The sequence below is a fragment of the Eleutherodactylus coqui genome, chromosome 1 (assembly GCF_035609145.1).
Source record: "Eleutherodactylus coqui strain aEleCoq1 chromosome 1, aEleCoq1.hap1, whole genome shotgun sequence".
Classification (NCBI taxonomy): domain Eukaryota; kingdom Metazoa; phylum Chordata; class Amphibia; order Anura; family Eleutherodactylidae; genus Eleutherodactylus; species Eleutherodactylus coqui.
Window position 1 is genome coordinate 143,551,492 of NC_089837.1, and position 144,179 is coordinate 143,695,670.

The 144,179-nt window shown below is 45.5% G+C and overlaps 1 protein-coding gene across 3 annotated transcripts; it reads right to left on the reverse strand.

Moving 5' to 3' along the window:
* Positions 1 to 18,175: 18,175 nt before the first annotated feature.
* Positions 18,176 to 115,109, reverse strand: TBL1XR1 (TBL1X/Y related 1). 3 transcript variants are annotated; one of them, XM_066601365.1, is made up of 16 exons: positions 114,946 to 115,109; positions 51,806 to 51,866; positions 43,681 to 43,786; positions 41,779 to 41,924; positions 39,061 to 39,298; positions 33,547 to 33,679; positions 32,446 to 32,587; positions 30,236 to 30,299; positions 29,905 to 30,002; positions 28,036 to 28,096; positions 27,719 to 27,840; positions 26,696 to 26,770; positions 26,392 to 26,519; positions 26,143 to 26,308; positions 24,126 to 24,227; positions 18,176 to 21,172 (listed from the first exon to the last, which is right to left on the reverse strand). In XM_066601365.1, the coding sequence occupies exons 3-16, from the start codon at positions 43,736 to 43,738 to the stop codon at positions 21,146 to 21,148; spliced, it is 1,560 nt and encodes a 519-aa protein (XP_066457462.1). In that variant the 5' UTR covers positions 43,739 to 43,786; positions 51,806 to 51,866; positions 114,946 to 115,109; the 3' UTR covers positions 18,176 to 21,145. The 3 variants fall into 3 exon arrangements, with proteins under 3 accessions (XP_066457462.1, XP_066457455.1, XP_066457471.1); XM_066601358.1 differs by lacking the exon at positions 114,946 to 115,109 and adding an exon at positions 68,324 to 68,536; XM_066601374.1 differs by lacking the exons at positions 18,176 to 21,172; positions 24,126 to 24,227; positions 26,143 to 26,308; positions 114,946 to 115,109 and adding an exon at positions 68,324 to 68,536 and having other exon boundaries at positions 26,388 to 26,519.
* Positions 115,110 to 144,179: the final 29,070 nt, after the last annotated feature.

A 144,179-nucleotide genomic window follows, 5' to 3' on the forward strand; every position in this document is an offset into this window, starting at 1 on the left:
TCTTCCCTGTACAACTCCTTATTCACTAACAAGTATCTGTTATCATTGTCTGCCATGAAACAGATATAATGCAACAAAGGCTTGTCTCAGACGGTCGGGTCGACCGCGCGTGCCTGGTATATTCTGTGTTGTGGATAACCATGGCAGCTCGCTGTCGCTCATGCGCAGTACAGATTTTTTTTTTCAAATCTGTGTTTTTCCCACGCCATCACTAGGCGATGACGTGGGTACCCGCGATCTATCCACAGTGTCAATTGTGAATGAGCCGCGGGTCGGACGGCTTCCATTCACTTCAATGGAAGCCATCCGTGCAGACTCTGCATGAAACAAGAACATGCTGCAATTTTATTTCCCCAAGCAGAAATCCCAATCGCTGTCCGCTCAGGTGAGAAAACGTGAGAATGTTCTATTCTTTTAATGTTTGTGGAATACTGCTGATCGTTCGTGAGGATTCCACAATACAAATCCAGTCATGTTAGACTGCTCTAAAGCTGGGTCACTATCACTGTTTATAAAAGCCTTCCAGCTCAAATTGCACTTATTTCTAGAGATGAGCGAGCCTACTCGGTAAGGCAGTTACTCGAGTGAGCATCGCTCTTCTCGAGTAACTGCTTAGTGATCCGAGCAGGCTCGGGTGGGCTGCGGGGATCACTAAGCAGTTACTCGGGAAGAGCAATTCTCACTCGAGTAACTGCCTTACCGAGTAGGCTTGCTCATCTCTACTTATTTCCCTTTCCTTCTTTCTCCCACTAGTACACAATAGCATACTGCTCCACGCCATGCCAGGCTGCTGTAATAATAGGCATTTATTACATACACCCAGACCACTTGTAATTTCCTGTTTGTATGTAAGAGGGTAACACCTGCAACGTTCCCCTTTACGCCAGGTTCACACGTATGGAGGCGAAATTCAACTGCACATGATCATATACTCACACGTGCTGTCATGCACAGTACACCTGTTTTTTTTTTTGGGGGGGGGGGGGTTATTTTCCACGTATTTGCTTACTGATGGTACATATACCCACTGCCCATATGCAATGTAAGTGTCAGAAGTGGCCAGCGGTCACAATGTTAAGCCCGTCCTCTCCCTGTCTGAAGTGCAGCCAGTAGAGAGAAGCAGGCAAGAAGATGCCAGCGCCGGAGACAAACTCCTTCGCCAGCCCACTGCCACAGTCGAGGAGGGAGCCAACAGCATGAGAGAAAACACACCCCCCTGCCTGAACCAGGGGCAGGGAGCAGGGAAGTGTAAAGGCCCACAATGCCAACGATAACAGGATCGTGGTTTCTCCTGTTCGCTCGAGAATCCTCCCTGTCACACCACTTTGAAGTTTGCACTGTGTTTTCCTGCTGGCGTGTATTTTCAAGCTGTTTCAATTAAATGAGTCTCACCGACCAGTCCCGGTTTGACTCAGAAAGTTAAATCCCTGTGTTTGGACTCTTTATTACCAACAAGTGGATTCATTGCAGAGGATGAACCGGTGGCGTCACGCGTGACACAAAGGACTAAGGTAATCCATCATTGGGTTTCCCTGTTTAATAGCCTGCCTGAGGCTCCTTGGACATGTCACTAGTTACCCTTCGGGTGGGAGACGGTAGGGCCACCGTGACAGGGCCCAAACTCTACCCTGTTGTCTCCTAAGCTGGGGCCGTCTCCTCGGATGTCGCCAGGCAAAGACCGATAACAGATTATAAGGAATGCACAAGGCAATAAATCTGCAGAGCAAAGTAGAAGCAAATATGTGAACGTAGCAAACGACGTTTGTAAATGCAATCAGTCAGGGGTCACTGACCTTAAATTTAGGCAAGTTATGGAAAACAATGTCCCTGTAAATATGGCACTTAAGGTAATTTAATTGGGACTTGCAGGTTGCCACTAAAACCAAGTGAAGCAGGCAATGAAAATCCAGGGTGGTTAGTAACAAATAGAAGATGACAAGGGAGAGTCCTTAACAGTTGATACCTTTTAGAATATGAAGTTCTTTTCCTCATAGAGATGGAAGGGACCTCCAGGGTCATCAGCTCCAACCCCCTGCTCAGTGCAGGATCCACTAATTCATCCCAGACAGATATCTGTCCAACCTCTGTTTGAACACTTCCATTGAAGAAGAACTCACCACCTCCCGTGGTAACCTGTTCCACTCATTGATCACCCTCACTGTCAGAAAGTTTTTACTAATATCTACTTTGTGTCTCCTCCCTTTCAGTTTCATCCCATTGCTTCTAGTCTTTCCTTGTACAAATGAGAATAGGGCTGATCCCTCTGCACTGTGACAACCCTTCAGATATTTGTAGACAGCTATTAAGTCTCCTCTAAGCCTTCTTTTTTTTTTTGCAAGGCACAGTTTAACACAAAATCTGAAGAGACACATTTTTCTACACAAATGAATGAAGAAGAACGATGAAGAGAAAGTAGTCTTAAAAACCTGCTATGTGCCATCGTCATTTCAGTTAAAAGATATTGAAACTCATTAACTACTGAGGACTCTCAAATCTACTTACTTACAAGGTGCAAATATATGTTTTCCTCAGTAGACAAATTATTAAAAACAATCTGCTGTACCAACAATTCTCTGAATCACATTTTTTCTGCAAGATCATGAATTTGAAAATTGCAATAACAAGAATGACTAAAGGCCATTCTTATCATTGCAGAGACATTCCTTTGCAGCAACCCTCCTGTCCTGGATAAACAAATATGGCCGTGCCGCTTCTCTGAATACCTGATGCACACTGTGCCCTAGTATATATCAGTACTCTACGACACTTAATACTGCTGCGACTGCCGGGTGCTGCTCACATGGACAGCATTGTCCAGTCTAAACAGTGCGCAGTGTCATAATCCAGTTCACAGAATAGATTTTATGTTCAACCAGCAGTCAGAGCTGTATCTCAAAATGGCAATAAATGTGTCCATTTTCTAATCCATTTTACTTTTGACAACATTAGTGTGCAAACCAATAATTAAGAAATAGCAAATGCCTATCAAGCCATTAGCTGAAAGGTTAAGTAAAGATTTACTTTGGTATTAAAGTGACTGTCCAAGCATGGAGAAGCAAAGATGGCCACACCAGTTTCTCGGACTGCCTGATGCACACTATGTATTATTATTAGAGATGAGCGAGCGTACTCGGAAAAGCACTACTCGCTCGAGTAATTTGCTTTATCCGAGTATCGCTGTGCTCGTCCCTGAAGATTCGGGTGCCGCTGCGGCTGACAGGTGAGTCGCAGCGGGGAGCAGGGGAGAGCGGGCAGGAGAGAGGGAGAGAAAGATCTCCCCTCCGTTCCTCCCCGCTCTCCCCTGCAGCTCCCCGCTCCGTGCCGGCACCCGAATCTTCAGGGACGAGCACAGCGATACTCGGATAAAGCAAATTACTCGAGCGAGTAGTGCTTTTCCGAGTACGCTCGCTCTTCTCCAATAATTATGCATCATTAGGCTAAGACATTACACATGCTTTGATTAACTAGTGCTGCTCATGTGAACAGTACTGCCCAGTCAGAGCAGCATGTAGTGTCTTAGACTACCAACACATACTAGGCACAGTGTGCATCAGGTAGTCAGAGAAGCCATTTGGCCATCTTTGTTTCTCCAGGCCCGGAAGGTCACTTTAACTATCAAAATATATAAGCTTGTCAAAATAGTAATTCCTGAAATTTGTGGAAAATAATAGTAATTATTATCCATACTTTAGCTTTTAATGTTACTATAGTGTTACATTTATGGATTTTAACCCCTTGGGGGTTAATAGAAGGCACCCAGGCCTGCCATGATGTATGAGCACCAGTGACATAACTATGACTGAAGCAGGAAGTATTGCAGTGCATTATGTAAGCAATGAAACAATTGCATGTCCAAGTCCACTAGTGAAACTAATATAAATTGTACAAAATTAATAAAAATTTGTAAAGCAAAAATAAAAACAGAGGAGATTCAGCACCCAGATCCTCACCAATCAAAATTTCTGACACGTAAAAAGTTTTTGGAAAGTACAATTACGCTCTAACTCAATAAGGACCGGGCTGTATGTATGTAAAGGACCAGACAACACCTTTTGGGGATTTTACTAGAGATGAGCGAACGTACTCGTTACGAGTACTTACGCACCCGAGCACCGCCATTTTCGAGTACAGCAGTACTCGCGCGTAAAGATTCGGGGGGCGCCGTGGCGGCACGGGGGGTAGCAGTGGGGAGTGGGGGGGAGAGGGAGAGAGAGAGGGCTCCCCCCTGTTCCCCGCTGCTCCCCCCCGCACCGCCGCGCCTCTCCCAGCCCCCCGGCGCCCCCCGAATCTTTACGCCCAAGTACTGAAGTACTCGAAAATGGCGGTACTAGGGTGCGTAAGTACTCGTTACGAGTACGTTCGCTCATCTCTAGATTTTACCCATTTGGTAGTTTTACTGGCCTATTTTATTTACTTTAGCTACCAAAATTATTTTTGCTGCGTTTTTTTCCCCATGACATATAGGGGTATTTTTAAAATATTTTTCTCACTAAATTTTTTTTTCCGTTTTTTAGTTTTATTGAGGGTAAAAAGCTGAAAAAAAGATTTTTTAAAAACATTTATAGTTTTTTTTTAAAATTAGTATATTTATGCTAAAATAAAGTACATGAATTGATTCCCTATTTTGTTTAGGACTTTTTGATATAGATTATGTATAGTTTTGAATTACAGGGCGCACATGGAGACGGTTTGGGGTAATTTTCTTTTTTATGTATATATTTTTATTTTATTATGGTTTTTTGGGGGCTTTTTTTTGTAACGATTTTTTTTTTCTTTTTACCATTTATGACCCCAATGATGTATATAAGACCTCTGGGGATTATTCACATGGTCTTTTTTTTTAATTACACACTTTTGCATTGTAGATGGGAGCATCCATACGAGCCCCAGTTAGAGGGAAAACATTCCCCTGTAGTGAGAATAGTCACTGGCAGAGCTGATCAGGGTCTGCTAGGACCCTGCAGCTCTGCTGTGCCAGGGTAGAATCCGCGGTCACGTGATTGAGCACTATGTACCTTTCTCCTCTGGGTGCTCAGCTGTGTCTGATAGCCGAAAACCCGACCTGCTCCTGCTTGATTACAGAACAGAGGCTTTAAAGGGGTTGTCCCGCGCCGAAACGGGGTTTTTTTTTTTTCAACCCCCCCCCCCCCCCCCCCCGTTCGGCGCGAGACAACCCCGATGCAGGGACGTACAGAAAGCTTACCGGAGCGCTTACCTTAATCCCCGCGCTCCGGTGACTTCTATACTTACCTGTGAAAATGGCCGCCGGAATCCTCTTCCTCCGTGGACCGCAGCTCTTCTGTGCGGTCCATTGCCGATTCCAGCCTCCTGATTGGCTGGAATCGGCACGTGACGGGGCGGAGCTACACGGAGCCTGCATTCTGCACGAGCGGCTCCATTGAAGAGAGCAGAAGACCAGGACTGCGCAAGCGCGGCTAATTTGGCCATCGGAGGGCGAAAATTAGTCGGCACCATGGAGACGAGGACGCCAGCAACGGAGCAGGTAAGTAAAAAACTTTTTATAACTTCTGTATGGCTCATAATTAATGCACAATGTATATTACAAAGTGCATTAATATGGCCATACAGAAGTGTATAGACCCACTTGCTGCCGCGGGACAACCCCTTTAATCCTGCGTCGTATTTTTGCTTTTGGATGGGTTTAAAGCCCAGGACCAAGCGCTATATATTTACTGCGTTTGGTCCTTAAGAGGTTAAAGGGATGAAAACACTTTTTAAAAAATTTCTGCATCCCTCACCCACTTGCCTGTTACACTGTAATGGGCCATATACTCATAATGATTATGGCTCAAAATTCATTCAAATGAACAAATTTCAGCGATAATTGTTCAGTGTTAACGCCCCCCCCCCCCCAAAACGCTCTCTATTTGTTCACTTGTCGTGATCGCTGACTTTCAGTCAACATAAAAGCTATCGCTGGCTTGTCTTCATTGGTAAATGTTCCCCACTCAGCGCTTCACATAAAAAGTGAAGCGCTAAGCGAGAATCCAACCATCCAGCAATTGCCTTTGTCTAAACACTCTGCACGAACGCTAGTGATGTTATGTTGAAGGTGGTGCTTATTTAGACAACTGTCGTCACATGTAAAAGGAGCATAATGGTCTCCTCTGTGTACTGCAGTCACTTCCATGTAGTGGTGTATATCAGGTCCAGGGCAGCATACGATGTCTATAAAAATTTCCAATTTTTATTCCTCCATAGAATAAAAAACTGGCGATATTTCGACCAAAAAAACTGGTCAAGCTCTTTGATAAAGACCAGTTTTTTGGTCGAAATATCGCCAGTTTTTTATTCTATGGAGGAATAAAAATTGGACATTTTTATACACATCATATGCTGCCCTGGACTTTATATAAACCACTGCTGGATGATATTTGAGTCTGGTCCTGATCCGACTGTGGCTCCTGCATTTTTCTCCTCCTCGCCCTGAAGGGTTATAACACGAGATTTTTTTTACTCTTCTGCTGCTGATTGACTTGTGATTTCTGTTGTCACTTCCACGCAGGGCAGCCTCCTCTTTGATGCTTATCAGACACCATCTTGATGCTCAGATTTCACCCTACTTCCACAATTCTATGCTATCAATCCCATGAGGCCATTACCTTCTATATTCACCTAAATAAGCTACAGACCATAAGTATACAGTCAGTAGAATCAGCTGTGATCTCTTTTATTATCACTGTGTGATCATCTTCAGTAACTGTGATCGGAGTGTCTATGTCTCCTTTATAGACCTTCTTTGGTAGGGTCCATGTAACATCATCACGCAGGAATTATGCCGATTAAGAAACTGACTAGTTTGAAAATACATAAAGCCAAGTAAATCTGAGAAGGTCAGAATTAAATCACATGACCATCACTCCAGAAAGTTTTAGATAGAAGGTAATAACTTAACAAGGCAACACTAGCTAACTTATGTATACTGGGGGTCTAGTTACACGACGGGGGGAAAAAAATCACTGGCGTGGCCCTTTAAGGGTTTGAAAGAAGCAAAATTGTTTTTCTATAGTTTCACTGAAATATGATATCAATTGCAACTTGTGCACTGCAGGGAAATTCACATTCGGCATCATGTAAAGAATAACAAAGTCACACAATAAGAAATTATATACAGGACACCTATTTAGGCCCCAAGAGTTTGTTTCCCAAAATAAATTTCAGCACATAATATATAGAGTTATTTTCTAGCAGCAAAACTCTTATATTAGTGACTGCCCTAGAAAATTAGTAGACAGCGGTAAAATTTATTTCCAAGATGATAGTAAAAGATAAATGTATCTTTAGCCTGCAGGATATCGAAAAGCACCATTAAGTGTGTACCTGCAGGGAACACATCCAGCATAGACATCTTTCCAATTGAATCCTTTTTTAAGCTTTGCAGCCCGCCCTCTCTTCTATTATGTTTGAAATGTTTAATGGTATCATTTCTTAGGGTCAGCTGCCTGGGGACATAAAAACTGCACTCATCTCTGTCCTTTGAAGAAGGATAAAAGAACGTTTTTTTGACCGTACAATCTCCCTGTAGAATGTAGTGTATATAATAGCATCAGGAATAAAAGAGAAAGTATCTTGCATACAGATCAAGTATGGAAGACCTACAAGTCCCTTGTAATACAGTTATTATCTATCTGTACCAAGACGTTTATTTGCCATGCATGCAGCTCATGTTGGTTGACCCTCAGATCACATAACCTGGATGCAAGGTTGTCTTCTCATTCTGTTCGTATTTGAGACTAGTCGACATATTGTGGGCCATCTATGATATTCCATGGACAGGTCACATGGCAAATGTTTGTGTGAGTGATACACAAGTGAAAGGAATAGAAGTTTTATTAGATAAAGAAGAATAACTATTGGCACTCAGGTTGCTGCTGTTAGAATTTAAAAAAAATACAATAGGCCCACTGTATTAGATAACGCAATCCTAGGCAGACGGCTGTGATTTGTCTGCGTGAAAATACACGTGGAAAACAAATCGCGGCATGTTCTATTTCTGTGCGGGTCTCTCTGCGCATGCGCCAGCCAGCTGTCAGCCAGCCCATAGCAGGAGGCAGAAGACGCCGGGAGCAGGTGAGCCGCAGGCCTCTGCAGGCGGATGGGTCCACATCCCGCTGTGAGCATTAGGCCGGCTTCACACGAGCGTGACGGGCTCCGCCGCGGAATATTCCGCGGCGAAGCCCGTCACGGCGCCCCCCAGAGACCCCCATACTTACCAGCGGAAGATAGCGTGAAGACGCTTCCCCGCCCACCGCCGTCACGTCTTGTGACACGCCCACCGCGTCACATGACGCGGCCGGCCGTGTCACGTGACGCGCCGGCGGTAGGCGGGAAAGCGTTTTCACGCTATCTTCCGCTGTGTTACAGCGGGAGATAGCGTGAACGGACGGCTTCCATTGACTGCAATGGAAGCCGTCAGCGCGTACACCCGCGGCAAATAGAGCATGCCGCGGGTGAGGACGGGAGATTTCACGGTGCGGAATTCCGCGGTGGAATTCCGCATCGTGAGCATTGTGCTATTAGGTTCAACAGAACCTAATAGCAGCGGGCAACGCAGCGGATTTTCGCCGCGAATTACGCGGCGTAAATCCGTTCGTGGGAAGGAGGCCTTATACTGATGGATTTGCAGATGTGTAATGATAGATGATACAATGTTACATTCATAGTTTGGTAAATAAATTAGTGCTTTATGTATACTTGCATGTAGAGGCTGTAGCTTTTTTTTAGGCAGGAACTTAAGACAGTAAAGTAAGTACAGCGATATTGCAGCTGTGTTCCCGCAATTGTGTAGCGTCATTGATGCGTTTTTCTTGCGAAAAATCGTGCATTGCTTTGCTGCTGCCAGCGATTTTATCACGAAAAGGTTAAGCCCTAGCCTAAGTGAATACTTACCTAGCAGGCATGGTCTGGGTCCTACTGCTGCTGTCCGGAGCTGGACCGGGCATCCGGCAGTCCTCGTTTGCCCACAGATCATCACTTCCTGGTTGCGGGATTCAAAACCCCGCCTCCAGGAAGCGATGGCTCTGATTGGTTCATCCAGTGCTGCACAGCCAATCAATGCAGCGCTCAATAAACCAATGTTTGGCTGCGATTGGTTGATCCAGCTCTGCATTAATTGGCTGAGCAGATTTGAAGATCCAATCATGTTAGGGAGGCAGGATTTATGAATTGGCCAATAAATGCTGTGGCTTAGCCAATTTATAAATCCTGTTTCCCCAACGTGATTGGTTCTGCAAGAGCTGGATGAACCAATCACAGGCCTCACATTGGTTTATCAAGCGCTGCATTGATTGGCACTCCTGTCTCCCACTAAGCCTATCCTGCTATACAGCACTGCTTGCCCGGGCTCAGACTATAAGGCGGCTTGTACATCCCAGCTCGTCCACACTACCATCCTGTAGAGGACAGTCTGTTCCAGCCTGCCTGTCCATATTCTGTGCCTTAAGGAATTTTTGTGGAGCTTTTCACCAGCTTCTGCTAACTCCCATAATTTTTGCTTTTCTCTGACTATCTGGCAGTTTAGAGTCTGTATTGTGGGGACTTGTGTCCAAATTTTTCTGGACGAGAAACTTGCTCTGGTCCATCTGTCTCCTCCTCCCTTTTTTAACATATCTTGTAAAATACAGCCTTATAATTACAAATGGCCCTTTGAAGGCAACCATAATGCTGATGCGGCCCTCGGGATGTGTGACACCCCTGAAATAAATGGAATAGCAGGATTCAGCGTACGGCAGTACCATGTTGAATGACATAACTCCTGCTCATTACATGGTTGCAGAGACACCGCTAATAGCACATTATTGTAATTGTGCACATGAAAATAACTCTAGCAGGAGAAACTATTGTACAGTTTATTTACAGGGATATCTTTGCCTAATGAAGCAAACCCCTCTAATTGCAAATTGTTTTGATGCTGCAGTAAACATTGTTCATTTAGCCATGTTAACAGTGCAATATCCTGGCAACTGATTATATTAAGTAAATGGGAAATCCTGAAATATCACACCAAGGTACTTCTGAAAATGCAAGCAGTGTACTTACTTTAATGTTTAGTGGCTTGTAAAACCTAGGCAAAACATCTATGTTCAACAATTGCAATTTTATGGTAATTTCATGCTTAACAATGGCCTGAGTTCAGGATGTAATTATTAAATCTGATTGGATATGATTAAACGTAGGCCATGCTTTCTAAAATGCGTTGCTTGATAGCTTTAAATGAACTCATTAGTGGCTAATGCAGAAAGAGCTTTTTATAGACGTTAATGTTTGCTTGCCTTTGGCTTGTTAATTAATTTAAAGACTGTATAATTATCAGACCTTCCTGATGCCATATGTCATATTCTTTACAAGTCCACTACATTTATTTATATGCACAGGCTAAACATCAAATTAGGCTGGAAGCCATTCTAGGAAAGAAACATGGTGAGACATGTATGTCAAGGACCATTCACATCATATGTCTTGTGTGCCACTAGTTGGCATCAAAGAGTAGAAAATCTACCTGATCCAACTTTTTGCTTTCACTGTTTAGTTTTAGCAAATAAGTCAATGTTAGATTGGTGCTTGGTTAATAGAAAGTCATTTGGAGTTAAATAAATCGATCTACTTAATGCTAATTGTCATGAAAAACAGAAAACATGGTATGTTTAACCTTTTTAGTTATAGTTTTTGACTGATAGCGGTATTTTCAAGGCTAAGTTCAGTGGTTATTGCCTATGAAGCATGTTTCTTGTGTATTTGCACAAGTGTGAACACCCTCTTTTTTTGGAGATGTGGTTGTGTTGAAATTTAGCCAATCACATTCAAACTCATGATAAATAGTAGTCAGCACTCCGCTGTCATTAAGTAGAGTGATTCTGATTTACCCAATAAAAAGTTTAGTTTTTCTAGTAGGATTTTCCTGACATTTTCTTAGTTGCATTTTTTTAGCAAAAGCCTTAAAGATCTTACACCACATCAAAGGGATCTGACTGTTGGAAGGTATCAGTCAGGAGAAGGGGACCAAAAATCTCCAAGGCATTACATATACCATGGAACACAGTGAAGATGGTCATCAAGAAGTGGCTTAAATTTGGCACAACTGTGGCATTACCAGGAACTGGACGTCCCTCAGAAAATGATGAAAAGACCAGAAGAAAATAGGTTTGGGTGGCTGCAAAGGGGCTGACAGCAACATTAAAGAAGCTGCAGGAATTTCTGGCAAGTGCTGGTTGTGTAGTGAATGTGACAACCATCTCCCGAATTCTTCATATCTCTGGGCTGTGGGGTATTGAAGGGGGGGGGGGGGAGCCTTTTCTAACAAAGAAAAACATCCAAGCCTGGCTGAGTTTTGCCAAAACCTACATTAAGTATGCCAAAATTATGTGGGAGAACATGGTATGTCTGATGAGACTTAAAACTTTTTGGCCAGAACTCCAAAAGGTAGGTTAGAAGCAAAGCAAACACTGCACATCACAAAAAAACCCCACCATGCCCACAGTGAAGATGGTGGAGGCAGCATTATGCTTTGGGGGTGGAGGGGGGGGGGGTCTTTCTGTTGCTGGAACTGGGGCTTTAGTCGAGGTGGAGGGAATTATGAAGAGTTCCAAATATCAATCTATGTTGGCACTAAACCTCCAGGCCTCTGCTAAAAAGCTGGAGATGAAGAGGAATTTCACCTTTCAGCACAACAACAACCCAAAGCAGATCTCCAAAGCAAAAAAAGGAATGGTTTTACCAAAATAAAATCGCAGTTTTGGAATGGCTCAGCCAGAGCCCAGACCTGAATCCCATTGTAAATCTGTGGGTTGACCTAAAGAGGGCGCTATACACAAGATGCCCTCGCAATCTGACAGATTCAGAGCATTTTTACAAGGAAGAGTGGGCAAAGATTGCAGTCAAGACGTGCCATGCTGATAGATACATACCCAAAATAATTAATGCTGTCATAATGTCAAAGGTTACATTAACAAAGTATTCGTTTTTGTGTATGTATATTTATGCAACCACATAATTTTTTATTTTATTTTTCCACCCCAATTTATTTCACTTTGTGTTTCAATGGAATTGTCACACCCCTACACCTCTTTCTCCACATTTCCGCACTGTCTGCCCACAAAGCTACTGCTTCTAGTATACAGCAATGTACATATGCGCATGCTCCTAATAAAGAGGACTAGACCAATCATAAGCACATGCACAAGTAGTCCACTATATCTAAGTGGCAGCTTTGCAGGCGGACAGGAGAAAATAGGGAGGAGGGCGAGTATGAGAGCGACATCCCTGCACTCAGCATCCAGTTGTAATGAACCCTAACTTTAGTCCATGGGGCTAATAGTAGTCATAGCATCAATGGTAGAGTTGAAAGGGACCTCCAGGGTTATCGGGTCCAACCCCCTGCTCAGTGCAGGATTAACTAAATCATCCCAGACAGATGATTGTCCAGCCTCTGTTTGAAGACTTCCATTGAAGGAGAAGATTATCTCCATGTGACTAGTTCCATTTATCATTCTCCTGGAATAGACAGGTTTTATTACCCAATGATACAGCAGGGACAACACCAGCAGGGTCATTACCATCATTCCTCTATATTGATTCTAGCTCTTGATGCAGAGAAACCCTTTGACAGACTTCCATGGACAATTTTGTTTGCCTGCTCCCGTTGTAGAGAAAAAAATTGTAGGGTACCGCGTTACCTAAAAAAATGTAGAATATTGTTGCATAAAAAAGACAAAAGTATTAAATAGGCTGCTTGGTTTCTGTGTTATAGCCTGACGAAGTGACCTAGTAGCCTCAAGAGCTTGTATAAAGATTTGTTCTGGTTGGCCAACAAAGGTATAACCTCTATAATACTTTCTCAATGGTGCTAAATATTTTTATATAAAAAAAGACAAAAGTAAGTTTGCTTGGCTAATGGACTCCCATTTCTGGCAGTACCTCCATCTGAGGACATTTGCGCCTTCTATAAGCTCCTGATCTGCTATTTCTTACATGTAGACTCAGAAAGAGGTAGCAGCACTACCGTTTGATAGCCATATTATATACTCTGCTTCAGGCCACTGGCAGAGAAGCATATTTTAATACCGTGTTTGATCCATGTTTTGCGGATCATAATACAGAACTAATGTAAATCTATGTATCTAGTCACATGGCCGGATTTTCCACAACCATGTTTTAAAAAAAACAAAAAACACAGTATGACCTATTTTTGTCTGTTTTTGCCCCTGTATTTTCATTTCTGGTATTTTCTATTGGGAAAATACAATTTGTTTGCCCTGTAAAAAATAAAACTAATGACAGCAAATACGGAAGCAAACAAGAGCAAACAATGATGAAGTACTGATGACACGTGGTGCAATGTAATCTGTAACATAGCCATATTATGGATGACTTGCAATATGCGAGTCTGAAACTTGGCCGGGTATCAGGCTGCCAGGGTACGTTTTTACGTCGATGCCAGGTGGTTTTCTGGCAAAACCGCCTCCCATCACTTCTGTGAAGTAGCGAACCTCCGGAGCGGCTTTCATCCGTGTTACAGGATAGGCTACTGTTTTCCATTGTTTTCAATGGGAAACCGCCTATCACATGCATTACAGGGCTGAGGTACACAGTATCACTAGACTGGATCTACCTCTTCAATAGTTATGTATTTGGAAAGCCACAAACAGTTTTACTCATGGAGAAGGCGCTCAAGCATGCCGAGGGCAGCTTGGTGCCTTATCTCCCAGAACTTTTAGTCCCCCACCCGGGGCCAGTCTTAGACTAAGCAGGGCCTCAAATTCTGAAATATCAAACACCAGTCTCCAGCCCAGCCAGCACTATTCTGCAAATCCAACAGACAGACAGTGGTGCCGAAAGGCACAAGAGCTAAGAGCGTCCTCCTCAGACTTCTAATAGGACATCCACATTGTGTGTGCAGTGTCCAGAGGCAGATGAAACCATGGAGTCTAATAAAATTGTGGAACCCCCGCCCACAAGTTTTGCTGATCTGATGCTTACTGTATAGGTAGAATAGAACCAAACTTACTGCATAGAGCCAAGCTTACCACATACATATGTACAATAACAGAACCAAGAAAACTGCATAGATATGCTACCAGAACCAAGCTTACTGCATAGATATGGTACTGGAACCAGGTACATATACACAGTATCAGAACCACTTTCACTTCATAGATACAGTTGGCCTGGCACCCTTTGTATGCCTTAACTATGTGCAAGTACAAAACTAAGCATCCGCTCTCCCCCATCACTATATGGTAGGTATGCTAGTGGAATACTGTGCAATACTCATCAATATGGCAATTTGGCTGTCTGCATGCTGAGATGTGGTTCTATACCTGCCCTTGTATTTTAAATTTCACTGAGTTGATTCTTATCTTTTTCCATTAAAACTTAACCTTTATTGATGAATTTATTAAAAACCAACTTGAGCAGGCTTTAACTAAGAAACACATTAAGGCCCATTTACACGGAGCGATGATCGCTCCAAAATCACTAAAAAGCGATAGTTTGAGCGATCACCGTTGCGTCTAAACGCGCGTCCATCGTGCACTTTTCATGCACTGCTAGCAGATCGTTAAATTCAGGCCAACCTAAAAATCGTCCTGCAGTCTTATCAGCAGTTCTCCACAAGTAGTGCTGATAGTATTGTTTCCCCCTGGAGAACAAAGGTACTGAATGCAGATAAGAGCCCTAGGGCTATTAACTGCTTTCAGCTAAGGCTTTATTTGCACACTTAATAGTTATTAAGTAGCTGAGTAGCTACTTAATAGTTTATGCAAAATGATCGCTCAAAGCTGTGACTCAAACTTTCGTTTGAGAGATCATCTGCTGGTGTAAATGGGCCTTTAGACAGACATCACCCCTATGGCGAGATAAATTGTAAATAGGAGGAGAAAGTTCACTCAAACCTACAAAAGCATAGTAGCTTCTTGTAATTGGTGCTATTCTCGTGTACACACTATATCTCAAATGCATGAGGCGCACATCAGGGAACCCTTTTGGAGCTATAGCAATATTTCTAGTCTATAGAGCTATGCAGGCGGAGCAGGACACCACCACCATCGCTCGGCGAACAATACAGCTGTTCTGCATAAGTAAACAGCTGTGTTGTTCTCCCCGCTTACAGCTCGTGTCCCGCTGTGAATTACCAGCGGGACACCAGCTAAAAGAATCTCATCAGCAATGTCGACTGTGATAGCCTGCATTGCTTATAAGAGTTCATCGCTCAATTCAAGAAAACTAGAATTGAACAATGAACGACTTGTGCACGAAAACTGCACGATGTCCGTGCATTTAGACAACGGTTATCGCTCAAAAGACGGCTTTGAGCGAATTTTGAGAGAGAATCGTTGTGTCTAAATGGGCCTTTAGGCTTTGGGCACAGCGGTTTTCCCTTGGAAGATCTTTCCACATTTGCCTAAAATTTTTGCTGTACTTTATTTTTTTTCTCATATAGCGTCAACATATTTCACAGCTCTGCGAGGCTCGCACAGAAATAGGAAATGCCGCAATTTGTTTACCGTGCGAGTTTTTACAGGGTCAAATCGTGGCTGTCTGCATAGGATTGCATAAACCAATGCAATCCTAGGCCAATGTGCACTGGTGGAATTTCTGCCCGTGTGCATTCACCCTAAGGCTCTTTTCACATTTGTTTTACAATCCCTTGTTTTTAAGTGCCTTTACAGCTTGCTGTACTGAACTCAGGTTCAAAATACTAATGCAATATTGCATTGTGGGACACCTTGATCTGCCCATTTTCTACCTCCCGACAATCTAGATTGTGTAAATTTGTCTGCATTGCTCTTAATTTTGGAACTGGTGTAATTCTAACAATTATTTTCAATTAAGCTTTTTGTCCAGTTAATGTTTTATTGAAAAATAACGTAAAAGAGGTAAATCCCTAAGGCCTAATTCCCACGGGCGGATTTCCACCGGGTATCACGTGGTGGAAATCCGCAGCTACTAGGTTCTATTGAACCTAATAGCGCAATGCTCACGGTGCGGAAGTCCACGCCGTGAAATCACCCGTAATCACCCACGGCATGCTCTATTTGCCGCAGGCGTACACGTGGCAGACTTTCATTGCAGTCAATGGAAGCTGTCCGTCACACTATCTTCCACTGTAGCACAGCTGTAGATAGCGTGAAAATGCTTCCCTGCCCACCGACGCCTGCGTCATTCGACGCGGCCAGCGTGTCATGTGACGCTGTGGGCGTCACATGACACTGCAGGCACATCATGTGCTGCACTGCGCATGCGCGCCAGCACGAGATGCGGAACATCGGGCAACGGATCCGGAGGGGAGTATGAGTGAACCTCATTTAAAAATTCACAGTGATATGTACATTTTTGATTCTTTAAGGACCTTTCACATCTGCAGAACTGTTCAGCCGGATGCAGAATTTGCCAAATTCTGCACCAAAAGCCCACGTCTTATATGTGGAACTGAAAATGACAATTCTGCTTGAAATCCATCATCAAAATCCAGGGTTTTCCACAGCAGCTAATTTCACTCTGTGTTGTGGATCAATTCCATTCTGTGTGTAAGGTCCCTAAGGCCTTAGGTCCACGGGCGGGTTGGATTCCGCATGCAGGAGCCCACAGCAAATTCCCATCCTGCCCACGACCACTATTTTACCTGTGCGGATCCAGTGTCGGTCTTCTGCTTCCTGTCCGGATCTTCTTTCTTCCTCATGGCGGATTTGTGCGGGCGCGCTGGCAGATGCATATGTGAAGCAGGAGTTTCTTTTTTCAAACTCCTGCTTTCCCACGGGATCGGCAGTGTAAGCTGCGAACAGGCTGCGGATCAGACAGCGTCCATTGACTTCAATGGAAGCAGTCTGTGCCGGATCCACAGTGAAATGGAGTATGCTGCAATTTGTTTTCCAGACCAAAAAGGTCCGCAAATCAAATCTGCATGCTTTAATGCATTTGCGGATGGCCCATGCATCCCTATGGGCAGCTTGATTCGCGGATCTACCGCAAATCAGATCAGTCTGTAGACATGAGGCTTTATGCTGGGTTCCCATGAGACTGTTTCAATGTGGAAATGTTGCGGTACTGCCGCAGGAAAAAAAACAAGAGATTTCCACAGGATAAGCGCAGCAGAAAACCCGCGGCACTTAGCTGCGGGATTTGGAGCAGTTTCACCGCATGCTTTTCCGTTGCGGCCGGCTCTCCCATAGAGAGGAGTGAGGCCGCAACAAAAAAAAAAAAAAAAAAGACATTCTGCGTCCCGGGAATCCACGCTGGCTTTGTCGCGACGGATTGTCCGCACTGCGTGTATGAGATTTTTGACAAATATCGTCCACATGGCAGGCTAACCCCAGAATTAGCATCCGCAGGCGGATTCACCGCAGCAAAATTCCATGGCAAATCCACCCCGTGTGAACCCAGCCATAATCTTCTAAATGTGGCTTCCCTTACCAAGCATTACCATCTCCCTCCATAACTTTAGTTTACAAATAATAAAATTACACAGAAGTTAATATCAAAATATATTTTATTCTGGACCTCTTTCAGATCTGATTCAAATTACATTTGTCAGAGCAATACAATGCAAAAGGTAAATGGAACAAGAAAAAAAAAAAAAAAAAGTGTCAAAACGGTTAAATCAGGATGGGGACCGGGAAAAACTTATGATGTGGAACCAAATAACATCAAAGTGTAATTAAAATGGTCCAGGACAGTACAGAACACCAAAGTCATCTGTTAGACACGTTATCATGAAAACCAAACAATAAAAAGTATTTAACATGTACAAAAACTGCAGTGGGCTGGTTCATGTCATCTGTTAGTTGAATAGCACAAGAAATGATGCCGACTCGTGCCTCCAGTGCTGCTGATAGGCTCACAGAATTAGACTCAAAGGATTTGCAGGATTAGGAACAGGAAACTCATATGTATACAGAGAAAATTCAAGGCTGGATTTCAGCGATATGCTAATACTTTTGCGTCGTCACCTTAAAAATGCACTTTTTTTTCTCTTTTTTTCAATCCGTATAGCTAAGTATTTAATGATGGCTGCACGGGGACCGGTATGCTTAAACATAAAACAATAAAAATAGTAAACCATTTTATGTGCCTTACTCGCACATTTGCAAAATTAAAAGCACCACTGTAGAAGGGTAGGAACCAGGACATGGGATTAAGTACCAATTAAAGGGGAAGGAAAGGGGGTGGGGGGGGGTATATAAAAGAAGTCATTCATACTACAAACAGCTGAAGTGCCACTATAAAAGCAATATTCAATTTGTGATGTAGTTGAACTATTCAGTGTTTCCATAAATTTTTCTAACATATGGTTGTCCTTTATTATTCTACTACTGGTATACAATCACATGGCATGAAACCGTTGTATATAAGCATGTAGCCTTTTGATTTTTTTTTTTTTTTTAAGTCTTTACCATATGGAGAGCTAAAAAAAAAAAAAAAAAAAAAAAAAAAAAAAATTATGGTGTTTTCTTGGTTATATTTAAGTGAAGACAACACTACACCAATTAATAGCGCCAAACGTTTGTGCCTATTCCTGGGAGCACGTGCTTCTCTATCATTATTGCACCAATTTTACAGGTAAATCAGCCAGATTGCATTCGGAAGAAGAAAAAAAATACATCCTTGAACACACTAAAAATATTGTACAGCAAAGTTAGGTTTCTATAGAAATTGGAGATTAACTGTTACAATTGCAAAAAAAAAAAAAAGAAAAAAAAAAGTTTAAAAAATTATTGAATATGTAAAAGTATTTAAAAAAAAAAATCCAAAACAAATTTTCTAGCTGCGTTTGGACTGAACCAGATTTATAACAAAAACAGAAAAGAGGAAAAGGGGGTAGAGCATTAAAACGGTGTTAAAAAATATAAATTTTGAAATTTGCAAAATGTTCAACTTATAGTTCAGCTTTACCTAATAAGAAAAAAATCACTCCAGTACAATTTGTGATATAGAAGGAAAACTTTCTAAAATATACTAAATATAGAGGTAGCGCGTAATACTTTTTTTTTTCCCCCCCCTTTTTCAAATTCTACTTATTAGGTATAAAGTTCTTACAGCTGGAATCTAACACCTTTGCTATGAAAAATGATATGGAAAATGATGTGAGTCTTTAGTCACCAAGAATCACTATATGAAATGGCAGTTTTAGGCAGGAGATATGCTATTTTTTTTTTTGCATGTAACCCAATGCAAATGAGTTGTATGGCAGCCGTTAATTTATTTCCTAGATTTTTCTTTTCACTTCTGTAGGATAACTGCTGCTGCGATAGAACATGCCCTTAAGAGAATCAAATATTTAACAAATCTCGTGTAATTCAACGTGTTGTTGTGTGCAAACAAACACTGTTTTTCCTACTGCAGTTTAGGAAAAGTAAAGCAGACTGGCTTGTATGTTCGCCGCCCACAGATTTTCATAAAAGTCCCCAATTCTGCAGAACAAAAAAAAACAACAAAAAAACAGAGGACTAAAACCATCTCGTTAAGATTCTCGGAAAACGATCAGAGACTTCTAACGCTGCACTATGGTACCACGGATCTAGAAGAAACACTCCGAAGTTGAGCGTAGCGCACATTCGCAGCGCCTGTGTCATCCTCTGCAGTACATTGCTCTACAATTGCTCCAGTCACACAGATCTATATGGTCCATAAGTGGTTATATTTTCTAACTTTTTTTTTTTTTTTTAATTAAAAAAAATTCAGATAAAAGGCTTGTGACAAATCATCATGCTCAGTAAATGTACAATAATGCATCAGAACATCATTAACAGCCCAACCACCGCAACTTTACTGAAAACAGGGAACATAGCTCAACTATGCTTTTGAAGTCAAGAGGTGGCGTGGATTTGTCTTTTTTTTTTTTTTAACTTTCTAATATATATTTTTACATATGAAAATCATTACAAAATCTAAATGGGGAAAGCAGGCGGTGTTACTATTTTAATAGCAGCAAAGGACATGTATGGTCATGTAGTTTTTAACTCCTCGTAAAAGGTGTAAAAATTAGTTACCGAGCCTGAAGCCTAAAACCTGCATGAAAAGTAAGGCCTAAAACGTGACGAAATGTTCGCTCTTCCTTCTAGGTTAATGATATGAGTATACTAGGTCTGTAACACTGGAACCTGAAGATTCCATCACACTGTAACTGTCTATACTGGTATTTCTAGGTTGCTTTAAAATGATCCCGGTCTTAAAAAAAAAAACAAAAAAAAAATCATAATGAATGACATTTCTTTTACTACACTGAGATAAGTAAAAATATAGAAATAGGAAAAATGAGGGGGTGTTTTGCTCCTATTACAATAGTGCACAAGGAAACCATACCAGGTTTATGGTCTAAAGAAACAGACACAAATTGTGTCCGCTGCCTGATCTTTATTATTTGTGCCCTTCTGTTTTGGCAGAATTATGTCCCAAGTAAGCATTCAGCCACGTCACCATAAAGAAATTTACCTGTAAGCTGGCAACTCTGAATCAAGTCTGACATGTTTTTATGTGTTGGAGGCATTTTTATGCCACCCCATTTATCAGAAGTGTGTACCAAGTCATGCCCATCATCCTATACCTGCGAGGAAACTGAATTACTGTATACAAAGCAGAAGTAAAAGGGAAATAAAAGATAGGAATAAGGGGGATTTTATGCAGCCATCAGATATTTCTTTGTATGCCCCAAATAGAAGGTTTCAAAGCCAAGAACAAACTATTGCTTGATTTAACGTCCTGTGTTCTCTGTATAGGCAAACTGTTCAGAAATGGGGGAAAAAACCCACAAAAATACACCGAGGATGGGAAAAATAAAAACATGTTGAATGCATATTGACCATCTTCCAAATTTGGTACATTTAAGTTTTCTATGCGTGTTTGTCCGGTGCGCACCTCCTCTCCAGATGTTGCGAAGAAAGCGGTTCCAGCACACACACAATTCACCAGATGCGACAAGAAATTTCATCCTCTTTGAGGTGCAACGCTTTTTTTTTTCTTTCAGGGATTTGTTTTCAATTTTCATTTTAAATATCTATGTATAGAATTATTTTCAGTTTGGCTGTAGTGGACTGGCCATGGTTAAATGGGACTATAGCAGTACATGGGTCAGGGACAGTCATTTTGGCTATGTACACATTCATAGTCGGTCCATGGCTTCCAACCAGTAGCGCTATTTTCGTAGGTCTAATACACAAACCTATTCAAAAGAAAAAATTTAAAGGATTTAATTAAAAGTGGAACCTGATATTACCTAATTTCTTTTGTCCTTTCTAATTGATTGTTTTGTCTAGGGGACAATCATTGGGGAATAAAAATGGCTGCTAAACACCGGACCTATCCTGCTAGCGCATATCCCTATTCAACCCCACCTCTACTCGAGCCAACCTAAACAACCAATCACCATGAATCAGCCAACCGAAAAACAATCACCGTGATTGAGTAAATCCAAACAACCAATCAGGTTGAGAATGGTGTGGAGGTGGGGTGTAAAAAGCAGATATGCATCCTGCTAGGATGGGTAGTGTCAGGACAGAGAGTCGAGCACCTATCTAAGCGCTCCTTGCTCCGCTGCCTGTCAATAATTCCCTACACCAGTGACCCCTGTGACACAGGACAGACCACAATAGTATATATTATCACTGCTGAGATAATTTTTTAGCTGCAATTGTTAGCCAGAGGAACATGGAGTATTTTACCTCATGTGAAGAGGCAGAGAGCACAGAGGACGACAGGCTGCTCTGGGGAGGTGTGCGAGAAGCAGCAGCACAGAGGAGACCGGCTGCTATGGGGAAGGTGTGTGCGGAGCAGCAGCAGCAGCAGCGGGGAGACTGGCTACTATGGGGAAGGTGTGTGCGGAGCAGCAGCAGCGGGGAGACCGGCTACTATGGGGAAGGTGTGTGCGGAGCAGCAGCAGCGGGGAGACCGGCTACTATGGGGAAGGTGTGTGCGGAGCAGCAGCAGCGGGGAGACTGGCTACTATGGGGAAGGTGTGTGCGGAGCAGCAGCAGCGGGGAGACTGGCTACTATGGGGAAGGTGTGTGCGGAGCAGCAGCAGCGGGGAGACTGGCTACTATGGGGAAGGTGTGTGCGGAGCAGCAGCAGCGGGGAGACTGGCTACTATGGGGAAGGTGTGTGCGGAGCAGCAGCAGCGGGGAGACTGGCTACTATGGGGAAGGTGTGTGCGGAGCAGCAGCAGCGGGGAGACTGGCTACTATGGGGAAGGTGTGTGCGGAGCAGCAGCAGCGGGGAGACTGGCTACTATGGGGAAGGTGTGTGCGGAGCAGCAGCAGCGGGGAGACTGGCTACTATGGGGAAGGTGTGTGCGGAGCAGCAGCAGCGGGGAGACTGGCTACTATGGGGAAGGTGTGTGCGGAGCAGCAGCACCGGGGAGACCGGCTACTATGGGGAAGGTGTGTGCGGAGCAGCAGCACCGGGGAGACCGGCTACTATGGGGAAGGTGTGTGCGGAGCAGCAGCACCGGGGAGACCGGCTACTATGGGGAAGGTGTGTGCGGAGCAGCAGCACCGGGGAGACAGGCTACTATGGGGAGGTGTGTGAGGAGCAGCAGCACTGGGGAGACAGGCTGCTATGGGAAGAGGTCTGCTAACAGTGTGTGATTTCAGCAGGACTAGGATTCACAGGCTGGAACGTAAAAGCTCCATGATCCTTTGGCTTACAGACACAGCTGAGATTTTACCTCAGCAGAGATAGAACCACATACTAAAGTAGTTTGTCTTCATTCACATTGGATCATTACAGACAGAGGAGCAAGGAGATCTTAGATAAGGGATTAGCTCTCTGTCCAAACAGAGTCCTACGTTTAGCAGTCATTTTCATTCTCCAGTGATGGTCACTTAGTCCAAAAGAGCAGATAGAAATAACTAAAAAGGTATTCAGGGATTGATTTATACTGCTGTAGACACTGGGATTTTTTACCATTTGTCTCCAATTTCTTGGACAACACTGTTTAACCTCTTAAGGATTTTTTTTCCCTACCATTTTCGGTTTTTCCTCCCCCTTTTAAATAATCATAACTTTTTTATCTGCCGCTATCTGCGAGCTTGTTCTTTGCAGGACCGAGTTGTAATTGTACTATTTAAAGTGCCATATATTGTACTGAAAAACTTTAAAAACAAAAATCTAAGTAATGGAAAAAAAAAACAAAATTGTGCCATCTATGAGTGCATTTTGTTTCTTGGGTACAGGACCCTGAAACATCGGTGGGGGGATTTAAATACCGCTATCAGAATTGGCAGCAGCATTTAAAGGATTAACAGCTCTGATGAGCTGCGCGACTTATCGGAGCTGTTGCCAGCGGGTGTCAGCTGTAAGAAACAGCCGACACCCACATTGTATGGAGCGTTAAGGGGTTAAGAGCCGCTGTTACAATTTTTTTGCACCTCTCAGGGCAGCATAAGTTAGCAACAGTCAAACTGATTACAGCGATATGTCTGCTGTGTGTATTTGTGTAGCAGTTTTGGAGAAATTTGCCTTTTAACAGAAGCAGCACATGCATAGAGGGCTAATTATGTCACTTAATAGTGACATCATGGCGGTTCAGTGCTTGTATGGAGGGGGATCAGGAGCCATACAACGTGAATGCCAGCTGCATCTCACAGCTGACACTCGGCAGCAACAGCCATGATCACCGCTCACGCTGATTGAGGCGGATAACCCTTTAAATGTTGCTGTTGATTCGGACAGCAGTATTTAACATACCCCAATAGGAGTTTGGGAGCCCTGACCAGCTCCGCCGCGACAAGACATTTTTGACATCTACACTGCTCCACGGCAATTTCCCTAGAAGGGGGCATGGCCACCCTGAATTGACACATTTATGTATAATTTATGCAAGAAACTGGTGTAAAAATCTACTCCAGCAGCTAGATGGTGTATTTCTGTGTAGGCGCTGGGACTAGATGCGCCCGATATATGAAGGTGTGCGCTTCTGTATACGTTAGCCACATTGTGCGCCAACAGGAATAATACCAAGACTGATGTTTAAAACAAGTCTTAATAAATTTCACTCTTCCTATCAAAAATATATTTAGCTATTCCCTGAATGCTTATATTTCCTGTCTTTCTACTCTATTGCGCTGTAAAATATGAATACGCCTGCACTACTAGATAGTTGTCCCAATGATACTTACTGAACCATCAGATGCACTTGCCCCAACTTTGTCTCCTGCTGCATTCCAACATACTTCAAATATACCCCCTGTTCCCCGATAGCTGTGAACTAATGCACCTGTCTAATGAAAAGACAAAAAAGGAGAAAGACAAAACAATTACTTATTTAAACAGATTTATGGGACAGTGCAGAAGACTGACACGGACCGAAACTATGTGAGAATGAAGTCTCTGCCTCACATCTTTACCCCCCAGGGTGCCATCCAGGTGCAGTCTTGGTTCCCCATGCAGTTTCCTGCATACAGGATGGAAACCTGGATGGAGCCAGCGCTAGATGCAAACATGAAATCAATCTAAGCCTAATATAGTCTGACAATATGGCCTCCCTCAGACATGTACAGAAGAGGGCATAAAAAAAAAAAAAAAAAAAATCTACAAAATCAGAAAATAAAAACAAAAGTTAGAAAAAATGTCAGGTTCTCGTCGAAGGAAAAAAAAATAATAAAGTATACCAATGAATACAGGCCGGATAAAGGCCAATAGGAAACACTCTTTGAATCAATCGGATAAATGGGTATCTATGGATATGCTTGATCTATATGTTGGGAGCTTTCCTAAAGCATACACCAAACACTGCAGGGACAGTACGAATGCGCTGGAACAACCAACAACTATTCTTCCCAACCCCCATGCACAGGCATGCCTGGCTGAAGCCACCATTGGCAGCGGGCTTATCTTATCTAAGAACAAAAGGATTGGGCATGATGAAGTCGAACTGCATGATTCTTCTTTCCCTTGACAATTGGGACCCCCACCCCCTATTATAGTAATAAAATTAAAGGGGTTGTCCCGAGGCAGCAAGTGGGTCTATACACTTCTGCATGGCCATAATAATGCACTTTGTAATGTACATTGTGCATTAATTATGAGCCATACAGAAGTTATAAAAAGTTTTATACTTACCTGCTCCGTTGCTGGCGTCCTCGTCTCCATGGTGCCGACTAATTTTCGCCCTCCGATGGCCAAATTAGCCGCGCTTGCGCAGTCCGGGTCTTCTTCTTTTCTGAATGGGGCTCCGTGTAGCTCCGCCCCGTCACGTGCCGATTCCAGCCAATCAGGAGGCTGGAATCGGCAATGGACCGCACAGAAGCCCTGCGGTCCATGAAGACAGAGGATCCCGGCGGCCATCTTCAGCAGGTGAGTATGAAGACGCCGGACCGCCGGGATTCAGGTAAGCGCTGTGCGGGTGGTTTTTTTAACCCCTGCATCGGGGTTGTCTCGCGCCGAACGGGGGGGGGGGGGGGGGGGGTTTTAAAAAAAAAAAAAAAACCTGTTTCGGCGCGGGACAACCCCTTTAAGTGGTCAGCTAAAGTGTATGACTAGGATACTTTCTACTGTAGGGATCACTTAAAAGCTGGATTTACTGGTGAATTCGAGATACCAGCTTATTTTAGTAGCACCTGCGGTTTATTGTAAAATCCCCTTTAACCCGTGTCAGTCCTCTCACCCTATGCTGCATTTTTGTAGGGTTTGATGACAAACTTAAAATGTTGCACACAATGAGTTACATTTGCCACACCTTATATAGGAAAAACTGTGCTGCTTCTACTATAGCTGTGGCTTGTAGATAGCCATGTTTATGAAAAAGTCCTAAGGTAACGGAACCAATAACCATGCTCACATGGATCACAAAGTGGTGAGCGATTATGGCACAAAATTTAATTAACCACATGCGCAAAGTATATACTATCCTTACCAATGAAAGGATGCCAAAAAAGTGATGTATGGGACTCAACTAAAAAACAAACAAAAAAAAAACAAAAACATCTGGCTGCAGCTGCCACTAGGGGGAGTTTAGGGGCTTACTGCATTATTACCAAATTCAATACAGAATGGTATGTAGGATGCTCCTGAGCATCCCCCAGCAGCGGGTGCAGGCAGCTACGATTTTAGAACACTGTCTATACAAGTAATTTGGGGTTCTGTATCCAAAGTTGCACAATTCCTTTTGTTGTATTGTGTGTTATATAGTCCTACCTGCGTGTTCCAGATGTGTACGCATTTGTCAAAGGAACCACTGGCCAGGTACCGGCCATCCGGACTAAAGGCTACACTGTACACAGGTTCCTGATGTTTAGTCAGGGTGTGAATGCAGATTCCTCTATCCACATCCCACAATCTAACTGTAGAATCAAATGATGCACTGTAAAATGAAAAGAAACACATTGTCCGGTTACAGTATAAAACCTCTCTGGAAGTCTGTAGATGGCCCGGAATCCTATTTACCTTGCCAACATTAGATTAGCATTTGGGTTGTTTGTTCCTGGCCCGGTGGGGCTCCACTTGATGGTGTAGATCTCCTTGTTGTGTGCTTGTAAGTCATGAACACAACTGTCTTGCTTCATGCTCCAGATCTACAGTGTAAAATATTAGGAAAAATACACTTAAAGCTGGACTAAAACTAGAATATCCAGACATTTTGATTCTTTAATATAGTATCATGGTACTCTTCATTACTGTCCTACTCTTCAGCTGGGACTAGAGAACCTCACATGTGTACTGTTATTCACAAAGCATGTGGAAAATGTACCTTTAATGTCATGTCGTCAGAACAAGATGCCAGAAGATTACCGGTAGGATCCCACTTTATTGCATTCACTTCATTCTAGAAAATAAATAGAGGATAGTCTGGTCACAATGGAAACAATAAAAACAGCATCATTCACAGACAGGATTTTGAAAATGTAGAGGAATCGACCTTCTAGTCAAATACCAGAAACATAAATTTCATTACACTTTAACAGAAAACTAAAAATGCCTTTACAAGGTCATGTCTCAAGTCTTCAATTTCCTGCCATCAGATGTTATGGCAGGGAGTAGCCAAGTCTATGTATTTCCTCCTATAGCAGTGTAGTATCTTGTACATGTCGCGTAGCAGACCGGCCACATGCATTCATTCGAAAGGCCCACATACAATATTAAACGCTGTAGACTTTGCCGACATCTGCGTTGGAAGCGCCATGACAGATTTCGTTGTACTCTATGGGAAAAGTAGAGCTATGGTATGTCAAGCGGCATCAGTTGTGACGTATGTGCCACTGCATTGTGGTATCCATTGTAAACAGAAACCATGCCGCAGATGTGAATGGAGCCAACGAGTTTTGATACAACACACTAAACTCTAAGGACTTAAGGAGTTTATTCAACTTTTCTGAATCGAGGAACCTCTACAATGTTTACATTTGAACATGATTGATCTACTGCAGACCACCATATTATTGATAGTGGCCATTCTGAGTACTACAGGCTTGTCCCATTCACTTCAATGTCAGAATAGCTGCTATCGATAATGTGGCCTTAGGCACTACGAGAATGATCATGCTCAGATGTAAACATTGAAGAGGCCGCGGCTCTGGAAGGAGCGCTACAGCTCCTTCAATCAGCTGATCGTTGGGAGTTTCAAGCAGCTGCCCCCCCCAATGATCAGATATTAATGGCCTACCCCGAGGATAAGCCATCAATTTTACAAGATTAGATAACCCCTTTAAGCAAACAAAGCATTCTGCCCAGTGATGTAAAGAGGACATCAGAATGGCCATATTATTACACTTACTGTGTGTCCCTGGAATGTTTTTATTGGCCTTTCTTGCCCCAGTTTGCAGACGTGGATACACATGTCCGTACTGCACGATGCAAATGTATTGTTACTTTGCCAGTCCACATCCAAGGCTGGTGCTGTAACATTAAAAAGAACACTTTGTAAATGGCTTATATCAATATTTGCTGTACAACAATACAGCAAAAATCTATTACAGCAGGAGCAGTAAGATACCAGAAATACAACTATACACAATAGGATTTGTTTTACCCCTCCCCTCCGTGGCCATAATAGCCAATTGCATGCAAGTCCAGCAGCTTCTTAATATTTACCGGAATGGAAAGGAAATTGCTGCTTTGCTTCCCCTGTGTGTGCATCCCAGATTATGGTCGTCTGTGAAGAAAACACAACACAGTAAATAGTAACCCAATACTCCTACACTTGACCTTAAAGGGAGTCTGCCACTTACTGTTAGTCCTACAAGCCAAGCTCATGGACTGAAAGTAGGCGACTTGTGAAGTCCAGTGATGCAAGTTTTATACTTACCTTCTGTCGGTCCCCTGGTGTGATTGCTGAAAACCCCTGCTAAATGCATTGAGTGTTGCTGCTTAGTAGTCCTCCCATTATAAAGTTAGAATGGGCGGATTACGTAGCAGTGCCACTCAATCGCTCAACACATTCAGCAGCGGCTTTCAGCACCCGCACTGGGGAAACGACAGTAGGTCACCTACTTACCTTACAGGGCTAACATTAGTGACATATTTCCTTTAAGAGTAAATAAACTCTCTGACGCACACCTTTCTATATTTTATAGCAATGTGTATAGGTTAAGCAACTTGAAAAACATTGCATTATTCATTTTGCACCAAGTTTAAGTCTATTTTAGTCCAGAGCTGAATTCACTATTCTGCTGGACATTATTGGAGAAATCAGCAGTTTTTTTGTCTGACACATCAGCTTAGCTGAGTTCTTATAATGCAGTGGGACAATCATCTTTCCCTATAAAAAGAACTATCCTCAGAATGCTTATCACAAGTACAGGCGCTCTGAGGCATTGAGTCAGCAAGGAATACTAAAAGATTTCAGCTCTGAAGCCTGCAGATTTGTGAGTGTAGCTGTGGACTATTACTGTGACCATAATATATTAACAGGTCCTGAACATTCTATGCAAAAGATTCATATAGGTAAAACAATGATTCATTATAAAAGCGGAGTATTTGCTATAAAAGGAGTTTTGAGGACATACAGAGGTATACAATAAAATTGTATCCACATAGTATCCACCCAACGCAGGTGAATGGAAGAGTGAAAGTCCATAGGCTTTCACCGAGTGTTATGCACTGTAAATACGTGTGTGCAATACGCGGTGACAATACACCCCTGTGAATGAGCCCTTACTGACAAGCTTTCCCCACAGATTAGAGCTGATCGGTGGGGGTCCTAGCAGGAAGACATACACTTGGTAATCAGCTTATTGTGAAGGAGCCTTTCTAACAAGCAGTGATCATCCAAAGTGTGGAAGCCCTTTAAGGTGGACCTTGAACGTAGAAGAAGGTTCCACGCACAATGTTAAACCTTTACACATAGTTATTAAGCGCGCGTGTGCAAGAAGTGCAAAAAAATTTATGACGACTTCTCCAAAAATGACAGTGTCACATAAGAGGTTGTAGTTTTGGTGTAGTAACTTGTTAATGCATATCAGACTTCCCACTGACCATGACAATAGTACATACCAGTGTATTTGCTATGAATTTCTATTTAGCTTTTAGATTTTTTTGACTTCTGTTTGTTAGTAGGGATGAGTGAGTATACTCGCTAAGGCACTACTCGTCCGAATAATGTGCCTTAGCCGAGTATCTCCCCGCTCGTCCCTAAAGATTCGGGGGCCGCCGCAGCTGACAGGTGAGTTGCGGTGGGGAGCAGGGGAGAGCGGGCGGGAGAGAGAGAGATTTCCCCTCCGTTCCTCCCCGCTCTCCCCCGCAGCTCCCCGCCCCGGCCCCTAAATCTTTAAGGACGAGCAGGGAGATACTCGGCTAAGGCACATTACTCGGACGAGTAGTGCCTTAGCGAGTATACTCGCTCATCCCTATTTGTTAGTTAAACAATCTTGTGTTTTATTACTTATTATTCAAAAAAATCCTGGCAGCTAGATTTATCACAAATTAGTGAAAAACACAATTTTGTGTCATGGAAAAGCTTACTTTGTCAACTCCTGCACTTAAAATAAAGTTTCCTTTCTTGTTCCATTTCAATGCAAATATAGGTCCTTTATGTTGCCCCAAGGTGCTTGCAAGGTTTCCTGTAAATTAAAGGGAAAGAATTACTACTATAATGCAAATACATAGTACTCAGGCTTAACCGTGCTACACATATGGAACTAGAAAACATGATTCTCAGTTTCTTGATCTCACCTCCAGAAAATAAACATTTAAAATAAATGACATTTTGCTGATCTTTACATTTTAGGATTTAAGCACAATAACACCGGGATATAAGCAATGTATAAGGCACGATGTGCAATGCACAGCTTACCGTCTTTTGTCCATATTCTGGCAAAACCATCGTAAGACCCGGTGGCTAGAAGTGTTCCTTCACTCTATTAAAGTGAAAATACATAAGTAAATACATAAGGATCCGCAGCAAATCCTTAGTCACTAAACTCAAAGGAGGAAATCAACCTAGATAACCTCACAGCTTTATAAAGAGTAACACAAAATGGTAAACACTTGATGTAATGATGGTATTGCAAAATTGGCAGAGGGTCTGTTAAAGGGGTTTTACAGTTTTGTAAAAGTGATGACCTGTCCTTAACCCTTTGACAGCCCACACGTCTTGACAGCGGCCATTAAGGGGTTGTATTCTTCAGCACCGTTTTGGGACAACGCTTCATTAGAAGCCCAGCGTGGGTCTCCAGTGCCCGGGGGGAAAGCAGTGCTTGGCTGACGAATGACAGCCTGGTACTTGCTCTAACACCAGGGACTGAAGAAACTTTAGATCCCTGGTGTTTGACCATTTACATGCCAAGGTCAGTGCGACCGCGGCAAGTAAAAGGCTGACAGAGGGAAGAGGCAATGTGATTGCGGGGATCCCAATGGGTTGCTGTGGTAACCAAAAGCTTAGTTATAGCCTCCGAGTCCGACAGCTACGGTGGCCTATGAAGTATAGTAGTGTATTAAAAAAATGATAAAATATTATAAAAGAGTGATGATAAAGTCCCCCAGTGGGACAAAAATGGGAAGTATAAAAAAAAAATAAAAAAAAAATTATTTTTAAAAAAGCGCAAAAAGCCCACCTTTCCTCCCCTTTACTATTTAAATAAATAAATACAAAAAACATGGCGGCGAGAGATCATTTTGCCTCTCTCACCTTACAAAAAAACAGAATAGAAAATGATCAAAATGTTGCATGGATCAACAGTACTATTAAAAAGTAAAACTCATCCCACAAAAAAAAAAAAAAAAAAACCCTTTCATAGCATCACAGACAAAAAAAAAATGTAAGGGGGTCTTTGAATGCAGCAATAACAATATGCATTAAACACAAAAAAAATATATAAAATTAAAACAGTTGCAAGAAACTATAAAAACTTGGTATTTGTGTAATCGAATTGGCCTGCAGAATTAATTTAACATTTATACTGCACGGTGAATGCGGTTACACATAAAAAACATGCTGGAAATGCAGATATTGTTAATCTTGCCTCTAGAAAAAAAAGGAATAAAAAGCAAAATCAAGATACTATATGTTCCCAAGAATGAGATAAATGAAGACTAGAGCTCATCCCACAAAAAACAAGACCTCGTAGAGCTTGACCTCCAAAATAATAATAATTTTTTTTTGTATAAAAATAACAAAATTTAAAAAACAAAAACAACCCGTATAAACTTGGGTCCACTGGAATGCTACTGGCCCAGACAATAAGGTTATCACATTTATTTTGCACACTGAACACCGTAAAAATGAAATTTAAAAAAGCAAATATGATGTATTAAGGCAAAAAAGAAATTCTATGTGCTTCAAGATGATGCCTTAAAAAATATACAACTTGCCCCGCAAAAAATAAGCCTTCATATGGCTATGCCGACACAAAAATTAAGAAGTTATGGTACTTGGAATGCGACTATGGTTAAGGCACAAACAGGATGTGTCACTAAGACGCTTTCACACACGCATTAGTAAAATGCGGAGTTTTGCCGCGATTTTGAACTGCGCTTTCGAGCACGTCACTCTAGTCAACAGCGTTTAACACACCCATCATTGTGATGGGTGATGAGGTACGTTAAAAAGTGTGCAGACAGCGCTAACAAAATCTAGGCCTTTCAAACGCTAGTCTGCGAGGTCCCTTTGAAGCATTCCCAACACCATGCTAATCGCGGTAAAAAGCATCCAGTGTGAGAGCAGCCCAAGGGACTAAAAGGGGGTATTCCCAAAATTTAGCAAATGAAAGCCTCAAGACAGACATAGGGTACGTTTTCGGATTTGGTGCAGATTTTTCACAATAAATCCGGACCGAGTGGTGCAAATTTGGACAGGATTCTATCCTTTCAATTGAGGAGGTGAAATCCACTTCAAAATCTATACCATTTGGTGCAGATCCGCCGCTTAGGAGGTTTCCTCTGTAGAAAACCCAACACGTGTGAACATACCCTTACATGCCTAACCTACTGTGCATCTGGATGTACAGGTATGTTTGAATGTACCAAGGGCTTAACCATGTGCTGACGATGGACAAGCATACTTACATTCCAGTCTAAAGATGTTACGTCCTTGTTGCTAGGAACATCTTGTCCGCCTTCTCGTATACAGTGTCGTAGGACCAGCTGAGTTGATCCACTAGTGCTGTTCTCACTGAGATTCCATATCCTGGCTGTTGAATCTCCCGACCTGTCAAGTTTCAGGAACAAAAACAGGAGAAAAAGTTTAACTGAGAGGCTTTCTCATCATATTTCTTTATCACCTCAACTTCAGATTGTCAGAGACAGCGAGAACTCCACCCAAAATTAAAATGAAGATTTGGATTAAATTGTTGTATGACATCATAGTGACAACTTCGTTTGCATGAGCAATAGATTTATACACCTTTTTTTGCTGTGTAATTGAATAACTTGTTTGGATCTAGTGATGTGATTTACATGTCCATTAGTGATGTAAAATACACCCATTTACTGTGCTTTCACATGAGCGGGCGGTTTCCATGAAGTTAGTCAGAAGTGGATTGTAAAAGGATAAAGTTTATTTTTAATCGGTTTCTTTTGACTTCAAAATAGCATAAAAAAAGCAAAAAAAACCCCAACACAAATAAATGCACACTTATAGTTGCAGCGATTTTGGCAGTTGACTAGATTTAAGGCCCATTTACACGAAACGATGAAAGCTCCAAATTGTCGTTTGAGTGACAGTTTTGAGCAATCCTCTTTGCATAACTCTAAGTAGCCAGTTAGCTACTATAGAGTTAATTCAGACGGAGCGGGATACCGCCGTGATAGCTCCGAGAACAATGCAGCTGTTTTGTATATGCAAACAGCTGCTTTGTTCTCGGCGCTTTCAGCTAGTGACCTGCTGAGAACTGCCAACGGGATACCAACTGAAAAGAATGCCATCAGCACCGCCCGCTGAGAAAATCAGTGGACGGTGCTGATAAGTCTCATTGCTAATTTCTAGCTAACTAGAAACGAGCGATGACCGAACAGGGCACGATGGCCGCACATTCAGATGCAATGGTTATCGCTCAAAAGACGGCTTTTGAGCGAATTCTGAGCAATAATCTTTGTGTCTAAATGGGCCTTTAGTTAGTGGTGCAAGGACATGTGATTTAAGGCACAGGAATAGAGTAAGAGACGTACCCTGAGGCGAGCAGATCACTAACAGGGTTCCAGGCACAAATAAACACTTCTGACTCGTGACCCCGTAAAACCACTGCCTTACTGGATGGGATTTCTACATCTCCGTCGACTTCCATCATGTCAGTGTGGTTATCTGCAAGAAAAAAAAATCTGCTGATTAGACCTACAGATTCTATAGATGGACCCTGTATTCCAACCTAAAGCAATTAAGATATTAGATAAATATATTAGTGTTAAAACTTTGCTGCAGCCTCTCAACTTCTACATTTGTGTACTTTTCGATGTTCACTGCTTGACCTCCAAATGAAGTGAATTTTACAGCAGGTCAGGTATTACACGTGCAGCACAAGCAGATATTGGATAAAGCAAGGAGACAGATCATGAGTATGTGCGCAAGAAAGACTAACCAATGGGCAGTTAAAGACACACTGCAGATGAACTTGAAGTTACGTTACCGCAGAATTGCCCGCCACGAAGGACGCTTTTACACAATCCATTTTTGTTCAGCTTGTTAACTAGCAGATGTACGGATAGGAATCAAGAAGTGGGGGAGAAAGGCTTTTTGGTTTTATCAACTACAGAAGAACATTACATACAAATGCTGTGTTCTACTTCCTAGAATATGGGCTTGTTTTGTTAAGTAGTGAAGGTTTCAAAATGTAATTCTGTAGCTTCTTACACATCTGAACCTAATAATAATAATAATAATAATGGGGCTTATGCAAATAAAAATGGCAACCCAACTTCTTTTCAATACAATATTTCCTCCCTCCGGGTCCTGATTACGTAAACTGTAGTGCAGACTGATGAATTGCTGTATCTGGCCACTGGGTGGCACTGTACCATCAGTGTCTCATATGGTATGTATCAGCTTTGCAAAGCCACAAATGTCATAACACAACAGCAGATACATTTCTGTAAAGTACATTACAGGTTAGGGCTTGTGTACATGTATAACAGACCCGTTATATACACACACATATACATTTACACACCCACCGAGATATGCCTCAGATTTAGAAACCATCAGACGGCATATGTGTGGAGGTAGTCTCCCATACAAGCACTACTTCTAGGGGAGACTATCCCTCTACACCTACAGTTCATCTGTCACGCACACGGGCCCTTCAGAGGTTTTTAAAAAGTTCTCAATGAATTTAAAAAAAGAAAAACTTGTGCCTAGAATGATAAAACACAACAAACCCAGTGCTGATCTCTGACTGCACCGACCTCTAGGGAAAGGGGTTCCCTTGGCAGGCTAGTTCCCTATAGAGACTCAAGAAGATTCTCCACCAGGTAATGTCAAAGCATTATGGACCTTGCATGTTAAAGTGCAGGCTGTCAGCGGATGCCAAGAGTGCTAGCCACAAGCTCAGGACAATTGTTTGAATCAATAAGGGGGGCAAATCATTAACCCTTTCCCTTCACAGGACGTAAGGGTCATAGCAGTGGGGTACTTCCCGCAACTGCACGCACCCTTACATCATGTGGGTTGAGCGAGATCATAAGAGATCTCTCGTTATCGGCAGCGGGATCTGTCTGTCGCTGATATAAGGCCTCCCGCTGCAACAGCAAGTATGCATCAGAGATGAGACCCCCGCTGTTAACCCCTTCCCTGCTACGATCTACGTAGATCGCGGCATGGGAAGGGTTCACAGAGGAGTGTGCTCCCTCTGTAACGTCATCTCGCGATATAATCGCAGAGAAACAGGCTGGTTGCCATGGTAACAGCACGCCGCCTACAGGCGTCCTGTATTACCACTGCCTAAGATTGCTGTAATAAGCGATAGGGCATTGCAGGAGAGAAGTCCTGCAATGCCTTATCATAGCGATCATCGCTGCTACAGTGTAAGTCTCCCAGGGGGACACAAATTGTGTAAAAAAAAAAAATGTAACCCCCCCACACCCACCCTTTGTCCATTTTCTCACATTAGGATTTGAAAAACTAAAAAATCCCACATATTTGGTATCGTCGTCTCCGTAACGACACATACAATAAGTTGAATATGCTTTTTATCCTGTACGGCAAAGTGTTAATACGCTAAAAAACTGAGGCAAAATGCTAATTTTTAGCGTTTCTGCCTCCCAAAAAAACGCAATAAAAGTGATCAAAAAAGCCGTAATGTACCCCAAACGGTACCAATAAAAACTACAGCTTGTCTTGCAAAAAAACAAGCCCTCACAAAGCTCCATCCATGGAAAAATAAAAAAGCTATGGGAGTTTGAATGCAGCGATTTAGAAGAAAAAAATCCAAATAAGGTTTTTTATTGCAGAAAAGTGGGGAAAAAACCCCCAAAAAACTGAATTTTGTTATCGTATCGACCCGCGGGGGGAATTGTCATTTATGCTGCACGATTAATGCTGTAAAAAAAAAAAATTATGGGTTTTCTCTCATTAAAGAGAAGAAAAAAAAAAAGTTTTACAATAGTCCATGTACCCAAAAATGGCACTGATAAAAACTACAGTTCGCCACGCAAAAAACAAGCCCTTATATGGCCATGTCGACAGAAAAATAAAAAAAAGATTTATGGCTTTTGAAAAATGGTGATTGAAATCTGCCAAAAAGCGTTGCATCCTTAAGCTCAAAATAGGCCATGTCCTTAAGGGGTTAAAGCGTTAATATCCGTTCCCTGTTGAATACATAGCCCTTTATAGGAGAACGCGATCAAGTATTGGGACACTCTGTCATAGAAATAACCATAAACCATCACCGTGTATTGGGACACACGTCACTGCACCGTAGATGGGATACAGAGTCCTGAATGGCAGCTTCCTCTCCTGCACACAACACCTTCATGTCATGGCTGGGCGTTCCAATACTTCAAAATCGGAAACTACAAAGTAAACTTAATGGAGCAATAAACTGTCTATTCATGAGAGAGGTGACGGCTAATGTCTGCAATCCAGCAGCCGCATGTGGAAGGAATCAGCAAGTAGAGGCGCCTCTGTCTGCCATCTGCACCAACCCTACTGACCTGTAACCTGGTCCCCTCTGCTCTACTTTGGGAGTTCACAGACAACTTGTAACAGTCTATAATCTAGAAGGCGGTCATAGGTAACCATAAAGCTCCGGGGTCAGGAACACTATCTTTTATCCTTAGTGAGAGCACATGAAAGGTTGAGTGAGGAGTCTCAAAAAGCCATTCATGCTCCTCTGGGTAATATGCAAATAAAACAACCAACATGTTCTTAGTAAAGTATACAACAGGGATGTCTGTATGTTGCCCAAAATACACCATAATAGTATCTGATCCTTCTACAAAATCCCCACCTAAAAAGCCAAAAGAGTGGTACAACAAGTGCTCTTTTATTTGCAAGCCCTGTCATATGCCCATGCCAAGATTAAGTCCACATGTAGGAGGTTTCTAAAGCCAGTAATCAGCATAATCGAGAGCTCTTTTCACAGTGGTAGAAGCTACCACGTAGAGCCAAGTAGAGCGCTCTGCCATCTCCAGCAGAGAGGAGTGCCCCGGTCACACGCATGCTCAACTGTACCTCAAGTCATATGGGGGTATACCCGTTCCCAGTGATCAGATACTTAGCACCTATCCCGTTACAAAATTGGCACAACACCTTTAACTACTTTTTGTATGATATAACCACTTTATGAACCAAAAAGTGCAAATTTGCAAAAAAGTTTTTTTTTCTTTATTTTATAAAATAAAATCTACCACTAAAGGTAACTTTAGACAGAACAAGTAGTGGCCAAATAAATTGCTCGAAAGACTGAATTCAAACAATAGTTCAGTGTAAACATGGCCACCATCAGGGTGAGGAGCGATAAGTCGCTAGAAACTTCCTTTCAGCTTACTAAAGAAAAAAAAAAAAAAGTCGCTGGTTGATCAAAAGTAGTCTGGTGGAAAGTCTTATTTAAACGACTTGTGAATGAATTTGCATGGAAATCCCCTCTATGAACGATATCTTAGTGAAAACCAACGAATGATCATCGCTCTGTTTGAACTCTTCGGCTTTTCTAAGTGACTAACTCAAGGATAATTGCTTCGTCTACAGGTGCCCAAGGATACATTCACACATGGCGGAAAATGGTGCAGATTGTCCACAGCTGAAAATCCACAGTAAAATAATGGCAGGATCACTTAGATTGGTCTCCCAAGACCGGATTTCCATTGTGAAATCAGCAGCCAGCGGGCGCACGGATGATCCGCAGCAAAAGGCATGCATTACAAGGTATGGACTTACACTTTTGCCTTCACACTTGCAGACATGAATTCTGATTTCCGTGAGTGGAGGAAAAAGGAAAATCGCTGCATGCTCGATTTTGCTGTGGACTCCATCCGGGCGACCTCCACTGACGTCAATTGAGGCCGTCCGACCCGTAGCCTGTCCACAATATACATTGTGACCAGGCCGTGGGTACCTACGGCGACCAGGCCGTGGGTACCCATGGCATCGCCTAGTGATGACAGGGGGAATACAAGTATTTAAAAGCAAAAATCTCTACAGCGTATGACCGGAGATCGTAGGTCACCCGCAGTGAAGAAATTACATGTATACAGGGGTCGCCGGCCACGGTCAGAGACTGATTCTGTTGCGGGCTCCCGTATGTTGAATCTAACTCGTCCGTGCGAGATCGGCCATTGCCATAGTTTGGGGATCTGAAATGTTACTTTATGTACGTTTTTTTTTATGCTTTCCTTCTGCGTCCACAAGGCCAAATTGGCCGTCATCTTAAATCACAGGTTCCAGGAAGCCATGAGCAAACCTGTTTTAAAAGATCATATAAATGTACTGTAAAGTTTTACAGTCCTACATAACAGCCGCTGCCCAGTGATACATAGGTTACTGAAAAGTTTTGGTTGGCACAGGTCTGTAAATATTTTGCTCAAAAACCACACTGAACTAATTAACATGTTCTTGTCACCACAACGCCGTGCAGAAAGGTTTCATATAGTAGTTAACGAGGTTGTCTGGGATCAAAACCAAATTTTTGCAAAGAGCAGGAAAGTTGCTGAAACCGAAAACAAAAACCCTACACTCACCTGTTCAGTGTCTCCACGCTGCCTGCCAGCCTTGGTTGACTTGTCCTGCAGTGATTCAATGCCTCACATGCAGGTGAGTGCTGCAACCAGTCATTAGCCTCAGCGGTCTAGTACTGTATATGCAAAAGCATCACCACTGCGGAGACCAATGTTCGGATACAACAGGCACTTGCATGTACGGCACGCCGTCGCTGCAGGAAAGTACAGCGGGACACACAGACACCACTGACGCAGCGATGGTGGATTGAACAAGTTTCTTAATTTTACTAAAAATTTATTTAGCTCTTGAACAACCCCGATTTCTGCATTTCTCCCTAAAATACAGCGTAACCTACTGCCCTTCAATTCTGTGCCATTTTTCCTGTTACTGACTTAAATGGAGAGAAAACTTATCATAGGACAGCCACCGCTAACCGTGTTTGTGCCTTGTAAGACAAAGCGCGTAATCACGACATGGTGCATATATCCTGTACAGAGCATCAGGTTGAGGTGACGTTTTCTGAATACACCTACTTGCCAGTGCATGTCCTCCATTCTCCTCGCCATTTGCTGCATTTTCACCATTCTTGGTAGACGGCTGTTGGTTGTTTGCCGTCGCGGCGGCTGCAGCTGCGGCAGCGGCGGCGGCTGCCGCCTGTTGTTGTGCAAGTTTGTCTCTGTATGCTTGCTGCCTCGTTTGTACAACATCAGGCATGACTGCATCAATCAGGGAAAGAGATTCAATTGGCCTCCCGTCAAAGAGTGTGCCATCCTTCAGGAGAAAGAAAAAAGTTATTGTCAAAACTGCTAATAGACCAATTCTTCAATTCATGCAAAGAACAATATAGATATTGTACATAGAGTGCGTTTCCTAAAGTGCTACTGCTAATAAATGGAGATGAGCGAGTATACTCGCTAAAGGCAATTGCTCGAGCGAGCATTGCCTTTAGCGAGTACCTGCCCGCTCGAGACCGAAGGTGCGGCTGCCGGCGCGGGGGAGCAGTGAGTAGCGGCTGTCAGCAGGAGGGAGCGGGGGGAGAGAGAGATCTCCCCTCCGTTCCGCCCCGCTCTCCCCCGCAGCTCCCTGCCCGCCACCGGCAGCCGAACCTGCAGTCTCGAGCGGGCAGGTACTCGCTAAAGGCAATGCTCGCTCGAGCAATTGCCTTTAGCGAGTATACTTGCTCATCTCTACTAATAAACTAAGACATTGAGATATAAAAAAAAATTAGAGCAGAAGTATGGAAAAGTTTTAGTTAGATCATTCTGAGGCTGATCCGCACGGACACTGCACATTGCATGTCTTATTCTAATCTGCAAAGGAAAAAAAAAAGCAAGAATGGAACATGCAGCAACTTCTCACACAGACCATGAGTCTGTATGAGAAAGGAAAAAAAACTTAAGAAAAAAAAGCCCACTAGTAAAGCGTAATAGGCTGTAATAGGGCTGTGTGCTCTCCAACAAATACAGGGACAGCATACGCCCTGAAATTATGGCCGCCTGAATAAGTCCTTAGTCTTTTGGCCAAAATTCTGTGCCAGCTTCCAATAATAAGTCCTAAAGCAAAAACTTTTATAAATCAGCCCTCCATTTACCAACTTTTCATCCATGTACCCTAAGTATCCGATCAGAATGAGCCAGGAAATCCTATTTCCATACAATTCCCTGAATCAGAGGTAAGGCCCTTTTACACGGGACGAGTGTCTGATGGAAATGATGCCCCCGACACTTGTCCCCGTGTATAATTGCTCCCGTGCTGTTACACAGGAGTATCGCTGGTTCGCTGATAGCGAGGCAAGCAGGGAGGCAGGACGGCTGCAGGAGATTTCTCTCCTTGCTCTCCCCCACCCCTCTCAGTTTATTGTAAGCAGTGGACGTTCAGCACTGAACGGCTGCTGTTTACACTGAATGATGGTCGTTCGGGATTTTGAGCTGCTTAAAACGGAACGACTGGAGGATTCTCATCCAGTTTCTTCATGCTTTTACATGGGACGACTAGCGTTCAAAACCATGCGGAAGCCTAAACAACTGGAAATATAAAATCGACCTGTGTAAAAGGGCCTTTACCAGAAGGAGATCACTGACCTCTAGGTCACCCGATTGCCGAAGACATAGATAGCCTGCCACTTACATATTGGCCTAAGTTACATACTTCTAGGCTACATCTTGCATTGTGAGGAGAATTGCTTATTTAAAACACAGAGCGTAACATTGGAAGCCAAAAAGGTCAATCCCTTCCTGCTGTGCGCTGTACATTTACTGCGTGGACAGACAGACCTTAAAGCGAAAAATCGCATAAATGCATGGGGCTGGGATGGCACGGGTACAGGAGCATGTAACATACAAACAACGATACAAGAGTATCACAAGCAGCACACCATACTCCCAAAGATGGGTAGGAACCGGTTATATGATGCACCAGCCACCTTGGTTTGGGCCAGGTCCCAAAATGTAGCAAACGGTAAAAATGTGGCAGCATCCAAAGGTGCATAGATATTTCAAACTCAGATGTCACATTTACAGGCTTCCCCCAGCCAATTTACGGGATGTCACAGGCGCTGCAGCCAATAATGGAGCTCAGAACTCGACTGCTAAGCTGTTATTGGCTGTGCTGCTTGTGACGCCCCGTAAAACAAATGGGGCTGCAGCCTGTACACAAATAGCGGGAGCAGGACCAACGGCGTCAGCGTGGGACACAGCAGGAGCGGGGACAGGCAAGCACAAGCATTATGTTAGGGGGAGCTGGATATCATGTAAATTATACATCTTGGAAACCCCCTTTAAATAGAAGCCCATCAGCCTGTCTTTGATTTGTGCTGCTTTAAGAGGATATGATGGCGGGTAAAATCGTGCAGGACTCCTAGGAGAGACTGAGAGTCCTGATTTCTCCACCCACATACAATGTGGCAGTTTTTCCTGCATCAGTCTACACATGTGGGTAGGAAAGCAGCCCTCACTATCTCTTAGTTCAGGATTTACCCTCCCATTTACTCCTCTGCTGCTTGAGCATCCTATAAACCTACATATAGCACAACGCTCAGCTTCTCCCGCCATCACACTCTGCTCTCAGACACGGCAGCATAAAACACCTGACGGGTTCACTTTAAGGGCCGTTTCCTTAAGGGGTTAAAGGCCTTGTATATCTTTATAACCAATTGTTTCAACTACAGTCTGTATGTGTCAAGATACTGGATACAGAAAGGACATGAAACAAGCAAGTGATATCCCATTCATACAAGACAGAAAACATCTTACCTCATTGATGCTAACTTCGGCTTCTACATACTGCAGTCCTTTCTGAATAATGGAGATTAAAGCAGCAGGTGGCACAAGGGCACCATTGATATTGGATTGGCTGATATGGCTTTCTATACCAAATGTAAAAGCTGAATGGGAAAACCCTAGAAGAATGAATAAATAATTTATGTATAAAAAAAACACAACATAGACCAGAATCCTCCCTTGGCTTCTGGTACAGCTTTTTTTTCCCCCAACAACCGCTGGTATTGAAAAGAGAAAAAAAAAAAAATATTCCCAAATATATCTGTCCTTGGATTAATACAACTGCAGCTCCGTTCACACTACCGGTAGCATCAGGACATCTATTTCTACTAGAGCTGACAGGTCATTGGGAACCATTAGTATTCAGATCAGTGTGCTGTCAAACATACGGGACCCACAAGGGAGGCACCGGTGTGAACAGAGCCAACCACACTATTGTTTACATCCATTCTATTATGGTCAAAATCGGTTTCCCAGAAGAGAATAGTAATATAGTATCTGGACAATACCAGGTCAAAGAAGAGGTTAAAACCATTAAGGCCTCATGCACACGGATTTCTGCATCTTGCCGACAATCGCGGATGTGATCGTTTTTCTGCACAGATGCAGTGGATCGTCCGCGCGGAGGAAAAAAAAAAAATTTGCAAGCCCAAAGTGACCGTCTTCCCCCTCCTCCCTGCTTGGTCTTCAAGCAACCAGAAATATCTGCCTACAAATACGCAATGCCTCCACAATTGAATTGCAGATTCCAAAGATATCAATGAAGCCCATCCGAGGGGAATCCGCGGTAAAATGGTGCATGCAATTTTTTTTGCCACACGCATAACCCGCAAATCACATCCGCATGGAGCTGAGGAAGCCCTATGCTCTCCTATGGGCGACTAGTACAACGGATCTCCCGCACAGGTGCTGATCACAGATTCCGCAAATCAAATCCGCCCGTGTGCATGAGCCCTAAGGCAAGACACTGGGTTATTTTTCAAATCCTTATGTAACTAAAAGATAATGGTTTTACTCTCTTAATTAAATGGAGTTGTTGAAGTAATCCTAATTAAGCCTATGGGTCTTGATAACTGAAGTGCGAGAGCATAGAAAGTATATCCTTAGCAGGGAGAGGGCTGGAAAATGTGTGAAAAGGAGACCAAAGAGAGGCCTCTATCATAACAGTATGGTGCAGGGGTCTGGAGCTGAGCCTGCACCAATGTACAGCGGGTGCCAGCTGGGTTATACACGTGACATCTGGCTGACGGTTCAGGGATTCCAGCTGTTTAACCCCTTAGATGCTGCAGTCTTTAGTGACTTCAGACTCCAAGCAGTTAGACGGAGGTGCGCTCTTATCACCCCACTAGCCCAGCTACATAATCGAAGGCTCCGACGGCTTGCTAAGGCAGCCAGCGGTCAAACAGGTCTGCGCTGTATAGAAACCTCGTATTATACACACACATACATACAGTGATACCCACTTGAGAGGACAACCCAAAATTGTAAAAATAAGCGGTCTTCACAAAGAGGATGTCCTGCATGGAGCTAGAAATCTGTCCCAGAAAAAATGGTGGTTTCTTTTGGATAGCTTTCACTATAAGATAATTTAACATGCACACAAACAAACAAGTAGATACACATATATACACACACACAAAACAAAATTTCCCGTGATGTGGGAAAAAAATAAAAAAAATAAATAAAAAAAAAAAAAAAAAGACAAAAACTAGAATTGGCATCATTGCACCCATAGAAGTACACAGTGTTAGAATGTAACGTTACATATCCTGCATACCATAAGATAACAAAAGGCCAGAGCTGTTGTCTTTTGATCACTTCGCCAACTATATACTGTAGATTTGGAAATAACCGAACTAGTGAAGAATTACTCACCCGATTCTTGCAAGTATCTGTATACCAGGAAATTGACCTCATCACTGCTTATACTCATCTTTATGCCCACTTAAACCATGAGGTCACAGCAAACTGCAATGATTTCCTAAGAGGCAAAGAAGAGCAGAATGAGATTTTCAGTACAAGGTGCAAGCTCTATGTAATTAGCACATAACTTTCCATGACAGCGCAGAACAGAGGCACACGCTATAAAGAAATAAGGCTTCCTTTATACCTAGGTTACTGCATCTAAACAATATTTTTTCGAGACACACACTTTAAGAAAATTTGCATAGTTAAATCCAGCCCCATAATTATTTTCGTATTTACACTTCGTAAAAAAATACTGTTTTTTTTTCCGCTCTATAAGACGCTCCGGATGATAAGACACCCCCCACTTTAGAGGAGGAAAGTAGGGGGAAAATATTATGAACTCACTCAGGGACAGTGCGAGCGATCGTGCTGGGCGACGGAGCAGCAGAGCTCTGAAACAGCGGAGCTCTGTGTTACAGCGGTGCTTGTGTATGGCAGGAGGAAGGGAACAAGCCGATTGGTGGAGGTGGGGAGCAGCAGCAACAGCAGCAGTTCTGGCCGGAGCTCACCACCAATCAGTGGTATGTATGGGCAGCAGTGCAAAGAACTGCTCTCCTAACTGATCCTGAGTTGCTTCACCTGATTGTTCGCACAATCGTATGTTAAACTCGCGATCGCGCGAACAAAAAGGACACGTTCGCTCTGTAAAGTGCACTGACTTCTTTCCCCCACTTTGGGGAAGGAAAGTGTGTCCTATAGAGCAAAAACTATGGCATATTTCTATCCCCAGATATTGCAGGACTAGTGTTAGAACAGCTTCACCTGTTCCTAGTCAGCGTCCAGGTCAGTAATGGTTTTAAGGTGGTCGCACATGCTCAGTGTCGCTTCTCTCTGCTCCATAGGTATGTGGAGGGACCACTGGTGCGGTGGGCGGCTGCTTCTGAAGTTGCTGCATCTTCTCTGATATCCAAATAGATACCGAGTGGGTGATAAAAGAGCAAGACAGCGATACCGCAGAGAAGCAGGACTGAGTAGGCGTGTGGTACCACCTTGGAACAATTATGCCCCGTTTACATGGGACGACTGTTTAAACGAGAGCAGGAGAGAGAGAGACGTCACCGCTAATTGTCAGCGTTTGGTCAGAATTATTAGACAGGCAGATCATCGCTCACTTCTCACTTAGTACTTCACATTCTATGGGAGCGGGGAGTGTTTACACATAACGAGAAGTCAGCGAACCAGCGATAATTTTTATGCAGGCTGAGACTGAGTGACAAACAAAAAGTCAATGAATAGTGCGCAGGGGCTGGCATTTAGCCTTAGGGATTAGCACACATTTTTGAACGACTCGTTTGACAATTATTACATGTAAACAGGCCATCACTTCGGTGGACACAGCAGGGGGCACCATTTTAACATTAGTCCTGGTATGCCTGGAGACAAACATTTTTTCAATAAGTGCAAATACAAAGAGATATATATAAATTACGGACTGCATTTAGTAACAAACAATATTTTTCTTGGGACATTAGAGGTGTATAGATCTCCATAGGGCCGTCTTCAGCTGAAAACAAGTAGTGGTACCCCTCTGATCAATACTATTGCCATGTCCGAACAGACTACTGCACAATGTCCAGTGTAAAAGAAACCTTATTAGAGAGACAACACAGCCATGAAGAACTGATAGGTGATCCTTCTCATGGACTATAACTATAGACAGACGCTATAAAGCAGGAGCCTTCACAACATTGTCACATTTCCGTAGCCTGCCGGTTTGCCAAATTTCTTGGCAATAGAATATCTATGGAACGGACCAACAGACAGCCTAGGAGTTTGCTCTCTCTCAAGGCTCAGATACAGCAAATGTAGCCTAATATGCTGCATGATACCATAAGGAACCTGTATGCCTCCATGCCCTCCCATACTACATCTTACATCCATGCTAGTGGCGGTACAACAGGGTACCAGCGCCTCCATACCTGCCCATATCACATCTTGTATCCAAGCTAGAGGCGATACAACAGGGTACTAGAGCCTCCATGCCCGCCCGTATCACATCTTACGTCCAAGCTAGAGGTGGTACAACAGGGTAGTAGAGCCTCCATGCCCACCCACATCACATCTTGTATCCAAGCTAGGGGCAGTACAACAGGGTACTAGAGCCTCCATGCCCACCTGTATCACATCTTACATCCAAGCTAGGGGCAGTACAACAGGGTACTAGAGCCTCCATGCCCACCTGTATCACATCTTACATCCAAGCTAGAGGCAGTACAACAGGGTACTAGAGCTTCCCCTCAGGTGTTCAGTTTTCCACAGAAAATTATCTTTAGGCTCTGATATTGTAATATAAATCATATCACTATTACAAATCATATAGAAAGATTCATTTGACTCCAAAAATTTCTAGTTGCTTGATTTTTTTTCTGCAATGAGTGTATATCTGTTCTAAGGCCTAGTGCCCACGGCCGTGACTGGCTTCGCAAGCGGAATTTCGCAGCGGTGTCCATCACGACGGCGCCGCCCCCCCCCCCCCCCCCCCCCCGAGACCCTATACGTACCTCTGTATCCGCTGCCCGACGCCCCGCATGCCGTGTCGGCAGCGTCAGATGACGCGGGCGTCGTTGGGCAGGAAAGTGTTTTCACGCTATCTTCCGCTGTTGTGACGGACGGCTTCCATTGACTGCAGTGGAAGCCGTCTGCGCATATGCCTGCGGCAAATAGAACATGCCGCGGGTGATTACGGGTTTTTTCACGGGGCGGAATTTCACGGTGGAATTCCGTACCATGAGCATTGCGCTATTAGGTTCAATAGAACCTAATAGCTGCGGGAAATCCGCCCGTGGGAATTAGGCCTAACTGTTGGTGCAACGTGCAGCTGGGATGTATACACAAGTCATCTACTTCAGTGGCAAACAACAAATTTCAATCGCTCAGGATTTGTTGAAGACAATTGTACACTATCAATTTCAGTAACAAGACCTAATATAAAGTCCCATTTACACGCAAAGACAATCGTTCAATCATTTGAATGATTGACAGTTTTAGCGATCATTTTGCATAAAGTGTTAACGGACACTAATGTCTATTAACACTGTCAGCTTAATTTGCGCGTAAAAGGGCCTCCTGGAACTGTTTGTGGAGCACAGCATGTGGTCTGGGCTCTGCAAACAGCTCCATTGTTCTTGCACAGGCGGTCCGCAGAAAACAATGCAATCTCTGACTCCCGTGCAAAACAGCGTCCCTGTTATCTCTCTCTGGCTGAATGATTTTAGGCCCACCTGAAAATCGGTCAGCTGAAGAGTGAACAATGGCAGCACTTACACGCAGCGATTATCGCTCATATGCAATTGTTTGAACAAATTGTGAGCGATATAACAGTTGCGTGTAAATGGGCCTTTAGAAGAAACAGAATTATCCCCCACCCCTCCTCTCCCGATTAGGACAAGCTCTGTTCATTCAACTAGAAAGGGACATTACAGTTGTGAACATGGCTCATCCAGCACTTTGGCTGCGGGGGTAGCTACATCTAAAAAGGTTGTAGCTTCAGTACGATCGTGGCTAGAGCTGCTAAGCGTGTTGGTTTTAAAACAAGACCAGAATCACAGTTGTAATCTAGACAGAGTTAGAGCAGGTTGAAAAGGGAGCTTCATATACTTGCAGCTCTCACTTGATCCTGTGCGCAGAGAGACAAGGAGAGGCACACATCCTGCTCCTACTGAGGCTCATTCCCACGGGCATATATGCCCCAAGTATTGTACCCATATTTTTCATGCGCATAATAAGTGTTGCTAAAATCCCATTGATTTCTACTGAGCCACCCACGCCTGCATTTTTTTTTGATGCGGGAATATCCTATTTTAGTGTGTTTTATGCAGGTAATAAGCGCAAATATAGGCAAATGGGGATTCAACCTAAATAGCAAATTCATGTTATCACCCCCTCACCCCTTATCAGAGAGCATAATTGATCTTTGATTGGGGAATGTCTTCCAGGAAAGGAGTGAGAAGAGGAGCACATTCTCATCTAATCACCCCTATGACTGCAGCATAATGCTTACCAAGGCAACAAAGTGCTTTCACTAGGAAAAACAATTTCCCTCTTATACAATGCTTTAAATACTGAGAAAAGAAAAATCCATATTATAAATTACTTTATCTTGTGCAGTAAACACTATAAAAATAGCTGTTTTCTATTCACCTTACTTCCCCCAAAACAAAACAATACAAATGAAAACTCCAAGTTGTCCTGCAAAAAATAATCTCTCCTATAGCTCAGCTGCATGTCTCCCCATAGGGAAACTTGGGTGTCCGCTAATGAAATAGAAAAAAAACAAAAAAAACTAAGCATGTTCCATTTCAGTGCTGATCCCCACATGGACGGCTTCTATTGAAGTCAATGGAAGCCGTCCAATCTGCGGGCCAAACACAAATGAGTTGCAGACGGGCCGCGGATTCCGCAAGAGTTTAAAAAGAAAAAAAAGTCCTCGGCCACGGGCAGGGTCGGATTCCACTGCAGCTTTTCCATTCCACCCAAAAAGTAAAATTTAAAAAATAAATAGTTATACGCAAGTTATAAAAATTTTATGTTACGCAAAACTGGCACTATGAAAAAAACAACTACACTGAAGCAGAAAAAAAAAAGTTATTCTTGTAACACAAAAGTGGAAAGTATATACGGGTCCTTAACTCCACAACGGGAAAGTTACTGTCCTGCCTAGGGGGCACTTAAGTTTAGGTTCTGTTATGTCCTGTGGATGGCTGTGAATCGGTCCCTGATATTAGCCCCTTGCATACCGCAGTCTCTGTGATGGCAAAGCACTCTGCGATCTAATGGCAGAGGGCCGATGGCTTGCCGTGTCTGGGCCAGCCATTGTCTGCGATCGCTATCGTGACCGATAATGCATTACGATACAGAAGTACTGCAATGCATCAGCATAGCTTTAACAGTCCAAGTCCCCTACAGAAACAGAAATTTAATAAGAAAAAAAAATTTTTTAAGGTATCATATCCGTAACGATGTGCACAAAAAAGCCGTACGTACCCCTAGCCGTATGTAAAGTTACTAATAACTACAGCTTGTCGCGCAAAAAACCAAGCCCCCACAGAGCTCCATCCATGCTATAATAAAAAAAATTGGAGGACTTTATAATTTATTTTTTTACACAGTTCCATTTAATTTTTAAAAGAGGGTTTTTTTTATTGTGCAAAAAAATAAATATTTTGTTATCGTAATTGTACAAGCAAGCAGAAAAAAACCCATCATGTCATTTATGCTGCATGATTAATCACTTAACGACCGCTGATATGCCTTTTGACAGGCGTTCTCCCTCCATACATCACGGCTGCCAACTGTTTCTTACAGCCAACACTGACAGCAAAGAGCTCCAATAAGCCGTGCGGCTCATCTGAATCGTTAACCCTTTAAATGCCGCTGTCAGTTCTGACAGCGGCATTTAAAATCCCCCCCCCCCCCCCCCAATGTTTGAAGGTCCCATATGGCACCCCGTGAGGAGTTCACAGGTAGCTGTGCGGTTGTCATGGCAGCCACGGGCCTTCTGAAAGCCTATGGGGTGGCTTGATAGACTGCCTGCTTGATCAAAGCATCTTGTAATGCTATGGCATTACATCATACTGCAGAAATGATCAAAGCATCACTTGTTGTGGTCCCCTCTGGGTACTAGAAAAAAAAAAAAAAAAGGAAAAATAAGATCAATAAAGTTTTACAAGTTATTTAAAAAACAAGTTATAAAAAGGAAAAAGAAAAATGAACAGCAGAAATGCGCTTTTTTGGTCACCCTGTCTTTAAAAAAAGAATGCAATAAAAAGTGATCAAAAAGTCGTATGTATTCCAAAACTGTACCAACACAAACTACAGAACCCCCCCACAAAAAAATGAGCCCTCGCACAACTATGTCGACGGAAAAATAAAATAGTTATTGCGCGCTGAAAATGGCGGCAGAAAATATTTTTAAAAAAATTAAATAGCTTTGGAAAAAAATACAAGCAGCACAGAAAAAAAAAAAAACAAAACACTATGTATGGTATCGTAATCTTATTTACCCATAGAATAAAGCTATGCAATTTTCGTTGTATTTTGTGCGCCGTAGAAACGAGATGCAACAAAAAATTTTTTTTTCTCCACTTAATTTTTTTTTACGTTTCAGTACATTATATGGTACATTAAATAGTACCATTGAAAAATACAACTCGTCCCGCAAAGAACAAGCCCCCATACTGCAACGTCGATGGATAAATTAAGTTTATGATTCTTTAAAGTGGGGAAGGAAAACAAAAAGGGAAAAAAAAAAGCTTGTCACCAAGGGGTTAAAGCTGTGGGGAGAAAAATGGCAAAACTCTCCTTGCCTTCCTAAAAAAATAAATGAATAATGAAACTTTTGCAATACATTTTATGTACAAAAAAAAAAAAAAAAAAAGGAGGTACTGATAAAAATAGTTTGCCACGGAAAAAAACTGCCCTCATACGGTCCCGGTTGATGGGAAAATAAAGTTATGGCTTTTGAAAACTAGATATATAAATCCCCAAAACTCGTTGCGTTCTTATGTCCAAAATAAGCCATGTTCTTAAGGGATTAAATGGTCACTAAATTTTCAAACAACTTGTGCCAATGTGATAACTAAAAAGAGTGCACAGAGCTTTATTTACCCCAAAATGAGCTTTTTGTGCTGGAAAATCCCTCTAAAGTGCTGACTAGTGGAGGTTTTCCTTCCTTCTAGTTTGCTGGCCACTGCCTGTTGTCAAGTGATGCCAGTCTCTAGAGACATGTGAAGGCTAAAAACCTAGTATCTAGGCGCTGCTCTCCAGTGAATGTCACAAAACAGTAGGACAAATCAAACTCTTTATTAAAGATCCAGCAGATCCGTGTTTCAGGCTAAGCCCCTTTACCAGTCAAGCTGGGTAGAACATCACTCCTGCGGATGAGGGGTATGGACACCATTCAGACGGCCGGGTTGGGTCCAGCTGCAAGAATTCCCGCAGCGGGATGCGAGCCGTGCCCCTGCAGTGACCCCCGCGGTTAACCTCCTCCACTCTGCTATTTTCCGTCTGCCGCCCAGCCGGGCCATGCGCAGGACAGAGCCGGAGCGTCAGCGGTGATGCTTCTGTGCGGTCCTCTGCGAGGACATGCCGCAATTGGTTTACATGGTCAAATCACGGCTGTCTGCATAGGATTGCATTATGTAATACAATCCTATGGCATTGTGCATGGGCGGAAATACTGCGGGAAATCCCACTGCAGAGTTTCCGCTCATGTGCATTTACCCCAACGGTCAAGCTCCAGTCCAAAAGGTATCCCCTGAGGTGTATGCAAACCTGCGAAATGCAGCTACCACTTGATAATTAAAACCAATCAACATTGTTGCATAAAGTGGCAGTGCAGCCCTACCCTTATTTTACTGGTCACAACAGCAGTTTGTGCCCCATGGCTGCTGTTGTCCTATTATACCTGTAAACAGAAGGTTACAACACATTCACAGTTAATGCTGAGGCTATACAGAACTGTCCATAGTCATGCCGCGAGCCAACCCTCAAAAAATACATTCTCAGCCCACCGCCGTGTCGTGCGCCCACTTGGATTATTGCACGATGGCACATCTACAAACCTCTGGCATCTCGACTTAGCAAAGCAAAATCCTCCCCTTAATGGGGCAGTATGGGCAAAATATAAAAACATTTAAAGAGAAAAAGTAAAAATCACAGTGTAAATACCACAACTTGACAGTGTAAGCCAACTGTCAGAAATGTAAAAAAAAAAAACAACTGCAAATGTTGTAAAACTACTAAAGAAGCACTACTCACCTGATCTTTCCTCTAGTGATCTAGCACAGTAGCTACCATGTAACCGCAGAAGCCACTCAGTGGCCACAGCAGTCACGTCATACCCCTGGCATCATGGCTCCCATCATCTGAACAGAGCCCAGGAGGACTGCAGGAGCTTCAGCACTGGTTCGCCGGGGGAAATGACAGGCGAGTAGTGCTTCTTTTATCGCGTTAGAACATTTCTGGCAGTTTTTTAAAAATTTCCAACTGCTGGACAGCCCCTCTAACTGTGACCAAAAATCCATCAACTCACCAGAGAAAACAGATTATTTCCCAATCGTTGGTAAAGGCTCGAGAAAAGAGAATGGAGCAACCTGGAAAACAAGAAAGGGTTGATGTATTAGTAAGCCAGCAGATAGAAAGCAGATTTTGCAATATAAGGTGTAACTTTAAAAGTAGCCAAAGTTTCTGTACGAGTAACTGCTGTAGCCACTGGTGTGATCCGGCTGTCCAAGTATCCTTAGCAGCAAGATTTTAATACTATGTTGCAGACATCTTAATAGGGAACACCATGCTGTAATTTATGACTAGCCTAGGCTTCCAAAGATGTCACTGTTTGCAGATGCAGCACAACCTAGAAAATCAATCATCATAACAGTGCACAATATGCAAATTATTCAACGGCAACGCCCAAATGACTCCTACCAGGAAAGGTCAGGCACTCCAGTCCTTAACCCCTTAATGACATGGCCTATTTTGGGCTTAAAAACAACGATTTTTGGCGGCTTTTAATCTCCATTTTTCAAAAGCCATATCTTTCATTTTTCCGCCGACGCGGCCATTTTTTGCGTAGCCAACTGTAGCTTATCGGTGCCATTTTTGGGTACATAGGCTATATTGTAAAACTTGTATCATTTTTTTTTATGATCGCAGGGAGAGAAAACGAATCAATTCTGCCATAGTTTTTTTTTTCTTAAAGCGTTAATTATGCAGCATAAATGACAATACATTTTTTCTGCGGGCCGGTATGATTACAAGGATACCAAATTATTATTTTTTTTTAGCCTTTTCCACTTTTCCGTAATAAAAATTTTTTTTAATTTTTTGTTTCCTAAATCGCTGCATTTAAAGTCCTATAACTTTTTTATTTTTCCATGGACAGAGCTCTATAAGGGCCTATTTTTTGCGTTTTTAGCATTTTTTTTTAATGCTTTTTGCCATGAGGGATAAAAAGCATGCTCAACTTATTGTACGTGTCGTTACAGACATGACAATACCAAATATGTAGTTTTTTTTTTATGCTAATATGAGAAAATGCTCTCTTTTTTTTACATTTTTATTACCTTTTTTTCTTTACACCATTTGTGTCCCTGTGGAAGACTTGCATCATACCACTGATGATCGCTATGATAAGGCATTGCAGGACTTCTCTCCTGCAATGCCTTATCGCTTATTACAGCGATCAAAGGCAATGGTAATACAGGAAACCAGTAGTTGGCGTCCTGTTACCAATGCAACCTGCCGGGCTCTCTGCGATTATATCGCGAGAGCCCGATATCATCACAAAGGGAGTGCACTCCCTCTGTGAACCCTTCCCATACCGCTTTCTACATAGATCGCGGCAGTGAAGGGGTTAACAGCAGGGGGCACATACCCGATGCACCGCCGCTGCTGCAGCAGGAGGCCGGCTATCACTGACAGCCGGCTCCCACTGTGGGATAGCGCACGATCTCCTATGATATTTTCAAATGCGCACGTGGGGCAGCCATATTTAGGCCGGTCTCACACGGGTGGATTTGAACTGCAGAATCCGCAGCAAATGGCATGCATTGAAGGTATGTAAAAAGAACAAAAAATAAATAAAAATAACACAGCATGCTCTATTTTGTTATGGAGGCGGTCCGACCTACAGCCTATCGGCAATTAACGTTGTGCGATGGGCTGCAGGACCTGCATTATTGCCTAGTGATGGCGTGGGAAAAACAAAACAAAAATAATTTATATATATTTATATATGAAATCTGTACTGCACATGACTAACAGCGAGCATCTGCAATTCAGAAAGAGAAGATACTTGTGGTCAGCGTCCGGTGTCCCAGCCAGATTCCGCATGCTTGATGCGTCTCGTTGGTGTGAGCCCAGCCTTAATGAGTGGGCTACTACCTAATACAGGTGATATTTAGCCAGAGCGACCACTAAATGCATCCAGTTTAGATGGAACGAAAATAGATCAAATGACTAAGCGACCAGTTACATCTGCTCTGTTATCTGCTGGACACCCTTGTCAATCAACTGCCATAAAGAAAAAACGGTCTTGCCTACAGCAACCAATCACTGCACGGCTTTCATTCTGAAGAGCAGATGAAATGTACGCTGCTCTGTGATTCGTCGCCATCAGCAAGACAGTTTTCTTTATGGCAGCCAACATCCTTCCACCTGCCCCGGCTTGTTCACATTATCGTTACTGATTTGCATGCCTTTTTGGAGTAGAGAAATGGCCATAAAACTGAATTAAACATCTGTCTTTTCCCGCATTGATTTCAAGGAGTTTTCAAAATAAAACCGGAAGCATCTCAAAACAAATGGCACAAATCCTGCACTATATGTAATGTTTTGAAAACGGAAATGAAACAGAATCACTTGGAGAAATTTGTTTTTTGAAAACCTATTGAAATCAAAATCATTAAAAAAAAATTTTTTTATAATTCGGTTTGATTTCTGTTTCTCTGCTCCAAAAACAGAACAGAGCAACAGAAATCAATAACTGTAGTGTAAGCCAGCCCTAGCTGCAGGACAGTTGTCAGAATGCTGGTCATGTGACCTGGAGGCCAGAAGAATAGCGCGGAGTACACAGCGAGCAGGGGATGAGCTGTATGCATCACAGCAGACGTCAATGATATTGTCATGGATTTCCCCAAAATTATATTTAATAAAAAAAAAATAAAAAAAAATCAATCATTTCTCATGACTGTGTTTTAGCCAAACACTACAATGATGGGATTTCTGGTAGACTCAGGCCCAATTTGAAGTATGTGGGAGCAGCTTAAATTGATTTTATCTCCAGAGAGTTGTCTGGCACCAGCTTATCACTCTTGGCGCCACAGAAGTACCGCTACAGCGCTATCTGTATCCGTCTGCCGCACTTCAGGATGGCCTCATCATTCATGCACGGTAAACGGCCGGGTTAAATCGATCAGGTTAAAATTTGCACCAAATCACGTGGATTTCGCTGTAAATTGCGATTTTGCGCGATCGCGATTTTAACATTACAAGTCCCATAGACCCCTGCAGAAAAAAAAACGCTGCGAATTTCGCAGTGAAAAAAAAAACTGTAGTGGGTAGGCACCCCAAGTATGGATTTGCTGACAGCAATATAGTCTTTCAGATTTTATTATGCATTTTGCCTTCTCCTTTAAAATCAATGAGGAAAATGCACACCAGCAATGGACATGCTGCATAATTAAAAATCCACAGTGCAGGTGAAAATCCACTAAATTACTGTAACATGTGGGTGCGCTTTGTTAAAGGGCCACTCCAGCTAAAACACATTTTTCCATGCCTGCCCCCCCTCACCTGACTGCCTGTCACACTCCAGACCCCTTATCAAGCACCATCTTTGGTGCTGAGATTTTATTTTTTACTTTCAGTTCCACATCTACCCCATGATGCACCAACGAAGCATTAGTTAATGGCCCTTTTACACAGGCCGACAGTCTAAGCGACTGCGCACGGTGCGGACGTCCCCGCTAGGGTCGTCTACGATAAAAAAAATCACTATTCGTTCGCAGTTGGTTAACGTTTACACTGAACGATCAACGCTCAAATTCATTCTTTAGAATTTTGAGCGCTAATTGCGTGTAAATGGGCCATAAGGATATACCATTTTTGCCTGTGGGGAGCACGGGACAGTTTAATCCTCATTACCGCTTATATTCCCATAAATAAGTTACAACATATAAGTATACAGTTAGGCGGGAGAGCTGTGAACTCCTCTATTATAACTGTGTGACAGGAGCTGTGCGATCATCATCTGTAACTGACAAGAGTGTCTGTGTCCCCCTGTAGGCAGTTTATGTGGTAGGATTCATGCAATACCATTATACAAACTGAGAATCTGACTAATTTCAGCCATTATAACCCCAAGTAGACGTGAGGTGGTCAAAATTTAGATCACATGAAGGGGGGGGGGGGGGGGCAGGAGTTTCAGACCAAAAGCAAATCACTAACCAAGGTACCAGTAGTCCACTTATATATACTGGGGGATAGCTAGATCATCAATGAATAAATAAAGAAAAAGTGTTGCGCATTAATCTCACCACTTTGCCACTACAGACATTCCCAGCCCAAATCTATGGTCCTGCACCCCATGTGAACAGACCCCAGGCATCAGAGGAGAGCAAGGAAGGCTTTCAGACACTGTATACTGAAATGTAACTCTTGGTGCCTTAAACATGATCAATTTTTGTCTGCCTGGATTTAAATAATGTGCTTGATGTGGATGGAAATAGAGAAGGTATCCAAAGGTCATCGCCAAGTACGGAAGCAGTTGCCATGGCAACAATACAAGCCTCCAGTTATGCATTCAGTTCCCCTACTACTCCAGATGAGATTATACAGCAAGTCCCTCTACAAGCTGGCGGAGCGCCGGTCAGTAAGGAGCACGCCGCACTCACAAGGAGGGACATGTCACTAAACACAATCATTCATAAGTCCATAGCATAAGAAGTGGGCGCTAGGCTAAGGCCGGCTGCACACCACCGCTCAGATTCCACATACGGGAGCCTGCAGCGGAATCCGACCCTGTGCCTCGCCGCCATCCGCACGCACCTGACATTCTTTTTTCTGCGCTGCGAGCCGTCAGGCACGCGCAGTACTTTTTTTTTTTTAAATCCCTGCTTTTCCCATGCCGTCGCTAGGTGATGACATGGGTACCTGCGACCTTTCCACAATGTCACGCGGAAGGGCCACGGGTCAGACTGCTTCCATTGACTTCAATGGCAGCCGTCTGTGCGAATCCCCACCGAAATGGAGCATGATGAGATTTTCCTCCGCAGGCGGAAAACCACAATTGATTTCCGCTTCTGTGCAGGGGGGAGGGAAAAAAAACAAACACGCTTTTCCAAAGCATGCTATGGGCGGGGTATTTGCTGCAGATTCCACAATGCAAATCTGCCCGTGTGCAGGTGGCCTAATGCATCTGGAAAGATGGCAAGAAAAAGATGGCTTTGGGTGAAGAAGCTGAAGACCCCCACAGACCTGCAGAAAAGACACCAGCTTAGGCCGCTGTCACAGAGGAGTTAGCAAAACGCCAGGGTCGAAAACGCCCCGTTTTACCGTGATTTTAAGTGGCGCTTTAGAATGGATTGTACAGCGTTGTTTTAAACACACCCATCATGGTAATGAGTGATGTGGTGCATCAGAAAGGGCTTAAATGCACCAAAATAGAGCAGACAGCGCTCAAAAACGCTGCATTAGAAATGTTGCCTGTGAAGTCCCATTGAAATCAATGGAGGTGTTGTACAGCGTTTAGCCTGGAGTGTCAAACACCGTGCTGAATGCTGTAGACAGCAGGGAGTGCGAGAGCAGCCTTACTGGTGGCGGCATTTAAGAGGGGGCGATGGTTCTCCTTAAATGGCTTGTACCAGGTTTATGTACATGAAGCCTAATCCGTACATACATGAAAAGTATCACAGTAATACATTTATGAAAACAGTCTAGAAAAAGACAAACAGTCTGTTGCCCATAGCAACCAATCACAGGCCAGCTTTCGTTTTACCACAGCAGTTTAACCGCTCGACGCTTTTTGGCGTACATGTATGCCCTCCCGTGTCGGTTGGTATGGAGCGGGATCAGTAGCCAACCGCACTTCATCCAGGGCGGACGTTTGCCGTTTCTCACAGCCGACACCTGCTGGCATCAGCCGCAATCAGCACTCACACTGTTAACCTTTAAAATGCCGCTGTGAGTTCTGATAGCAGTATTTAAATGTCTCGATTGAGGTTTGAGAGTCCTGAACGGGCCCCACCATGATGATTACAAGGTGTCGTTCGGTTGCCATGGCAGTCGGGGGTCTTTCCAAGGCCTGCCATGAATGAGTGCCTGCTAAGCTGTGCCTGTGACATGCCTTGACACGGACTGTCAAAATGCTGTATACTATGGTATTATACTGTATGAGCAATCAAGTCAGCTACAGGGACTAAAAAACAAAAAAACTAAAGTGAATAAAAAGGTTTTATTAGAAATTATTAGCACAAATGAAAGTTAGCAAAAATTAAGACAAAAAAAAATCCCATATTTATAAGAAAAAAATAAGATTACAAAAATAAACGCATATTGAGTTTTGTGGCATTCGTAGAAGTCCCATCAAAGTAACACATTATTATCATCACCTGGTGAACTTCTTAGCAAAAAAAAAAAGTAATACATGATGCCAGAATTGCACCTTTTGGGTCAAAAAAGATTTAAATAAAAGCAATTAAAAAGTCAACAGTACCAACAGAAATCATAGGGATTGTCTTTTGTGGGGTGACCTATCGATAGAAAAAGTTATGGTGGTCAGAAGATGGCAAATGAAAAAAAGAAAAAAATGTTATATAATTTCTTTTTTCTAAAAGTAAAGAGATGGATGGATAGAGAATACACGAACACGCACTTCAGCAAAAAAACACCACCGGTAAATAAATTTGGCATCATATTGACGATGTCATTTTTGCCGCAGTGTGTACACCATAAAAAAAAAAGTAAATAAATACACCCGCAAAAAATTGAGAAATTGCATGTTTTTTTCCCCTTTAATTGTGGAAATTGCTTGTTGCTGTGAACACAAGCGGTGAAAGATTGATTAGCAATAAATCACTGATCTGATCTTTCATGCAGACCTAAAAATCATAGTTTGTCTGTTACGGCATCGTTCTGTGTAAAAAGGTTGCCGTTAATCTCTGAACAGCCCATTTACTGTGAATAGATCAAAATAAAAACTTGCCAGAACTGCAGATTTTATTTAACATGCCTCTACTGCACGGTGAATGCGGTCTGATTATGGACGCGGCCATACCAGATGGGATTGGTTTATGTCAAACACCTCCCATCACTTCAGTAAAGTAGCGATTCCCCAGCACGGCTTTCAGCAGCGGCAGCGGATTGCCAAGGGTTTCCAATGGGAGACCTCACATCGCACTTGCGTACCGTGCAATGTATTTTCCTGTCCCATTGAAAACAATGGGCGATGTGTTCCGAGGAACGTGAAAAGGTAACACATGACCCAATTTTTTCCTGCACTGCGGTGCGGGGAAAAATAAAGAAAATAGCTCAAATATATGACCCCGTTCAAAAGAATGAGGCTCATATTTGTGCGTCTCGCAATGCACAAATCTCGTGAGGTTTTCTTGGCCGTGTGAAACTGGTCCAAGAAGAAAGCCTGGCAACTTGCTTTAAGGGATTGTCTTTTCAGAATGTGGCCCCTGGGGCGGTCAGCTGATTGTGGGTCCTGCTCCCGACACCCATTGCAAACTGTTGCCTTTAGTGTGGAAAGCCATAGCCAGCCAGACTTTTCCCCTGCGGCAGCGGCTGACTGAGGAATCTATTACATGGCAGCCGTTCAGATAGACAAGACTCTGAAAGCTTTGAGTCCTGAGGGGAGTCCTGTCATAATAAGGTATACGGACCGGGGCGGTCTCATTCATGGTTGCAGCTTCAGAAAGTTGTTTCTACAGCAAGTTACGAATACATAGTTACCAACAGGCACACAAACGGCACTGAGGCTTCCTGCACGCGGGCAAGCGCAATACAGTGCCGTCAAACCCAGCCAATATCGCCATTTCTAGTGTGCTTTTTTTTTTAATATGATGGGGGGGGGGGGGGGTTGTGATTTTTTTTTGTCAAAAAGCCAAAAGATGGGACATGCTGCGATTTTTAAAATAAGCAGTCTTTGAAAAAATACTTCAAAAATGCAGCAGAAACATACGTTAAATTATGCACAAAAAAAAAAAAAAAAAAACAACCGCGCCAGGCTGCCTAATTGATGCCATTGTTTTTTCCACATTCTTCTGGCAACATACATAAGAAACAGTAAATATACACTTGGCATCCGTTTTCACAGCAATTCTCCCCCCCCCCCCCCCCCTCCTATTCCCGCAAGAAAATAGGACACATGCGGGGATTTATTTTTTTTAAATGTTCAGACATGCATAGAAACCGAAAAGACGCCCGTCTGAGTACAGCAATTTAATTAAACGGACCCTTGTTTAGTCAGTAATGTGAATGGACCAGAATAGGACATGTTGCATGTTTCCCCGCAGAAGGATCATCGGTCCATGTGAAGACTCGCACATATGAATAGCCCGATAGGCTATAATGTGTCCGTGTGCTATACTGATGACACAATGATGGGAAGCATGCCCCAAATATGCACAAGCCAGGAACAGGCCTGACACTGACAAGTGGGGCCCCAATCTCCCATTACAAGCCCTTCACCGTGGGTTACTGGTGACAGCCTAGAGAAGAGAACTCCACTAATCAAATACGGAGGAAACCATATCTAACCCCCTAGGGCTGCATGCACACAGGTGGGGCTGATTCCACGGCGTAACCCAGCCCTAGCAGCAGTGGTGTCCACGCATACCTGGTGTCTTTTCACTTCATCTGTACTGCGTATGGTGCAAATGGCGAGCCGTCAGACATGCGCAGTACAGTTTGTTTTGTTATTTTAAACCCCCTGCTTTTCCCATGCCATCGCCTAGTGATGTTGCAAAATCCGCGACCTTCCCGTGATGTCAATAGCGGAAGGACCACGGATCAGATGGCTTCTATTGACTTCAATGGAAGCAGTCGGTGTGGAATCCGCGCAAAAAAACAGAGCATGCTGCAAGGCTTCTTTCTCGAGCAGAAAACTGCAATTTCCACTCATGTGCAGGAAAAAAAGTGTATTTCCATTGCATGCTATGGGCGGTATTTGCTGTGGAATCCGGGGGGCGGACAACCGCTCCAGATTTCGCCATGCAAATCTGCCCGTGTGCATGAGGCCTTAGTGGCAAGCCCATTTGTCTTCAGAGCCAAAATGATTTTTATTGTCGCATTGCAAGAGCCATAACTCGTTGACACAGCTTTTTTTGGGGACAAGGTGTAATTTTTAAATGACCCCCCTCTCTGGTAGTGGTCTGACCCCTGGGGCCCCAACAGATCCCAAGAACAGAGGTCTAGTTGGTCCCCAAGTGACTAGAGTGGCAGCACAGAGCTCAAGCACTTCTGCTATCTCTGGCGCTGTCACTGAAGTATGTGGCGGGGCAGTGTGCCTGCGCAATCACTGCTCCATTCACTCGGGGACCAACCGGGCATCTCTCTGAATTGGTGGGGGTCCCAACTGTCAGACCACCAATCACAAAGTTATCCCTCATCCCATTGATGGCGGATAACTTTAGAGCTTGGCACAACCCCTTTAATATGAGAATCATCAAAAGTGTATTTTAAAGGCCAGGCCTATACTCAGATTATTTTGTAACATTACTGGGGGGGGGGGGGGGGGGGGGGGCTTTGTTTGTCGTGCATGCCATTTTAATCTTACAATGTACACTATTGGCAAAATAGAAAAAAAAAAAAAAAATTATATTTATATATATATATATAAGCAGCCTTTGTGTTGACCGCTAGAGCAGTGTAATATATATATATATATATATATATATATATATATATATATATATATATATATATATATATATATATATATATATATATATATATATATATATATAACTGCTCTAGCGGTCAACACAAAGGCTGGGTTCTCACAGGGCGGATTCCCGTTGGAAATCCTGCGATTTGGCCGCAGCGGAAAACCGCAAGATTTCCGCGGGGAGAACTGCTGCTTCAAAACCCGCGGCGGTTTTGAAGCAGCCCAGCTGCTCGCTCTTCCGCTGCGCCCGGCGCTCCCATAGAGAAGAGCGCGGCCGCAGCAAAAAAAGATTAAAAAATGGACATGCTGCGGTCGGCAAATCCGCGCCGCAGCGGCGGCTTCTGCCTGCTTAGCCGTAGCGGATTTGCCGTCCCGTGTGGACGAGATTTCTGAGACATCTCGTCCACATGGCTGGCTAATCCCGGGATTAGCAGCCGCATGCGGATTTGCCACGGCGAAATTCCGAACGGAATTTCCGTGGCAAATCCACCCTGTGTGAACCCAGCCAAAGGGATAAAATCCCAGACTGGCAGGGGCTGACTGAACTGTTTACAACAGTTATCTTCTATCTAATCTCATTTTAATAGTAGGTGGAGAACTGGAAAGACAGAACTACAGCTGTATTTTGTGGTAGGCCTAGCCAGTGGCGATGACACATGGGAGAGAGTACAGAGTCAGCACAATGTTAGGGACACCTTTATACCAAGGACTGGCATTCAGACGGTCACTCAGAAGAGTCGTTGAAGCGTATGAATGACAGTCGTTAATCCACTTTTACACAGAGTGATAATTGTCCATTAGTTGTTGTCCCAGATATCGTTCATAGAGGGATCCCCATTAAAATTCATTTTCACGTTCAGTCAGGTTGTCGCTCGTCTGCCAGTCAGTGGCCGTGTTCGCACTGAACAATTTGTTTGAATTTAGGGCTCATTCACACAAGCGTGGCATGTATTACAGCTGCGTGACACGCAGAGATTGGAGTCGGTACACGGACTTTCATTGATCCGTTCAGTGTGTATACGCTGCATGCAGATACAAATGAGAAAAAGAACGCAGCATGCTCTATATCTCTGTGTACCACGCAGCGTGAGCCGAAGGCTGGGTTCACACAGGGCGGATTTGCTGCGGAAATTCCGTGCGGGTTTTTCGCTGCGGCTGCTAATCCTGGGATTAGCCAGCCATGTGGGCGAGATTTGTCAAAAATCTCATCCACACGGGATGGCCAATCCAATGCGGCAAAGCCGCAGCAGGTATATTTCCCCCCCCCCCCCCCCCCCGTTGCAACCGCGCTGCTCTCTATGGGGGGCGCCGGCTGCAACGGAAAAGCATGCAGCCAAGCCGCTCTAATTCCAGCAGGTTTTGAAGCTGTACTTTCCTGGTGAAAATCTTGTGGCTTTTCGCCGCAGCAAAACGGCGAGACTTCCGGCGGTATTTCGCCCTGTGAGAACACAGCCTTATACTTCTGCATGGGCTGCCCATGAGCAAGCAATAATGGCAGCAGTTCATATTAAAGTTAAAAAAAAAAGAGAAAGTCACACTGCGCATAACCACGTGAGATACTCTGCGGGCTCACACCGTTTTATGGATACGGTCGTGTGAGTGAGTCCTTGCTCTATTGAGAGATTACTCAGCTGATAGTCGGCCCATGTAAAGGTACCTTAAAGAAATCAAAACAAGGCAAGTCAATCAGACACCGCTGTTGAAAAAATATTCTAAAAATCCAATGTTTTTTCCCCTTTTGGAACAACTATATTCTGCACTTATTACCCACAGCAATTTACAGCACCGTACGCTCGGATGGGGTGGTAAAACCCCATACACATGTACTGGAGGAAGATTTTCAGTCTGATGGAACCTATACAGCTCCATACTAAAAAGCTATGGACCCTTTTACACGGCCCGACTATTGGGTACATCGCCAGTTCATAAGGCCATGTCAAAAGGGCCACTGATCAGCCAATGAACAAGCGAGGGCATCGGTTGGTCAAGCAATCAAAACCATGCTGACTGGTCGGCGGTACATTTCCCTGTATCAATGGGAAGATCAGTGGGGACAAACACTCGCAGTAACAATCGTTTGCCTCCGTCCATGTACTGCTGGGTTCACACGGGTGGACTTTCTGAACGGAAACTCCGCCTGCAATCTTAAGGCTGAGCCTAAGCAGCAAAGTGGACAAGATTTGCAAAAATCTCATCCACACGCTGCGGACAGTCCGCTGCAGCTAAGCCAGACTGAAACTAACATGCCGCATGGAGTTCAAAGCCGCGACATATCAATTGTATCGCCGTTTTCCGCTTCAGGCTCTCTTCTTTCTATGGGGAGAGATGGCTGCGGCAGAATAAGCTGCTTTCCAACCCCGCGCCAAATGTCTGAGGACTTCAGCTGAAGAAATGTTGTGGAATTTCCGTGCGGTCCCACTGTGGACTTTCTGTGAGATTTCCGCCCAATGTGAATCCAGCCTAGGAGGCACATATGAGCGCCAATCGGCATACTTTGCTGCTTGGTGCTCGTTATACCGGACTGAGAAGCGGCCCGCGTAAAAGGACCCCAATGTAGGCTCAGTATTACACAAACCGCACACAACCTGAAAGTACAGCAGTGTACCACTGGTCTAAAGGGCTCCAATCCAGCGTCCCCATCTCAGCCAATCACAGGCTTCAACCGTACTTCTGCAATTACCGGCACATGACCAACATAACTTCTGCCACAACTCGGGCTCCTGCGCGGGGCCGAGGACCCTTTTAAGGAGGGCAGTATGGCTTTTTGATGTTATTACATTTCCTGCTTAGTTTTTTGTCCAAGAAAACACCATTTACAAGATTAACTTTTAGAAATGCACAATGTTATTAGATGTTTACTGAGCGAATACTTCATATCTACAGATGAGCGAGCATACTCGATAAAGGCAAACTACTCGAGCGAGTAGTGCCTTATTCGAGTACCTGCCCGCTCGTCTCTAAATATTCGGGTGCCAGCAGGGGGCGGGGAGCGGTGGGGGGAGAGCGGGGAGGAACGGAGATCTATCTCTCCCTCTCTCCCCCCCGCTCATCGCCGCAACTCACCTGTCACCCGCGCCAGCACCCGAATCTTTAGAGACGAGCGGGCAGGTACTCGAATAAGGCACTACTCGCTCGAGTAGTTTGCCTTATCGAGTACGCTCGCTCATCTCTATTCCTATCCCAATATTAAAAAGGTTATTCTGATATATAGATACCGATATCTGGAATCAGAGTCTGTAGAAATGTACCAACTTCAGCTTATAAACATACATACATTTATATAATAGTTCATTCAATGCACAATTTGTTGCATCAAGGAATTCTGAAAAATATGAAATGTCCTATAATTATACATGTTCTATTCATCTAAACCCCAATTTATCAAAAACACTGATTTTCTATTGCCTTTCCTCCCCATTAGACTACATTTTCTTATACGGCTTCTAGAAGGCTTTCAGTTGAGTCTGGGCTGCACTATCTGCACATGCTCAGTAGCGAAGCTCCTCCTCTACAGGGCAGAGGAAGAAGGTGGAACTGGGCATGCCCGCACTCACGAGTCATATAGGAAGGAGTCGGAGTCCAGGAAAATTGAGAAGTTGAAGTTTAGTTTACCGACTCCACAGGCCTGGTATGAAGCGGCTGTGGCGCTCAAGTGAGTGCTGAAACTACTGTATACCAGGCACAGCGCTGCGCAGTTTAAAGCAGTTGTGCCTGGTAGTACACCTCTAGTCACGTGAATGGGAGTGAACTGCAGAAAGGACCATGTGACCCAACACCGCAGGGTTGCGGCCCATCAAGCAGCCGCCGTGAGCCAGACCCCCACACCAATATAACAGCTAACCTAGCCTCAGGGTAACTTGTCAATACTCAAGTACCAGATGAAGTCCACTGTACAGTGGATATAAAAAGTCTGCACACCCCAGTTATGGGATTATGTACAATTCATTGAAAGACAAACCAAAATCTCTTAGGGTGGAAAAATAAAGAAAAAACAATGTGGTTGCATAAATATGCACACCCTAGAACTAATACTTTCTTGATGTACCCTTAGACTGAAGGCTGTCAAAGTCTTTTTGGGTAGTTGTCCATCTGCTGAGGAGTCCCCGTTCCCTGCTAGGTAGTGATGGCTACGGCACTAGTGACGTAGTGCACACAGACATGCAGGAGGTGCAGCGAACGGACGCTACATCAGCAGAAGATGATCCAGTCGGCTTGCAATGAGGTGACCTGGGGGACTGGAGGATCCAGGGGAAGATCGGTGAGGTTAAGATGTGGAGACTGTCTGGGGAGGAATAGGAGAGCATTGACATTTTTTTCTCTAATGACATAAGACCTTTAAAAAAAAAAAAAAAAAGAAGAGGTAGTCCCAGTGTCAGTCGTTTTTACATAAAGCCCAGTATCCTCATAACATGCATATCTAGACTGCCCTATGCCAAAATAACTATGTCCTCCCTTCGTATGCATTGAGCTCCCCTTTCTCCGGCGTGCGCAGCCCCCTTCATACAGCATAGGGAGCGGTCCGGCTTCTTATACCACCTGAAGGAAGACGTGAGCGGTGTACAACTAGTACACAGCTAAATGTACAGTATGCCCCTTCTGTCAGCAGCCTGTAAGCCGAGGGCTCAATCACACGGGCCGAAGTATTCCGGTTGTGTAAATACACTGCGTACTTACAAACTCAACCCGGCGCATTTCAAGCTGTGTTTCTTACCCGCGTAAGCAATTGGTTTCTTGTGTAAATATGCAGGTTTCCCGTGTAATCACCCAAGTCTGCAACACCTCTCCTCTCCCAGGGAATAGTCAGGACAGTTGGTTCTGCTGTAGATACACATGCATTATAGTATCTGTAAGGGCTCACGTTCACGGGCGGTTTTTCACCAAGTATTACGCATGCGTTGCATGACTGCGTGACATGCAGTGAATAGAGTCAATGGACTTTACATACACATATGCAAGGATCAATGAAACACTGCAGACACATGCAATAGAAACAGATCGCAGCATGTTCTATTTCTCTGCGTACCACACAGCGCGAGCCCTATACATTTGTATAGGCTGCCTAGGATATGATGTCCATATACAATACATTGCATATGCACAGAGTTTTCATACATATCCTGCAATGAAACAGAGCAGGGAATGAAAATAAAAACCTCACGCTGCGCATGTCCATGTGATATGCAGCCGTGTGCAGTATACTCGCAGCCATACACTAACAAGCTCAGTGACACTGAGGGAATCTAGTAGGGGGGCATATAAGCGGCTGTGAGATGGTACAGGAGGGACTGATCGTGGGTGATACTGGAGAGGCTCAGAGTATCATCTCCATAACCCAAATATGACGACTGTCTGCCCGCTATCAGTATCACATTCAGTATCAGCCCCCTTTGTATCAATAAACCCAATAAATAAGAATATTCTTTATTTCCTATATTACTTGTCATTGGTCATGGCAGTGCTCAGCGGCACAGAGTGGAGGCAGGCAAGAAAGGGGCACATCAGATGGATAAGGATATTCTCTCTGTCCTGAAGATGGGATCCGTGCATGTGAAGCGTCCCTGCAGAGGAGAGGTGGCCATTACATTAACCGCTTAGCCATTTTTAGCTTTCCAATTCAGAAGTGGAACAGAAGCCGTGCCATCATCTCACGATCGTATCAATCATTGTTGGAATATTGCATCTGCCATTAACCCCGACCACTATGTCACACTGAGCGGACTAGCAGCACATTAACAGAGGTTCCATATGTTACTGATGGAACAGATGCCACATATTAATCAGCTTTTTTTTCCCTTTTTACATACCCACCTACATCTGCCAGGCCATAAAAACAGGTATCGCCCGACTGCTGGGACCCCAACAATCTCAGCAGAGCAGTGGCCACTCTGTCATAAGGCGGGCATTGGACCCGACTGCCCTGCTCTTGGTGGAGCCTTGGGTCCTCCTCTTCTATCTTATGGAAAAGGGATATCTCAATCTGTCCTTTCTCTGTGATGCTATCTTACAAGTCCATGCACTGACAAGGACCCCCGGCGTGGGCTGTGCGTATTAACCAAAACCTCGTATTCATCATTACTTCTGCAGCAAGAAGTCTGGTTTATAACACTGGGGGAGCCAGCCCTGACTTATCATATGGGGGGGTCATTACCAGGCACCTGCATGGTGCGCCCCACATCTGTGGGCCTGCTGCCCTTCCTATGCAATACTCGGAGCCCTTTTACACGGGCAGATAGTTGTTCAGATCCCCACGATCCAACGAGACCCCGATCGATTATTGTTCAGTGTAAGCACCGACTGAAGATAGATAATGCCTTCACTTACGGTCCGCTGCTCAGTTTCGGACAACATAAAAGCTTAACGAACAATCAGCCGGTGTAAACAGGCAGTCGTGCAGCTGGGATTGACTACCTGTTTCTTGTGAATCGAGGCGGGCCGGAATGATCCCGACCGCTCCACCTCCATTCACCGAGGAATAATCATCACTGCGACAACCGTCGGACGCCTACATGCCCAACTGGTCGCCCGTGAAAAGGGGGCCCAAGTAGTCACGCCTACCGTGCATTGGGGGGAAAGATCGGAGGGTTTGTTAATCAGGTGCGCAAGCATCAAAAAATTTCCTGATAGTCCATAAAAATAACCCCCCCCCCCCAATGTCCGTGGAGTAACTGAAGATACTTGGGCAGCGCAGAGTGTAACTACCGCCATTCTGTATCACACCTACAAATATGTAGCAATCACTACAGGCTTACAATGATGGGTGAAAAAAAAAAGTGTCCACATGTTAGATCACCTCCGGGCGGCCATCAGGTAGACAGCAGCTTCCCTGCCTGCCTGCTGGGGGCGCTCTGTATTCCCATAGGACTGCTAAGGGTCCCGCAGATCATGAAGACGAGCTGCATCCAGTACGTGACACGGCGGCGAGCACCAGCCTCAGCCACCTCCACAGAGCAGCGGGACCCCTATGCCGGGAGACCAGCGGCCCCATCAGACAGCCCGCTAACCTCCCGTGCCAAGCAGCTGTAGCGGAGTAACAAGCCTCCACGCTGCCGCATGGCCGACACTACAGCCTGCTGCACGGGAGGTACAGAGCCGCCCGCAGCCATCCGAGCAGCACAGAGCTGCCGGTCCACAAGCCCCCCACCCGCAGGCCCCGGCACGTACTTGGCGCGGTGATGGCAGACCACGTGTGCAGCCGCACTCCTCTTCTCCGGTCACATGTCCATGTTCCCCGAGCCCCCAAGGCCGCGGCAGGCGGTTACTTGGTTCTACACACGCAAGCCGGTAAGGGATAGGGGGCCGGGGGCGCGGTACTACAGCCCCCCTCAAGGAGTTCAACAACAACCGCCCGTGGGACGCGTCGCACTTCCGGGTTAGGTGGTGTCGCTCCGTGAAGTGACGTTGAAGGTTACTTCCGGTTCAAAAGGGAAGGAAAAAAAAAGACCCGCTGTAACCTGGTTAAGAGGATACCGGAAACGGAGCCGTGACGTCAGCACGTAGAGCGAGGGCGGGGCTGGTGTGACGGCAGCCGGCGCCTTGCGCCCCACACAATAGTCCTTCCCACGTGACCCACGAGACAATAGCTGCCCAGTGCAGCAGATCACACGGGGGATCCAGCCCTCAATCGCATTGGGTCCGTTCACAGCAGCGGATTCTGCGCGCATGTAGTGCCAACCAACCAATACTGTACACGTTGTATGTTGATGCGTATGGTGCACAGCACAGAGTACACGGATGTAACGTGTTAGCCCATTGAGATCCATAGGAACATTACTGACCCCCTTTTTTTTTTTTTTTTTGCATGCGCAAAAACACTTGACATCCGTGTGCAAAAAATACAACTATAGGCCGACTGCACACAGCGATGCGTCAGCTCATCACCGCCTTGTTCACATTGGACAAACAGTGGGGATGGTGAAGGGCTCTTTTACATGGAACGATCTCCGGCCGCCGCCTCCATTATCAGTAAACAGGCAGTAATTCATAGCTGAGCGGCTGCCTGTTTACACAAGCCGATCATCATGGGATGCCTGCAAAAACTGGACGAACGCATCCTCAATCGTCGTTCGGTCGCTGCGGGCATTTACACGGTCCCATCACTTGGATTCCCGCGAGAATCTCCATGATGATCAGGCCGTGTAAAAGGGCCCTTAGAACCATATATTTGCCTGATGATCGGCTCATGTAAAAAAAAAAAAAAAAATCTCTTTAGGACCCATACCTACGCCACAGAATGACCAGTCCGCACTCGGCGGAATGACCCCTCCGCACTCGGCGGAATGACCCGTCCCCGCACTCGGCGGAATGACCCGTCCCCGCACTCGGCGGAATGACCCGTCCCCGCACTCGGCGGAATGACCCGTCCCCGCACTCGGCGGAATGACCCGTCCCCGCACTCCGCGGAATGACCCGTCCCCGCACTCCGCGGAATGACCCGTCCCCGCACTCCGCGGAATGACCCGTCCCCGCACTCCGCGGAATGACCCGTCCCCGCACTCCGCGGAATGACCCGTCCCCGCACTCCGCGGAATGACCCGTCCCCGCACTCCGCGGAATGACCCGTCCCCGCACTCCGCGTTAAGCACTAAGCATGCTTCAAAGAAAGGAGAGAATACGGTACCTTCAATAGATTTGTAAAAATGAGCACCACAATTATGAGGAAATGAGGGGTGCGAAAAAGCATGTGGAGGTAACCATGGCACAGCAAGAAGTCACACCCAAAAAGTTGTTGTGCACCCAAAAAAAAACATTAGTCAGAAAATAAACATGTACTCATTAAAAAAACACTTCCAATTCGAAGTAGCGCCAGCATGTGCTCCACAGTAAGGGCAGACGGTCACTAAAGGCAACTTAGGGCTCACGCCCACGAGCGATGTGGAATACACCCGCGGATTTATGCTGCGGGAGTACCGCGAATCAAAACACACGTGCCAGCGAGTGATTGCCTTTTTCCGCAGTTTCACTTCCTTTGACATCAATGGAGCCCTCCTGCGGTAAAATAGAACATCTCACTTTTCACACTCGCGGAAATCCACGGTACAAATCCGCATGTGCGTTGGCAGGCAGAAAGCTATTTGCTTCAATAGAACCTTGCCCCTGCGGAGTCGCACACAGATTTCCGCCACGGGAGACGCGATGCAAATCTGTCCGTGGGCGTTCACCCTTACAGGGATAAACAAAGCTCCTAACAGAGCGGCACAGCCCAAAAACTAAAGTGCACATACAGCCCAATGTAACAGGACGAAGTGCAGAAGATCAGAGATGGGATAGAGGGGTGCAGGACCGGAAAGTAACAGAAGTCCACAATACAGGCCTGAGCAATCCCTATACCTCGGGGTGAGATCACTGTAGGGATGTGACCTTCTTGTTGTGTTAGATTTGTAAAGATGAGCAGCGGCAGATGAAGGTCTGCTTGTAGTACAACGCAATGTCTTTTTACATGGGACTGCCAAGTGCCTGACAGTCTTCCCAACCATTCTCACGCCTATACTTTCACACGGTGCCACAAACCCCTCGCTGAATGCAGCAGAGCGCCGGAGAGCCTCCACTCGGATGTTTATGGCTGCTTACAATGGACGGACGTAAAGTGAGCGAATAAACATTTGTTGTCCAACCATTGGCTGTGTTCACACTAGGTGGTCAGCTGTGCACCATCCGGCGATTCACTGAACGAACGATGACCGCCCTGTGTAAGGCCCCCCTCACAGACGTTCTTGTACAGCGTTCAGCGCTGCACTAAACGCTCTAAGAAAAAAAAGTAATACTTACCTAGCAGCGTTTTTCAAAGTTTGTCATTAGGGATGAGCGAGTATACTCGCTAAGGCACTAATCGCTCGAGTAATGTGCCTGAAATGAGTATCTCCCTGCTCGTCCCTAAAGATTCGGGTACTGCCACGGGGCGGGAAGCTGCGGGGGAGAGCAGGGAGGAACGGAGGGGAGATCTCTCTCTCCCGCCCGCTCTCCCCTGCTCCCCGCCGCGACTCACCTGTCAGCTGCGGCGGTCCCGAATCTTTAGGGACGAGCAGGGAGATACTCGGCTAAGGCACATTACTTGAACGAGAAGTGCCTTAGTGAGTATACTCGCTCATCCCTATTTGTCATCCATTTTTGACAACATTTTGGCTGCGTTTTCAGCCCATGCCGAAGAAAAAAAATCAATACTCAGCTAGCCTTCTGGGACGCATCCATATTTTAACCACTTCATGACGCGGCCTATTTTTGCACCTAAGGGTGACTACCCACTACAGTTATTTTTTCACTGCGAAATTCGCAGCGTTTTTTTTTCTGCAGGGGTCTATGGGACTTGTAATTTTAAAATCGCGATCGCGCAAAATCGCAAGTCCCATAGACTCCTGCAGAAAAAAAAAACGCAGCGAATTTCGCAGTGAAAAATAACTGTAGTGGGTAGTCACCCTAAGGGTGGATTCAGACGACCGTATATCGGCTCGGTTTTCACGCCGAGCCGATATACGTCGTCCTCATCTGCAGGGGGAGGGGGGGGGATGGAAAAGACAGGGGCAGGAACTGAGCTCCCATCCCCTCTCTGCCTCCTCTCTGCCCCTCTGCACTATTTGCAATGAAAGGTGGGGCGGGGCTAAGTTCCGAGAATTAGCCCCGCCCCATCCAGTCTCTCCTCATTGAAAATAGTGCAGAGGGGCGGAGAGGGGGCGGGAGCTCAGAGCACTGCTCCTGGCTCTTCCAGCCCCCCCCCCCTGCAGATGAGGACGACATATATCGGCTGGGCGGGAAAACCGAGCCGATATACATTTGTCTGAATCCAGCCTAAGGGCTCATGTCCACGGGCAAAATAAGAATTAAGATCCGCAGCGGATTTTAGCTCTTCTCCTGCCCGCGGATCCGCACCCCATAGGGATGCATTGACCACCCGAGGGGTAGATAAATACCCGCGGATCGTCAATAAAAGTGATTTTTAAAAAAATGGAGCATGAAAAAATCTGGACCATGCTCCATTTTCATGCGGGTCTCCCGCGGGGACGGCTCCCGCGGGCTTCTATTGAAGCCTATGGAAGCCGTCCGGATCCGCGGGAGACCTAAAATCTGATTTTACTCACACGCTCCGGTTCTTCTCTTCTCCGCGGCGCCATCTTCTCTCGTCGCGGCCGGATCATTTTGCTTCGGCCCGGCGCATGCGCGGGGCACGTCACCGACGTCATCCTGCACATCCGCCGAGCCGAAGAAAGAAGATCCGGCCGCGACGCAGAGAAGATGACGCCGCGGCGAAGAGAAGAAACGGAGCGGATGGGAGGTGAGTTTATTCTCATTTATTCCTATTTTCAGCGCTCATGTCCGCGGGGCAGGAGGGACCCGCTGCAGATTCTCCATGTAGAATCCGTAGCGGGCCTGATTTTCCCCGTGGACATGAGGCCTAAGGGTGTAATGATTTGGGGATGGGGGGGGATTTTCAGCTCCACTTTCAAAAGCCATAACTATTTTTTTGTTAATGTGACCATATGAGGGCCTGCTTTTTGCATGGTGGGCTGTAGTTTACATTTTGCTGTTTTGCGGTATATACAATTATAGGACTTTTTTTTAGTTTTGAAAGGCAGGGACAGAAAGACATCAGTTCTGCAATTGTTTCTTTTTCTATTTAACAATGTTAATCGTGTAGCATAAAATAATATGAAAATTTTCTGTGGTTTGATACGATTACAACAATATCAAAATAATATATTTTCTTATTCAGTTCTTCCACATTAACACCCCCCTAAAAAATATATTATATATATATATATAATTAATACGTTCATTGTCAAAAAATTCAAGCAGCTGTCATAATTAAATGAAACTTTATGTGTGATTGTAGCGTTGATGGAGGTTAGGATGCTTTTTGCAAAATGATCGTAAAAAAAAATAAAATTTTTTTGCCGGAATGTCGAATATGAATGATAGTCGTTGAAGCGTAGGTACGGGCAATATTGGAACGATGAACGAGAATTTGTTCCTCAGTTCATTGTATGCAGGCATAAAATCATCATTGAGTGTAACCAGCAATCGTTTAGGCCACCTGCACACGGGCGGATTTGAATAGCGGAATCCGCGATCGGCCCCCACAAGGACAGTCCGCGGTAATACGTGCTCTCAGGAAAACATGGGATTCTGCAGCTCCGCGCATACATGTGGATTTGAATAGCGGTTTCCATAAGCAAAAATAAAAATCGCGGGGGCGGAGCCTGACTGCGGAGCAACATGGCCGCTTGAGACCGGAGCTCCCACAGTACAGCGCTCACAGAGGTCTCCCAGCACCATTTACAGCCGCTACAATGAGAAGAGCAGTGAAGGACAGAGGAGGGGAACTACCCTGCACACCGAAAACCTCCAAAAGCCAGACGGGCGTGCAGCGGTACCTTAAAGAACGGAGCTCCCGCTCCCCGCACCCGTCCTCCAAGACGGCGCCGGCTCAGGGAGCTGCAACTAACTACAGTAAGGAGGGGGAGGGAGAGCTCTCTTCAGATGAGGAGGACACAGAAATGGTGTCAAAAGGCTTCAAAAGGATTTAGCAGAAATAAAGGAGGACTTTAAATACATGGGCCGCAGAATAGAAGATATAGAATCTGCTTCTGCTTCCATCACCTCCCATGTCCTTGCTGTAGCCAGCATATTGAAAGAGCAACATGAACACCTCAATCGTGCCCTTATCCTCCAAGAAGATTTAGAAAACCGGAATCGGAGGTGTAATTTACGTCTTAAGGGCCTCCCGAAATCCTGGGCTGCGGAATCCCTCAGTAAGGTTACTGCGGAAATTTTTGAACAGCTCCTGGGAGCAGAAAGAGCAGTCTCAATAACCGTGGAAAGGGTCCATAGAGCTCTCAGACCGCCACCTCCCCCGACAGACCCGCCGCGCGATGTTGTTTGCAAATTGCTATCGTTCCAGGACACTTCTGCTATATTAAAAGCAGCAAGAGTATGCAAAGAACTCACCTACGGGGGCTCTCCCATTCAGATTTTTCAAGATCTCTCGCCGGCTACTCTTGCGAAGAGACGTATCCTGCGCCCTCTTCTAGAAGCGCTAAGGGCAAGAGATATACGCTACGCCTGGCTTTTCCCTTTCGTCATTAGCATCTTCTATAAGAATAGCAGACTCATGGTCCGCTCTCCAGAGGATCTCCACAACTGCTGGGAACACTTGGACATGGACCCAATTGAGCTGCCTTGTTGGCTCCCCCTTTCGGAGTTCCCGAAACTACCGAAGCTGACCCCTCCTGAGGCCTGGCAAGTGGCGGGTAACTTCAAATCCCTGAAAGGGAAGAAGAAAAAGGCTAGGGACTCTGTGGCTAACTCCGACACTTGAGTCTGTGTTGACTCCTTTTTTCCCATGTTTGGTATCCTGTGAGTTCCCTCCACGGGCCTTGCTTAAAGTACCGTGAAAAGGACTTTTATTCTGTTAAGTCAGTATCACGCCACGTATAGTCTCCCCCAGGAGGATCCACTCGCCATCCTGGTCTCCTAGGGGGATACAGCCCCTTCTGCTCAGTTATATTTGAATGGTTGTTCGCGAGTAGTAAAACCACTACTCTGATTGTTGTTCTATTATGTTCCCCCCAGTGAGAGGGTTTTCCCTCTCAGTGGCTGTTACATATTTTTCTTTTTCTAATTTTGAGACCTAGTGAGTGTCGGGCTGGTCACATAGTCCTCTGTCCTCTTTTCCCAGAGCACAGACGACTCGCTCCCACTTAGCACCGAGCCTAAACCTTTTGGACTCGAGGACGCTAACCCACTTCGGTTACTCGTTAGTAACTGCTGTTTGTTTATTGTTTGTCTGTACTCTTCCCTTACTGTAAACTCCCTTCCCGTCCTCCTCTCCCTTACTCCACCCCCCAACTTATCCAAACTCCCAGTCAGCTCACTCTACACCCCCTTCCTAGGAGAGAAGAGCTAGGCTTTTTAGGATAAGCTTAACCTCGTTGTATAACATCTGCTTCTTTCCTTCCCGACAAAGAGAGGAAGGGTCTACCATCCCCAAGGTCGAGACATGGATGATCTCCTACATATCACGACGCTCAACGTTAATGGCTTGAATACTCCTCAGAAGAGGCATCACGTAGCTCTGCTACTAAGGAGGTACGGGTCGGGCGTGGTCTTTCTGCAGGAGACCCACTTCAGGGGCGACAGATGCCTGGCTCTCCCAGGTAAGCAATATCCACTCGCATTCCACAACTCACATCCATCTTCCGCCTCAAAGGGGGTCTCCATCTTGCTCCACAAATCCCTCAATGTCACCTGTGAGGCACGCCATTCAGACGAGGAGGGCAGGGTTCTCCTCTTGAGAGGTCTTTTAAATAATACCAAGGTAACCCTCGCGAATTTATACACTCCGAATACTGATCAGGTGACCTGGCTTGTCAAACAGTTAGAGGTCCTCAAACTCTTTGCGGATGGCCAGATCATCCTAGGGGGAGATTTTAATCTCACTCTCTCCCCTATAGTGGACTCCTCAACAGGAAAGTCACGTATACCCCAAAGGAAATTAGCCAAACTGATTCGTACCCTAGCGGAGATGAATTTGATAGATAGCTGGAGATACTGGAACCCGACTAAAAGGGATTAACACCTTCCTCTCGCAGGTCCACTCCTCCTTCCAGCGCCTTAACTATGTCTTCGTATCATCCTCCCTCCTCCAGCAGGTAGAGAGAGCCTTGATTGACTCAATATTAGTCACTGACCATGCCCCGGTACACCTAGACCTTCGCCTGCCAACTGCCCCCCCCCCTTGGGAGTGGAGGTGGAGACTCAACCCCTCCCTTCTCGATCAGGAGGAGGAAAGAACGCGACTAAAAAATATGATGGAAGAATTTTTCCAGTTAAACAAGTCGGACGACCTGTCTGTCCCACTTATATGGGAGACCCACAAGGCCTTTATGAGGGGACTCTTGATCGCAGCAGGGACAAGAGCAAAGAGAAAACAGCAAATAGAAATTGATAATAAACTGGCCCAAATCTCTAAACTCGAACACATGACGAAACAAACTCTTAGTAAGTCCTCCTCTGAGGAACTAGCTTCCCGCAGAAGAGAACTTAAACTCATCCTTGAGGCGAAATACAATAAAAAGCACCTGCACCTCAGACGTCAATTATGCTCAGGGGAAGCAAATATACCTCCGCGCTCCTAAAGAAAGCACGTACGAGAAACCTTATAAAGTCCATCAAAACGACAACGGGTCAGACGGTCTCCGCTACTCCCGAAATCGCTAGGGAATTTCAAAGTTTTTACTCCAATCTTTATAACCTAAGAGACCCTCTCTCTCCAGAGTCCACCCTAGATTTTAAGGCAAGGATAGACTCTTTTCTTGAAGAACTCAGCCTACCCAAAATAAAAGAGGAGGACTCGATTGACCTGCTAACCCCTATCACTGCCCAAGAAGTCGAAGAACTGATAAACTCCTCCCCACCGGGTAAAAGCCCTGGCCCTGACGGCCTGCCTCTTAGTTACTACAAGGCCTTCAAATCCACACTTATACCTAAACTAACCGAACTATTTAACTCCTTGTTGAACGGCACTCCTCTACTTAAGCAGGCGCAAGAGGCGCATATCACCTTAGTATATAAGGAGAACAAAGATCCGGAATCTTGCGGGAGCTACCGCCCTATCTCCTTCATCAATTTTGATGTAAAACTTTGGGCCAAAATACTTACCAAGTGACTTGAAAAGTACATCACGAATCTGATAAATCCCGAACAAGCCAGATTTGTTAAGGGCAGGGAAGGTAGAGATAACTGCCTTAGACTGCTCCACGCGGCCAGTTATTCCCAAACTCACAACATCCCGCTCACTTTTATCGGCACAGATGCCGAAAAAGCATTCGACCGGGTCGACTGGACCTACATGGAGCAGGTCCTAAAGCACTACAACATCCCTCCCAAATTTATAGCAGCAATTTTCTCCTTATATGCGACGCCCCACGCTCGACTCAAAGTTAATGACTCTCCCCTCCGTTCAATATATATAACGGTACAAGGCAGGGCTGCCCCCTTTCCCCTACTTTATTCATCTTGGCACTTGAACCTTTCTTACAGAAAGTAAGGTTAGACCCTTTGATACAAGGCCTGAATGTCGGTAGGGAGAAGCTCTCTTCCACTGCCTACGCTGACGACATCATCTTTCTTATTACTAACCCGGAGACGGGCCTCCCCCGCCTAGTCTCGCTGCTGGAGGACTTCGGTGCACTCTCCAATTTTAAAATCAACCTAGCCAAATCAATCGCCTTAAACATATCCATCCCCCTTAACCGTTTTAGGGACATTAAAAATAATTCCCCCTTCACTTGGACGGATTCAACAATCGACTTCTTGGGCATAAAGCTCACCAAAAAATCTGAGGACCTATACTCTACTAACTTCCTCCCGCTTCTGCCCAAAATCAAAAAATTGTTAAGAGCCTACGATAAGCCCTTCATATCCTGGTTGGGAAGAAAAAATATATTAAAATCATATGTTATTCCCATCAGCCTCTATAAAATCAGGCTTCTACCAATTTTTATCCCCTCCAGTTTTTTCAAAACTCTCCGTACAATCTTCTCCAGGTACATCTGGAGGGGAAAGAGGCCTAGGCTGGCCCATAGCATGTTGATCAGGAGGCGCTCGGAGGGGGGAGTGGACCTACCATGCCCAAGAGAGTTCTACTTGGCTGCCCATCTAGACCACTGGATGGAACTAGCATGCCCCTGCAGGGACCCCATGATTTAGCTTCTTGCCAGAGGGGCCTACGGCCAGACCTTTGACGCGGACCTTTGGTTCCCGGGGGGGGGGGGCAGAGGAGGAGGAACCCGCTCCTAAGGGGGACTCTTGAGACTCGGTCTACTTTGGGGAACACTCTGGCTCCTAGCCCCTCACCATACACGCCGCTATCTGCACTATACAGATATATGGCTATTATGTTAGATCCCTGTTCAGTTAGAGTATGGAAGCTCCTAGAAAACAAAAACTTTCAGGATGTGATCTCTATAGCACATCGGGCTCCCTTATCCTCCCTGGAGGATATCCTCCCTAATTGCTCAACCCCGCTTCTATTATCCACACACCTGTTAAAAATCATAAACTGATTCTTAAGAAGACATAGGGATGTCAGACCCCCTACCCCTTTCAAGACGGCGCTGAAAGGATCTAATCTGGCTACCAGAAAAGTCTCCTACATACGCAAACATTTTATTGCCCCCCCCCCCCCCCCCCCCGAGGGAGACGAAACCTGCCTTCCTTGTCTCATGGGAAAGGGAGCTCGGGATATCCCTAACTCCTAGTGAGTGTAAACTCATATTGAAGACTGCTTTTGGACTCTCCCCATGCGTCATCTCCCAGGAAGCGCATTATAAACTTCTGGCAAGATGGTATAGAACCCCCCAATGGCTGGCTGACTATAAACTACTGGCCCAGGATTGTTGTTGGAGATGCGAGTTGGATACTGGTTCATACCTACATATATGGTGGGAGTGCCCCCTCATTACTTCCTTTTGGAGGGAACTAGAGGGGATCCTAAAACAGATGCTGCCGAGTCTGACGCTCTCCCCTGAGGTGGTTCTCCTGTGGAGGCCGTCCCCGGCCTTTCATCCCCTTAAGCACAAATTGGTTGCTTTACTTATTGATACAGCTAAGGCTCTTATCCCCACGTTGTGGAAACAGAAAAATCCCCCTTCAATTGAGCTTTGGAGAGACAAAGTGAACCTCCTTGCCAATTTAGAGGAGTTATCGAGCTGGACCAAGGGCACACAAACAATAAGTTTATTGAGACATGGTCCCCCTGGAGGGCAGTGGTGTGGAAACCTGGTGACTAGGTGGAGTGGGCCTTTATCCCCTTTCCCTCCCTCCCCCCCCCCCCCACACTTTTCTTCCAACCTTTCGGCGCCTTCCACCCCACCCCCCACCTTCTACCTACCCCCCTGTTCGTTCCGTGTCAGTTAGTTCTGCATTTTGTTAAAAGGTAGTGGAGACCAACATACGTAGCCTCCTGCATTATAGTAGGAAAGGCCTCCACAGCTCACGAGCACCGCTCCGGTTCATTTTGTTTGGACGGTTCAGAGTCGGCCTGAAATGTTTCTTTTCGTTATCAGGGCATATTTTGTAAGGCTGTCATGCACGTTGTCTTCGGAGTCCAGAACTCTATTGTATTGTATTATGAGTATATTTTGTCAAAAAAACTCAAATAAATATTGATTTAAAAAAATAAATAAAAATCGCAGCATGCTCCATTACATTGCGGATTTTTAGGCGGATACTTCTCAGGTTGCTCGGCGACCCAGCAGGGAGGTCGGAAAAAGGCAGTGCGTGGGCTCAAAAAAAAAATTTCTGCGCAGACGATCCACGTACATTTGGGTGGAAAAACTCTCAAATGGACGATCGTCCAGAAGCATTTTAAATTAATTTCTGCGTTGAATCACATGCAGGCGGCCTTAGTTGCTCCCATTCACTGGTACAGGGAGTGTGAACGATTCGTGAGCCAACGATTTATCTGCCTGTATAAACAGATGACCTCTCATCATTTGCTCGCGCGAACAATAAATCGCTCAGCGTAAAAGTACCCTAAGTGATTACAATATCACAGCAAAAGGATCATTCATTGCGGAAAACTAGACGGTGGGCTGTAGTACCCCGTTAGGCAGCTTCTAGTATGGATGCAAATCCACCACCTGTGAAATACCCTTTCACGTGAATTCACACATATCCATACAATATATCACAAATACGCCCGCGTGAAGGAGTCCTTGTAAACTGCCTCATATTGCTGATGTGGCCCTGGGTGAACATGAGTTTGGCGCCCCTGAAACAAGAAGTCAGAGTTGTAAATATGCGGTGATACGATGAAATCCGTATTGTATGTAATATGCACTGATTGATGGGGACAATATGCTTGCAGAACTGTCAGTTGCCAAGGTACCTGGCTATAACAAGTCACAGATCGGGGAACGCTGCAGTACTGTAGATTTCCGATTTCAAAGGCCGCCCGCACACAAACGGATGTTTGCTGCAGAATCCACGGCAGGCGTCCGCACCGCAGATCCACAGCAAATCCAGCCTATAGCATGCTATGAGAAATGATTCTTTCGGCACACTTGCGGAAACTAATTGCAGTTTCCGCGAGCGGAGGGGAAAAAACATTGCAGAATGCTCTATTTTTGTGCAGATTCCGCACTGCCGGCTTCCATACAAGTCAATGGAAGCAGTCCGACCCGCGCCCTGTCCGTAATTAACATTGTGGACAGGTCGCAGATTCTGCGTCATCGTCAATGATGGTGTGGGAAAAATAAACATTTGAAAAAAAAATAAAATTTGTATTGCGCATGTCCAATGGCGGCTCACTGCGACCGTCCACAGTACAGATGAAGAGGAAAAGAGACAGGTACGCAGGGTCGCCGGCCGCGGTCAGGGTGGGATTCCGCTGCGGGCTCCGGCTCGGCCATGTGCAGCCAGCCTAGATGGCAGTCTTTCACAGTCGGTTAGTGAAGGCTGATCTACATAACAATGCCGTAAGTTACAAAACCAATCATCAATAGATACCCAGAGGATCATCAAGTCAGAGGTTTTCATAGCTTTGCCTTTTGGATCATGAAAATAGTGCTACTAACAGCAATAAGTCAAAATCAGTCATTCTGGATGACAGAAATCACTAGTGTGTGGTCAGCTGTAGTTCTCACTGGGGGCCTCTGATATCTGTTATCAGCCTCACTGACCTTCCTCCTCTGCTCCAATGGATACAATGTTGCTCTGCTAATATACTATGCCTGATGAACAAACCTAAGGCGCAATGTCCATGAGCAAATTTGATTTGTGGAATCCGCGCAGGAGATCCGCAAATCGAGCCGCCCATAGAGAAGCATGGGCATCCGCAAATGGATTAAAACATGCGGATTTGATTTGTGGACCTTTTGGTTCGGAAGATAAATCGCAGCATGCTCCTTTTTTGTGCAGTTTCTGCACGGACGGCTTCCGTTGAAATCAATGGAAGCCGTCCGATCCGCGGCCCATCCGCAGCTGACAATGTGGACGTGCTCTGGATAGGCGGGAAGCAGGAGATTAAAAAAACTGTACCGCGCATATCTGGCGGTGAGCCATGAGGACCATGCACAATATAGTGAACTTGAAGTAGAGGGATCCATGCGGGGAATGCAGGTAACCAGGACCACTAGCCGCAGGCAGGGCTGGATTCCGTACCGGATTCCCTGCATGGAATTTGCTCGTGCCGTGGTCATGAGGCCTAAAGCCAGCTGCACACAACCGGGTTGGATACTGCATGCGGGAGCCCACAGTGCAATGCCCGGATGGCATCCGCACGTACCCACTTTCTTTTTTCTCCAGCTGTACTGTGGATGGTCTGCACGGCCCGCTGTTGGACAAGCACAGTACAGTTTTGTTTTTTAAATCCTGGCTTTTCCCTGCATCGTCGCTAGGCGATGACGCACAATCTGCAAACTTTCCGCAATATCATTGCAGAAGAGCCACAGTTCGGATGGCTTCCATTTACTTCAATGGAAGCCATCCATGCGGAATCCACACAATAAAGGAGCATACTGCGATTTCTTCTCTGTGAGCAGAAAATTCCAATTGATTTCGGCTCGTGGAAAGGAAAACGCGTTCTGCCATAACATACTATGGGCAACATTTGCTGCGGAATCCGGAGGCGGACCCTGCTCCAGATTCCACAATGCAAATCCGCCTGTGTGCAGGCGTCTCGAGGGTGGTTTCACATTGTACGGTTTTCGCCTGATGCATTAGTCAGTTTATGAAACCAATGCTTTACAATGGCTTCCTCCCATCAGAGAGGTTTTCACTTATGTGATGTTGAGAGAGAAAAAAAACTAAATTGCAGCATGCTCCATCTTTCCGCAATGTGCGATTATTTCGCATGTTTCTCTATGGAGCCTGCGTTTTATCGTAAGCAACAAACATGCGATGTGATGCAATGTGAACATTAAAAAGTCCCACTGACTTCTGCAATAAAAAATTGTGCGATTTTATCGCGGGCGGCAGCGATGTGAGATTATTGCTGACGCTCAAAAATCGCAGTGAACAAAGACGCAATTTTGCCACGATTTTCTTGCGACAAAATGATGAACACCCGTGTGAAACAAGCCTTAGAGTCTCAAAAGTTTACTGTTTAACATCCAAATATTTTTTAGACATCAAAAGGCATTATATCCGTGAGATTTGTTTCTCTGAGGCCAGTTTTACACGGGCGATCGCGATTTTGCCGGGATAATTCTGTTCACTGTGATTTTTGATAGTCAGCGATGCTTTTTTTTTTAGCGAATAATCTCGCATTGCTGCCGCCCGCAATAAAATAGTGCGATTTTTGAGTCAGTGGGACTTTCTAATGTTAAAATCGCATCCCAACGCACGTTTGTTGCATTGCGATAAAATGCACGCTCCATAGGGAAATGTAAGATTAATAAAAAAAGAAATGTTTAGATCACAGAAAGATAGAGCACGCTGCCATGGTTTTCTCTGCAGTCTAAACATCGCAGATGGGAAGGAAACCATTGTAAATCAGTGGTTTCCCAAATCGCTTTTTTACGGACTAATGCATCATGCGAAAATTGCGCGATTTTCTCACCTGTGTGAAACCACCCTAAGACCACTGTTACACAGGAGTTTGTAAAAATGCTGCTTTTTACAGCGTTTGCCGGCGTTTTTATGGCATATTTTGTGCAGTGACAACGCAGGCAAAGTAAGCTGATGACATCACTGATGACATGCCCCACCTGGTGACATACTAAGCGGCGTTAAAAATGCTGTTTGACAGCGTTTTTTTTACAGCATCTTTAGCATTCCCCATTCCTTTCAATGGGTGATGCATAGCGCCAAAAAGGCGCTGAAATGTTTAAAAAAAAACTGAAGAAAAAACATGCAACATTCATTTATTTGCGCATTAGAAACGCTGCCCTAAAACGCTCATCCGAGAAGCCCCATTGAAATGAACGGCGGCTTAGTACAGCAACAGTGCGTTGAAAACGCGTGTTAAATGCTGTAAATAAGGGAGATGGAACAATACCTCTGCAGCGCCACCTATTGGAAGGCATAATTCCTACAAGCCAAAGTTAAGATTCTTTATACAAGCCTTGTAAAAACACGCCTGTGTGAAAGTGGCCTTAGTTAGATCTGCCCAAGTCCCGTGATGTGCCAGGCTTCAATCACATGATTGTGGGACACATCCCCTGACCTCACCACTAGACCGTACGGTACAATACACAAACACCCATTCCATCTACCAGGTACTCCCATATTTCGCAATATAGTGAAACTTCGATCACATATTTGTGAGGCATATATCACAAACCGCAGCAACAAACGTCTATAGATATGTGACATACTGTCTAGACATCATTTCCAACGCTTGTAGTGATGTTAATGTTCATCAGTTAGGGGTCAATAGATTTTGGGCTGTAATTAATAAAGCCACAGAGGGGATGTCCAATGAAGGTCAATAACCAGGTCAGCTCTACAATAGGGAGCGACCGCCTCCAGATTCCGCAGCAAATACCACCCGTAGCATGCAATGGAAAAATGATTCTTCATTCACACAAGTGGAAACCAATTGCGGTTTCCGCCCACGGATGAAAAATCGCAGCATTCTTTATTTTCCTACGGATTCCGCACAGACTGCCTCCAATGAAGTCAATGGAAGCCTTCTGACCCGCTGCCTGTCCACAATTGACATTGCAGATGGGCTGCGGATTCAGCGGGAAAAACAGGAGTTTCAAAATAAAACTCTGTACTGCGTATGTCCGCGGCGAGCCGTGTGGACCAACCGCAGTGCAGAAAGAAGACAATTCAAGTAGGTACGCATGGACGCCGCTGCTGCCAGGGCCGCAATCCGCATGTGGAATCCAACCGCTCGTGTGCATGTGGCTATAGTCGGGTAAATTTACTCTGCCTGTCCTAAAAAATAGATAACAGTGAAATTCAAGATAATTCATTATAGTGGACTATTCCGCTAAATAGAGAAAAAGGCTGTTTCCCCTAAAGCCTCATTTCTACTGGGAAAATATTTAAAATCCGCAGCGGATCACCCGCGGGTGGTATTTAAAAGTTATTTAAAAATTTCATGTGCGTGAAAAAAAACACGAAATGCTCCATTTAAGCGCGGATCGCTCGTGCGGGAGCTCTTGCTCAATTGATCTCCTGCACGAAAAAAAAAGGAATTTAAGCTCATCCGCAGCAGAAATCCGCGTTACACATCTGCAGCAGATCTGATTTCCCCCATGGACATGAGGCCTAAAAGGTCTCTACAGCCCATAGGGAATATGCATAAGGCTTCATACACACAGGGTTTCCTTGCTTTGTTCCCTTGGAGTAAGGAAGGGGGGGGGGGCGTGTAAAAAAACACTATAAAGTTAATGCCTTCTTATTAGCAGGGCACCGCAGAATCGGCATGGCCAACAGTGGATTTTGGTGAGGTCTTCTACTGGTAGAATTCTGACTGTGGTTCTTCATAAAAATCCATAATTAGCCATGCAGACTTTGGTGAAGATGTCCATGAGAGCATGTGAAAGCATATTTACCATAGCCTAACTTTGGGGGGGAGGGGCTGAAAAACTCCAGGAGAAATGCTGTAAAAAATACACTAAGGCAATTTCAGAAAAAGTTTGCTTTCTTTTTTATCAAATGGCCCTTTATTTTAGGCAAAAAACCTCTGCGGCTAGATGCTGCTTGTAGATCCTAAACAAATATAAAACCACACTACAGTACCTTTTTTTGTTTCGTTTTTTTCCTCACTTTGAGAGTTTGGGGGTATAGAAGAAATATCAAATATATGAAAGCAAAAAACTGCTGAGCTAGCAAATAAATAAAAAAGTTACATCTGCAAAACTGGATTCCTTCTGTTAGTTAAATCTGTTACTAGTCCCTATATGGACTATAAGAGTGATAAACCTGCAGCCAACACTCCAGAACACCCTCTACGAATATCATCTTTTCTACAATACAGAGTCTCTGAGGACCATGTGCCTATTGGATGACCAGCAGCACTCACATTTCATAGATTTCCCAACACTGGGACCCAGTGCCCATGCAATAGTGCCATACTTCATAGTCATATATTGTACCTTAAGGTGCCTCGGAGACATTCGAAATAATTAGTCTCTAACTAACAAGAGGATATTGCCAGTGACCCCAAAACTACATTCCTCAACAAGCAGCAACTCTTCCTCTACCAACCTTGGCCATGAAGAATAAAGAGAAGACAGCGGATGGTTGATGGCCCCTGTTGGTTGGGTATAAGCACTCAGGGTCTTCTCTGCTGAGTGCCCCTCTCCCCCCCCCCATTCTTTAACAGTCATCCCAAGAAATGGGCAAGTGCATTCATAATATATGTTATGCCAGGGTATAACCCGGTCATAGGTACAACTCAAAAATCTACTAATGGTAGTGGAGACAAACAGTATGGCTGAGTCTACTGTACAAGTGGATGGGCGTGGCTGTGACTACTAGCCAGGGGGATGGGTGAACTGGGACAACCCTTGCTGTGACTACCATTAAAGAAATTCAGTCACAGCAAGGACTCATAATGGTAGTCACAGCAAGGACTCCCCAACTGAGAGGGTGTAGCTAAAGACCCTTTTACACGGAATGAACATCGTCCCCAAAAAAGTTGTTTAATCCCGGAACTCCTAAAGTTTTTGACTCACGTGGCTCCCCAATCTGAGGCTGTTAGAATCTCTTAACTCTGATCACTGTATCGCATGTTTCATAGCAAATATGGCTTCAAAGAACAGTTTTCTGAACCATTTGTTACTTTCTGTTATTTCACCGTTAAGTAGTTGAGATCATTCACATATTTATATGTATTTTCTCCATGTATTAAGCATGTGTACATCACGCGCGTAATACGTGGTGAATAAAGTCCATGAAAGGAAATGGATTTTCATTGATCCATTAACTACGTGTGAGAAAAGATTGCAGCACACTCTATTTCTCAGCACATCACGTAGCCTGAGCCCTATACTTTTCTATGGGCAGCGTATGCAACGCTGTCCATACGCAATAATAATAATAATAATAATCATCTTTATTTGTATAACGCCAACTTATTCCGCAGCGCTTTCAGGCATGGATAAATGCAAAACAAAACAATTACAATGTGAAATACGTTGGGTTAGACACAAATGGGTTGAGGGTGGTACAGGAGGTGCAGGGGGTGGGGAACACAGGCAATAGGAAATTTCATGTGCAGATCAATTATTGGAAGGCAAACGGGGTGGGGCACCATAGGGAGGGGCGAGGGACTAGGTCAGGAGATTTGGTATGCTTCCCTGAAGAGGTGCGTTTTTAAGGCACGTCTGAAATTTTGTGCATCGGGAATTGTCCGGATGCCTTGGGGTAGAGCGTTCCAGAGGATGGGTGCTGCTCTGGTGAAACCCTGTAGGCGAGCATGAGAGGTTCGTATTACAGGGGTGTTTAGTCTGAGGGTGTTAGCCGATCGGAGTGAGCGGGCTAGGTGGTGTACTGACAGTAGGGAGGCGATGTATGGTGGCGCAGCGCCATGCAGAGCTTTGTGATTGAGGTAGAGGAGTTTAAATTTAGTTCTGCAGTGGATGGGCAGCCAATGCAGCGACTGGCATAATGCAGAGGCGTCTGAGTAACGACTGGATAGAAAAATGAGTCTAGCTGCCGCATTTAGTATGGATTGGAGTGGAGCGAGTCTAGTGCGGGGAAGGCCAATGAGTAGCGAGTTGCAGTAGTCAAGCCGGGAGTGGATGAGGGCAACCACGAGCGTCTTTAGCGTGTCCGTGGTTAGGAACGGACGTATTTTAGCAATATTTCTGGGGTGCATGTAGCATGTTTGGGCCAGAGATATGGGGGGTAAAGGAGAGGTCAGAGTCCAGTGTGACCCCAAGGCATCGGGCATGCCGTCTGGGGGTTATGATGGTGCCAGACACTGCAGAGCGGGGAAATTAAAAAAACAACAAACTCCCAGTCACATCCACTTCAATTGTGCAATAATAAATGGGACTTGCGCGCGGACATCTAGCAACAACTGACAAATGCCAAAACACTTACCTAAAATACCAACACACAGACATGGAATGGCTAAAGTACGTAGAAGGTATTGGTTTGTATTTTGGCTAAGATACTTAAGCTCACAAGCCCACGACAAGGGTCCTTGTTGTCTCGCGAGTTCCTATTTTAACAAGACAACTCACCCCCCAAGGAGTCCTGCCTGGAAGCAGGGCGATCATCTTAATAGGGACGGCCCCACGATGGGACCTAGGGGCCTGGCTCACACTAAATTGTGAACATACAAGCTGAACGGGACACTGTTCACACCAAAAGACAAGGGAATGCCACCCAGAACCTCATTCATTCAGCAACATCAACCAAAATATGCATGACTCTAAACACAAGGGTTCTGGAATGGAATGAGGATAAAGATAAATGACCAGCACCCAAGACGGACTGCTACTTATGTGCAGCAGACGGGTGGTGATTGGCTGCTCCTGCAAACCCATAGAACTACCGATCCCAAGAGCACAACCTGACAGTCACACTGCGCATGACAGGTGCATGAGATACACGGTAATGCATGGAAATACGGTCGTGTGAATGAGGCTACACACACATTATAAATCATCCATGAAACTATTATCCTCTTTTCTTACACAAGATATTGAAACTAGTGTTACCAATACAAAACTTTTTTTGGCTTTTCCTTGTAACTGAAGAGTGTTCACGGCACACATTATTCTTACAACCATCACATACAGTTATTGGCATACGTCCTTTCTTGGGATCATATAAGCAGCACCTTCTTTCCTTGGGTGTATCTGACTCAAACCAGGTGAGGTTTTCCTGCAGCCCCTGTTTTGACCTCCTTGAATGCAATATTCGTTCCCCTCACATTGCCTTCTTTACGCAGGTAGCGCAGGCCATTGACTGGGTAAAAGTAGCTGGAGTCACATATCCAGAAGGTCTTTATTCCAGATTTTCTGGCTTTGAACGTATGTACTGGCGAAAGCAACAGCGACCTCAAAATGGGACAATGGTTCATCAGTGGTCAGATTAAGCCCCGTGTGAAAATTCATACTTTTGAAGATTGTGATTTATCTGGTCCCATATTTCACAAAAAGGCGCAATTTTGTCTGTAGCCATTCAAACAGTTCCTGACGACTTTTCATCAAATCTCAAAAAGTTCATTAGGTGTTTCGAATCCTCCCTTACTCATCGTGGCACGGAAAATAGGTGGACCGTATTTCTTGCTCCACAGAATACAGACGTTTAAGAAATTGCCCTTCAAGTGGCCTGCAGGGATCAGCAATCCAATCAAAGCTCGAATTTCTACTGAATGGCATTTTTCCCGCATGAACGATGCATTTTTTTCCTTTATACATTCTCTCTTTTTCCGAATCGTGTACTCAACAATTTTTTCAAAATGAACACTAGTCATGTACAAATCGAGAACACCCACTGGACTCTCCAGTATATTCAAAGGTCCATTGCGTCTTCTCACTTTACATGGCGCTGTCGGATTTCTGCTCCATACAAAAAGTAGTCTTTCCCTACATAGGAGGACTTTTCAGCGGCGGCAGTGCAGCGCTGTTACCACTATTTTCGGCACTTTGCTTGTCTGGGACTCACGTGATCCTCTTCACTGTCATTTGGCTCGGCATCAAATTGGTTGTCACTGAACTGTATGTCACTGCTGTCTTCTTCCGCAAGCAAACAAGTTATTTCTGCTTCACTCAGTTTTCTTTTCGACATGGCAAAACACTAGCAGCAGGGGGGAAATTATGAACACACGCTCGTTCTCCGACTACTACTATCTGGTGACTGGTGCTCAACGTATCTTATAATTGTGGTGGGATCTACGCAGAACCGCCGCGTTGTATTATATGTCGTATACGTTGCACATGATGGAGGAATAGTGAAGGGGATAAGGCACAAAACTAAAAGCAAGTACCGCAAATTCTCAAGAACATCATGGCACGAGTCCGAGAGACTCGCCTAGGGTGATCCAAGGGTTAATGAGCGAAGATGAACGATTGATTGATGAACGATGATTCATTCACTTATCATTCAGGGATTGCAACAGGGAAATGAAAGGGTGCGGACAGTGTTTAGGGTACATTAATAGGGGTGGTATTAATGTGGCAGAGATCTTCACCAGTACAACACCAAAAAGATGTCGTTTACTAGAAGCTGCAGATCGCCGTAATGATGGTGGAATGCCAGTGAAAAAACGAATAGATTTACAGTGATGTGTGGAGAAAAGTCATCCAAACCTATCTAATGTGTAGAGGGCCCCCAACTCCTCAGGACAGATGATGTCGAGGACAAGAACCGATCCTTCTGTTCTCCTGTATACAGAGCACTGCTAGAGCTGTCTGACAGCGGCTGTCTTCACATAGAGAGATGGAATAAGTCATCTGGACAGCTACTGAAGGTGGATGGCCACCCCAAACCAGTCTTATACATGCCAGGTGAGACAATTCTGGCATATCCTAACTATATACCATAATAAATCCAACTAAGTTCCACTTCCAGGACTCTCACCTATTGGGAGATTGGGGGTCACGTACTTCTCAGCACTCCAGAGAGGAGGAGACAAAGAATGAGGCTCTCTCCATTGTAGATGATAGAGGTCAAGGTAACGGCCGGGCATTTCCCAAGTCCTATAAACTACAATGGAGAGAGCTGCATGTATATATGATGCCCCTAACTTATACACTCATTTCTGGAGTGCCAAATGGGTCAAGACCCTTAATCCTCCTAAGATATAGGGGACCCAGACATGGCTACACAGTCCACCCCTAGTACTTGTCCCTCTATATAGGGGACCTAGACATGGCTACATAGTGTACTCTTAGTACGTGTCCTAATATATAAGGGACCCAGACATGGCTACACAATGTACCCTTAGTACTTGTCCTAATATGTAGGGAACCGAGACATGGCTACACAGTGCACCCTTAGTACTGGTCTATTGCTGTTGCCTTATGTGCCACTTCTCTTCAACTTGACATGAAAACTACAAGTGATCAGCTACACAGATATTTCTGTATCCAGATTATTGGGTCCACAGAGAATGGCATTGTGGGCCACATGTGACCCCGGGGCCAATTGTTGTACACCCCTGCTCTAGAGTAGGCTTCGTTCAGACTGTATTTCCACATAGCGTTTTTGGTTGCCGTTTTCAATTGCAGTTGTTAGGCCCCCTGCATGCAGAATTCGGCTCTGCCAGCATCAGCGTCCGGGTGTACCTGTTTAGTTTCCTTTTCTTTAAAACAGTCTGCTGTTCTCGCATCATTGCAAAGCGATGATGTGGAATCTGCGGAATCCACACAAAAATGGAGAATGCTGCAATTTTTCCTGCGCTTGCGGAAACCGCAATTGGTTTCCACTGGTGTGCAGGAAGAATCGATTTCCCATAGCATGCTATGGGCACCACTTGCTGCAGATCTGCGGTGCGGATGCCCGCAGTGGATTCCGCTGCAAATATCCACCCGTGGGCAAGAGCCCTTACGCTTTTGAAAACCGCATCAAAAACTGTGCATGGTTTCAAAAACTGCATGCATTTTAAACTGGGCTTAAAAATCGCAACAATAACCGCTACGTGGGAAAGCAGCCTCAATATCCAACAAATCAGGCAGTAAATAAGCGCAGAACATGAATCAATATCGCAAGTCAACTCTGCTGACCAAGACGAGAAGATGTCTACATCTACCAGCGTGCTACAGAAAATTAGGCTTTGCAGATAGAACCCTCCCTCTCATACTTAGTAGGATGAACAGGTGCAATTCCAGTAGACAACCCAAAGTAGGGGAACAAAAAAAGTACACGATGGAGTTAGAGTGGAAATGGCCATATTGGTTCTTAAGATAATAAAAACAAATCTTACAAAAAAAAATTCTACCGCTTTGCAATTCACTTATCTTTCATCATCAGTTAGAAAAACCTCAACTAAAATCAACTTAAATTAACCAAAAAAAAAACTCATGTTCCTCAGCCTTATTTTTTAAGAACGACAATGAATGCTTAAAAATAATTGAATGGTGGTTAATAAAACGATTTTACCCCAAATACTCTGACAAGCTAGGGTCGGCCGTCGCTACTGATGCTGGCGGGAAAAAGGGGAATCCGATCGCTTGTATTCTGTTCTATTGTTCTGCCAAGAACAGCAACTCCTAGGCCTCCAGCAGGAACTCAACCTTCTGGCCTACTAGGCACATGGAATCACCATACAACCTCCGAGTTGTACAGACCTGTATTAGAGCACTTTGTAGGGCCAAAATGTACCTCTGGGTGCCTTTTTTAGAGTATCAAATGCAGTGTAAATCCAGTGTAAAAAAATAGCGCCATGCTCTATCCAACATTCGAGGTATTGTCCATGCAACGGTGGAGACGCTCTATGGCACATGAAGCTCCTACGGCTGCGCAACAGTCAGATGCTGTTAGGCCAGGGGGAACGACACCATCATCATCAGGTATTTGTGGATAAACGGATAAGTAGATAACATCCACAAATACCTGATCGGAACAGAACAATCTCAACCAATAACCACCTGACATTAATGCAATATGACAGATTGCACTTAGAAGGACTAAGAAAATGCTTAGTGCTCATCTGAATTTTAGGACTATGATGCATTTTAGAACTGGAGTCCAACCTTACAATTTGCATTGTTCTGGTAAGGTTTTAGTACGTTAATTCAACAGATCTTAAACAGATTGTCCAGTTGTAAGCTATTGATGGCCTCTCCTCAGGAGTCAGAGATCCATCGCGAGGGAATCCCACAAATCACTTCTCTGATCTGGTGCACAAAGCGGGTTTCTGCAGGACTGGCTTGGTACTGCAGGCTAAGTTCCCACTGAAATGGATAGGAACTTTGCTTGCAATACCAAGCCGAACCACTGAGGTGGTGACAGAGCTGTCTGCTTCCTGCAGAAATCAGTTTAGTCCACCAGCCCAGAAAACAGCTGACAGTTGAGGTCTTTGATGAACCACCAATCTACTATTGATGACCTTTGCTGAGGATAGGCTAATAATCGTTTACAACTGGGCAACCCTTTTCAGCAATGACTAATCCGCTCTATAGCTCTGGACACACTAATCTTGTCCTCAAAATGGGAGCAATTCCAACAAAACCATTCATAGGTCATTTGGGTTCATCCACCGTACCAAAGATCCAGCACATCATCATTGCTTCTGTTCTAAAAAGCAGCCATCATGACCGTGTGAACATAGAACATACATTGCTAAGCATTAGAGGTTATTTTAAGCTAAGGCCGGTCTCACACGACCGGATTTATATAGCGGATTCAGCGATTGGCACTTACGCAGGCTTTCCACAATACAACACAAATATAGAGAGATGCATTTTCCTTCACACTCGCGGATAAGAAAAAAACTCAATGGAGGCGTTCAACCCACAGCCCATACGCAATTAACATTGCGTATGGGCTGTGGGTACCCGCGTCATCACTAAGCGACGGCGTGGGAAATATCTGTTTAGTAAAAATCTGTTTAATAAAAACAACAAAAAAAAATAAATACCTTCTATTTTTCACATAAAAAAAAAAAAAAAAAACTCAAAACACTTAGGCCTCATGTCCACGGCAGAATGACATTTAAAATTCGCAGCTTTTCTCCCACACGCGTGATCCGCGCCCCACAGGGATGCATATTTAAATATCTACGGATGTCATTTTCCCCAGAGGCGCGGATTGCGCGTGCGGAGAAACACCCGCGGCATGCTCCATTTTAGTGCGGGTCTCCCGCGGTGACGGCTCCAGAGGCTTCTATCGCGGCACACCCGCAACTGAATTTCTGCTCTCGGCGCGGGAGAGCAGGAGTTCCAAAAATAAAGTTGAGCGCACGGCACAGGCACGCGGCACGCTGCCGGCGTGCCGAGCACATCCGCCGGGCCGAAGAAAGAAGATCCGGCCACGACAGAGAGCAGATCCGCAGCGTCCGGACAGGTGAGTAATTCTTCTTTTTAGGACTCATGTCCACGGGAAAGGAGGGACCCACTGCGGGATTCTGCATGGAGAATCCGCGGCCAGCCTGATTTTCCCCGTGGAGATGAGGCCTTAAGCCTCATGTCCATGGGCTGTTTGGATTTTGCAGGCAGGAGCCCGCAGCAGAATCTGACCCTGCCTGCTGCTGGCTACGCTGCCAACCTGTCCGGGTCTGTACTGCGGATGCGTGTGGAAGTGCCGGCGCACATGTGCAGTACTTTTTTTTTTCTAAACTACTGCTTTCCCGTGGAATCCGCGGCCCATCTGCAATGTCAATAGCAGACAGGCTGTGGATTGGATGGCTTCCATTGACTTCAATGGAAGCCAACCCTGTGGGAAGCGCACTGAAATGGAACATGCTGTGATTTGAAATCTGTATGCTTTAATTCAATTGCGGATGCCCATGTTTCCCTATGGACGGCTTGAATTGCGCGGGAGCTGCAAATCAAACCCGCCCGTAGACATGAGGCCTTAGAAAAATAACCCTTACTAGTATTGCTGCATCTATAAAAAGTAAAAAATATCAAAATGTTGCCTTATCACGCATATGAACATCACAAGAAAAAAAAAGATTTTTTTGATCCACTGGAAAAAAAAATGAAGTAATTCTGAAAAAGCCTGACAATATAATGGTACCAGTAAAAACTACAATTCTCCCTGCAAGAAACAAGTCCTTGCACAGCTCTACTGGTGATCGTAGGCTTTTCGGATTGTTTTTGAAGCTTTGCAGGGTGGCAGAGAGTCTGATGTGTTGGGGTAGCGAGTTCCAGAGTATAGGTAATGCACAGGCGACATCTTGGAGCCCACCAGGGGAGAGCAGAGGAGGTGGTCCTGCGAAGACTGGAGAGTACTTGTTGGGAGGTATCGGGACACACAGCCTCTTAACACAAGCCCTTGAAGTAGAGTTGTGCACCCCTACAATAGATAGTCTACCAAGTGCATAGTCTTGTGAGTACTTCTTCACCTTCACAGTCATTCTTAAGGTGCTGTCAGCTGGATATACTGCCATATATGTATATTATTATACAACGGCTAGAGGTCTATACTTTAGGAACAAAAAGTGATGAGGAGTCCACTATATTATTTCAGCCCTCCTATTAGCCATTTTGACTACTTGTAGTATGAACCTACAGCTCTGATATGCTCTCTTTATATAGGACGGTATATTCAACTGACAGATCTGCTTTAGGCCGGTTTTACACGACCAAGAAACTTGCGCAAGATTTGTCTATTGCAAAACACCCCGATCTCACGTGAATATGACCCCATTTGCATGTCCTTTCTTTTCATGTTCCTCGGAACGCATCGCCCATTGTTTTCAATGGGTCAGTAAAACACATCACACGCAAGGTAGTGCGAGTTGTCCTATTGAAAACAATGGAAAACACTAGCCGTCCCCCCCCCCCAACGTGGCTGAAAGCTGCGCCAGAGGGTCGCTACTTCACAGAAGTGATGGGAGGCGGTTTTGCCAGAGAAATGCCTCACATCAGCATAAAAACGCAAGCTGGCAAGCGCGATATCGGGCCGAGTTTCTTGTGCCGATATCACGCTTGCCTGTGTAGGTAGCCTTAAGGTGCATTGACACAGGTGAGCGCAATATTGGTCTATAGCTCGGGCCAATAGCTTGTGCACAAATACGTGAGTTTGCCTGCAAGTGCGATGTGTTTCGTGAGAACATACAAGTTTCACATGCATGAAAGTCACATTACTCCTATAGAAAAAATAGAAATTGCATTGCACTCGCATGAAAAGTGGCATCTCCATGTGAGTCAATGCGATATTTTTTCACTCCCACAGGAAATAGTCTGAGATTACCCCCAAAAAAATAAATGGAAAAATCGCAGCACGTTCTATCTCGCAGAATCGCTGAAAAAATTTTAAAAAATACTTTTTTTTTTTTTTTAAATCGCACATGTAAATACACCCACTGCAAATAATGGGTTGTATTTTTGTGCTCGTTTCATGCATCTCCCGAAGTCTAAAACTCACGTGAGAATATCAACTCAGCAAATACAACATTAAAACGGGTTTTCTAGGACTTAAAAAAAAATTCTAAGGCCTTAAAGTAGTGTAAAGAAAATGAAAAATGAATACCCAGCCAATTCTGGCAGCTCCCGCCGCACAGGACCCGGAGGAAGTGGCGAGCAGGAACGTGACGTGCCGTTCATAGTGACTCCTCAGCCAGTCACAGGCTTCAGCAGCGATTCTTCCATGGACACCTCCATACAGCGAGCACGGAGGCTGCGGCGCTGGATAGGGAGCCGCCGGAATAGGTGAATATTCACTTTTTGTTCATTTCACATGATTTTAAGGCCTTACAATTTTTTTTATATTCTGGAAAACCCCTTTAAAGTATTAGAGGATGTTGCCTCTATAGTATGTACAGATATGACTTCACATTCACTTCTGCTCCTACTGATGTATAATTGCTAGTCAAAAAAAAAAAATCAATACTCACCTATTCCTCCCCCAGGCAGCCTTCTTCAAGCATCTTCTCTCTGTGATCTTCTCCAGTCCCCAGGTCGCCTCACCGCAAGCCGAATGCATCCTCTTCTTCCTGTTATGGAGCGTCCATTCTCGGCATTCTTCTTCCAGCAGGTCAGTGTAGGTTACATCACTAGTGACTTTATGTTCACTGCCTAGGAAGGGATGCCAATCTATTGCCGAGACTGCGCATGTGCGAGTTCATATACTATTGCAGAGAGACAGCATACATGCACAGTCTCTACAATAGCTCGGCACTCCCTGCTAGGCTACATCACTAGTAACGTAACCTACACTGACCTGCTGGAAGGAGACTGCAGAGGATGGACGCTTCATCACTGGAAGAAGAAAAATCATCCGGCTTGTAGTGAGGTGACCCGCGGGACTGCAGGGGACGATCGGGGGGGGGGGGGGGAGATGCAGTAAGAAGACTGACAGGGGAGAAATAGGGGAGTAAAGAATGTTTGTTTTCTAATGACACAACCCCTTTAAAGTCCATTTCATACAAAAGCTGAAAATTCAGGTGTAAGACTAATTTACACAGCCCCTAATTCCTTCCAGAGCCAGGAGCCCTTTGGTAGCACATGGAGTCCCATACTAAAAGTACCACTGTACACGGCCATATTGGGGGCCATTCTTTTAGGATCCTACTAGGGCACCACAGCGCCTCCATGCAGCCTCAGTCAGCCTTTACATTTATGGTGATTCCCCTCCACCCCCCCAGTAGTAATGCTGGAGCAGATTTCCATTGGAGAGAACTGAGTATTTCAGTGACATCATGATAATGAATACTCATCATTTATGCGCACCTTAGCACGCGGCTTTACAAAAGCTTCCTTCTCTCTGAAGCGGGGATGAGACAACGTTTTCCTATTTAAATGCAGTAAAAATAAACTAAACAAGTCTATTCCCATTACACCCATTAATCCCAGTCTAAATCCTAGAAAAATAAGCATTCTCAACTGGTAAAAAATTGTAAAAAGAGTAAGTTCTGCGAGCTGGATATGAAGGGGGGGGGGGGAGGACATTACATCTCAGCCTCCCACAGCCGTACGTATGCTGTTTATCTACAGCTCGCAGTTTTCGTGTCAGCATGCTCTATTTTGCTGCAGACTCTGCGCAGTTGGCATCCATTAAAGTCAATGGAGGTCGTCCAACCTGCGGCCCATCCGGAATTGACATTAATCGATAGGCCGTGGGCACCCTATCTGCAATGTCAATGGAGGCGTCAGACCCGCAGCCCATCCGCAATTAACATTCCGCATGGGCTGCAGATATTCGCTAAGCAACAGCGGATAGTAGAAACAAAGAAGAAAAAAGAAGTAGCGCACATGACTGTCTGCGAGCCGTCACAGTCATCTGCAATACAGGTAAGTGCCGTACGCAGGGTCACCGGCCGGGCTCCCAACGAGAATCCGCTACGGGCCTTCCACATGCAGAATCCGACCTGCTCGTGTGAGCCTGACTAAGTAAAAGGGCCAATTTCAATTGCGGAGTCCGCGCGGTGCAGCCACGTGAAAGATTCGCCCATAGGAAACCATAGGCATCCGCACTTGAATTTTGGCATGCGCATCTGTTTTCCGGATTCCGCGTGTGGAAAACAAATCGCAGCATGTTCCATTTTAGTGCGGTTCCCCACTGACTGCTTCCATTGACATTGCGGACGGCCGTGGATTCTGCTGAAAAGCAGGAGTCTTTTTTTTTTAAAAAAGGACTGCTCATGTGCGCTGGTCTGCGATTCTGCATACGTCAGCAGTACAGACCCGGACAGGTAAGCAGGGTTACCGGCCACGGGCAGGTTCGGATTCTGCTGTGGGCTACCGCATGCAGGATCCAACCCGCCTGAGGACATAAGCCATAAATTTAAATAGTATCAGTCAGTAGGGTGCGCTCTACAGTCTGCCACCGGAAAACCTGATGCCCCGCTGTCAGACTGCTGTCACTTTCTAGTTGGTCATCTGTCACATACACATGAACTCTCAGCCCGGCCAAACACTCATGTGATCAGGGAGGTAAGCCGCAGCCAGGCAGCTCTGATGATTATCTCCTGGGGAACAACACTGACATTTAACGGCCATGACATCATCCGGCAGGGGTAAATAGAGCTGCTTCCACACACATCAGAAACGTCCGGCCCCACTGTTATCGGTGGGTTCAATGACTAAAGTCTAGTGGGGACCCTAAGAGGCTGAAACACTCCCCACCTCTACTACACTATTTTCAGGAAAATCCTGACCCAAAAGTCTCAGTAGAGTCAGAATACCATACGGTAATGTTTAATCACTTGAAACACACTTTTGCCTTTTCAGACAAAATCTGGTGCAATCACCACTCAAATTCCTAAAAATTCGCTTCACAACCAGAATACCCCTTTTTTATGTGTTTGTAATTTCCTTCACATCTGTGGCAGATCCTAACGCTGTCAGAAGGCTCAAAATGACCTCTGTGAAGTCAGCACCCCATCTTTCAAAAAGTTAATTTTTTTATAAGTTCTGGATGCACCCCAAAGAGTTCTAGAGTTCCCAATTAATTTTAAAAATAGTTCTAGCGAATTAGGCAAAAAAATCAACAAATGTATCTCTGCGGTGCTAACTTTCAAAAATGATATTACTAAATCAGCGAGAACTTTGTAAATATGGGTATTAGAGCTTTGAGCAATGAGAGTTTTTTCCAGAACTCTTGAGGTGCTACCCAGAACTCTTAAGGCTCATGTCCACGGGGAAAATCAGATCCGCTGCAGATTCTCCATGGAGAATCTGCAGCGGGTCCCTCCTGCCCCGCGGACATGAGCACTGAAAATAGCAATTTAAAAGCATTTACCTATCCGGCGCGGGCGGCGAAGGTCAGCTGTTCCTCACGGCCGGATCTTCATTTTCGGCCGGCGGATGAATTCCTGACGCCGGCGGCACGTCGCCGGCACGTCGTCGACGTGCCGCGCGCATGCGCCGGGCACATCCGCCGAGCCAAAGCAAGGGAGATGCGGCCGTGAGGAAGAGCAGAGCTTCGCGGCCCGCTGCGGGTGAGTAAATGCTTTAAATTCCTATTTTAGGTCTCCCGCGGATCCGGACGGCTTCCATAGGCTTCAATAGAAGCCCGCGGGAGCCGTCCCCGCGGGAGACCCGCATGAAAATGGAGCATGGTCCAGATTTTTTCATGCTCCATTTTTTTTAAAATCACTTTTATTGACGATCCGCGGGTATTTATCTACCCGCGGGTGGTCAATGCATCCCTATGGGATGCGGATCCGCATGCGGGAGATCCGCTGCGGATCCTAAATCATATTTTCCCCGTGGACATGAGCCCTTATAAAATCGCAGGATTTCCCCAAAAATTATTTACACATAATAACTGAAATTTTTGGATCCGGCATCTAAAAATCAGCGAGAACTTTGTAAATATTGGTTCTAGAGCTTCGAGCATTAAGAGTTTTCTTCAGAACTCTTGAGGTGCTACCCAGAACTCTTATAAAATCGCAGGATTTCCCAAAATTTTTTTACACATAACTGAAATTTTTGCATCCGGCATTTGAAAATCAGCGAGAACTTTGTAAATATTGGTTCTAGAGTTTCGAGCATTAAGAGTTTTCTTCAGAACTCTGGAGGTGCTACCCAGAACTCTTATAAAATCGTGGGATTTGAACAACAAACAATATCGACTTTATATCAGATGTTGGTTGAGGCGGACACGCGCAATTGCGGGAAAGACATAGAAAGGAATTGGGAGCGAGAACTAGGTGGCGCCCCCAGAGGAGTCTTGGAAAAAAAATCATACATCCTGTCACATAAAATGTCGGTTTCTAGCAAGATGCAGGAGTTAAACTACAAAATACTAACAAGATGTTACCAGACCCCAGTGAAACTAGCCAGGATATTCCCCCAGTATCCGGATAAATGTTGGAGATGCCAATCGGAAAGAGGGTCATTTGTTCACCTCTGGTGGTCATGTCCTCTGATGCGCCCCCTCTGGCAGGAGATCAACACTCTTTACTCCATGGTATGCAGAACTCAGATCCAGTTTACGCCAGAAATAGTAGTACTGTCTATGTTCCCAGGATCAGTGGCACATTTCAAAAGCTCCCTACTCAGATTTTTTATACTGGCCATGCAACAGATAATCCCCAGAATATGGTAATCTACGACACCTCCCTCTAGAATAATCTGGTGGGAAGCTTTAGATCACCTGAAAGATATGGAAGAGCTCAGTGCCAGAGACGAACTAGGACATGAGAAATGTGCCTCTATCTGGATGATCTGGAACCAGTTTCGATTTTCTCCGGACCTAACCACATGGTTTCATTTAATTTCTTTCCTTTTCTCCTTCTCTCTCATCTTATTTCACTTCTATTCCCACTCCATGTTTGCTTGATATAATCAGGTTTCTAAGGCTGGGTTCACACGGGGCAGACTTGCCGCGGAAATTCTGTGCAGAATTTCGCCGCGGCAAATCCGCATGCGGCCGCTAATCACAGGATTAGCCAGCCATGTGGACGAGATTTCTCAGAAATCTCATCCACACGGGACGGCAAATCCGCTGCGTCTAAGCCGGCAGAAGCCGCCGCTGCGGCGCGGATTTGCCGTCCCGTGTGGATGAGATTTCTGAGAAATCTCGTCCACATGGCTGGCTAATCCCGGGATTAGTGGCTGCATGCGGATTTGTGTAAATAATTTTTTTTTTTAAATCCTGCGATTTTATAAGAGTTCTGGGTAGCACCTCAAGAGTTCTGAAGAAAACTCTTAATGCTTGAAGCTCTAGAACCAATATTTACAAAGTTCTCGCTGATTTTCAAATGCCGGATCAAAAAAATTTCAGTTATTATGTGTAAATATTTTTGGGGGAAATCCCGCGATTTTATAAGAGTTCTGGGTAGCATCTCAAGAGTTCTGAAGAAAACTCTTAGGCCTCATGTCCACGGGGAAAATCAGATCCGCTGCAGATTCTACATGTAGAATCTGCAGCGGGTCCCTCCTGCCCCGCGGACATGAGCGCTGAAAATAAGAATTTAAAAGCATTTACCTATCCGTAGCGGGCGGGGAAGGTCAGCTGTTCCTCACGGCCGGATCTTCATTTTCGTCCGGCGGATGAATTCGTCACGCCGGCGGCACGTCGGAAACGTGCCGCGCGCATGCGCCGGGCACATCCGCCGAGCCGAAGCAAGAAAGATGCGGCCGTGAGGAAGAGAAGACCTTCAGCGCCCGCTCCGGGTGAGTAATTCTTTTAAATTCCTATTTTAGGTCTCCCGCGGATCCGGACGGCTTCCATAGGCTTCAATAGAAGCCCGCGGGAGCCGGCCCCGCGGGAGACCCGCATGAAAATGGAGCATGGTCCGGATTTTTTCATGCTCCATTTTTTTTAAAATTCCTTTTATTGACGATCCGCGGGTATTTATCTACCCCGCGGGTGGTCAATGCATCCCTATGGGGTGCGGATCCGCGGCAGAAGAAGAGTTAAAATCCGCTGCGGATTTTAATTCTTATTTTGCCCGTGGACATGAGCCCTAAATGCTCGAAGCTCTAGAACCAATATTTACAAAGTTCTCGCTGATTTTTAGATGCTGGATCAAAAAAATTTCAGTTATTATGTGTGAATAATTTTGGGGGAAATCCTGCGATTTTATAAGAGTTCTGGGTAGCACCTCAAGAGTTCTGAAAAAAACTCTCATTGCTCAAAGCACTAATACCCATATTTACAAAGTTCTTGCTGATTTAGTAATATCATTTTTGGAAGTTAGCACCGCAGAGATACATTGTTGATTTTTTTGCCTAATTCGCTAGAACTATTTTTAAAATTAATTGGGAACTCTAGAACTCTTTGGGGTGCATCCAGAACTTATAAAAAAATTAACTTTTTTGAAAGATGGGGTGCTGACTTCACAGAGGTCTCAAAATGTATCATGTTCCTGTAGAGAACATAGGCCAGAATGCCAGTGCACTCAGGACATAGTAGCCGAGGTAGTCACATTCCTGCCACAACGGGCGGACTACAATACCTAGAGAGGTGTTCAAAATTTGGGTTATTTGGTTTAGAAAAAAAGACGGCTGAGGGGGCGACCTAATAACTATGTATAAATATATCAGAGGCGAATACAAAGACCTCTCCCATCACCTGTTTATACTCAGGACTGTAACAAGGGGGCGCCCTCTATGTCTTGAGGAAAGAAGGTTTCATCACCAACACAGAAGGGGGTTCTTTACTGTAAGAGTAGTAAGACTATGGAACGCTCTGCCTGAGGACGTGGTGATAGTAAACTCGATGAGGGGCCTGGATGCCTTTCGTTAGTGTAACATTACTACATGTTATAGTCACTGATTACTTCAGAAGAGGCGGTGATCCAGGGATTATTGGGAGTAAAAAGAAAAATTTTCCCCCTAAAATGATGAAAATTGGTTTCTATCTCATTGGGATTTTTTGCCTTCCTCTGGATCAGTATACATATATATGGAACTACCGTATATACCGGCGTATAAGACGACTTTTGAACCCCGAAAAATCTGCTCTGAAGTCGGGGGTCGTCTTATGCGCCGGTAATACAAAAAAAAAAAATCATTACTCACCTCCCCCGGCGTTCTGTCGCGCTCCGGCAGGATGTCGCTCGCTCCTCGTCCCCGGCGCAGCATTGCTTTCTGAATGCGGGGCTTGAAATCCCCGCTTCCAGAAAGCTAATACACACGCCGTCAGCCAGTCATTGAATGGCTGTGATTGGCTAAAACACACGTGGCTTCAGCCAATCACACTATTCAATGACATCATTGAATGGCTGTGATTGGCTGAAGGCGCACGTGTGTTTTAGCCAATCACAGCCATTCAATGATGTCATTGAATGGATGTAACTGGCTGACGGCGTGTGTATTAGCTTTCTGGAGGTGGGGATTTCAAGCCCCGCATTCAGAAAGCAATGCTGCGCCGGGGACGAGGAGCGAGCGACATCCTGCCGGAGCGCGACAGAACGCCGGGGGAGGTGAGTAATGATTTTTTTTTTCTCCACTGTAATACCGGCGTATAAGGTGAAAGTTGGGGGGTCGTCTTATACGCCCCGTCGCCTTATACGCCGGTATATACGGTATATACCCTCACCGGTTGTCAGTCTGTAGTATTTTCTGAATGATCCTAAAACAAGCAGGCTTGCAGAAATCGTACAGAAGACACAGGGGGTAATCTTCTACTGATCTCATCAATTTTTATATAGTCTTCTGAGGGGCAGGGCTTAGAAAGGGGGTGGGGCTTAACCTTTTTTCTCTGCTGCAGACTGGACAGGAGAGAAAGCTTACTGACCCAGGAGAGGGAACGTAATGAGGGAGGACATGGCTGATCTCCTAGGACATATAGGGAACATTTCTTTATATACTGCATATTACAGTTTTAACAGTTTTTTTCAGGCAATTTTTCTTAAGGACATATCCTTGGGATACGTCCTCAATAGTTGATTCAATGCTCGAACCCCTGGCCAATCAGCTGTTTTAGCTCCTGCCATCACTGGCAAAACATATAGGGTATGGACTGGAAGCAGACTGCTCTACCTCTGTAGTGGGCGGCACTGGTAATTGCAGGCATAAACTCCCACAGCGGAGCCTGCAATTACCAGTGCCGCCCATTACACAGGGGTCGGACTCATCTGCTTCTGCTCCTGTGTGTTGTGGCACTGACAATTGGAGCCCGAACAGCTGACCCGTCGGGGTCCAAGCAGCAGACCCCTGCTGATCAACTATCGATGAGTGGATTATCCTGAGGATACATCCTCCATAAAAATTACCTGGAAAAAACTCTTAATTTGTAAATATGATGCGAAATGGGATCAAAGGAAAGGATGCGATTAAAAGAGGAATAGCTACCCTGTTTCTCTGAAAATAAGACATACCCTGAAAATAAGACATAGCGTGATTTTCCAGAATTTTTGAGGTTGCAAAATGATTTTTCAGACTTTTTGAGGATGCTTGAAATATAAGCCCTACTCCAAAATTAAGCCCTGCTAACAGTTAATTAAGAAAGTCAATTTAAATAGTGTCCAGGCAGGTATACATGTAAAAAAGTTAAACCTTTTTGAACAAAATTAATATAAGACACTGTCTTATTTTCGGGGAAACACGGTATTATTAGTAGTACCATTACTGGTTCTGAAGCACCACTGATTCCAGGTCGCTGTACATATGATCTGGGATATCATTTATGCATTTTCTGTGTTCGGCATTCCTTTTAAAAGGAACTCTTTCACTAGGCCGACCCCATTAATAAAGAGGACTTAACATAGCGACAAGACCAAACTGTTTTCATTCAATGTCGGAAACTACATCTCTTTACATAATGTGCCACAATCAGGATTCCCATAGGGACAGGTCTAGAAACATAACTATTGGTCTGCCTGTATCAAAGACAATTGTCTAAATGGAGGAGTAACCTACCAGGCGGATCACCTCCGCGTTGGTCACGTTATCTAATAGCAGCAAACCTCTAATTGCCGGCTACATGACAGATAGTTACGTAGCGAGGGATAGTCAGATGAGAAACATGCTGCCGTCGCAGAGTAATGAGATGTCATATCCTGTGGAAACTTCTGAAGGCCAACGAGGCGCGTGGTTTAGTGTGAGAGGCCCAGATTACTCGCAGGCTCACAGGATAGCAAGTTGTAATCAGCACAACTGCAAAATGACTGCATATATATATATATAAACCATCAGAGAGAAACAGAGACAAACGCTTCCTGCACAGGACCTTAAGGGGGTTTTCCCACTTCTTTTAATGGGCTTCTCATGTTCAAAAGTAATAAAAGATCCAATACTCACCAGTCACACCCGTGAACGCATGATGCAGTGCTGACCCCGGATGGGTGACTGTAGGAGCTTTTATTATTATTAACCCTTTGCCATCCAATTTTGGATTCAGGGTTTCCTAGGTTGCTTTCTCTTTCTGCCATTACACAATGGCGCCATCTGCTGGCTAAAGCCAGTACTGCGGTATGTGACGTGCTGGAGAGGTCCCCCAACAACAGAGCGGCCAGTAATCTACAGTAAGAATACCCTGACAGACGTCTTCCTACATCGGAGCTGTACAGCCTTCAATCAGAATGTCTTTAGACGTCAGTGGATTGGAAAGGGTTAATATTATTTTTTGACATGGGCAATCTAATTTTAAAAAAATTTCAGAAAACACCTTTAATAAGATTGATGTCCAGCGCCCCTAGTATTACACTCATTAGTGGTGCATATCATAATTACTAGTAAGGAATTATTTTATCACACTTCTTACATTATCCAACAGATAAATAGATCGCAGCATGCTCTATTTATCTGCATATCTGCACAGTGTGAGCCTATACACTAGTAAGGGCTGCGTACGATATGCTGTCCATACACAATACATTGCGTATGGCAACATTTTCATAAGCATCCCTGCTCTAAACAGAGCAAGAAATTAAAAAAAACCCACTGCGCATGTTTGTAAACATGTGAGTCACGGGCATGCGCAGTGCCATACGTGGTCGCTGCCGGAAGTGTAAACCTGCAGGCAGACCAGCAGCATTTTACGCTTATAGCCGTGGGCCCGGGCCCCAAGATAAAGAGAACTGATAGGACCCTCTCACACGAGCGGTTTTACCATGTATTACAAGCGTGGGTTTTTCACGCTGAACATGTGATAAGCAGCTTCACATTAATTTCAATGGTCCCTCGCACCAGCGCGCAAAATGGGCGTACAAAAAAAAAATGCGACATGTACTATCTCATTGCACATTATAGGCGCATACACGCCAAGATAGTGTATGAAGATTTGTTGGCATGCGGGAGGTGCGCCTGTGGCGCGCCAAAGAAAACACTCGTGCGAGAGAGCCCTTAGGGAACGATCAAGCATGGCGTTAAATGCTGAGAATTTGCTGTATGGAGCTTTCGCACCGCAGCGTTTACAATACAGGCCACCGGGCTGAGAGTTTACCGAATATCACCCACATGCTGTGGAAAACCCCCGCAGGGGGACGGACACCCAGTCAGATTACACGGCCGCGGCAGATTTCACAGCAATGCAAAGGGGCAAAACCCACAACCAAACCATGTGCAATACATGCGGATTTTGATGTGTTTGTTTGCGGTTTTACACCCAATCCACAGTGAAATTATATCCCATGTGGACGTACCCTTATAAAGTTTGCATCGGGTCCAAGAAGCCTCAAGTTATGCCTTTGGCTAGCCAAGCGCAAATTTGGCCAACTCTTCTCGAATTTCCCATAAATATAGGCCTGCATGCTCAAGCTGGCATGTTTATTTTAGTGGGGTGCGGGGGAGAAGCTGTTACCAGACACTTCCTGCTAGCTTATCTCTCTACAACAAAAGGACAGTTATGTTGAACCGCCCATTGGACCCGCACTGATTTTGGCGAGTCCCAACAATATTAACATCCAAAGCCAACCTAGCAGGTGAGAATGTTATGCAGACTGAATGAAATCACAAGGGATTTTACATCCACAAGCTCTTCTACATCCCTCAAACAGGTTTAGTGAAATACTGCAGGAAACTACTGCCAATTATTGGGTTTTATAGTCCTATATTCCTAAGATTGTGTAGGAGTTGGAACTACCCAACATCGCACATGGCCTTAGAGAGACGGCCGCCTACTTGTAGCCCTAGAAGATAAGCTGCTAAGTAGTCCTCCATTATAAAATTAGAACGGGCGGATTACTTACCAGCGGCGCTCAATGCATTGAGCGGCGGCTTTCAGCGCTCAACCGAGGGAACAATCGGGAAAATAAAAGTGTAACACTTACATCCCCGGACTCAGCAGGTACCTACTTTCAACTCATAAGCTTAGTTTATAGGACTAAGAGTAGGTGACCGATTCCCTTAAACTGGAACAATTGTAGCACGCACAGGTATAACTATAGGGGGTGCAGGGATGCGGTTGCACCCGGGCCCAGGAGCCTTAGGTGGTCCATAAGGCCTCTCTTCTCCATACAGGGAGCCTAGCACTAGTACTAGTGATGTTGTAGAAGCGGATTCTTTCCACTACACCCATCAAACCAAGTCAATTTTTTTAATTGGTTGAACAATAGGAACTCTTAGTCATCAATATGATGTTCGATCATAATCCACATTAATGATTTACTGGATGATAAAACCCGTAAAGGTGCCCACACACCAACAACTGTCAGCCAAATGTTCATGTGTTTGTGGAGTTACGCTGCAACTCTGTAGGCATCTTCAAGGGGATCAGTCATGGTGACATACTCCTTTAAGGTCTTATGTCCACGGGGCGGATAGGATTCCACATGCAGGAGACTGCAGCAGAAACTGACCCTGCCCGCGGCCAAGAACCCTGCAGCCCCTTATACTTAGCTTTTTTTTATACTGCTGCTTTCCCGTGGAATCCGCGGCCCATCCAAAATTCAATTGCATATGGGACACGAATCAAACGGCTTCCATTGACTTCAATGGAAGCCGCCTGTGCGGGATCTGAAGTGAAATGCATCATGCTGCGATTTTTTTCCGGACCAGAGGGTCCACAAATCAAACCCGCATGCTTTATTTCACTTGCGGACACCCATGTATCCCTAAGAGCGGCTTGATTTGCAGATTTTCCGCGCGGGTGACCCATGCAGATTCCACAAATTAAATCCACCCGTGGGCCTACTCAGGGCTTCTAAATCATTCACCGGCAGCAGCTTGTACTACTACAAAGGGCAACACTGAATGTGACGTATGCAGCCCTCTGATATAATGAACTGTTAAAGGGGTTGTCTGCCCTCTTCTCAACTGATGACCTATCCTCCTCTTGTTGATGGACAAGGTCTGCCGCTGGGGACCCTCAGCCATCAGTGGATCATTCAGCCTGTGGGACGGACATCATCATCAGTGGCCAGAAGAAGTCGGCGCGCCTAATTTCAATGGGAGTGAAGCCGAAGTTCACGCTTTCTGTGCTGACCGCAACATCTGGCCCACTGCGCTGGACAGCAGGATGGACGATCAGCTGATTGACTGGGGTCCCGAGCGTCAGACCCAGTCAATCAGTTATTGATGACCTATCCAGAGAACAGGTCATCAGCTCAAAAGAGGGCAGACATCCCATTTAAAGGGGTTTTCCCACTGCTGAAAATTGTATTACAGCCTCTCTATCCTTCCTGGTTGCTGCTGACCAGAACACATGACGGCTCCAGCCAATCACTGCCACACTGCTGTGGCTAGTGATTGGCTGCAGCAGTCACATGTCCTGTCAGCAGCAACGGGGAAGGCCAGAGTGGCTGGGAAGCAATTTTAAGTTGTGGGAAAACCCCTTTTAAGTTGCCTCAGCACAACTTCTATGCACAGTGAACAAGGCTTTCTTGCACGCTTCTCACATACTTCACTGAAGCGCCCGTAGGATATGTTCATCTGATGCACCACTTGAAATGTCCAATTAGTCTAATGATTTCCAGAGTGTTTTTTTTCCAGCGGAAATAAGCAGCGCCTTACGTCTCTCATTGCGTATTGCGCAAAATACGGAAATATAAACAAACCATTGGCATCAATGTGTTCCTTTTTCTACATATTGAGTGCACAAATACGCCCGCGTGAAGGAGCCCTAAGGCCCATGTGACCGAGTAGACAGAACTTTACACAGAACTGCTATTATCCAAATAATCGCTCAATAGAGCAGAAATAAGCAGCAGCTGTTCCACGTAAACACGGACGCCAACAGGGTGACGAGCGAGAATTTGTTCACCAGTCGCTAATCGCTTCAGCTCACCTAAAAATAGTCTCTGGTTGATTAATTATCGTCTGGCGTACACAGGCAGTCATTTGCCTCGCAACAACTAATAACCGTGCAGGGAGATGTGCGCTAACGTGGCCGCGAACAACAACGAGTAAACAATTGTTCTGCATAATAGCGCAGGTCCTTCATACGCCCACAACTCGCTGTAGTGACCGCTTTGAGCCACTATTTTGACCATAGCTGACCTGTGGAAATCCACCCTAAAGACTACCTACACACGGGCGAGTGCGATATTGGCCCGAGAAACTCTGCCCGGTATCACGCTAATCAATGTATGTTTTACCCACGCATGCCAGGCGGTTTTTCACACATGATTGATGATCAGAAAGGTTTCCCATTGATTTCAATGGGAAACCTCACATCGCACGGCCTGCAAATGCCATGTGATGTCTGTAAGGTCCCACTGACAGCAGTGGACAATGCGTTCCGAGGAACGCGAGAAAAATAGCATATTGCTGTGATTTTTTTCCCTTGCAGAAAGAGTCAAGTTTGGCGCTCAGGCCCCCCCAATTTTAGTGACCACAGGGGAATCAGTGTGGCGCCCCCAGCGATCAAACATGTATCCTGTGAATAGACATCATTGAGGAGAACACCCACTGGTGCGGTCACACATTGCGGATTTGTTGTGAAGTTAGGGCTCATGTCCACAACCGTATTTTCACCACATATTACGCATGTGATGCACAGCGGCGTGATACTCCGTGAATGGAGTCAATGAAAGTAAATAGACTTTAATTCATCCGTTCACATGAGCGTGTAAACACTGCGTGCAGATACACGTGAGAACAAGATCGCAGCATGCTCTACTTCACCACATACCACGCAGCGTGAGCGCTAGACTTTTGAATGGGCAGCGTATGCGATATATTACATGAGGTCGGCGATCCATACACAACCCCTCTATGAAACCGAGTGGAGAATTAACCGCGTATCTCATGAACCCGCTGCCATACGTGGTCTCTGCCCGCTCATGTAGACGGGTAAAACGCTGCATGACTCCCAAATCGTTTTACGAATACGGTCGTGTGAATGAGGCCCAACAGTATAGTTACAGCAGGAAATCCGCAGCCTTTATATCGCCACTGCATGTGAACAGGATTTGCCGTAATGCCATTCAGTTTAATAGTTTACTTTCTGCTGTGGTTTATTTCGCAACGTTTCCGCATCGTGTGAATGTACCGTAAAAAGGGGCGGTTTTCATTTTATAGCCCCGTAGTGCGTATGATTGCAACAGGTTAGGGTTCCCATTAAGGGCTTATTCACACAGATGAGATTATTGCGCGAGTCTTGCGGGCACAAAACTCGCATGAATATGAATTTTCATGCTTTTGAATGAATTCATTCCCAGGAGCGATTTTTTTTTCCTTATGTCCGCCTGCAGACGGCCGGGTCGGATCCCGCTGCGAGACCCGACCTGCGCCCCTGCAGGGACCAGTGCGGGTCTCACCTTCTCCCACGGCTCCGGCTCTCTGATGTGCTGCCTGCCGCCCAGCCGATGCATGCGCAGAGAGGAGTCAGCGCGTCGGTAGTGACATTTCTGTGCTGGACCCGCACAGAAATAGAACATGCCGCGATTTGTTTTCTGCGCGTGTTTTCATGTGGGCAAATCGCGACCGTCTGCATAGGATTGCGTTTTGGAATGCAATCCTATACAGGCAGGCACGGGCGGAAATTCTGCGGGAAATCCCACTGTGGAATTTCCGCCCGTGTGCAGGGGGCCTATTACTGCAAGGGAGAAAAAATAAAAAAATAAAAATCGCAGCATGTTGTATTTTTGGGCATTCCCCTGGGAGGAATCGCTCGTTGATTCCTATGGGGCCTTAGAAGAGATTGGACGGCACTCATGCGATGCGAAGCGGTTTTTCCTATTGCAACTTGTAATCAAAAAGCTTTGCACAGCCGTGAAAATTGAATGCTAGCGAACGTGACTTCAAGTTTCTCTGTCCGATATCGCGCTCGCCCGTGTGAATGTAGCCCAAGGCCGGGCTCATACAAACGTAATTTCACCACGTATTACACGCACGTGATACGCGGCGAATGGAGTCAGTGAAAGTACATTGAATTTTCACTGATGCAGTCACATTTGCGGATATTCACTGCGTGCCATACATGCGTAAAAAAAGAACGCGGCATCTTCTATTTTGCCCGTATTACGTTCACTAGAGCCCATTGTTCTCTTTGGGGGTGTAATGAACATTGCGTATGTGCGGCGCCCATACACGCGACGGAGCGGGAAATGTAAACAAAACAAAAAGTCAGACTAGTATCTCACGCACGCTGTTGCTAAACTGTAACGCAGTACAAAAATCGCTGCCATATACGGGAATACGCCGGCTCACAGTCAGCTCCCAGCGGTAAAACGCTACATGACTCACAGCGTTTTACGTATATGGTCGTGTGAACTCGGCCTAAAGCATAGATGAGTCAAAGAGTAACTTCACCAGCAATACTTAAAGGGGTTGTCCAGTTATAAACTATTGAAGGCTCTTCCATAGGATAAGTCATCAACAGTAGATCGGCGAGGGTCCGCTACCCCCTCTGATCAGCTGTTTGTGGGGCCACTGAGCCGATTTCAGCAGGCAGCCCCGTTCCCACCGCAGCGGCACGCCTTCATATTAGAGGCCATCAATAGTTTACAATTGGACAACCCCTTTAATGTCCCAGCAGACAGAACTCTTCCGGCTCTTCCACTGGTGATAGCAGCTAGTCAGCTCTTTCTTACGGGTCCGTCAAACACGAGGGATCTTACAAGTTAAACAGGGACTTTCAACTACCTTTCTTATAAAAATCTAAGTACCCTTTAAGCTCCTAACGCAGTCTCCCCAACCAGTGGTTTGAGAGTCATATGTCTTTTCACCTTTGAATATGGCTCCATAGTTGTCAGTAGCTGCACATATTATTCATATGTGTACATAAAGTCACCAGGAGGGTCAGAGCGTAACTGAAACCCGTGGTCAGAATCATGGGACAGGGGTGACACCGGGGTGACAACTGTATCACCGTCACTTGGCTCTTGTGACACACTGGAGGCTGCAGCTATGACTGGAGAATTGGATTTCACTAGTGTAATTAAGTGACCACGGAGAATTTTTCACGCTGAAATGACCCGTTTGACTGTTTTCTGGGGGAAAAAAATCATCTATATATCCGAAAAGAACCTACCAATAAAACTAGCAGAGAACTCCTGTTTAATGTTTACCGCTGTCCGCAAGTGAAGACTGGGACCAACGTCCAATACTTGGGCAGCTGCTTATCAACAGACGCCCCAGCCGCTGGACTCTACTGGCCCCGCGGACATTCAGGAACGTCATCACTGTGCTGCACCCCGGCAACCCGAGAGAAGGCGGCAGCGTTACTGAGCAGTAGCTTCAAAATGCTGTACAACCACCATAGGAGGTAACTAGGAGGGACCTTTCACACGGGCCAGAATCAGGACGCACTGCTGACCGCAGTAAATTCTGCATCACAATCCGCAGGCGACCTACAGATTTTAATGCGGAATTGAAAATGGGTTAAAATCTGCCTGCAATTCCAAATAAAAACCCACTTAGACCTGCAGATTTTCGTGTGGAATTCTGCAGCTGCTGACTTGGGGTGCGACCCGATTCCGGCCCGTGTGAACGGTCCCCGACAGTGAAGGGACCACAACTTGTCAAGCCTGTTGCTGCATGAGAAATGGCACATGGGGTCGTGAACTTATTAAGGGGCTCGTCTTTCAAAGATAATCCCTTTTTAAATTGAAGTCAACCCGGCAATTGGGCTCGAAGTCAGAAATCCCACCAACACCAATCAGCTGTGACTGCTGGGAAGCGGCATCCAGGCAGACATTGTTGGCAGCTACTGCAGGGGAAGTGTACTGTTACATAGTGGAGGAAGAGCCAAGCATGTAACACTCGGACACGGAGCGAGGGGGGTCACCTCTAGGATATCCACATGCCCTAACATTACAGAGAGGGGTTGTCTTCGTGGGACAGTCCCCTACCTTACTTATCATAGGCTGCCTGTCCACGGGCGATGATCCGCGGGTGATAAATCGCCGGCGCATCACGCTGTGTGAAGCTTTCCATGCGCAGCGCTGGCGTCACCGAGCGGAGAATTGTCACGATTCTCCATGGTGAGCCTATCTGTTAGATAGGCTCACCACTGAATACGCTCCCCCCTCGCGGCGGAATATCGCTGGCAATATTGCGCCTCAGCCGTGGACAGGGCGCCTTAGGGTACGGTCCCATGTTCAGGGTCACCAACCTCAATTTTTCTGGACAACTTCTCCAAAAATCACAAATGGACACCTTGATGAAGATTCTGCGCGAGGTCAGATACCGATAGGACCTCATCACCAGCGTTCACTGGGACCTGTCAAGCCATGATAATATAACTACAGACATAACAACCTGCTCAAGAACCACCAGCCTCAACAGCACTCACAGACACTGGAGAAAGGGGACGTTCTTACGGACCGGCCAGGAAGTTCTAGAGAGTTGGCACCTCTCTTCACGTATGCGTCAACGTGGTCTGTAAATTAATGGCTAGGGTGGTTCACCTATAACCTCTTCAGCCATTAAAGAGGGACGGCGAGTTAACAATTGATTTGCAAGTCACGCGGACTAGTGTGATGGCAGGGTTGTTAGCGGCATTGCGGTTGCCATTAAGTGCGTCCTTACCCGTAGGCCCTGTTCACACGGCAGTATGTGCCATAGATTCCGCATTGAATTGGTGGCAAATCCACGTCAAATAAAGCGTCCTACACGTGTGAACGGGAGTCCGCGCTGCAGGAGGTATGGCGCTGACGGAGTCACAAGACACGTTGGAGAATAAGTGACATATCGCCCCGACTTGGGTTAACTGCATGCGAATCGGGCCCACGGAATGAGGATAACCCGTATGCAGATCCGCGGCAGATGGAAGGCAAATAAATGCGCAGATTTTTGACACACACATCCATTGATTTCAATCATGTGACCACACCCTATAGTGCTCCTTGCTGGTTGGCGTAGCTCTAAGGCCGCTCTCACACACGGCGGCGGTAAAACACCGCGTTTCAAACGCATTGTTTTACCGCAATTTCGAGCGGTGTTTTCAATCCATTGTACAGCGTTCCACCGTAGTTTATAACTCACCCCATTATTATAATGGGCGATGAGGGGCGTTATAAAGCGCTTAAACGCACGAAAATAGAATTCGCAAGCGCTTTCTCCTGTTCGCTGTAAATGGAGGCGGCGGGTGGCGCGATCCCCGATCCTCTTCATTCACTGGTGACCATTCCTGCGCTGTTACACAGGAGCGAGCATCGCTGGGACCACCTGTGATTGGTTGGCCCGTGTAGAAGTTCGCTCTCACACAGACGTTCGCAAATACAACGTAGACCAGACCGCGCTCGAAAATCGTGACATTCGAACGCTAGTCTATGAAGCACCAGTAAAATCAATGGAGGCGTCATACGGCGTATAGCGCGGCGCTGACGCTGCGAAAGCCAGAGTGTGAAAGCGGCCTCCGGCAGTGTTCACGCAGAGCCCGTGTCCGCCGCGCACATTCCATTTGGTGCGGATTTTGACACAGATTTTTATGCGGATTCTAATGAGGAAGGTGACGAAGTGGAATCCGCGCCAAAAATCTGGTGTGATAATTATTCCGCGTATTTAAAATATGTTGCGTGCCAAATTTCGCACGGGTGTTACGTGGATTTTTTCTGCAGCGCGTAAACGACATTTTTAAAATCTCGCCCACTTTGCTGCTACCGTAAACGCTGCGTACGTCCCGTGTGGGCGGTCCACAGGGGAAATCCGTGCTATGCGAACACAGCCTTAGGCCGCTTGCAGACGCGCGTATTTTTGCTACGTATTACATCTGCGTTGAGGGTACTGGAATACGGAAGTAATGTAACTACGGGGTTAATCACATAACCGCATTTTTACGGATATTGTTTTGAAAATGCAGCCCAATGTATTCGCCTCCGTGTTTGTACTACCAGCGGACAAATAGGGTCAGTGATTCCCCGAAAAGACGGATGAAAAATTGACATTCGCAGGTAATGCGGATCCGTATTACGGACGCGTTTTTACACGCTCGCCTACAACCTGCGTAACAGGCGACATATTAAAATCCAGTAATGACCGGTATTATTCTGCGGAGCGGCCGACGCCACAGACTGCGCCCCCAGAATACCACTTTACGCCACCGCCGCGACCGCAGCGTTTCTGCGTACAGTCCAAACAAACACAACAGCTTTATTTTTGCGCCCATGAGTAACGCGCCTCCAATTACTGACTTTATCACCAAGTACCAAAATCACTTTTTTTCCCACCATTTTAATGGGGGTCAGAAGTCCTGGAGCCTCCCCACCCCCAGCCTCACGTGCTTCCTGCTTGTAGTAGCAGGCAGCACTGAAGGCAGCTTCCTGTCACACAGCAGAGTGGGGGATGGGCAGCGGGACCTCTCCGGCGGTGAAGCGGTTAGCAGCTCCCCTCCCCCATGGCTGATAGTGAGCTCCTCAGGCAGGGATTCCCCGCTGCGGCCACGTAGAGCCCCGGGTACCCCAGCGGTGGTGATGGTGGCGGCATGCACTGCCCATCCCCCTCCCGCCCGGCGCACAGCCCCCCCGGACACACAGCAAGGACACTTACCTGCAGAGCGGGGCAGAAGACGCGGCTCCCTCCCCGAGCCGAGAGCGCCAGGCAGCCGCTAATATGCCGTTATTACCCTGGTGAGAGCAGGACGGGGGGAGGGGGTAGGTCCGGAGCCGGCGGTGGGGGAGGGGGCAGATGCCGGTGATTAGGCTGGAGAGGAATTGAGGCAGAATGTAAAAAGCTGTTACTAAGAGAAAGAGCCAAACGGTTCAGTGCAGCCAACGGCTCCTAGACACTCCACACCGAGAGTGACCGGCCGGGCGAAAGTGGCGGCGGGGCCTCCCCTCACTGCTGCTGCACAACACACTGTATACACAACACACACAGGGCCTCCCCTCACTGCTGCTGCACAACACACTATATACACAACACACACAGGGCCTCCCCTCACTGCTGCTGCACAACACACTGTATACACAACACACACAGGGCCTCCCCTCACTGCTGCTGCACAACACACTATATACACAACACACACAGGGCCTCCCCTCACTGCTGCTGTACAACACACACAGGGCCTCCCCTCACTGCTGCTGCACAACACACTGTACTACACAACACACACGGGGCCTCCCCTCACTGCTGCTGCACAACACACTGTATACACAACACACACAGGGCCTCCCCTCACTGCTGCTGCACAACACACACAGGGCCTCCCCTCACTGCTGCTGCACAACACACTGTACTACACAACACACACGGGGCCTCCCCTCACTGCTGCTGTACAACACACACAGGGCCTCCCCTCACTGCTGCTGCACAACACACTGTATACACAACACACACAGGGCCTCCCCTCACTGCTGCTGCACAACACACTATATACACAACACACACAGGGCCTCCCCTCACTGCTGCTGCACAACACACTGTATACACAACACACAGGGCCTCCCCTCACTGCTGCTGTACAACACACACAGGGCCTCCCCTCACTGCTGCTGCACAACACACTGTACTACACAACACACACGGGGCTTCCCCTCACTGCTGCTGCACAACACACTGTATACACAACACACACAGGGCCTCCCCTCACTGCTGCTGCACAACACACTGTATACACAACACACACAGGGCCTCCCCTCACTGCTGCTGCACAACACACTGTATACACAACACACACAGGGCCTCCCCTCACTGCTGCTGCACAACACACTGTATACACAACACACACAGGGCCTCCCCTCACTGCTGCTGCACAACACACTACACAACACACACAGGGCCTCCCCTCACTGCTGCTGCACAACACACTGTATACACAACACACACAGGGCCTCCCCTCACTGCTGCTGCACAACACACACAGGGCCTCCCCTCACTGCTGCTGTACAACACACTGTATACACAACACACACAGGGCCTCCCCTCACTGCTGCTGCACAACACACTGTATACACAACACACACAGGGCCTCCCCTCACTGCTGCTGCACAACACACTGTATACACAACACACACAGGGCCTCCCCTCACTGCTGCTGCACAACACACTGTATACACAACACACACAGGGCCTCCCCTCACTGCTGCTGCACAACACACTGTATACACAACACACACAGGGCCTCCCCTCACTGCTGCTGCACAACACACTGTATACACAACACACACAGGGCCTCCCCTCACTGCTGCTGCACAACACACACAGGGCCTCCCCTCACTGCTGCTGCACAACACACTGTATACACAACACACACAGGGCCTCCCCTCACTGCTGCTGCACAACACACTGTACTACACAACACACACGGGGCCTCCCCTCACTGCTGCTGTACAACACACACAGGGCCTCCCCTCACTGCTGCTGCACAACACACTGTATACACAACACACACAGGGCCTCCCCTCACTGCTGCTGCACAACACACTGTATACACAACACACAGGGCCTCCCCTCACTGCTGCTGTACAACACACACAGGGCCTCCCCTCACTGCTGCTGCACAACACACTGTACTACACAACACACACGGGGCTTCCCCTCACTGCTGCTGCACAACACACTGTATACACAACACACACAGGGCCTCCCCTCACTGCTGCTGCACAACACACTGTATACACAACACACACAGGGCCTCCCCTCACTGCTGCTGCACAACACACTGTATACACAACACACACAGGGCCTCCCCTCACTGCTGCTGCACAACACACTGTATACACAACACACACAGGGCCTCCCCTCACTGCTGCTGCACAACACACTACACAACACACACAGGGCCTCCCCTCACTGCTGCTGCACAACACACTGTATACACAACACACACAGGGCCTCCCCTCACTGCTGCTGCACAACACACACAGGGCCTCCCCTCACTGCTGCTGTACAACACACTGTATACACAACACACACAGGGCCTCCCCTCACTGCTGCTGCACAACACACTGTATACACAACACACACAGGGCCTCCCCTCACTGCTGCTGCACAACACACTGTATACACAACACACACAGGGCCTCCCCTCACTGCTGCTGCACAACACACTGTATACACAACACACACAGGGCCTCCCCTCACTGCTGCTGCACAACACACTGTATACACAACACACACAGGGCCTCCCCTCACTGCTGCTGCACAACACACTGTATACACAACACACACAGGGCCTCCCCTCACTGCTGCTGCACAACACACACAGGGCCTCCCCTCACTGCTGCTGCACAACACACTGTATACACAACACACACAGGGCCTCCCCTCACTGCTGCTGCACAACACACACAGGGCCTCCCCTCACTGCTGCTGCACAACACACTGTATACACAACACACACAGGGCCTCCCCTCACTGCTGCTGCACAACACACTGTATACACAACACACACAGGGCCTCCCCTCACTGCTGCTGCACAACACACTGTATACACAACACACACAGGGCCTCCCCCTCACTGCTGCTGCACAACACACTGTATACACAACACACACAGGGCCTCCCCTCACTGCTGCTGCACAACACACTGTATACACAACACACAGGGCCTCCCCTCACTGCTGCTGCACAACACACTACACAACACACACAGGGCCTCCCCTCACTGCTGCTGCACAACACACTGTATACACAACACACACAGGGCCTCCCCTCACTGCTGCTGCACAACACACTACACAACACACACAGGGCCTCCCCTCACTGCTGCTGCACAACACACTGTATACACAACACACACAGGGCCTCCCCTCACTGCTGCTGCACAACACACTGTATACACAACACACACAGGGCCTCCCCTCACTGCTGCTGCACAACACACTGTATACACAACACACACAGGGCCTCCTCTCACTGCTGCTACACAACACACTGTATACACAACACACACAGGGCCTCCCCTCACTGCTGCTGCACAACACACTGTATACACAACACACACAGGGCCTCCCTCACTGCTGCTACACAACACACTGTATACACAACACACACAGGGCCTCCCCTCACTGCTGCTGCACAACACTATACACAACACACACAGGGCCTCCCCTCACTGCTGCTGCACAACACACTGCATACACAACACACACAGGGCCTCCCCTCACTGCTGCTGCACAACACACTGTATACACAACACACACAGGGCCTCCCCTCACTGCTGCTGCACAACACACTGTATACACAACACACACAGGGCCTCCCTCACTGCTGCTACACAACACACTGTATACACAACACACACAGGGCCTCCCCTCACTGCTGCTGCACAACACTATACACAACACACACAGGGCCTCCCCTCACTGCTGCTGCACAACACACTGCATACACAACACACACAGGGCCTCCCCTCACTGCTGCTGCACAACACACTGTATACACAACACACACAGGGCCTCCCCTCACTGCTGCTGCACAACACACTGTATACACAACACACACAGGGCCTCCCCTCACTGCTGCTGCACAACACACTGTACTACACAACACACACAGGGCCTCCCCTCACTGCTGCTGCACAACGCACTGTACTACACAACACACACAGGGCCTCCCCTCACTGCTGCTGCACAACGCACTGTACTACACAACACACACAGGGCCTCCCCTCACTGCTGCTGCACAACACACTGTATACACAACACACACAGGGCCTCCCCTCACTGCTGCTGCACAACACACTGTATACACAACACACACAGGGCCTCCCCTCACTGCTGCTGCACAGCACACTGTATACACAACACACACAGGGCCTCCCCTCACTGCTGCTGCACAACACACTGTATACACAGCACACACAGGGCCTCCCCTCACTGCTGCTGCACAACACACACAGGGCCTCCCCTCACTGCTGCTGCACAACACACTACACAACACACGCAGGGCCTCCCCTCACTGCTGCTGCACAACACACTGTATACACAACACACACAGGGCCTCCCCTCACTGCTGCTGCACAACACACACAGGGCCTCCCCTCACTGCTGCTACACAACACACTGTATACACAACACACACAGGGCCTCCCCTCACTGCTGCTGCACAACACACTGTATACACAGCACACACAGGGCCTCCCCTCACTGCTGCTACACAACACACTGTATACGCAACACACACAGGGCCTCCCCTCACTGCTGCTGCACAACACACTGTATACGCAACACACACAGGGCCTCCCCTCACTGCTGCTGCACAACACACTGTACTACACAACACACACAGGGCCTCCCCTCACTGCTGCTGCACAACACACTGCATACACAGCACACACAGGGCCTCCCCTCACTGCTGCTGCACAACACACTACACAACACACACAGGGCCTCCCCTCACTGCTGCTGCACAACACACTACACAACACACACAGGGCCTCCCCTCACTGCTGCTGCACAACACACTACACAACACACACAGGGCCTCCCCTCACTGCTGCTGCACAACACACTGTATACACAACACACAGGGCCTCCCCTCACTGCTGCTGCACAACACACTGTATACACAACACACAGGGCCTCCCCTCACTGCTGCTGCACAACACACTACACAACACACACAGGGCCTCCCCTCACTGCTGCTGCACAACACACTACACAACACACACAGGGCCTCCCCTCACTGCTGCTGCACAACACACTGTATACACAACACACACAGGGCCTCCCCTCACTGCTGCTGTACAACACACTGTATACACAACACACACAGGGCCTCCCCTCACTGCTGCTGCACAACACACTGTATACACAACACACACAGGGCCTCCCCTCACTGCTGCTGCACAACACACTGTATACACAACACACAGGGCCTCCCCTCACTGCTGCTGCACAACACACTGTATACACAACACACACAGGGCCTCCCCTCACTGCTGCTGCACAACACACTGTATACACAACACACACAGGGCCTCCGCTCACTGCTGCTGCACAACACACTGTATACACAACACACACAGGGCCTCCCCTCACTGCTGCTGCACAACACACTGTATACACAGCACACACAGGGCCTCCCCTCACCGCTGCTGCACAACACACTGTATACACAACACACACAGGGCCTCCCCTCACTGCTGCTGCACAACACACTGTATACACAACACACACAGGGCCTCCTCTCACTGCTGCTGCACAACACACTGTATACACAACACACAGGGCCTCCCCTCACTGCTGCTGCACAACACACTACACAACACACAGGGCCTCCCCTCACTGCTGCTGCACAACACACTGTATACACAACACACACAGGGCCTCCCCTCACTGCTGCTGCACAACACACTACACAACACACACAGGGCCTCCCCTCACTGCTGCTGCACAACACACTACACAACACACACAGGGCCTCCCCTCACTGCTGCTGCACAACACACTGTATACACAACACACACAGGGCCTCCCCTCGCTGCTGCACAACACACTACACAACACACACAGGGCCTCCCCTCACTACTGCTGCACAACACACTGTACTACACAACACACACAGGGCCTCCCCTCACTGCTGCTGCACAACACTACACAACACACACAGGGCCTCCCCTCACTGCTGCTGCACAACACACTGTACTACACAACACACACAGGGCCTCCCCTCACTGCTGCTGCACAACACACTGTATACACAACACACACAGGGCCTCCCCTCACTGCTGCTGCACAACACACTACACAACACACACAGGGCCTCCCCTCACTGCTGCTGTACAACACACAACACACACGGGGCCTCCCCTCACTGCTGGTGCACAACACACTGTATACACAACACACACAGGGCCTCCCCTCACTGCTGCTGCACAACACACTGCATACACAACACACACAGGGCCTCCCCTCACTGCTGCTACCCAACACACTGTATACACAACACACACAGGGCCTCCCCTCACTGCTGCTGCACAACACACTACACAACACACAGGGCCTCACCTCACTGCTGCTGCACAACACACTGTATACACAACACACACAGGGCCTCCCCTCACTGCTGCTGCACAACACACTGTATACACAACACACACAGGGCCTCCCCTCACTGCTGCTGCACAACACAATGTATACACAACACACAGGGCCTCCCCTCACTGCTGCTGCACAACACACTACACAACACACACAGGGCCTCCCCTCACTGCTGCTGCACAACACACTATACACAACACACACAGGGCCTCCCCTCACTGCTGCTGCACAACACACTGTATACACAACACACACAGGGCCTCCCCTCACTGCTGCTGCACAACACTACGCAACACACACAGGGCCTCCCCTCACTGTTGCTGCACAACACACTGTATACACAGCACACACAGGGCCTCCCCTCACTGCTGCTGCACAACACACTGTATACACAACACACACAGGGCCTCCCCTCACTGCTGCTGCACAACACACTGTATACACAACACACACAGGGCCTCCCCTCACTGCTGCTGCACAACACACTGTATACACAACACACACAGGGCCTCCCCTCACTGCTGCTGCACAACACACTGTATACACAACACACACAGGGCCTCCCCTCACTGCTGCTGCACAACACACTGTATACACAACACACACAGGGCCTCCCCTCACTGCTGCTGCACAACACACTACACAACACACAAGGCCTCCCCTCACTGCTGCTGCACAATACACTGTATACACAACACACACAGGGCCTCCCCTCACTGCTGCTGCATAACACACTGTATACACAACACACACAGGGCCTCCCCTCACTGCTGCTGCACAACACACTACTACACAACACACACAGGGCCTCCCCTCACTGCTGCTGCACAACACACTGTATACACAACACACACAGGGCCTCCCCTCACTGCTGCTGTACAACACACTGTATACACAACACACACAGGGCCTCCCCGCGCTGCTGCTGCACAACACACTGTACTACACAACACACACCGGGCCTCCCCTCGCTGCTGCTGCACAACACACTGTACTACACAACACACACGGGGCCTCCCCTCGCTGCTGCTGCACAACACACTGTACTACACAACACACACAGGGCCTCCCCTCGCTGCTGCACAACACACTGTACTACACAACACACACAGGGCCTCCCCTCGCTGCTGCTGCACAACACACTGTACTACACAACACACACAGGGCCTCGCTGCTGCACAACACACTGTACTACACAACACACACAGGGCCTCCCCTCACTGCTGCTGCACAACACACTACACAACACACACAGGGCCTCCCCTCACTGCTGCTGCACAACACACTGTATACACAACACACAGGGCCTCCCCTCACTGCTGCTGCACAGCACACTGTATACACAACACACACAGGGCCTCCCCTCACTGCTGCTGCACAACACACTACACAACACACAGGGCCTCCCCTCACTGCTGCTGCACAATACACTGTATACACAACACACACAGGGCCTCCCCTCACTGCTGCTGCATAACACACTGTATACACAACACACACAGGGCCTCCCCTCACTGCTGCTGCACAACACACTACTACACAACACACACAGGGCCTCCCCTCACTGCTGCTGCACAACACACTGTATACACAACACACACAGGGCCTCCCCTCACTGCTGCTGTACAACACACTGTACTACACAACACACACCGGGCCTCCCCTCGCTGCTGCTGCACAACACACTGTACTACACAACACACACGGGGCCTCCCCTCGCTGCTGCTGCACAACACACTGTACTACACAACATACACAGGGCCTCCCCTCGCTGCTGCACAACACACTGTACTACACAACACACACAGGGCCTCCCCTCGCTGCTGCTGCACAACACACTGTACTACACAACACACACAGGGCCTCCCCTCGCTGCTGCACAACACACTGTACTACACAACACACACAGGGCCTCCCCTCACTGCTGCTGCACAACACACTACACAACACACACAGGGCCTCCCCTCACTGCTGCTGCACAACACACTACACAACACACACAGGGCCTCCCCTCACTGCTGCTGCACAGTACTACATCACACACTACTACACAACACACTGCACAGTACCACACAACACACTACTACATCGGGGCACAACGCACAGTACCACACAATACACTACTACACCAGTGGCACGCCACACCCTGCTGGACCCATACACCAGCACAGCCAGTTCCATGTTCTAGTTTCAGGCGTTTCCGCAGTCTTAAACGCGGTGCGCTGCCCATTGAAATCAATGGGGTGCTTTTTCAACGCTGCCAAAAATGCAATAGAATGCTGTGTACCACGTGTCTGAGCACAGCGTTCTGTGCCACCGGGAGTGAAACAAAGTGGTGATGTCATCAGCATGCTCTGCCTACATGCTTACTGCGCTGAAAGCAGGCGAACGCCGATACTGAACGCTGTGCAAAGAAGCTGTGTGCTAGTAACAATGCTTACTATCGCCTGTGTGAGGGAAGCCTTAGCGCTTTCTCGCAAATGATCTTCTCACGCACGTTTTGTGTGATGCGCCGAAAACTCGCATGGATATGAAATCCATTCTTTTGAATGGATTCGTGGACGAGATGGTGTTTTGTTTTTTGTTAAGGGTAAAAAGCTGGGACATTTTATTCTGCAATTATTTTTTTTACCTCTTTTTGTACTTTGATAGTTTTAAAACAAAAAAAATGTCTCCCATGATGTCATATAAGACCTCTGGGGGTCAGTCACATGATCTTTTTTTATTCACACTTTTTGCACAGTCGCTGGGACAGCCATAGGAGCCCCAACTACAGGGAAAACATCCCCCTATAGTGAGAATAGTCACTAACAGCTGATCTGGGTCTGCTAGGATACTACAGCTCTGCTGTTACAGCGGGCCTCCAGTGGTCATGTGATCGCTGGGTTGCATAGCGGAAGAAACTCTTTTTAGTGCATAGCACTCATTGTGAGATATGTAGCCTGCGAAGGCGAAGTGGTTAAAAAAAAAAAAAAAAAAGCTTCTCCCTTCCTCGGTTGTGTCTGACAGCTGAGGACCCCACCTATTCCTGCTTGATTACTATCTTTTTTTTTTTTTTTTTGCTATCTGCCAGGACCAAGTACCGTAAGTTTACAGTGCTTTGTCCTCAAGGTGTGAAGGTGGGACTTTCTGAGATATTCAACTGACTTCATTACGATCCTCCACATTGTCTCCCAGTTTCTGACTAGTATACGGGCCTTGATGCAGTTGTCCCCCACTTTGGTCACATTCTGCTGCTGTACGAAGCTATTATGGATGCATATAACAGTTTGTGTTTCTGCACATTTCTGCCCGTGGAGCATGTGACAAACTCAACTTTCAAGGGATGAACTGAACTTTCAATAAATGACTTTCTAACACCAACATTTTTGATTTTTTTTTGGGGGGGAGCAAACCTGATAGCAGCTTTATTTTCTCAGTTCTGCAAACTGAACTCGTGGCTCTTTCATTCTTAACATGAATAATTTACAGATCCTGCACTCCTACTTCTGATAGAGGAACATCTTACCCTCGTGTCGTTCACGGAGCCGTACCTAGACGTCTCTGCAGGATGAAACAAAGTTGCAGCCCTAAATACATTCATGTACAAAGTAGTTATGGATTCATTTATTTGCCAGCTTCTGTCTTTTTTTCATCTACATCATAAAAAGAATCTCACTTGTCAGCATTACAAAGGATTTCCAGATCTCTGGAAATAGAACTTGTCCCTGCATGATTAGACTTCTTTCTGAAGGTGGCCATGCACGTTACATGAATGGTTGACTATCCTAGTAACACAGTATGTAAGGCTGGAAAAAGCAATACAGTGGGCAATGACAGTCTACAGACCCTTTGACTTGTTTACATTTGGTTATGTTGTGGCTTTGTACAAATAAAAGAATCCAGTTTTTCTCCATCGGTCTACACTCAGTACCCCATAATGAGAAAGTGAAAACAGAATATTCAAAATCTTTGTAAATTTTAAAAAATTAAAAACGAACATTTTGCGTTGACCTAAGTATTCACTCCCTGTACTCTGTACTTAAGCACCTTTGGCAGCGATTACAGCCTCCATTTTCTTGGGTATGATGCCACAAGTTTTGGGAATTTTCTGCCATTCTTCTCTGCAGATCCTCTCAAGCTCTGTTAGGTTGGATGGGGACCATCTGCGGACAGCAATTTTCACATCTCTGCAGACACGTATGATTCGGTTCAAGTAATGACCCTGGTAATAATGTTACATACAGGAAAGGTGTCCAGCCATCTCTTGAACTGTTTTAGTGAATTCACCTCACCATGGGCTCAGGCAGAGAGTTCCACAGTCTCACTGCTCTTACAGTAAAGAACCCCCTTCTATGTTGGTGTTGAAGCCTTTTTTCCTCTAGACCAGTGGTTCTCAACGTGGGCGTTATTGCCCCCTGGGGGGCGTTTTTATTTCTTAATGGCGGTAGAACGAAAAGGGGCGGCAGGGGGGCATTCTGTGTTTGCTTTGTTGATTTATTTATTTTTTTCATATAGTAACTACATTTTTCTAAAAATTAGTAGTGGTAACTCTGTTTTCGTTGATAATCCGTCTGAAAACAATCAGTGCAATCCAAAACCGACGAAAACCGAGGCAATTATTTCCATATGAATTACTTACATGTAATGGGAGTTGTGTCCAGCCTGCCCGTCTCTATCATATAATGTATGAATTTTATAACGCCATGACTTTGCTACAGATCAGAAGAGTTAATGATGCAGCAGCACTCCTATGTATACGTCACCACAGGTGGGGATGCAAAAAATAATAAGCTGTGCACGCTAAAATCAATCACACTTCATAACACTTAATAACCTACAGCACAACCTAACCTGCTGTGTTCCATAATGCCGCTGATTGGCTAGGACTGCTTCAAACTTTCACTTGTGTAGGTCTCTGGGAGTTGTAGTCTTAGTGGACACCAAGTGTCTTTTCAGAAGACTGATATGAACTTCAACTCCCAGAGACCCCCACATTTGAAAGTACCAGCCAATCAGCGGCATTATGGAACACATTGGGTTAGGTTGTTCTTTAGGTTATCCAGTGTGATTGATATGTAGTAGAGTCATGGAGATATAAAAGTCATACATCATTATATGATAGAGCGACATAAGCAGTGCATTCTTAAAGCATGCTTTATAAAAATGGCTGAGAAGAAGAAACACCGTCAATATTCAAATGAATACTTGAAATACGGATTCATTCCTTCTCCTACAAACAGACAGCTTCCCTTGTGCCTCCTTTGTGAAAAGACATTTTCGAATGAAGCTATGAAGCCTTCGAGACTGAGTGATCACCTTGCAAAAATGCATTCAGACTAAGTGGGTAAGCCTATTTCATTTTTCCAAGGTTTAAAGTCAAAGTTTGAGAACCGCAGTACTGTAGGCAAGCTATTTGAAAAATCTGCTCTCAATGCTGACAAAGGTCTCCTTGCTTCTATACAGTCTCCTTATTAATAGCGCGATGTGGCAAATCACATACTATTGAGAAAACACTTGTGTTACCTGTAGTTAAAGAGATTGTCAGTACTTTGCTGGGGCCTGACGTGTGTCATGGTGAAATTGATTCCTTTGAGTAATGACACCGTTTCAAGAAGAATTGACGAGGTGGCTGCTGATATGGAAGAAACGCTTTTGGACATGTTGAAGAAAACAATTTGTAATGCAAATTGAGGAGTCAACAGTTAGAGACAATGAAGCAGTGCTGCTAGCTTACATTCGTTTTATTAATCGGAATGAAGAGGTAATGAAGGAACTGTTGTTTACCAGAAATTTAACCACTGACTCAAAAGGCTTCTCTATATACAAAAGAGTGGAAGAATTTGTCCAAGGGAAAAAAATCCCTTTTAACAAATGTACTTGCTTGTGCAACCGACGGAGCTGCATCCATGATTGGTCGATATCGCAGATTTATAGCCTATTTAAAATCTGCTATCCTGGCATAATGGCAGCCCACTGTGTGATCCATCGGCAGCACCTTGTTGCTAAACATGTAAGAGATTACATGATTCTCTGCGCCATGTAATTAATGCTGTTAACATAAAAGCGCACTCTTTGAACGAACGTCTTTTCCGCAACCTCTCAAGACCATGATGAAGAATTCGAACGTCTACTCCTACACACTGAAGTAAGGTGGCTGTCAAGAGGAAAGTGCTTACGACGCTTCTACAGAACTTTTGGACATAGTAGTCAAATTTCTTCGGTCGATTGACCCAAGCCTTTGTAATGCAATCGAACGACGACGTTTGGACGTTGCCTATCTCGCAGACATATTGGACAAACTCAACAAGGTCAACACAAAGCTACAAGCTACAAGGGAACAAAATGGATTTCATTAAGGCTAAAGGTATAATCTCTTCCTTCATTGCCAAACTGGATTTTCATACCAAAAATCTGAGTTGACATGAGCTCTGTCAGTTTCAGAGTCTTCAAGAAATTGGACATGAAGATGGAGACAAACTTCAAGATGCAGACAGGCGTTTTTTGCTCACACCTCAAACAAGCCGAAGAAGACATGCAAACTAGGTTTCATGATCTATGTACCCTAGAAATACCAAAGTGGGTACTCAATCCATTTTCAGCAGATGCAGAAGAATTTCATCCCAGAGTACAAGAGCAGTTGAAATATAAGCCCTCTCCCAAAAATAAGCCCTAGCTAGACTACATGTAAAAAAAAAAAACACCAAAACAATACTCACCTAACAGCTGGCGTTCGGGTCGCTCGCACTGTTCTCCACGCCGACAGAGCAGTTCTCCTGGTAGCAGGGCTTGAATATCCCACTTCCAGCAAGCTAAAGCTGTGATTGGTTAATCGAGCATCGCGTCAGCCAGTGAAAGGCGGCGCTCGATTAACCAATCGCAGCCATTCAACGCCTGGCAAAAATTAATATACTACAGTGTCTTATTTTCGGGGAAACACGTTAAAACCTATTATTGTATCCACAATTAACCTGTTTTAAATATTTAGCACTTACATTTTAGGAGCTCCAATTTAGCTGACTAAAATACGTCTTTGGTAATTTTTAGAGACAGGTTTTCACAATTAATGCTAATCTGTTAAACGCTATCAAACTTTTCAAAAAAAGTATTCTGTATTTCAATTTGTGCTTTTAACTTTGTAAACAGGGTACACTTTGAGTAGCTTTAAACTAGTAAGGCTCAGGGGGCGCAGGCCACCATCCCAATACCTAAAGGGGGCGCTGGGCTGAATAAGGTTGAGAACCACTGCCCTAGACATAGAGGGCGCCCCCTTGTTACTGTCCTGGATATAACTAGATGATGGGAGAGATCTCTCTACTGTCCTCTGATATATTTATACATAGTTATTAGGTTGCCCCCAGCCGTCTTTTTACTAAACGAATTAACCCCAATTTTGATAACCTCTCTGGGTATTGTAGTCCGCCCATTCCATTTATTACTTTAGTTGTCCTCCTTTGAACCCGCTCAATCTCTAATATGTTCTCCTTTGTCGGGTCCTGAATCTCCCTTGACAGCAGATGTTGGTAAAATAGGGATTGGACATGTCCGAAAGCTATCTCAATGGCTGGGTTAACCCTTTCTTACTGCAGCCCTTTTTTGTTTTCATTTTTCACTTACTGTCAAAAAAATCATAGATTTTTTTTTTTCCGACCTGTTTACGTAGCCACGTGAGTGCTTGTTTTTATGCAGGATGAAATGGACTGTTAGTACCACCATTTAGTGTACCATATTGTGTATTGGAAAACTTTAAGAAATGTCTTAATGACGTGAAATGGAAAGAAAAAAAACAACACAATTTTGCCTTTTGGGAGGAGGGGTATTTTTTCACAGCTTTAACCCCTGAGTGACCGGGCTTTTTTGCTTTTTTCCATTTTTGTTTTTTCCTACTCCCTTTTAAAAAATCGTAGCTCCTTTATTTATCCATCGAAGTCGCTGTATGAGGGCTTGTTTTTTGCGGGATGAGTTGTATTTTTCAATGGCACTATGTATTGTACCTTATAATGTACTGAAAAACTTTTTAAAAATTCTTAGCGGAGAGAAATGGAAAAAAAACGACATTCCACCATCTTTCGGTGCGTCCTGTATCTACGACGCACAAACTGCAACAAAAACGACCTGATATTTTTATTCTATGGGTCAGTATAATTACTACTATACCAAACGTATATTGTATTGTTTTTGTTGTAGTACTTGTATTTTTTCTTAGGATATTAAATTTTTTTCAATTATTTTCTGCGGTCATTTTGTGCGCGCGATAACTTTTTTATTTTTCTGTCGACACAGTTGAGCAAAGGCTCATTTTTTGCGGGATGTCCTGTAGTTTCCGATAGTATCAATTTGGAATACATACGACTTTTTGATCGCTTTTTATTGCGTTTTTTCTGGGAGACAGGGTAACTAAAAAAATGCATTTCTGGCGTTCTTTATTTTTTTTTTCGGACGACGTTCACCGTGCAGAAAAAATAATGCACTACTTTGATAGATCGGACTTTTACGGACGCGGCGATATCAAATATATATTTTTATTTTATGATTTAGATTTTTTAATAATAGATATGGCAAAAGGGGGGTGATTTAAACTTTTATAACTTTTTTTTTTTTTTTTACAATTTAAAAAACGTTATTGATCTTTTTTTTTTTACTTTACTTTGAAGTCCCCCTGGGGGACTTTAACATGCGATGCTTTGATCGCTCCTGCAGTATGACGTAATGCTATAGCATTACGTCATACTGCTTTTTTACAGGCAGTCTTTCAAGCCACCCTGTGTGGATGGCTTGATAGGCAGTCTGCTAAGGCAGCCCTGGGGCCATTCATTAGGCCCCCGGCTGCCATGACACCTGCACGGATCCCCCGATCTCACTGCGGGGGGGCCGTGCGGGACCCCCAAACAGCGTTCGGGGGATTTAAATGTTGCTGTCAGAATTGACAGCGGCATTTAAAGGGTTAATAGCCGCGATCGGCCGAGCGCGGCTATTGCCCGCGGGTGTCAGCTGTAATAAACAGCTGACGCCCGCGCTGTATGGAGGGAGATAGCGGCGCTACCTCCCTCCATACACGTCCTGCAGCTGCAGGACGTAAAAACACTATGGCCCGGTCGTTAAGGGGTTAATGCTTTCAGGGGTGTTGCTAACATTGGGCATTTGAGGCTCCGAGTAGTTGGCAGAGACTTTTGTGATTTTTATTTTATTTTTTTCTTTCTATTGATGATTGACAGGGGTCCACTGCCTGGGGTCACTGCCAGCCAGCTGATTCTAGCACCACTCACACAGTGCAGGAAGCAGATTACGCGGTCTGTGGTGCATCGGGCAAGTTGGTAGGCACAGCTCCCATTGAAATCAATGCAATACTAAACTGGGACAGCACAATCTGCTTCCTGCTCTGTCAATATGGTGCCTGGATTCAGCTGTTTAGTGGGAATCCACAATGACCCTTGACAATCATGTATGGATGACTTAACCTGAGGGGAATCTGAGGGGGGTGGAAATGGATCAGCACATTTCCATTTTAATTCCGTTTCTGTACTCAAAATGGAACAGACGCAGAAAATGTACTCCTTGTACACAGTGTTACTTCTCTCATCCCATTCATATTGTAAGCTCATTTGCAGCGGACTGCATTTTTTGTTCCAATGAAAAACTGATGCAAAACAGAACTGAAGCAAACTGAAAGCATTCAATTTTTGTGAAAACACATTGAAATCAATGGGGAAAACCTGAAAAGTTTTTATTTCAGTTTTATTTCTGTTTCTTTGCTTTAAGAACAGGCTAGAAAGACAAAAAGTTCAACAGAAGCAAAACGCTAGTTTTAAAGGAGCCTTTCTTTACCTAAAATTACATTTTTGTACTGAAAATTCACTCAAAAGTTCCTTCTACTTGGGTTTTGCCTTATAATTTGTTATCCACTGCCTGTTATCTAGTGAAGTTTGTTTCTGTTATTATAGACAATGTGACAGTTAACAGGAAATGGAGGAGGGTGTTGTGTCATGCTGCCCACAGCAGTATGCAGAGGGGTTGGAGGGAACCAGAAGCAGAGACTCGCACAGATGTGCTGCAGCTAATAGTGAGTGTTTACTGTGCTACAGCTACTAGAATTACATCTACACTGCTCAATACTGCTGTACAAAGTCCTCCATCATGCTGCTATTTTTAAGTGTGTGCTATATAGAGATGAGCGAACACCCAAATGCTCGGGTCCTCATTATTCGAGTCGAGCTTTTCGTAAAATTCGAGAGCTCTACTCGAGTAATGAACTCCATTGACTACAATGGGAGACTCGAGCATTTTTGCATGTGGGCCGCCAGGTGCCGAGCTTTTTTTTTTTTATTTTTGGTTCATGTGTGTTCTCTCTCGCTGCGGCAGGGAGGGGCCAAAAACTGGGGCGGGGTTGAACACGGCGTGATGCTCGTACGAGTAACGAGCACCATCGAGTATGCTAATACTCGAACGAGCATCAAGCTTGGCAGAGTACGTTCGCTCATCTCTAGTGCTATAGCATGTTGGGGAGCAAAACCTGCAGTTTTCGACACACAATGGGTAGAAGATAGCATAACGGCATCCTCCGGCCAGAGAAAACTGAAAATTGGATACAGCATGCAGAGGGGAAAACTGTTTATAAATGCACGATACAAGTCACATGATGGCAAGAAACAAGTGTTATTACTTGTGTACACATGGCAGCTTATCCTAAAAAGTCATTGGAAATTGTGGGTATACTTGAACTTTTCATTTATCACTAAAGCCAACCAACAATCAGCAGAATGGTTAGAAGGGAAAACGGAATTTGCTATATAACCTTGTATCTTGGTCAGTTGTGGTGTTTGTGCATTATATAAAATAGCTATTATTTGTCAGTGAAGAAACTTACTTAAAATGTGTAAGGACAGCAATTAAGTCAGGAAGAATTACATGACCTCCAAGCGAAAAATAATCTATAAATAACAACACGCTTTCTGTTCTGCATTCAGGAAATGTGTTCACATGCACCACATATAAAACGGAACATTAGCTAGGTAGTTTCCATGTACGTTTTCATACAATGTTGACTCCTGGCTGATGTGCTATTGTAAGTGGATTTTTTTAATTAGGCTTTTTGTTATTGAATCTTTATAGGTGGTTTTCAAAGTTAAATATAACTAAGGCCAAATAAAGACATTTCAGTTACTGTCCCAATGTGGCTTAAGAAAATTGGGCAAAGCTTTTATATAGATAGTTGTTGCCATTATAGGCACAACATTCATGTTAAAGATCTTCTATACTGTTACATGCTTTAGAATTAATTATTCTGCTGGCCACAAGTGGACAAGTATCTTACCAACACCTAAGAGTTCATAGGAGGCCTGCTTGACACCTTTGAGAATCCTTATGGTCCATACTTGCCCAATGGGCAGAGAAGATGCAGGCCACTGATTTAAGCACTGATACCAGTCAAGAAAGTCTGCTTTTAAAAGCAGTTTTCACTTTTTTTTTTATGTGAGCCATCTATTACTCTTAACCCATTAAGGACCAGGCGCGGTAAATATACGGCGCCTGGTCCTGGGTTTAAAGCTCTGTCGATAGTAAAATTACAGCGGCGCTTTAAGCCTCCTGGCTGTGCAATCAGTCAGAGACAGGTACAGGTTATCAGCTGTTAGTGACAGCTGATACCTCGGAGGAGAAGGCAGAAGAGATTTTTAACCCTTCCTGTCTTTACCTTCCCCGAGTACACAGTGCTTAATGAGCACTGTGCACTAGAAAGTGAAAGTACAGTGTAACTTTCACTACGGGAGCCTGGGGAGTCATGTGACCACCGGGGTGCCATGCTACAGCAGAGCTGGAGGGTCATACTAGACCCTGGCCAGCTCTGACAGTGACTAACGTTTTCCTCTGTAACTGTGGCTCATATGGATGCCCCAGCTACAGTGGGAAAGCGTCAAATAAAAAAAAATGAATGTCTCCCAGAGGTCTTACATGACGTCATGGGGGACATAGTTAAAAAAAAACATGATTACATACACAAATAAAACAAAATTACAGAATAAAAGAACAATATATACATAAGAAAGAAAATAACACAAAGCTGACGCCAACCAAAACCGTCGCCATATCCGCTCTGTAAACCAAACCCATACATGCTATATATCAAAATGTCCGAAACAAATAGAGCAACCCATTCCCACTAAATAAAAAAGAAAAAACTATAAACGTTAAATATTTTTTTTTTAGCATTTTACCCCCAATAAAACTAAAAACGGGAAAAAAGTCAGTAAAAAAGATTAGAGATGAGCGAACGTACTCGGTAAGGCCGATTTCGCAATCGAGCACCGTGATTTTCGAGTACTTCACTACTCGGGTGAAAAGATTCGGGGGGCGCCGTGGGTGAGCTGGGGGTTGCAGAGGGGAGTGGGGGGGGGAGGGAGAGAGAGCTCCCCCCTGTTCCACCATGCCCCGCCCCCCGGCGACCCCTGAATCTTTTCACCCAAGTAGTGAAGTACTCGAAAATCGCGGTGCTCGATTGCGAAATCGGCCTTACCGAGTACGTTCACTCATCTCTAAAAAAGATATTTAAAAAATCACCCTATATGTCATGGGGAAAAAAACGCAGTAAAAATAATTTTGGTAGCTAAAGGAAACAAAATAGGGCAGTAAAACCACCACATGAGTAAAATCCCTAAAAAGTGTCTGGTCCTTAAGGTACAAAACAGACTGGTCCTTAAGGGGTTAAAGCTCTTCTTAAGGCTAGGTGCATACTAGCCAAGAATACAAGTCACGCCAAAGCGACTCAAATTCAACTTGCATCAGACAGCATACGAACACCAAGGCTCTACATGGACACAGCACGTTAACGTGCATTAGCATGTCTTAATTCTCATCCATGATACGGAAAGGGAAAACTCCATATGAAAAAACATTATGGTGCTTAAAGCTGAAGGAACGGGGGATCCATGGATATATGTTTTATATTCACCCAGTGCCCTGTCCCTGCTCCCTGTCCCCACATACTTGGCACTTGCACACAGCTTGACACTTTTTAGACAACTCTGTGCTCTCACTCTCCCATTTATCTCTATGGGAGACTATGTACAGTGCCATCTGAAAAGAGTTATGCTGTGTGTATGTCAAGTTTGTGGGGACACAGAGCAGGAATGGGGGAATGGATGAGTATAAAACCTACCTCCCTATTCCCTCCTCACCTTTCAGTGACACAACTTAGCTTATAGTGCTGACGGAAGCCCTTTAGGCCTTTTTCACACAGACAACAGCGATATAGCCACCACAGAATCACGGCGATATTTTGTAGCGTCAGCAATGCATTTTCTTGTGAAAAATCGCACATTTCATAGCTGCTGCATGCACTATTTTATCGTGAGAAGGTTAGGCCCTACCCCAAAAATAAGTCCTAGCTGCACTCCAAAAAAAAGTAAATAAAGGCTTGGTCTGGGTCCTCCTGCTGCTCTCCTGAGCTCTGCCACTTGGCCTGCACTCACCGTTCACCCTCAGAAGATCACTTCCTGGTTGCAGGATTCTTAAATCCCGCCTCCAAGAAGTGATGGCTCTGATTGGTTCTCGAGTGCTGCTCCACCAACCAATGCAGCGCTGGATGAAACAATACGATGGCTGCAATTGATTCATCCAGCGCTGCATTGATTGGCTATGCAGTGGCCGAAGAGCCAATCACAGCCATTGTGTTGTGGAGGTAGGATTTCTGAATTGGCTGAGCGTGGCATTGATTGACCAATTCATTAATCCTGCCTCCACAATGGGCTAGCTGTTGATTGGCTGAGCAGCAGCCAAAGAACCAATCAATGCATCTCTGGAGGAACCAATCGCAACTATCACTTCTTGGAGGCAAGATTTATGAATTCCGCAACCAGGAAGTGATCTTCTGTGGGCAAACGAGGACGCATGGCAGAGCTCAAAAGAGTAGTGGGAGAACCCAGCCTGAGCCTTTTAAGTAAGTATTCCTTTTTTTTTTTGAGTGCCGCTAGGGCTTATTTTCTAATGTTAAAGTCGCATTGCATAAAAAAATGCATTTTTTTTGCGCGTTGTGATGCAACATAAACAAAGGCTACTTAGGAAAACCTGGGCTACAAAAAATTGCAAATCATCGCAATATAGAGCATGCCACAATTTTTTTTCTCTCAAGATAGCAACAGAGAAGACATTGCTAATGTGAAGGAACCCATTGGAAAGCTTGAGCTTCACATACATGCATATTCTCATGCGATTGCATTGCAGCAAAATTGTGCACTTTTTGTTGCCCGTGGTGATGTGGCCTTGAGTATTGCATGGTGTCCATTCAGATCAATGGTCTGTCTGAGTAGTGGTGGACAGGACAAATCCTCCACAGTGAGAGACGCTCTTATAACTGCAGTCCTCTCTGTCCAAGACTTGAAGATCCTCAGAAGTTTACTCGCCTCTCTTAATTCAGGATTCCCTAATAGGTTATATATAGAGATGAGCGAGCGTGCTCGGAAAAGCACTACTCGCTCGAGTAATGTGCTTTATCCGAGTATCGCTGTGCTCGTCCCTGAAGATTCGGGTGCCGCTGCGGCTGACAGGTGAGTCGCAGCGGGGAGCAGGGGAGAGCGGGCGGGAGAGAGGGAGAGAAAGATCTCCCCTCCGTTCCTCCCCGCTCTCCCCTGCAGCTCCCCGCTCCGTGCCGGCACCCGAATCTTCAGACCCGAGCACAGCGATACTCGGATAAAGCAAATTACTCGAGCGAGTAGTGCTTTTCCGAGTACGCTCGCTCATCTCTAGTTATATACAATGCGAGTTTTTAAAACCAGGTAACTCTGAAGCTCTGTTGGGGACCTCTGAGGGTAATCTCAGCAGTGTGAACGGTCCCAGGACTTTGGGACAACTATACTACCTTGTTTTTAGTGCTGTGATAAACCATTCTATAGGTTATGTCCTTTATAACCGCTTTATGTTTCTTTTCCCCTTGGTTTTTCCCCATGAACTAAAGCCAAGTGCCAACTCCAGATGAGTCATCCGGGTATGTATGTGTTATAAGCATTCTATATTCCCACGGGTATTTCAGCACCAATCACTAAAAGCAGCATGTGGTCTTGTTACTTTTTGTGCCTACACGGCATCCTGTCCTCCCCTGTCAGAAGTAGAGTCTGTGGTCCCTGAGATACTGCAAAAAGGCTTTTACTTCCTGTTTGCTGATATTTAGCTTGATGATGCAAATGTCTTTGGAACAAAGAAGAAGAGGCCACAAATGCGAATAAACCCCACGTTAAATATTATAGTCCTTCATCTGAGTGTAGTGATGCGTTAATTCATCTGGACTGGGAGAACATTTGTTTTGATCCTGACCTCCCCTGCTAATGTAGGATGAAAAATAGGACTGTCCAAAATCCACGTGGCACCAGTTGTAAGGCCATCCAGGGCTCCGAAATATCCCAGATGCTTGCCACTGTCCTCACAGAAGTCATCAGTTCTATTGCTTGAAGCCACATAAACTGTAAGGATGTTTTTGGACTGTTCAACCATATCTGCACCGGTTTTCCTCAATGCAGTTGTGGATTTTGCAGGTGAAATGCATAAAATAAATATGTTTGATTTGTAAAAACCACAACAGCATTGAAAATACCAAATCACATGAGATTTTTCCGAAGTTTTTTTTTTTTCATGGGCCTTATTTGGACGGCCATACTTCTACGTCCGGCGCTATATTCGTGAGCACTCTTTCACATAGGCGAACAGTCCCGGTGAAAAAAAATTGCCGAATGCCCTATTCTCATATTTTTTCAGAGGCAACAATAGGATATGTTATGTGCGGGGTCCGTGCTGATCGGGAGGCACACGGATGAGTGTCTGTGTGCTGTCCCATGCGAGTCGTGCCTGATATTCTCCGATGCAACTCACAATAAGGTCGTGTCAATCTGACCTTTAAAGTGAGCCACTTTCGGAACAAAATTTTGTCCTGGGACTGCCGGGGAGTATATTACTGCTGGCACATATTACCTCAGCCGTCCAAGATGGGCACTGCAAATCTCTAGCTACCTATGGGTATTTTTACATGTAGAGGAAATATTATGGAATTTCCGCATCCAAAACGGAGCTCTAATCTGCACCATCGGGGTCAAATTTGACTTGAAATCAGCTGCGTCTCTACAGTTGCTTTCAGAAGAAACGGCGCTGCGGCATCTGACATATGATGTCATCCGGCTCACATGTCTAATGTGGAAGCCCTGAGGCAGGTTTACGTCATGTCACGGATGACCTCCTTGTCTGGCCTCTGTTGGCTGCAGTGGTCACATAGGACCGCTGCTAGTGATGTAAGCAGAGGACCAGCAGTGGCGGAGGCGCAGTGCACAGAGAGAGGTGAGTATATATGGTTTATATTTTACCACACACCTCGTCCCCCAATGTTACAGAGGTCAGAAAACCCCTTTGAAAATGAACGAGTGGAGGTCCGCCAGTTGCATCACTGGCGATCAGCTCATTGAGGGGGCCGCCCAGCTTGTGCAACTGCAGCAACGTCTTCAATGTTTACATTTGAACACAATCTATTTTTGTAGCCGTGTTATTTATAGCGCCTATTCTGAGTACTAATTCACTTCCAGGGGACAAGTCTGTAATATTGGGAACGGCAGCTATAAATAATAGGGCCTTCTGAGTGCCGGCGGGATGTAATCACTGAGGAGGCTGAGGCGTCAAACCAGCAGCATGGCCCTATCAATCAGTGGCGATTCTGACCCCAGCCATTTTTAAAGGCTGCATGGCCCCTTTAAGAAGTGCTAATCTAAAATACTTAAGGGTGCTTGCGCACGTGCTACATAGCGCCATCTTTCTGCCGTGCAGCAAATGACTGTGCAGTAAAATTGCCTACAAGTTGTTGCAGTTAGGTTTACAAAGTTGAAAGGTCAGTTTTACTCGTGGCGCTGGGAAACACACGGCAAAAAGACGGGAAAATAACTGCATACGTTCACAGCGCTGGCTGCCACTATTGTAGCAGTTGTGCGGTTTCCCTGGGAGGAAAGAGTTAATGTCTGCCTAATTACTGGAGTCCTTTTCCTAAGTGAGCTGCTAGCCATTTTCCATGCAGCGAGCCACCATCCTTCCCCGGCCGTGCTGACTACAAGCAGCCAGCGCTTTCCTTCCTCTCAGCTCTGTAGGCCTCTGTGGACGGATGCTTTGAGAAGCCTCTTTAACATGCAGGCTCAGCGTCTCCCATCCCCCTCCACAACTTTGAAGCTCATTTTCGCATGGCTGGTCACACAGCCTGCAATAGATTGATTTCACCCCACCCCCTCTCCTTTGCTCAGTCATTCAGACTTGGAAAGTCAATAACAAGCTGACATCATCAGTGGTTTGTGTATTACACTGCTACTTTTAAAAATACCAAGCAGTCTGTAGTAGAGGAGCACTCTGTTTCTAAAAGAGGAGCACTCGGGAGTGCGGCTGGAATGTTTACCGCTGCAGCCTATTCTCCTGGCTCTGCTCACTCTGGCTTTTCTTTTTTTTCTTAGCAAACCAGAATCCCATCTTTGCCACCCGCTTGAGACATAAAATCATATATTTTTTTTAGGCTACTGATTCCTGGCCATTTTACAATTAGGATTATGATACTTTGTGATCGCAGTTTAATACCGCAGGGAAATATGATGTTAAAAACGCATCACACAAAAATCGCAGGTTTGTGCTTTGCGTTTTTTAAATTTTTTTATTTTTATTTGTTGTGTGATGCGTTTTTAGCATTAAAAATTCCTATAGGCATCCGTGTTAAAAAAAACGCAGCGATATCGCAAGTGTGAAGGCACCCTCAGGACAGCATAAGGTAGAGACGGTCACACCGATATGTCTGTTGCGTGGATCTGTGCAGTAGTTTGGGAGAAACTTGAATGTTATCAGTAGCAGCAGATGCATAGGGGACTATTTAAAGTGATCCTGCATATTCATGAGCTGCAGGCTAGCTACACCCACCCCGCCTTCCAGTCACTGATTGATAGCTATCTGCCTAGTACTGTCCATATGGAGAGAGCTGCCTATCATTGGCTGGAGGGTGGGCGTGGCTTGCTGCAGCTTATGAATATGCAAGACTACTTATGTAACTGCTACTAATTAAATGCAAGTTTCTCCAAAACAACTGCACAGATCTACACAGCAGACATATCACTGCAATCAGTGTGACTGTCTCTACCTTATGGTGCTCTCAGTGAGGACTGCAAAAAGCGGTGGCAGAGTCTCTTTAAGAGCAGCCCAGCCCTGGTCTTATTGTCTTACCATGCCTGCATGCAAATCTACATTGTTTGATGTAAACAGAAGCAATAGGATCAAAGAGTATGTGAAACTGGCAACAGCTTATCGGTCTGGAACACAAAACCTGATTGGGCCCTCAGCCAGCTTCATTGCATTGTATGAAATACTTTTCGTTAAAAGGGGTTTCCGGCACTAAACTATTGATGACCTATCCTCATTATAGACCATTAATAGTTGATCGACGGGAATCTGCTGCTCAGGATCCTCGCCGATCAGCTGATTAAAGAGGCTGTGGTACTGGGGTGAGCACAGCGGCCTCTTCTCAGGCCTGTGACGTCACAATCATTAGTCATATGGCCTGAGAGCAGATCAGTTTCATTCAAGTGAATGGGATAGAGCTCCAATAACAGGCAAAGCAAGTATACCATGTACAGCGCTGTGCCTGGCATGTACTGAACTGACAGTAGTGCTCATCCAAGTGTCACTGAATGATACGCATTCAAATTTGCACAATCCAATGATTTTTTGGAACTATAATCGCTGTGTGTAAAGGGCCCTTGGGGTACTTTTACAAATTCCAGAAACTGCCTAAGTAATCTTTGAGATGAGCAAATACAGGCAACTGCTATCCCACGTAAACACTGGACCCACCAGAGCAGGTGAGTGAGAATCGCTCACTTATCGCATTCCTGTGGCTTTCAGCACACATAAAAACCAAATGACTGTCGGCCGGTGTAAACAGACAGTCGTTCATCTATGAATGACAGCCGGAAGACATATCTGGCGTGCTCTGCCTCCATTCACTGAGTGATCAGCGTTCCTGTGTGCGAGCACAGGAGCGATACTTGCTGGGAGGACTGTCAGGCACTTATGCACCTGATATTCATCCGGTGTAAAAGTAGACTTCGGCCGGTGTCACACGCATATTTGTGCAATGAACGTTGCGTATTTGCGGACGCATGCGTCTTTAACTGTACGTTTTGTTCAAGCAAAAACACCCAACCATGCTTCTATTAACTGAAATGCGCAATTAGTGTAATTAGTTCATTATCTGTTCGTTCCCTGTGCAAATGTGCAGGAAAATAGAGCATGCTACGTATTTTTTTTCACAAACAAAATGTGCCTGCAAAATCTGTTTATGTATTGAACTCAATGGGTTCTATTCACTGCGTATTGCTTGCACAAATTTTTTGTGTGTAATATGCCGTGCAAATACGTTCATATTAAAGGTGCAACTTCTAGAACCCACAGCACTGGATTATACGCCCAAAGCAGGGGAGGAAATCTCTGCACAGCCGATCGAGAATGGACCAACCTCCTCGTATCACACAGCCAAAACATAAAGATGATCCGCAGCAGACTTGCCTTGGTGTAAAAGCACTCTTTCTTTATTCCATCGTTATAAAATAGGTACAGGCAGCGACGTTTCGACTAATTCTTGGTCTTTATCAAGCATGCACCCAAAACCTATTCCCCACCTTAAATAATAAAATACATATGTCTGCCAACCAATAGAATCAACAAGTCATAACTCCTCCTCCTCATTAGTTCAATCTCGAAATACCTGTCAGCTGTTGGTTCCGGTCTCTCTTGTAGTATGTTGGAGTATCCGGACTCTGGCTGCAGCATCCCATTTGGACATCGATCACCTCAATTAATCCACCCCCTTTATTTTGACTTATCTGTCATGGGAAATAGTTTGTTATGGGTAAACTCATATAGAGGTTTCAACAATAATCATTGCAGTCATATGGTGTGATGGTATTTTATACATATGTAATGAGTATAGTATTTTGAAATAAAGATATTCGATTTAATTTTCAATCTTGTGCTTACTTTTGATTGGTGGGACAATTGATTTGATGCATCTATGGTATCTGGATGTATGTGGTTAACTTCCATTTTTATATATGTTAAAAGGCGAGGTGGGGTGCATACCCAGCTTTGGTAACCAGACAACGATTGGGTCTTTGTAACACCACTAACTAATATAGAATACTATGAGTTCTGGCTTGATAGCCTAATTAATGGTGTCTTGCTCTGACATTGTTAATGATTTGCTCAAGTTGCCATGACGATGTGAACGTTGTAGTACTGTGACGTGGCTCACGCTGTGATGCAGTGACGCTGTGAGCATCATCACGTCCGGGTAATCACAGAGCGTGACAGCTATTCCATGATGTGCCGCGCGGTATGATGACGTGGCATGCACATATCAGGACATAGACGCACCCTTGAGTTAGGTATTAGGGTTGTAGGAGGCTATGGGCGTCGATGTTGTAATCACACCGGAACGTGGTGACGTAGTACGCACGCCCCGCGCACTGTGATGATGCACCGTAGGTGTATTCAGACGCCTGCGCATTTAGATGACTAGGACGCCATGGAGGTGATGATGCCTTGGAGAGCTGATGGCTGGAGTGCGGAACCAACAGCTGACAGGTATTTCGAGATTGAACTAATGAGGAGGAGGAGTAATGACTTGTTGAGTCTATTGGTTGGCAGACATATGTATTTCATTATTTAAGGTGGGGAATAGGTTTTGGGTGCATGCTTGATAAAGACCAAGAATTGGTCGAAACGTCGCTGCCTGTACCTGTTTTATAAGGATGGAATAAAGAAAGAGTGCTTTTACACCAAGGAAAGTCTGCTGCGGATCATCTTTATGTTTTGGCCATATAAAGGTGCATTTACACACATAGATGATCACTAAAAATTTGTCAGAAACCAACAGTTTTGAGCAATCATTTTGCAAAGTTACTAATGGGCCAATCAGTCCTTTAGTACCTTATTGCATGTATTTAGAGAACAGTGGGTGGTCTGTTCTCTAAATGCATCACTTTTGTTCTCCAGCGGGACAGCAGCTGTTAACAGCTGTTAAGGAATATTAGCAGCGCTGCCCACGGAGAACACAGCATGCAGTCCCTCTTATCGTCCTGAGGGACGAGGATTTCATGAGGACCTGAAGTCAGCAATGGACGGTAAGTGCACGATGGGCATACATTTACACAATGATTATCGCTCAAAGGATGGCTTTTGAGCAATAATCGTTGCGTGTAAAAGGGCCTTAATCCAGCTAAAGGCAAATATTATCGACACACTGTGAAATGTTTTGCGTAGAACCTGACCTATGGTGCTAATTTGGAAGTCTATAGCATTCCCATCCCTTCTGTGAATTTTCATTGCAGATTTCTCCCTTTCCAATGCCTCTGGGATTGCTGGAGATTAGTGGCAGAGGACTCTTTTACACTGGCCGATCATTTTTGGCTTCCCATAATCCAGCAAGAATCAAACGAGTGCAGATGCATACAGCGACTGAATGCCAAACGATATTTGTTTACTTCCAGCTCATCGATCAGTCTATGCATGTTTAAAAACTGAAGATTTTTGCGACCAAAACACGCACCATACATACCTGCATATATAAGAGGTGGAATTGCTAAAGAATGTACGAGGCATTAGTTCATGGATTGAAGTCAGTTAAGCCTGCAAGCCCACTTCAAGGGTCCTCATTGTCTTGTGAGTCCCTACTCTAACGAGACAACTAACCCCATGAATCCTGCCTGCATACAGGGTGATTGTCCCAATAGGCAGGGCCCCACACTGGAACCTAAGGACCTAACTCGCCCAGAGATGGTAAATGATCCAAGCAGCACAAGACACAGTTCACACTAACACAGCATGGAACGCATACACAACTGAACAGGACTGTTCACACCCCATGTCTGGCAAGCAGCTCATACACAGAACACATCGCAGCTCACACCCACATAGCAACAAGCATGAATTCAAACACAAGGGGGAATGAGGAACACCAGCTCCCTCCAGCCAGAGGGCTGATATTTATATGCAACAGACTGGTGATGATTGGCTGGCTGGAGAACCCCACACCCAGCCAGCTCAATCATGCCACACCTGTGAAAATGTGCTCCTGGAAACCCATAGTACTACAAGTCCCCGAAGCACAACCTAACAGTGGCTCAATAAAGATGTAAAGGGGACAATAAAGAACAAAAAGAAAGCACAAAACTACTAAAACAAGAAGGCAGCGAAGAAGCCCTAAAAACCTATAAGGAAAAAAATGAATTATGTTAAAAGCAGCGGAATCAGAGACTCAGTGCCAGAGAGAGTAAAGCTAACCCTAAGGCTACTTTCACACAAGCATTTGTAGAAACGCAATGTATATAAAATGAGAATGTTTGGTCTGCGCGAGAATGTGTGTAAGGGGGTAAGTAACTGGCTCAATGATAGAAAGCAGAGGGTGGTTATAAATGGTACATACTCTAATTGGATCCCCGTTACTAGTGGGGTACCACAGGGGTTAGTACTAGGCTCTATTATTTTTAATATATTTATTAATGACCTGGTAGAAGGATTGTGCAGTAAAATATCAATATTTGCAGATGATAAAAAACTATGTAAAGTAGTTAATACAAAAGAGGACAGAATGCTGTTGCAAATGGATCTGGGTAAGTTGGGAATTTGGGCTGAAAGGTGAAAAATGAGGTTTAACACTGAATAACCTAAAATGCGTAACCTGAGGTTTTCGCATGGGCAGGGGAAATACATGTCACCATTACACACTAAATGGGAAACCACTGGGTAACACTGACATGGAAAAGGACT

Excerpts from the sequence above, each read along its gene's own strand:
- TBL1XR1 (XM_066601365.1), bottom strand. The coding sequence starts at position 43,738 with ATGAGTATAAGCAGTGATGAGGTCAATTTCCTGGTATACAGATACTTG. Across the intron at positions 33,680-39,060 it reads TGGAGGACATGCACTGGCAA|ATAACCACACTGACATGATG; the intron begins GTAGGTGTATTC and ends TTTTTCTTGCAG. Across the intron at positions 26,771-27,718 it reads AAACATTCCAGGGACACACA|AATGAAGTGAATGCAATAAA; the intron begins GTAAGTGTAATA and ends TTTATTTTCTAG.